Below are 118,110 nucleotides of genomic sequence, written 5' to 3'. Positions count from 1 at the left end.
CTCCCCTCTCCCCTTCCCCTCCGAGGATGCAGGTCTTTCTGCTCTTTTGGATGCAGTTTCCACCTCTGTGAGTTCATAGATCCATTGCAAGATCCAGGCCTCTATTCCCCGAGTCCCTGGCTGTGGAAGCTTCCTGCTTCATGGCATGCACTCTAAAAGCCCTTCGGCCAGGACTGGGCAGCCCTAACACTAATTCCGAGCCGAGCTCATGCTCCTCTGTTCAGAGCATCCTGGAAACCTCAGCTCTTTTCCTGTTACACCTCAGGAGTGGGCCTCGACCTCCCTAGGAGCAGGCCACCTACCTGATGGGATCTGATGGATCCAGAAAGTGTCACCCCCAGCATCTCACTCAGAGCAGAATGTTCCCCTAGGCCCCTGGAGAAGGACGCTTATGCAGCTCATTTCCTTGGGCCAGCATCGGGTGCCTTCCAGGAAACAACCCTCTTCCGGTCAAGTTCCCAGCACAGGGGAAGGGCTCCTGGAGGAGTGGGGGGGGGGGGGCAGCGTCAGCAGATTCAGTCCCTTGGACCCACGGGCTTCGACAGGGGAGTAGCACCTGAACTCAGGACATTGTGAATGAAGTGTCCATCCTCCCATATTTGTTTTTTAAAAAATCATGAGAATTCCATGTTCTCTTTTAAACACTTTTACTGGCTTTCCTCAAGATTTTCTTGGGGACAAAAGGTGTTTTGTCCCACCCTACCCCTGGCTCCCCTTGCTACTAGGTCCCTTGCCCAGACTGTCTCCCTTTAGGAGATGGGCCGGGTTCTGTCTCCTTCTTGGAGAGAGCGGAGGCATGGGAGCGGCAGAACTTCCCTGCTAACTTTCTCCAGAGAAACCTGGCTCCCAGCTGCTGGTAGCGGTCCCTAGCCGTCGTCCCATCCTCGGTACTTAGTCTTGCCATCTACCCAGCCAAGTGATCGGGGACTGCCCTGGGGTCCTGGCAACATCCAGAGACTTGGGAAAAGCTAAAGACGGAGGGATCTGGCTGGGCTGTGGCTGCTGACAGATCCAGGAGGGGCTGAGAAAACGCCAGTGGCAAAGGGTCCTAAGCTGACGGGGGCCACATCTCTGCCCCTGGAGCAGCAAATCATGGCACCTGTGACACAATGGTCCACACTCTGCCCCATGCCCTGCCCCCAAGGGCTTGCATTCCCTGCCAGCTCTGGCCCATCTCTGTCACTTGTGGGCAGGCAGGGGACAGGGCAAGAATGGTAAATAGAAAGGGGAGGCACTGGGGCCTGCTGGAGGCGGAGGGTCTCCTTTAGTGCGCTGGCCATTGCTGCAGGGGCGAGTGATGGGTTCCAGTCCCTGTGCATCGTCCAGCACTTTTAGATCAAACCTGATGCTCCTGCAGAAGCTGGCGGGCTGGCTGCTCGGCTTAGAGTTGCAGGTGCTCCCCCCCACCCCCGCCCCCCGGGTTCCGAGGCTGTATTCTGTCTCGGAGAAAGGCTTGGTAACGGACTGGCCACCCCCCCACACACACACACAGCTCTCCTCCAGCAGGGTGTGCTGCCCGCCTGCAGGAACCCCGGGCTGTGGCCCCCTGTGGCTGAGTCCCCAGGGTGAGGCTTTCAGAGGCTCCCCAGCAGGGCAAGGCAGGGCAGCCCAGTGGCACGGCCCCATCTCCGGGGGACCGAGCAGGCTGGCACTACCATGGCTGTGTGGGAGGGCTCTCTGCTGTAACAGGAGAACATCTGGCCTGCCGACGCTGGGGTGAGAGCCCCTCCCTTCCCAGCAGAATGCTTTCACACCCTCTCAAGTCCCTGCCGTGGAGCCTGAGCGCTCCACTTCACGGTCCATAACTTTGCAAAACTCGGGCGAAGAACTCAACACCTCAAATTACTGTCGTGGGGGGCGAGGGGGGGGGCGAATCACGAGGGAGGGAGGAGCCCGCGGGGCTGCAATAGATCGCCCCTGGCTTGGGAGGAAAATCCAGGAGTCCGCATGCTGGTGGAAGAATCCAGGACCGACTCCCCAGGCTGTGCCGGGACTGGCTCTGTGCTCCGAGCCTCATTTTTCTCATCTGTAGAATGGGAGCTGTTGGCTGGGCTGCCTCCTTCACGGGAAGTAAAACACAAGAGGAAGGCGAAGCTTCTAGGCTCAGGGCAGGTGGTAGCTTTTGATCCTTTGCAAACCTCCTTAGCTCCAAGCCCGCTGCCTGGGGAGCCAAAGGATGCCCTGGGTGATCTCCAGGTCCTGCTAAGGGGATGGGAGGACCCCCGACTTTGGGATGCCAGTCCTGCCTGGCTCACTTAACTCCCATTCCTTTCTGCGATCTGACCCTGAGTTGCCAGAGGGAATCGGGGACTCCCTGTTGAGGGACCTTGCCCGGTCTTTCCCCCACCCGCTGGGAGTGAAGCTGTCAGGCTGAGACCTTCCCTGTTATATGCTGACCCCCCAGCGCCTGCTGCTGAGCACTGAACGGCTCCCCAAAGCCAGCGACCATGGCCAGACGGCAGGCTGCCTCGGACAACCCGGCTTGGTCTAAGTGGGCACAGCTGGGAGTGCTGGGGCAACCGGAGAGAAAAGGCTGGACGTGGAGACCTCTCAGGGTGGCCAGCCCTGCGGGCTCCCAGATGTCAAGGGGGGAGGCCATTTTATTAGACTTACATCTTTCCTATCAGTCCTTCCATACAGTCCCCCTGCCCCCTTTCCCAGGATTCCCCCGGTGGTGGGGGGCTGCCAGGGAGAGCCAAGGTCACCAGGTTCCTTTGGGCCATCAGGGGCCCTGTTGGGCAGGGAGGTCCAGCCCCGGAGAGGGAGGTGCACCATGGGTGGGCAGCAGGTCTGCTGCCTCAGTCAGGATATAAATACCCCATGCCCTGCCAGCACCCAGGGGCAAGGACGAAGCTTCCCCTCCCGGGGACACACCAGGAAGTGCACATGTTCACAGGGCCTCCCTGGGGAGGAGGTTCCGCCAGGCACCCGCCCTGCGTCCTCCGGCTCTTCTCTGCCGATGCGGAGCGCCCACCCTCGGGGTGCCCGGAGCCATGGGCCTCTGCAGTAGCCAGCCGGGCCGCCGACCTTCGGGCGCTATGGCAGCTGGGATCCTCGGGTCGGGGGTCTGGCTCTGCCCCCAGCCACGGTCCTAGCAAAGGAGCCCGAGCACTCGTCGAAAGAAGCTCCGGAACTCCGTATTGAAGACGGTGTAGATGATGGGGTTCAGGGCGCTGTTCACGTAACCCAGCCATGTGACTACGCTGACCAGCCCCCGGGGCAGGGGGCAGGCGGGGCACAGCGCCCTGGTGACGTGGACCACAAAGAATGGTGTCCAGCACACGAGGAAGGCACCTGGGGGCCGGAGGCTTCAGTGAGGCCCTTCCTCAACTCCGGGACCCACTTCTCCCTTCGGCTCCGGCGGGGCTCCAGGGGTCTCCGCCCTCCCGCCATCCCTCCCCCCAAAGTCTGGGCTCCCCGCCCTCCTCCACCCCCCCCAAGTTCTGGGCTCCCCGCCCTCCCGCCGCCCCTCCCCCCCAAAGTCCTGGCTCCCCCGCCTCCCTCCACCCCCCCCCAAGTCCTGGTTCCCCGGCCTCCTCTCAGAACCCCCGGCTGCCAGGGGACACCCACCGACTACCACCGGCAGCACCCTCATGGCCTTCCGCTCCCGGCCCGTGATCTTGGCTCGTTTTCTCGGGGGCCCGGCGGGGGGCGGTGCCTGGGGCCGGGGCCCGGCCGGGTAAGACACTGTCTGGATTGGGCCGCGGGCCGAGTGGCCCTCCGGGTCCGGGCCCTCCGGGTCGCGGCCCCCCACGTCCGGGCCCTCCGCGTCGGGCCCCGGAAAGCGCCGGCGAGGCCAGGGCTGGGGGGGCCGGCCGGGCCCGCGGGCGGCCCCCGGGCCCAGGCTCCGCCGCAGCTTGGCCCTGCGTGCCTCCTCCCAGGTCCGGAGGCGCCGGAACATCGCGCAGTAGAGGACCAGCATCAGCGGGCAGGGCAGGAAGAAGGAGCACACCGACGACCAGACGACGTAGTTCCGGCTCTCCAGCTGGCACACGGCCGGGTCCCGGTCCGGGGCTCTGTTGAGGCCGAACAGCACCGGCGCGGCCACGGCGAAGGCCAGTCCCCACACGGCGCCGATGAGCAGCAGCTGCCGCCTCCCCAGCTGCCGCCGGCTGTAGTTCAGGGGCACCGAGACCGCGATGAACCTGCGGGGGGGGGGGGGAGGCCGGGGAGCTGGGGGCCAGCAGGGACGGGACCCCCCTCCCGGAAGGGGCCGCGGGGCCGGCTTCGAGGCCCGAGCTGGGGCTCTGGGGGAGGCAGCCCCCCGCAGTGAGCCAGGGAGGCCGGGAGGGGGCTCTATTCTCCACCTTTGCTAATTCGTGTGCCCCCGGGTCAGCCTCGGAGGCAGAGGCCCCTGGCTGGGGGGCGGGGCTGGGGGAGAGCGCGCCGGGGAGGCCCACCTGTCCACGCTGATGGCGCAGAGGTGGAAGATGGAGGCTGTGCAGAGCATCACGTCCATAGTCATCAGAGCATCACACAGAGCCGGGTTCAGAGTCCATACGCCTCCCTGGTACTGGGACGGATGGACAGAGCTCTGAGGTCCCGGCGTCAACCGCTCAGACATTCATAGTGTAGGGGGCGGGGAGAGAGACAGAGACAGAAACACACACAGACAGAGACACAGAGAGAGAAACAGGCAGAGAGAAACAGAGAGACAGAGAAAGAGACAGAAACACAGAGAGACAGAGACACCGAGAGACAGAGACAGAAACACACACAGAGAGACAGAGACAGAGAGAGAGACAGGTAGAGACAGACACACAGAGACAGAGAAAGAGACAGAAACACACAGAGAGAGACAGAGAGGGAGACAGAGAGACCCAGAGACAGAGACACTGAGAAACAGACAGGGAGAGAAAGAACACTCAGGGCACACACCCACTCTGCGTTTGGGACAGAGATAGAAGCTGGGAGGCTATACCCCAATGCCCTCAGATTTCTCCATCTGCAGAGCATAAATGGGGGCACACCAGGGACCCAGACAGGGTGTAGATTTGGCCAGAATAGCTGTGCTCATTCCAGTCTGGTCGGGAGAAGAAAAGCATGGTCTGCCCTGGAAGCCCTCCTTCTGCTTCTGAACTCTGGCTGAGATCTTGGCCATGTCCCCCACCCACTGTTTCCTGGGCGGTGGCCGTGTGGGGATGGGGGAAAGGGCTGCTCTCCTTTCCTTTCCACGTTGACATCTGGACCTCACTGCCATTGAAGGGGCCATTCAGTGACTTTGTGTAGTAGGACAGCCCTTAGGGTTTGGATCAAAAGATCAGGGGCTGACCAGGCCCCTGTGCCAAGTGGGAGGTAGAATCAATCTCTGTAAGTACTCCTCTCTCCCTGGGCCTCGGTTGTCCCAGATGCTCTGGGATCTCCCGCACCCTACTTCTCCAATTCCCTGGAGCCCTTTGAACCAAAAGCTCTCTAAGGTCCCTTACAACTCTCAGTCTCAGATCCTCCATTACTTCCAGCTCTAGAAATCGCTGACAAAGAATTCAGGTGCCTGGATCTCTTCACTGTAAATCTTGGGAGCCTCAACCAGGTCCTACCAGACACCCTCCAAAGGAGATCCCAGCTCCTCCTCCTCTGTCCCTCAACAGCAGATCCCGGCCCCTCCTCCTCTGTCCCTCAACAGGAGATCCCGGCCCCTCCTCCTCTGTCCTCTCCACTGAGATTAAAGGCTTAGTGGGCAGCAGATACGTCAGAGTTCAGAATGACCCCTCCCTCCCTGGATTATCCTCATCCCCTACCCTTCCCTTGGTCTGTCCTTCACACCACCTGTGAGGACACATTCACAAAGACCCCAAAGTAACGAGAAAGTTTGGTCCCTCCCTCACACATACACCCCGCCCCCTTATTCCTTCTGAAGCAGGAGGAGCCCCCATCCTGAGAGCGGTTCCAGCGTTTGAGGCCGGCCACGAGTTCCCGGTCAGAGTGCGGCAATTTGCCCTCCCAGCCCCCTCCATGGGATGATGATGCTGGAAGGCCAGGTGCTGCCTCAGCCCCACAGGTCCCATGACGCAAGTCTGACGACCTCAGGGGACAATAGATTGAGAACCACCTTGTCTTCATCCCTGGCCGTGCTCCTGCTGCGCCTCGGGCCCCTCAGAGGTGACCCACTTTATCCCCCGCCCCCAGACGGATGGTTTATAAGTTGGTTTCCGCTTTATAGAGAGGACTGTCTTTACCTGGACAGCACACTAGGAACCTTGTGCTGCTCACTCCTTAGGGCAGGACCAAGGGAAGAAATACTAGGGATGCAAGGAGTGGGGCCTGGCTGAAATCCTTTGACTGACTCTCCCATTCTTTGGTGTCTGAGCTTAGGAAGAGGGAGTCAAAGGGAGCTAGACTCCACGCACACACTTCACTGAACAGATTCTTATTAAAAGGCACAGAGATTGAATTAGAAAATCTAGAAACAAGATGGAGATTGGGCTGGGCATCTCGGGCACTAGCTGAAAGGCTGCGCCCCAAAGTACTCATCCACGGAGTCCGTGTCACTCAGCATGAGGTTTTCACCAAAGCGCCCCAGGAGTGTCCAGGAGGCTGGGCTGTTCCACATTTTTATAGTGAACTTGGATAAAGACTTGGGTGGCTTGCTTATCCAACGTGCACATGACTGAGTCAGGAAGGCTAACTCACCAGATAATGTGGGCTAGCCAATCAGGATCCTAAAACAGCTTAATGGGCTAGGAATGAGTAGGTGACCAAGGATGAGGTCCTTGGGCCTTTGGGTTCAATTAGTCCCAGAAACAGCTGGGACAAGGAGAAAACTGCTCCCCCTAAACACCCTCTGAGAGATCTTCAACATTGCTCTTTGGGCAGAGCAAGACAGGTTGCTCAGACTTGAACTGACACAGCAGATTCACATCTCCCTCTCTCCTCTCTGTCTCTGTGTTTCTCTTTGCCTCTCTTCCTCTCCTTTTGTCTGTGTCTGTGTTTCTCTCTCTCTCTCTCTCTCTCTCTCTCTCTCTCTCTCCCTCTCCCTCTCCCTCTTTCTCTCCTCCATCACCTTATCTCCCTTATTCTCCTCCCCAGCCTTCCTCTCCCTGCACTCCTCATCCCTCTTTGGTTTCTCCATACATTTCTTTGTTTCTGTTTCTGTCTCTCTCTGTCTCTCCCTCTCTTTCTGTCTCTCTCTCTCTCTCTCCTCCCCAGACTTCCTCGCCCTCCATCTCTCCTCTGTTTCTCCTGACATCTCTGTGTCTCTCTCTTCCCTCTATTACTCCCTCTCTTCCCTTCCCTTCCTCTCTCTTTCTTCTCCTTTTCTTTCCCTCCATCCCTCTTTCCTCCGTTTCTCTTAACATGTCCGTTTCTCTGTGCGTCGGTCTCTTTTCTCTCTCTCCCAATTGCCTTCCTCAGTCTATTGCTATCTTGTCATCTTCATCTCCCTCCTCAATCTCAGGAAACCAGATCTGGTATTGGAGTCTGGAGGACTATAGGAAGGTTGAGGACAATGGTCAGAGGGCACGACAGTGTCAGGTTCAATGTTTCAAGAGATGAGATGTGTATGAAAAGAGTTAGTGAAGGAGGGCTAGGGAAGGATGGGACAGACATGAAAGGGGTGGCAGGGGAGGGGATCTAAAGAATCAGCGACAGGGACCGTGCAACATGAAGTAGACTAGACTAGGGCTTTATACCGGGATATGGGGGAGGGGGCAGCAGGATCATGAGCTGGACAATTGGTGTGGAAGGTCCAAGAATAGACAGTAAAAGGACTGACGGGGGGGGGGGGGAGTGACGTCCTTTATCCAAAGGAGAGAGAAGATCCCGAGTTAGAAGCGGGAGTTGGGGGGGAGGGGGTGGTGTCCAACGGAGGAGAGGGGGACTGCAAAAGGGATGGGAGTGGCTTGGGTCTAGGAGGCAGGATGGACGGGCAGACCGGGCCAGGGGGCTTCCTGGATCCAGGCTCACCTCACCTCGGAATAGACGAAGAGCGGGAGAACCAGGAGCGCCAGCAGCAGGTCGGCCACGGCCAGGCTCACTATGAAGAAGTTGGTGGGGGTCTGCAGGGCCCGCTCCGCCGCCACGCTCACACACACGAGCGCATTGCCAGCCAGGACGGTGACCATGAGCAGGATGCCCCCGACCAGAGCGCCCACATGCGGCTCGAGGGCCCCCAGGCCCCCTCTGCCGCTGCCCGCGAGCTCGCTGGCGTTCGGGAAGCTGCCGTTCCCCGGCATGGCCGAGGACGGATCCCCTTCAGGACCGTGGACAGCGCCGCGCCCCGCCAGGCGGAGATGGGGCGCCGCGCCGCATTCCGGGAGGCTCAGCTCCGACTGAGGAGCCCGGGGAACGGACAAAGGGGGCCCAGGGGCTGAAGAGCGGGGCCGGGCGCCCCAACCTCTGGTCCTCCCCCCGGCCCCCAGCCTATCTCCGGTCCTGGCTGCCGAGCTCAACTCCGCTCCGCACGTGGTAAGTTCTCTGGCTCCACCCCGGCCTCGCCCCTTCTCGGCCCCGCCCTCTCCGGGCTCTGAAGAGAGCCCCCCCAACACAAACACACGCAGGCACGCACGCACACGCGCGCGCGCCCCTCCCCCTCTTTGCAGGGATGGCCGAAGTGAAGGGACCCAGAAGCCCTGGGTTACCACCAGCGTCCCCCGCCTTCCAACAGTCAAGGCTTGGAAAGGGTGGGATAGTCTGGGAATCCGGCATGGACCTCGGTCTGGAAGCAGGGCGATACCGCGTGACTTCGGAGACACTTCGGGAAGAGCTCATTGGTCAGGTACCGGGAGTCCAGGGTGCTGTCAGTCAGAGGACCTACAGATGTTCGATCCTTTCAGTCCTGTCCGGCTGTTCTTGGCCCTATTTGGATTTTCTTGGCAAAGATACTGGAGGGGTTTACCATTTCCTTCACCAGATCATTTTACCAAAGAGGAAACTGAGGCACAAAGGGTGAAGTGGTTTGCCCAGGGTCACACAGTTAGGAAGTATGTAAGGCCACATTTGAATTCAGGGTGATGATGCCTTCTTGTCTCTGGGCCCCATGCTCTATCCATTGCACCACCCGGCCGCCCTGGACCCCATGCTCTATCCCTTGCACCACCCGGCCGCCCTGGACCCCATGCTCTATCCCTTGCACCACCCGGCCGCCCTGGACCCCATGCTCTATCCCTTGCACCACCCGGCCGTCCTGGACCCCATGCTCTATCCCTTGCACCACCCGGCTGCCCTGGACCCCATGCTCTATCCCTTGCACCACCCGGCCGCCCTGGACCCCATGCTCTATCCCTTGCACCACCCGGCCGTCCTGGACCCCATGCTCTATCCCTTGCACCACCCGGCCGTCCTGGACCTAGATAAAATGGTTCCCTATTTCCAAGACCAATTTTAGGCTCCAGAAGCTCTAGCTCCTGCTCAAGTTTCTAAGGTTTGGTCAGAGTAATCTAGGTCCGATGTTTGTGACTCCATGCAGATGTATGTAAAATACAAACAGAGCCGTAACACCCGCTCTGGGTACAGGTCTGAGGGGTGGGGGAAGGGCTCAGGGAGCCCCCCCCCCCCCAGAGAGAGCATCACCAGCACCTCTGCCCCACCCCAGGCTGAGTCTGTTCTCGCCCTCCTGAATCCTCTCTAGTTTCAATTTGAGCCTGTCGGGTCCCTCCATCCATCCTTCTGAGCCTGAATTAAGGTCCTGCCTCCAGAAAGTCTTTGGGGGTTCTGCACCTCCCCTAGGAAGAAGCACCAGGCCCAGGGCTCTTAACCTCTGGCTGCCTCCTTGGCTTCCGTTCTCTGAGGCAAGCACCTGGCCTCCACAGGCGCACGCATGCACGAGACTTTTCCTCCGTGTCTGCGGGAGCCAGGCAGGACTCGGGGAACTTTCCTCCAGCTTCATCCCGGGCTCCCAGGTTGGGTGTCCCTCCAACTGGCTTCCCTACCTTCATGAACTTTTTTTTTTTTTTTTTAACGCGGGTGCTTAGGTTATCTCCCTAAAGCCCCGTCTCCCTAGCGCTCTTTACCGACCCGACGATTGGCACAAACTGTTACAGCCAAACGCCCCCAGCAGTCCCAGTTCCCTGCTCTGCGTACTCTGCCCTCCCTCCAAGCATCCTCTGAGCCGAGATGCTCTCTTCCTCCCCCTCCCTCTGCTCCCTCTCACTGCCCGGAGTTCCCATTTGGATGTACAAACTCATGGAAAGACCCAGGCGGAGGCGGCCAATGGGCCCGGCCTCGGGGCCCCCACAATCACCCCCAGGCACGGACGCTGGGCTTGCCCGCCCCAACCTTTCCGAAGCCTCTATCCGGCCTTCGGGGCCAGGAAAGGGCTGAGAAGGGACTGGGCGGGGCCATCGATCCACCGCAGCAGGCTTCAGCTCGGGCAGCCAGGGGCCGGGCACCTGCGCCCGGCGAGGATGACAGCTGGAGGGGCGGCCTTGACCTTCCCGGCCGATCGATGGCCCCGGACCGACTGTTTGCGAAGTCGCCGGGGCGGAAACCGTGGAGCCTCCGAAAGGGCACCGGGCGGGCGTGGGGGGCGGGTACCAGGGGAACCCTGGCGCCCCGAGCCTCCGTCTCCGCCCTCGAGGTCCCCGGCCCAGGGGATTTATAGCGAGCCAGCCCCCGAACCAAGCACTGGGGTCAGGCGGCCGCCTGGGAGGAGAAGGCGAAATAGAGACGGAGAAGGGAGAAGTCCGCCGGGAGGTGAGAGCGAGCGAGCTTTCTGCCGAGGCCGGTGAGTGGGAGCCGCGGGACTGCTGCAGGTAAGGCTGAGGGGCTCCTGAGCGACGAGGCGTCCTCCGGCCCTTCCCCTGCCTCTCCGGGTCTCTCCCAATGTCTCTGGGTCCCTATCTCTCTGGATCCCAGTCCCTCTCTGTGTCTCTGGGTCTCCGTCTCTTCCAGCGTCTCTGGGTCTCTGTCTCTCCCAATGTCTCTGGGTCTCTTTCTCTCCCAGTGTCTCTGGGTCTCTTTCTCTCCCAGTGTCTCTGGGTCTCTGAATCTCCCCGTATCTCTGTCTCCCTGTCTCCCTCCCCCTTTGAGAACTGTCTTCCTCTCCCTGTCTCTATAACTCTATGGGCGTCTCCTTGTCCGCGCCGTCCTTCTCTTTCTTTTCTTTCAGTCTCTGTCTCCTTACCGCCCTGGCTGGGGCTCTCAGCCTCTGCCTCTGTGATTCTGTCTCGGTCTCGGAGCGTCTGTCTTGCCCCCTTCTCGTCTCTGGCTCCTCCTTCCCCGTGCCTGTTCCCGCCCCTCAGAGTCCCCTGCCTTGGATCTCGGGCGCCAGAGCGCGCTGCCCAGCTCCGGCCCCTGAGCCCGCGCTCCCTCCTTCTCAGGCTCCCTGCCTCTGCCCTCCCTCCTTCTCAGGCCCCTGAGCCCGCGCTCCCTCCTTCTCAGGCTCCCTGCCTCTGTGTCTCCGAGAGCTCGGCCGTCGGACGTTTCGAATATCCCGTGTCTCCCGGCCCTCAGCCCCCATGGCCAAAGGAGTCGGGGTCCTCGTGATCTTCTTTGCCTTCTTGATCCACGGATCTTCTTCGTTCCCGGCTCCCCAGAGGTGAAATCTTCCCCTGCATCTTCCCAACCCCGGCTCCCCTAGCTGGGTGGTTCGGGATCGTCGGACGCCAGCAAACCTGGGCTCGGGGCTCCGAGAGAGGGCGGGACTGGGCAGAGGGAGGCCACCCTCCCCTGCCCTTTCTGGGGTGCGTCCCGGCCGGAGGACGCTTCGCGTCCGACCAGGGACAGGAACACGGTTAGCAACCGGCGCGCTTCCCTCAGCCCTCCTGCCGACTCGGCGGGCTCCAGCCGAAGCTCTCGGGTCCGCGGATGGGGCTGGTTGGGGCGCTTCTCCCACACCATCCTGGCTCGGTCTCCTCCTCCCGCCCCTCACAGCCTGTCTGTCCCCCGACAGGGCTCAGCGCCACATGGACGGCGCCTTCACCAGCGAGCTGAGTCGCCTGAGGGAGAGCGCTTTCGTCCAGAGCCTGGTCCGCGCGCTGGTCGGCCTGGGGCCCAGGTGAGCGCTCCCCCGGGACGTTGGGGGGAGGGAATCAGAGAACGGGAAGAGGGGCGCGGGGCCGAGCCGGGCCTGACGCGGCTGCCGCCTCGCGCCCGTTCCGGCCCCCAGCCCGCTCCGCTGCCTCCCCAGGACCCAGAGACACTCGGACGGCGCCTTCACCAGCGAGCTCAGTAAAATAAGAGGAAACGCCCAGGTGCACCGCCTTATTCAGCAGCTGGTGGGTAAGCGCAGGTGAGAGCCGTGAGCGCGCCCGCGCGCGCCCGCTCCCACGTGCCTCCCCCCAGCCAAGTGGCCCTGCCCCACAGACACCCCCCATCCCCCAACCCCCATCCCTACACGCGCACACTCTTCCTCTCACTTCCAGCTACCTGCAGGCCTCTAACCTCCCTCCCCCCCTTTTCTCTTTTGTGGCCGGGAAGGTCAGTCAGAGAGCCCGAGGAGGTGACTGGAAGGAGCGGGGAAAATGGGCCCCCCGCCTCGGCCCGGGACAATTCGCCCTGCCTGAAGTGGCTTCGAATGTGCCTCCCACAGAACGGGTAACTGCCCCCCCCTTCCCTGGAGCGCAAATGGGGCCGCGGCTCCCTCCCCCTTCCTCCCCCGGGTCATCTTGGGAGCGCGGGCCGGCCTGCAGGGGCCCCCTGTCCTTCCCGGGGTTTCCGGGCTGCGCTGTGTCTCCAGGACCAGTGTTCAAGGTCCTCTTGTGACTTCTCAGTGCAGAACTTCGAGGGAGACCCCCCGGCAGCAGCTGCCTCTGGCAAGTCCTTCCGTGGCCAGAAGCTGAGGCCGAAGGGAAAGGAGCCTCTTTGGGGGAGGGCGCCCAAAGGCAAAGCGCTCGCTGTCTGACTCAGTAATAAAGGAGCATCTGATACAGAGTCCGGCTCGTGTGATTGGGGTGGGGGGGAGGGGGCGTTAGAGACAGGCGGCTCCAGAGGCAGAACCCGGCTGGGAAGCGCGAATCGTTGCACTCCAGAGTCCGCAGTCAGATGCCTCCCGATCGGCCCTAGCGGGGCCCTCCCCTCACCGAGGGGTCCCTGGGTCTGGGAGGCCGGCTGAAGGGGCGGGGCTGTTCTGGCGGAGGCGCCTGGGGAGACTCCTTCGGCCCTGACCCTGGCAGCACCCCTTGAGGGCCATCCCCAAGGGCAAGGGCGGCCTGGCGGAAGGAGACTCGGGAAGGGCTCAACAAAACCAGCGGAGCTCGGCATGCTTGAGAAACCTTCCCCTCTCCGGAGGTCATCAAACCAGAGCCCGGACCTGGGGGGGCTTCCTTGCCGGCCGCTAGAGACCCCAAGTTCTTTTTGCCGTCAGGATTCTGGATGCCAAGGGATTGGGGGCTGCTTCCCAAGGGTAGAGCTGGCCAGCCCCAGCTTCCTCCTGCAGCCCCTCCCTGATCCTGAACCACAGCAAAGATGCCCTAAGCCCTTCCTTACCCCAAATCCCTCCTCTTCCGCGAGGATTCACCCCCTAGGAGACAACTCAACCCTTCCCCATTCTCCCTGAAAGCAGCTGCAGCCGCTGGGCATGCTTGGGTTCCCAAGGGCTCTAGCTCTGGCTGGCCAGGACCGGGGCCTTCTCTGCCGGGGATGCTCTGGCTGGCCAGGACCGGGGCCTTCTCCACCAGGGATGCTTGGGTTCCCAAAGGCTCTAGCTCTGGCTGGCCAGGATCGGGGCCTTCTCCCCTTGGCAGTCTCCTCTCCCCTTGCCAGTCCCCTCTCCCCAGACTGCCCAGTCTTTTCTGGGAGACCAGCCCACAGGGGTAGGGCTTTGGGAGCAGAGCTGGAAGGACTCTCCAGAAGCCCAGATCCCTCTCTTCTTCTTGCTCTTGCTTCCTTAGGTCTGGAAAGCTTCTCCTTAGCGAGGCTGTTGCCTGCCCCTGCAGCCCCCATTCAGGCTCCTGGCTCAGTCTCTGCGGCCAAGTGGCCGTGTTACTGCCTGCTCCATGGGACAGTCAGGCTGTGTCCCCCCTCCTCTCCCCCAGGCTCCTCCTTTCCTTACTACCCCCGGCTGGTGACCTGGCAGCCCTCTCTGGCTCAGTTCATCGGTGTCCTTATTAAGATGGTCCCCAGGGTCAAGCCCCAGCCTTGCCTGTTGACAAGTGGTAGATGACTCTTCTGTCCCGGACTCTGGGGACACACATGAAGGAGCACCAAACAAGCCTGCTCTGCAAGAGCTCCCGCTCCCCCAGGGAAGATAATGTGCAAGGATCGAATGGATGTGCGGCAGTTTGGGGAGGATGGGCATTCTGTGCCTCAGTTTCCCTTTCCCATGGGGACTGATCTCAAGCACGGTTAAGCATGTGTTTCAGGATTCTGATGGGGAAGAAGGGTCCTTTGCCTCCGGTTGCTTCCCACTTTCTGATCCCTTCTCTGGCATTCCTCTCACACCCCGCTGGGCTGCAGATGCTGATATTCCTAGGGAGCCACTCCTGTGTCCCAAAGAGCAGACACCTCCCAACCTTCCCTCCTCCCACCTCAGGTTCCTCTGTTGCTGTCTCTTCTCCCACAAGCATGTTCTGTGAATACCCCCCCCCCCATGTGATCTGTCTGACCTGGGGCTTCCACCCCAGGGGATGCCAGGATGTCCATCTCCTCAAATATTCTCTGTCAAGGCTCCCACAACCCCCCAGGTGACTTCCCTTCTGTTGGCTTCCTGGTGAAACCAGGTCCAAACCAACAACCTCGTGTGACCTGGACCAGTCTGTGAACTACCTCCCAGTGTGGGGCAGCTAGGTGGCGCAGTGGACAGAGCACCAACCCTGAAGTCAGGAGGACCCGAGTTCAAAGCTGGCCTCAGACACATTTCCTAGCTTGTGACCCTGAGCAAGCCACTTAACCCCAATTACCTCAGGAAAAACAAACAAAAAATACCTCTGCCTGATAGCCTGAAATTTCCAGAAATGCCCTCAGGCCTTTCTGTGTCTCTGCTCCAAAGCTGGCTGTCCTTCCCCCCAAGGTTCATGGTCCTCAGTCCCCACAAATTCAGCAACTGGCTCACCTGCACCCGAGTCCCTCCCCCTTCTCCTTGCCTCTGCCTCCAGTTTGCTAAGTCACGCACTAGCTCAGACCTGTCTGGTCAGATGTCAGACCCACCACTGACTTTGCCTCGGGTACGTCAGTGTCCCGTCGTGGCTCTTCCAGGGCCGTGTATCCAGGGATGCTCTTATGCCCCTCCTCCCCCCATTCTGGCCATCAGAGAAGCCTTTGGCCCTGTTGATTCCTAACAATCCTGCAGTCCACTCCGGTTCTCAGATTGTTTTCAGGCAAACTACTACAGGCATACCTGCTCCACTTTGGACTCAGGTAATTTTTGGGACCCAAATGTCCTTGACGTGCAAATCCTGATTTAGTTCTTCCCCAGGCTGGTCCACTTTGTCACATTATGGATGGATGACTATACGATTGTCGCCAAGTTTTAGGGCTTGCAAGCCAAGCTGTACCCCATCTCCCGTTAGGAGGGATGCGACTTGCTTGTTCCCTTTCACTGGACAGCAACTTGCCCGAAAGGCGTCCAAAGCTAGCAATGGACTATGAGCATTTGTCTGGATCAACAGGCCCCGTGGTGAAGGAGCCACCCAAAGTCTTTCTGATGTCACATCCGGGGCTGTGGATTTTCAAAAATTTAAACTTACCCGATGCCCCTGAAATGAAATTTCCCATAGTCAAAGTGAAAAGAAAAAGATCGGTCCCAAGTGAGATCAACATTTCTGCATTCATTGAATACACATCTGCCCACATGCAGCTTGTTGTTGTAGTTTTTAAGATATAATAAATTCAGCACGTTACTTTAAAAGCAATCCTGCTCCTGTTTTCTTTGGAACATCTGTTCTTTCAATGACTTTTTGGGGAATCCTATCCCTACCTTTCCTTCTTGCCCCTTCCCACTGAAAAGAAGAAAACCATAATCTCTGTAACAACGATGTTTAATCGAGGAAAATAAGTTTACACAAGGACAAAGTGTCATCAGCCCTCAGACCAGAGATGGGCACCATGTTTCATCACAAGTCCTCAGCGGTTATCGCAACGATCAGATTCCTGTGGTCTTTCAAAGTTGTTTTTCTCTACAGGTTCTTCTTAGGGTATAAACTGTTCTAATTTTGTTCAAGTCGCTCTGTATTAGATCATAGATGAGTCTTTCTCCCCAGGTTGCTCCATTACTTCTTGTGACAAAACAATCTCTCATTACATTTACAGACCACAGCTGATGGACACCTCCTTAGGTCCAGTGTCCTCTATCACTGAAGGATCTTGGGAGTGGTCTTTCTTCCCAGTTCAGGAAGGATCAAGATGCTATCTCTGCATCTGCACTGGAGGTCCGGGTGTCCACTAAAGCAGCAGCAAATTTGGCTCTTTCTGGGGAGGGATGAGCTTCAAAGGAGTCAAGAGAAAACCTGCTGGTTGGGAGCTTTGCCCTCCACCTCCAGAGAATCCCTAAGGCCCGACTGGACTAGGGTGCCCTCTGCTGGAAGCCTGCTGGCTGGGCCTCCTGCACCAACTTCCCCCGCCGTTGACTCTGTTGTATTCCAACCTCTGCAAAGTTCATCACTAAGTATTTCTCGGTGTTTGCTTTCTTAAACATCGGTTTTCTCGAAGATAATATTAGTTGCTCCTACAGTGGTGTTTTCGCTATAGACCTTGGATTCTCAGCCTAGAATCTGTGAATTTGTTTTGTTACTGTTTTGGTTAAAGCAGCCGTTTATACAACGCTTTACGATTTGAAAACCACTTTACAAATACCTTTTTACTTAGTAGTATTTTTCCAATTACATAGTTTTCGACATTTATTTTTGTAAGACTATGAGTTCCAAAATTTTTCTCCCTCCTTCCTTTCGCTCTCCCCTCCTCAAGACAGCCAGCCCTCCGACGTAAGTTAGTACAATCATGTTAAACATATTCCGTGTGATTCATGTTGTGAAAGAAGAATCAGAACAAAAGGGACGAGCCACGAGAAAGAAAAATGTAAAAGGGGAAAACGGTATGTCTTCTTCTGCATTCAGAATCCATGGTTCTTTCTCTAGGTGGAGATGGATGTCCCAAAGGAAGGGCATCCCCTCAGTTTCCAGTTCTTTGCCGCCACAAAAAGAGCTGCTATAAAGAACTGGACATGGCCAGGGGGGGGGGGGGGGGGGGGGGATGCTCAGCAGTTGGGGAGTGGCTGAAGTTGTGGTATATGAATATAATGGGCTGCCATTGTTCTATAAGGAATGAGGAATAGGGAGGTTTTTTTGTGTGTGGACACAATTGGGGTGAAGTGACTTGCCCAGGGTCACACAGCTGGGAAGTGTTAAGTGTCTGAGACCAGATTGAACAGGTAGATTTTTGAAAACAAAAAATGGAAAGACTTCTAGGAAGTGAGCAGAATTGGGAGAGGATTGTACACAGTTATAGGAACACCGTTCAGTGATCAGCTGGGATGGACTTTGCCCTTCTCAGTACTACAGCAATACGGCAACACTAAGACAATTCCTAAACTCATGATGGAAAATGCTATCCACATCCAGAGGAAAACACTATGGAGTGTACACTATCTCTACATGTAAATTACTGTTAAGTGGGGGGAAATGAAAATAAAATAAACAAATGGGAGATTGCCTTGGCTGGGGAGTGGCTGGGGAACAAAATAGTATTTGAAGGGGGAGAAGAGCTGCTATAAGTATTTTTCTACATATGGGTCCTTTTCCATTGCATAGGATCTCTTTGGGACATAGGCCCCACAGTGGTATCGCTGGATCAAAGGGTGTGCACAGTTTGAGAGCCCTTTGGGCACAGTTTCAAATTGCTCTCCAGAATAGAGAGATCAGCTCATAGGTCCACCCAGAGTGCTTTAGTGCCCCGGTTTTCCCATATCCGCATCCATTATCTCCTTCTGAATATGTGCTTTGATCTTCCTTGTCACCATAGTAGCTTTCTAGGGTCAGAATTTTTTCTGTTTGCTCACCTTTCCAGCCTATTTCTTTGCCTGTGAATTCTGTTAAACTTCCAGAATGGAAGGCACACTGTCTCCCGGTTCATGGATTTGGGGCAGCTGTTTTCAGAGCTACTATTCTAGGAATCGTGTTCACTATTCCCTCGGCTTCTGCTCTGGTCTTCGAATGACAATGAATCCTATTCCTGGAACTGTGAGGATGATTCCTGCTCCAGCCTTCTCCCCTTCCAGTCCCCAGCCTCCTCCCTTCCCCGCCCCCCCCCCCCCAGCCTCCTCCTTTCCCAGCCCCCCAGCCTCCTCCCTTCTCAGTTCCCCAGCCTCCTCCCTTCTCAGTTCCCCAGCCTTCCATACAAACGGTCTCATTGGCCCTCAGACTTCGGGGAGACCTCCTCCTCTCCCACCTTCCCAAGGACTAGTCTGGCCCAAGGCAGGGAGGCAAGTTCTGTTCCCAGCGGCTGGGGTCACTGACTAGTTAATGGTCTGAATCCCAGGGCGGTTGAGGAGGAGGGCCGGGATGAGTGTTCCTGAAGCAGGGACTGCCTGGGATGGGGCGCAGAGGACACGGACCCGGGCCTTCTGCTCCTTGTGTGAGTAATGAGGCTCAAAGGGCGGAAAGCAGATTCTCCACAACCAAGACTCCTGCTCCCCCTCCCCAGCTCCTCCCCAGGACCAGGCTGTCACATGACGAGTCCAGGTCCCCTGTTCTGGGTGGATGAGACCTTGGAGATGGGGGCGTGTCACAGCAAACCACCCGGCCCGGCCCAGCCCAGCCCTGGCTGGAGGTGCCATAAATAATCATTTGCCAGATTCAAAGGTCATTCCCTGTGTGCCAGGGAAGTAGCAGGGCAGGGCAGGGTGGGCCGAGCAGGCCGAAGAATCTTTGCTCCCCTTCCCCGGAGGCGTCTGGGGTGGGCCTGGGGGGCTGGGCTGCTCCCCCACCATGAGGGCTTCTGGCTGGGCCCTGGGGCTCCTGCCACTTCTGCTGCTGCTTCCCGGAGCTGAGGGCCAGATCCAGGGTAATGGGGGTTAAGGGGAAAGCAGGGATAGAGGGAGGGAGTCAGGGAGCGGGGGCAAGGGATGTGGAGGAGAGAGGTGGCGAGAAGGGGCTGAGGGGGGGCAGGGTTTGGGGGGCATAAGGGGCTGGGGGCTTCAGGGGCATTCTGGGATCAGTCCTGATTCAGAGTGGGAATCCCCCATAGTGTGCTCTGTGTCCCCTGACTGGATCGAGGTGTATGAGAACGAGCTTCCCACACAAGCCGTGGCCACGGTCACAGAGCCCCTCGGGCAGATGGTCGTCCTGAGCTCTACTTCCAATCCAATCTTCGAGCTCAAGAATAGGGGGCTGAGGCTCACCAGAGAACCCGATTTTGAGGTAAGAGGAGCCAGCTCCCCCCTCCCCGGCCCTTCCCCACCCTCCTCCCCCCTCCCCCAGAAGACAGAACTCCTGGGTCCTCCCTCAGAGGGACCCTCCCCCCACCTATCAGGCCGGGGGGAGGCTAGCTGGTTTTGGCAGTGACTGTTGCCCATCCCCTTCTCCCACCCAGACAGAGCGTGTGCTGACTGCAAACCTGGACTGCAAGGAAGGGAATATCGTGGTGAGTGGGAGTCTGGGGTGGGGGGCAGGGCGGGCAGTCAGAGATGACGACCCCTGACTTCTAACCCCTGGCCTGCCTCAGGTGACCAGGCTGACCGTGACTGTGGTAGTCCTCAATGTCAATGACGAGCCCCCCCTGTTTCCCTTTTCCAGCAAAACCTGGAACGTCAGCGAGGTGAGCGCAGCGGTGCACGGGGAAGGGGGGTGCAGGGAATGGGGGGGCTTGAGCGGAGCTGCCCTCACCCGACCTTTCCAAATTCTGTGCAGAACACCATCGTGGGGACCACTGTTATACCGGCCACAGAACTGGCAGCCACAGACAAAGATGAGGACACACTCTTCTACACTCTCTTAGGGCAGAGCCCCCCGGTCAGTTGAACTGGCTTTCTCCCCTAATCCCCTCCAGCCCGCCAAACCCCTTCTCCCTTCCTCAGCCCCTTCCAGCACCCCTGAGTACCCTCTGCCTTTGCCAATACTGTTCAGGACCCCGGGCACCCTCCCCCCCATCTCCTCCAGGACCCAGGCACCCTTTCCCCCAACTCCCAGCCTGGTGCCAGGCTCCAGTTGGGGTATATCTCCTGGCCGCTTGTCTGGGGAGGAGGGAGGGAGCATGGGGCTCCAGCCGGTGCTTACTGGCCGCTTGATGCCTTATGGCCCCCTCCCCTCTCTGCCTCAGGGTGCAGACAAGGTTTTCTCCCTGGCTGGGGTTAACTCCCCCGCCCTGCAGCTGGCCCAGGCTCTGGACTATGACAAGATGCCATCCATGGTCTTCCACCTTCTGGTCAGGGTGAGTGCCCTCCCCCCTGGACCTCCTAAGAACCTGGCTGGGTGATCGTGGGAGGTGATGTTGGCTGGGTGAGCCTATCTGGGTGATTGGGGGAGGTGATCCTGGGAGGTGATTCTGGGAGGTCCTGGCCCTCTCTACCTTCACTTCCCCTCCATGAGATGGGGGGGGTTCTCAGGACCTCCCTTTGAGGTCCATCTATACCCCGGAGCCTCTGGACACTTAGCTGTCCTGACAGCCAGATCCGGCTGTGGCCGGTACGCCCCCGCTCCCGTGCAGGGCTCTCTGCCCCCGAAGGCCAGGGGCTTGGGAAGGGACCAGCCCGGGGGGCCTTTAGCCCCCTCATGCGTGGCTGGGCGCCTCTACCTGCCACAGGACACTCCCGAACCGGAGGCCAAGCCCAGCCACACGGCCACAGCCTCCATCACAATCCAAGTGATTCCTGCCGACATGCGCCCGCCCTGGTTCTTGCCCTGCCGGTTTACCGATGGGCGGATCTGCATCCACGCCGAGTACAGCGGAGCAGTGGCCACTGGCTTGGTCCTGGTAATGGCCATGCCCCGGGGAAGGGAAGGGAAGGGGCGTTCCTCCTCCCATGTGCTTCCGGCCGCGGGCGAGCCCCTGAAGGCCCTGCCAGGGTTCCTCGGGGGCCATCCCTGGGTCTCCAAGCTGACCCCAATCGGGCTGTGCCCAGACCTTCCTGCCAGGGGCTGAGGTGGGCACGTCTGGGAGCCCAGGGCAGGGACTTACTTGAGAAACTGAGGCAAATTAGAGGGAAAAGAGGAAGTAGGGCTAGAGGCTGCGCTTGTGAGTTACTGAGGGTTTGGGGGTCTGTCTCCTCGGTACATCCTGGCTCGGACCTTCGGTCTGGCGTTGAGGGGAGGCCGGGGGGGGGGGGGGGGGGGGGGGGGGGGGGGGGGGGGGGGGGGGGGGGGGGGGGGCCACCAACTCTCCTCTTCCCCCTCCAGACATCACCCTTCACCTTCTCACCTGGGCCTGTGTATGCTGTTGATGGGGACACGGCCATCAATGAGCAGATAAGATACAGCATTATTGGGGGTAAGAGGCCCCCCGGGTCTTCCAGAGCGAGCCCCACCCTTGCCCCTGGTGGCGCCCAAGCCCTCTGCCCCGCCCCGCCCACCGCCACCCATCACCCTTCCTCTGGGTACTGAGGGTGGCCTCCCCTCCCCCCAATCTTCCTCAGGGAACCCGGACAACACTTTTCAGATTGGCGAGGACTCGGGCAACGTCACCATGACCAAAGCCATCCCCAGGCCCACCATCCTCACCATGCAGGTCCAGGTGAGAAGTGGCTCTGGCTGCTGCTCCCCTCCCTAGCTCTTCCCCACGGGAAGGCTGCCCCCCCGCTCTGAGGCTGCCCCCCCACACTCTGAGGCTGCCCCCACACTCTGAGGCTGCCCCCTCGCTCTGAGGCTGCCCCCCCGCTCTGAGGCTGCCCCCCCGCTCTGAGGCTGCCCCCCCGCTCTGAGGCTGCCCCCCCCTCTGAGGCTGCCCCCCCGCTCTGAGGCTGCCCCCCCGCTCTGAGGCTGCCCCCCCGCTCTGAGGCTGCCCCCCCACCCTCTGAGGCTGTCCCCTCGCTCTGAGGCTGCCCCCCCCTCTGAGGCTGCCCCCCCGCTCTGAGGCTGCCCCCCCACACTCTGAGGCTGCCCCCTCGCTCTGAGGCTGTTCCTCTAGACCAGAGTTCTCTGCTCTTCGGCGTCGATTCTGCAGCTTCCCTGGGCTCAATGAGCACCCCTAGATCTCCCATCTCCCAGCTGGCCTCCTATCTTCCCCCTCCCATGATTCTTCAAATCTCCTAAACTGGGGTCCAGTGACACTCAGTGCGTCCAGACCCAAACTCATTCTCTTTTCCCCTCCCCCTCCTGCAGGCTCTCAAGACTCCTGACCTCTCACCCCCCCAGGGCACAAGGGCCGCCCCTCTCATCTCTACAGCAGTTCCCACCGCAGCCCCTGCCCCCTGCCCCCCCCGGGGGGGGGGGAAACGGAAAGGGAGGGGGAAAAAAACCAAAAGGGGAAAAAAAGGGGAAAGGAAGGAGGGGGGGGGGGGAAGGGGGGGCCCAAGGGGAAAAAAGGGGGGGGAAGGGTGGGCCCCCCAAAAAACCCGGGGGGGGGAAAAAAAGGGGAAGGGGGGGGGGAAAACCCAAACCCAAAACCCCCCCCAAAAAAAAAAGGGGGAAAAAAGGGGGCCCGGGGGGGGGGGGGGGGGGGGGGGGGGCCCCGGGGCCCCTCCCGGGAGGGGGGGGGGGGGGGGGGGGGGCCCCCGGGGGCCCCCCGGGGGGGGCCCCCCCAAAAAGGGGCCCCCGGGGGGGGGGGGGGGGGGGAAAAAAAGGGGGGGGCCCTGGGGGGAAACAAAAAGGGGGGGGGGGGGGGAAACAAAGGGGGGGGGGGGGGGCCCCCGGAGAAAAAAGGGGGGAAAGGGGGGGGGGGGGGCCCCCCCCCGGGGGGCCCCCCCCAAAAAAAAAAAAAAGGGGGGAAAGGAAAAAGGGCAGAAAAAATATTTTTTTCCCCCCCAAAAAGGGGAAAAAAAGGGGCCCCCCCAAGGGAAAGGGGGGGGGGGAAAAAAAAAAAAACCCCCCCCCCCAAAGGGAAAAAAAACCCCCCCCCCGGGGGGAAAAAAGGGGGGGGGAAAAAAACCCCCCCCCAAAAAAAAGGGGGGGAAGGGAAAGGGGGGGGCCCCCCCCAAAACCCAAAAAAAGGGGGGGGGGGGGAAAAAAGGGGGAAAAGGGCCCCCCCCCGGGGGCCCCGGGGAAAGGGCCCCCCGCCCCCCCTTCCCCCTTTCCCCGGGGGAAAACCCTTTTGGGGGGCCCAAGGGAAAGGGGGCCGGGCCAGGGGTTTTTGGGGTTTTTTGGGCCCCCGGGGGAAACCCCGGGGAAGGGGGCCCCCAATCCGGGCCCAGGGGCCCCCCCCCCCCCCGGGGCCCCGGGGGGGGGGGGAAAAACCCCCCCCCCCGGGGGCCCCGGGGGGTTGGGGGTTTTTCCCCCCTTTCCCCCCCCAAAAAACCCCCCTTTTGGGGCCCCGGGGGGGCCCGCCCCCCCCCCCCCCCCCGGGTTGGCCCCCCCCGGGCCCCCTGGGGGTTTAAAAGGGCCCGCCAAAAATTCCCGAAAAAAAAACCCCCCCCAAGAAAAAAGGTTGGGGGGGCCAAAAAAGGGGGGGGCCCCCCACCCCCAAACCAAAAGGGAAAAAACCCCCGGGGGCCCCAAAAGGGCCCTAATTGGGAACCCAACCCCGGGCCCCGGGGCCCCGGCCCGGGCCCGGGCCCCAAATCCCAACCCGCCCCCCAAAAATCCAAAAAAAACCCTTTTAAAAAACCCCCAAAACCCCCCCCCCTTTTTTTTTTTTGGGGGGGGGGGGAAAAAAAAAAAAATTTTTTTTTTTTTTTTTAAAAAAAAAAAAAAAAAAAAATTTTTTTTTTTTTTTTTTTTTTTTTTTTTTTTTTTTTTTTTTTTTTTTTTTTTTTTTTTTTTTTTTTTTTTTTTTCCCCCCCCCCAAATTTCGGGGCCCCCCCCCCCCAACCCCCCAAAACCTTTCCCCCCGGGGAAAAAAAAACCCCCACCCAAAAAACCCAAACCCCCAAATTTAAAAAAAACCAAAAACCCCTTTTTTTTTGGGGGGGGGGGCCCCCCCTGGGGTTGCCCAAGCGGGGAGGGCCTGGGCCGGGGGGAAAAAGAAAAGAAAAAAACCCCCCCCCCCCCCCGGGGGGGGAGGGGGGGGAAGGGCCCAAACCCCCCTTTTGGGGGGGCCCCCGGGGCCCCCCCCTTAAACCCCCCCTTTCCCCCCTTTAAAAGGGGGACAAGGGCAGGGAAGGGGAAAAAAAAAAACCCCCCCCCGGGGGGGGCAGGGGGGGGGGGTTTTTTCCCCCCCCCCCCCCCGGGGGGGCCCCCCCCCCCCCCCCCCCAACCCTTTCCCCCCCCCCCCCCCCCGCCCCCTTTCCCCCCCCCCCAGCCCCCCCCCTTTGGTGGCCAAATTGGGGGGCCCAAGGGGGGGCCCGGGAGGGGCCCCCCGGGGGCCCCCCCAGGGGGGGCCCAAAGGTGGGGGGGCCCAAAGGGGCCCCAAAAGGCCCCCAAAAGGGGGGCCCCCCCCCGGGGGTTATTTCCGGGGGGCCGTCTCGGGGGCCCCCCGGGGTTTTTTTGGGGGGCCCCCCAACCTTGGGGTTTCCCCCCCCCCCTTTGGGTTTCCCCCCCCCTCCCCCCCAAACCCCCCCCCCCCCCCCCCCCCCGGCCCCAATTTCCCTTTTCCCCCAAAAAATTTTTCCCCCCCCCCAAAACCCACCCCCCCCCCCCCCAAACCCAAAACCCAAAAAAAAGAAAAGGGGGGAAAGAAAAGGGGGGGAAAAAAAAACCCCAAAAAAGGGAAAAAAAAAAAAAAAAAAACCCCCCCCCCCCAAAAACCCCCAAAAAAAAAAAAAAAAAATTTAAAAAATTAAAAAAGGGAAAAAAAAAAAAAATTAAAAAAAAAAAAGGCAAAGGGAAAAAAAAGAAAATGAAAAGGAAAAAAAAAAAAAAAAAAAAAAAAAAAAAAAGGAAAAAAGAAAAAAAAGGCCAAAAAAAAAAAAAAAAAAACAAAAAATTAAAAAAAAAAAAAAAAAAAAAAAAAAAAAAAACAAAAACCCTTTAAAAAAGAAAACCCCCAAAAACCCCCAAAAAAAAACAAGGGGGGAAAAAAAAAAAAACCCCAAAAAACCCCCCCAAAAAAAAAAAAAAAAAAAAACCCCCCCAAAAAACCCCCCCCCCCCTCCCCCCCCAAAAAAGCCCGGGGGGAAAAGGGTTTTCCCCAAAAAACCCCCAAAACCCAAATTTGGGCCCAAATTTTCCCCCCCCCCCCCCCCAAACCAAACCCCCCCCAAAAAAAAAAAACCCCCCCAAAAAAAAGGGGAAAACCCCAAAAACCCCCCCCCAAAAAAAAAAGGGGGGCCCCCCCCCCCCCTTTTCCCCCCTTCCCCCCAAACCCAACCCCGCCCCCCAAAAAAGGGCCCCTCCCCCCCCCCTTGGTTTAAAATTTCCCTAACCCCCCAAAAACCCCCCCCAAAAAGGGGGGAAAAAACCCCCCCCCCCCCCCCCCCCCCCTTTTTTCCCCCCCTTTTCCCGGGCCCCCCCCCTTTTAAAACCCCGGGCCCCCTTTCCCCCCCGGGAAACCCCAACCCCCAAACCAAAAAAAAACCCCACCCCCCCCCCCCCCCCCCCTTTTTGGCCCCCCCCCCAAATTTTCCCCCCCTCTTTTTAAAAAAATTTTGGGGAAAAAAAACCCCCCCCCAAAACCCCAAAAAACCCCCCTTTGGCCCCCCGGGCCCCCCCCAAACCAAACCCGGGCCACTTTCCCCCTCCCCCCCCTCCGCCCTTAAAACCCCCCCCCAAAACAAAAAACCACCAAACGGGCCCAAAAATTTTTCCCCCCCTTCCCCCCCCCCCAAACCCTTTTCCCCCCCATTCCCCCCCAAACCCCCCGCCCCAACCCCCCCCCAAAAAAACCCCACCAAAACCCTTTAAAAAACCCCTAAAAACCCCGGGGGAAACAAACCCCCAAAAAGGGAAACCCCGGGCCCCCTAACCCCGGGAAAACCCCCAAAACCCCCCCGGAAAACCCCAAAACCCCAAAATTTAAAACCCCCCCCGGGGGGGGCCCCAAACCCAAAGGAAAAAAAAAACCCCCAAAAACCCCCCCCCCCCCCCCCACCCCAAGGGCCCCCCCCCAAAACCAAAAACCCAAAAAAGGGGCCCCAACCCCCCCCGCCCCCCCTTGGGTTTCCCCCCAAAACCCCCCCTTTTTAAAAACCCCTTCCCCAAAACGAAAAACCCCCCCCCCCCCCCCAAAAACCCCCCCGGGCCCCGGGGGTTTTCCCCCGGGGGGGGGCCCCCCCCCCCCAAAACCCCCCCAAACCCCCCCAAAAACCAAACCCCCAAAACCCCCCCCCCCCAAAAAACCCCTTTAAAAGGGAAAACCCGGGGGGAAAAACCCCCTTTCCCTTTCCCCCCCCGGGAAACCCCCCAAAAAACCCAAAATTGGGCCCCCCGGGAAAACCCCAACCCCCAAAAAAAACGGGGGCCCCCCCCCGGCCGGGCCCCAAACCCAAAAAAAAACCCCCCCCTTAACCCCTTTAAAAAAAACCCCCCGGGCCCCCCCCCCAAAACCCCCCCCCCAAAACCCAAAAAAAAACCCCCATTTTCCCAAAAACCCCCCAAAAAATTTTCCCCCCCCCCCCCAAAAAAAACCCCAAAGGCCAAAAAAAACCCCCCCTTCCCCCCGCCCCCCCCCAAACCCCCCTCCCAAACCCCCCCCCCCCCCCAAACCCCCTTCCCCCCCCCCCAAAGGCCCCCCAAACCCCCCCCCCCCCCCCCCCCCCCCCCCTTCCCTCCCCCCCCCCCCCCCCCCCCCCCCCCCCCCTCCCCCTTCCCCCCCCCCCCCCCCCTTTCCCCCCCCCCCCCCCTCCCCCCCCCCCTTTTTTTTTTCCCCCAACCCCCAGGGGCCCCCCCCCCCCCCCCCCCCCCCACCCCCCCCCTCCCTCCCCCCCCTCCCCCCCCCCCCCCCCCCCCCCCCCCCCCCCCCCCCCCCCCCCCCCCCCCCCCCCCCCCCCCCCCCCCTCCCCCCCCCCCCCCCCCCCCCCCCCCCCAACCCCCCCCCCCACCCCCCCTTCCCCCCTTCCCCAAACCCCCCCCCCCCCCAAAAACCCCCCCCCCAAAAAAACCCCCTTCCCCAAAACCCCCAAACCCTAAAAACCCCCCCCCAAAACCCCCCCCCCCCCAAAACCCCCCCCCTTTCGGGCCCCCCCCCCTCCCTCCCCCCCTTTCCCCCCCTCCCTCCCTCCCCCCCCCCCCCCCCCTTTCCCCCCCCCCCCCCCCCCTTCCCCCCCCCCCCCCCCCCCCCCCCCCTCCCCCCCCCCCAAAAAAGGGGGGGGGGGAAGGGTTTGGGGGGGGGGGAATTTTGGGGGGGGCCCCCCCCGCCTTTCCCAAGGGGGGGTGGGGAACCGCCCAACCCCTTTTCCCCCCCCCAGGGGGCCCCAACCGGGTTTGTTTGGGGCCTTGGGGGGGGGTTGTTCCCCGGGGTTGGGGCCCCGGTGGGGGGCCCGGGCCCTGGGGGGGGGGAAAAAAACCCCCCCCCCCGGGGGGCCCCCGGGGGGGGGGAAAATTTGGCCCCGGGGCCCCGGGGCCCGGCCAAGGGGGGGTTTCCGGCCTTTCCCCCCCCCCTTCCCCCTTTCCCGGGGCCCCCCCCCCTTTCCCCCCCAAGGTTTTCCCCCTTTTAAAAAAAAGGGGGGCCCCCCTCCCCCCACCGGGTTTTTCCCCCCCGGGGGGCCCCCCCCCCCTTCCCCCCTTTTGGGGGGCCCCCGGGGGGCCCCTTCCCCGGCCCCCCCCCGGGGGGGGGGGGGCCCCCGGGGGGGTTCCCCCGGTTTAAAACCCACGGCTTCCCCCCCCTTCCCCCCCAAAAAAGGGGCCCCCAAAAACCCCCCCCCCCAAAAAAAAGGGCCCCCCAAAACCCCTTGGGGGCCCCCCCCCCCGGAGGGGGGGGTTAACCCGGGGGAAAGGGCCCCCTTCCCCAAAGGGGGTTTTTGGGGGGGGGGGGGGGCCCCCCAACCCCCCCCTCCTTTCCCGCCAATCCGGGGCCCCAAACCCCCAAAATTTAAAATGGTTTGGTTTTTTAAAGCCCCTTGTTTTAAAAACCCCCCCCGGTCCCCCCAAAAAGGGCCCCTTTTTTTAAAATTTAAAATTTTTCCCTTCCCAAAAATTTTCCCCCGCCCCTTTTTCCCCCCGGGGGGGGGGGGGTTTTATTTTGGGGGAATCCCCCCCCCCCGGGGGGAAAAAAGGGGAACCTTTAAACCCCCCAAAAACCCCCTTTCCCCCAAATTTAATTTAATTTTTGGTTTCCCCCCCCGGGGGGCCCCCAAGGGTTTTCCCCCCCCCAAAAGGGGCCCCCAAAAAAGAAAAACCCCCCCGGGAAAACCCCCGGGCCCCCCCCCCCCCCCCAGGCCTGCCCAAAGGAACCCCTTTTTTTTTCCCCTTTTTAAAAAATTTTTGGGAAAATTTTCCCCCCCCGGGCCTTAAAATTTTTTTTAAAAAATTTTTTTTTAAAAAAAAACCCCTTTTAAAATTAAACCCCCCCCAACCCCGGACCACCCCCCGGGCCCCCCCCCAAACCCCTTTCCCCCGGTTTTTTCCCCTGGGGGCCAAATCCCCAAAATGGGCCCCCCCCGGCCAGGGAAATTTCCCCCCCCTTTGAGGGTTTTTTAAAACAAACCGGGGCCCCGGGGGAAGGTTCCCCCCCCGGGGCGAAACCCCCCAAAAACCAAAAAACCCCCCCCCCCCCCTTTCCCCTGGCCCCCCCCCCCCCCCCCCCCCCTTCCCTTTAAAGGGGAAAGGGGGGGGGTGGGGGCCCCCCAAAGAAGGGTTCCGGCCCCCCCCCCCCCGGGCCCCCCCGGCAAATTCTTAGGAAACCATGGGAAAAAAGGGGGGGGCCCCCCCCTCCCCCCCAAACCCCCCCCCCTCCTTTGGGGCCTTCCGGGCCCCGGCCCTTTTGGGCCCCCCCGGGGGAGGGGGCCGGGGGGGGGGCCCCCCCCCCCCTTTTTCCCCCTTTCCCCCGGGGGGGCCCCTTCCCTAAATTCCCCCCCCGGAAATTTAGGGGGCCCCCCCAAAATCCGGGGTTGGGGGAAAAAAAGGAACAAACCCCCCCAAAGGGGGGCCCCCGGGCCCTGGTCCCCCAAAAACCCAAGGGGGGGAAAATTGGAAAGGGGGGGGCCCAGGGGGGGGGGGGAAAAAGGCCCCAAAAAGGGGGGCCCCCCCCGAAACCCCCCTTTAACCAACCCCCCCCCGGGGGGGGGAAAAGGGGGGGCCCCTTTTCCTTTTTTCCCCCTTTCCAAAATTTTAATTTTGGGGTTTGGACCCCGGGAAGGAAAAGGGGGGCCCCGAAAGGGCCCTCCCCCCCCGGGGCCCCGGGGGGGGGGGGGGGCCCCCCCCCCCCCCTTTCCCCGGGCCGGCCCCCCCCCCGGGCCCGGCCCCCCGGGGCCGGGGGGGGGGGCCCCCCCCGGGGAAAAGGGGGCCCCGGGGGGGGGGGCCCGGGGGGGTTGGGAAATTAAAAGGTTCTTTTAACGGTTTTTTTTGGGTTGGTTTGGCCAAAAGGGTCCCCGGGCCCCGGGGGGGGCCCCTGCCCCCCGGGTCCCGGGGACCCCCGGGCCCCGGGGTTTTTGGGGGGGGGGGGGGTTTTTGGGGGGGGTTTTTAAACCCCTTTTTGGGGGGGGCAAGGGTTTTTTCCCCCCCCCCGGGGCCTTGGGGGCCCCGGGCCCTCCTCTTCAGTCTGTTGTCAGCTGGGGGGAAGGGGGGGAGTGAGGAAGGGAACAGACGTGGCCCCCGAGAGTGAAGTGAGGATGGGAGGCCAGGATTCTGAGTCTGAGAAGGAAGGAACCGAGAGGGAAGAGACGGGAAGCAGCTCTGAACGCCGGCCTGGCCGGGCCCTTGTGGTTGGGGAGACTGGCCAAGAAGGGTCCCCCCTGCACTCCCAAGACGAGAGCTCCCCGGGGGGCCTCTGACTGCCCTCTCCGTGCCCAGCCCACCCCCCTGCCCCTGTCCTTACTTGGCCCGGGCTCAGGGCCCGCCATGCTGTCCTCTTCCTCCTGGAGGTTCCAAGTCACCCTCTTCACCAAAGTTTTAGATTTCAGCAAGGGGATTTGGGAAATGACTTCCATTTCAGACTCGACGGCCTCACTGATCTCCTCTCCGACCACAGGGCCCTCCCCCACCTGGTTCTCCGGGGCACCCTGGGAGGGCGGGGCCTCGCCAGGGGGGCCCTCCGAGGGAGCTGGAGGCTCCAGGGGGGTCTCTGACTTAGCGCTGGCAGCAGCCCCCAGGCTCACACTGCACTGAGCACTGGCCACAGGCAGAGCCGGGGGCAGCAGGAGGGCCCTCTCTGGGGATGAGTCTGTGCTCTCCGGGGAAGGGGGGGAGCTCATGTCATCTAACTGAATGAAGACGGCGTCACTGGAGAAGTCATCAAACACGTGCTCCGCCTCCACGGTCTCCCCATAGTCGAGGTCGTCCGCAGTGACCACCACGGGTGCCTCGGGTAGGCCTGGGGCCGTGGGCAGCGTCTCTTCTGCAGCCTGGGGGTCCTGTGGGGGATCCACAGGGCTGGGAGGGGCCTGGCTGGGGGGTGGTGCCTTGGGCTCCTCCTGTGGGGCCGGGGGAGACGCGTCTTTCTCAGGCTGCTTCTTGTCCCGGGAGCGTGAGCGTGAGCGGGGTCGCTTCTCTCTGGACCTGCCCCTCTTGTGCTCATGGGACCTGGAGGTGGAAGGCGAGCGGGACCTCCATTTCCTCCTCTCCCTGGACCGCGAGCGGGAGCTCCGGCGGTCCCGGGGCCGAGAGCTCCGCTCCTTCTTCTCGTAGCGCTCGAAGCTCTTTTGCCTGCGGTGCTTGTGCCTGCGCGCTCGGTCGGTGCTGCTGGACCGCGAGCCCTCTCGGCCCCGGGCCCGCGAGCCCGACCGCCGCCTCCTCTTTTTGCGGCTCTCGCAGACTTCGTACGAGGAACTGCCGGGGCTACCGGAGCGTGAGCGCGACTTCCTGCGGTCCCGGGACCAGGGCCCCTTCCTCTTCTCCTTGCTCTTCTCCTTGGCTCTCTTCTTCTTGGCTCTGTCGTGGCTGCTGGAGCGATCGCTGGACGACCGCCGCAGCTTGGCCTTGACCCGGTGCTTTTTGGCATAGTCTTCTTCCACGGACCAGGAGGTAGAGCGTGAACTTCTCTCCTGGGAGTGAGACCGTGAGCGAGAGCGGGACCGCGTCTTCTTGTGCTCTTTGCCAGAGGCTTTTTTCCGCTTAGCTTTCTTGCGGCTGCGCGAACTTGAGTTGGACCGTGACCGGGAGGGGGAGTGAATCTCCACGATCCTATGGGTGGTGGCGGCTGGTCTGTCCACCTCCTCCTCCTCCTCCTCCTCCTCGGGCGAGGCCGGCTCAATGGTCACACATGTCACAGTCCGCTCCTCTGCATCAAAGAAGGTGCTGCGCCGCTCACGCCCATCGGCCTCCAGGGACTCCCGCTCTGACAGTCGTCGCCGGACCGTGGTGGAGGCGCAGGGACTCCTCCCAGCCTCCTCCTCCTCCTCCATCTTCTCCAGATCAGAGGCGCCCGTGGTGACCCGCTCGGGATGGCTCGAGGATGGTCCATCGGACGGGTCAGAACTTGAGCCAAAGATATTCTCAACTGTGTATGAGGTCACGCAGCGGACGGTCTGGAAGGTCGGCACCTTTGGGCTGTCCACGGAGATAGTGCGGGTGATCTCGGAGGGCAGGAGCCCTGCACCAAGCCTTTCGGGGCTGCTGCCAGGGGAGCTAGAGTCGGACCCCGTGGGGTCAAAGGGGTCGTAGATCTCGCTTTTAATCTGCTTGCTTTTCTTGATGGAGAAGAGGGGTGAAGGGTTCTCCTTACGCTGGACTTTATTGTCAACTGGCCGGAAAGTGTTACAGAAGCCAGGGTTCGGGAGTCGGCTGGCATGGGCCGTGTTTCCTGGGATGTTAATTCGAAAGCTCTCAAATGAGGAGCCCAGACCCTTGCCTCGGGACGGCCCGAAAGCAGCCAGGCTGCTGTGGGAGCCTGGACCACTAGCACTGGCGCAGGAACCGCCACCACCGCCGCCGCCGCCTGAATGTGTCTTAGGCTCCTGGGAATCACGGCCGCCCGGCTTGCTCTCCCCACGACCCCCTCGGGCAGGCTGGCCACTACCCTCCCGCCCAGTCAGCCGGTTGATGCAGGAGCTGGGGATGTCTGCGCTGGGGGTACCGGTGGGCATGGCATCCATGTGCCCGTCACTGCCAGTGCGGCCTTCTCGTCTCATCTTTGGTATTCTGGGAAGCTCAGAGATGTCGATCCTGCGGGGAGCTGCCGGGAGGGGCTGTCCTATTGCCGTCCTACTCAAAGCCTTAGGGGACTCAGACGTCACTGCCACAGGACGCTTGTTGTCTCCATGAAGCGGGGGCATTCCGTTGGGTTTCAAACCCAGCCTGTTCCTATTTGCCAAGTTCTGCGTCTGAACTGGGCGAGGGGTCATTGAATATTCTAATTTCACAGTTGCCCTTCTGGGCTCGCTCGGGGAAAGGGTCACAGACTTCTCTGACCCCCTAAGGCAGGAAGAGGAGGAAGGAGAGAGCACGCCGACGGTGGGCCCCCCAGATGGGTTTGAGCCCAAATGCTCAGAGACATCTGAACTGAGGCGCGCCACGGAGGTCCCTGACTGCAAGGTCCTGGGCTGGACACCAGCCCTGCTCCTGGTCTCTCCATCTTCCCGGTTCTTAGCAGCTGAGCTTCTCTGCAAGGAAATCGGGGCTGAAAAAGAGAAGATGCCAAGGGGCCCGTTGACCACTCACTCGTCCACTCGGAAGCGCATCCTCCCTCACTACCGAAATCCACTTTTCTCGTGTTCGCTCTCAACTCTGAGCACTGTCCCTCTGTGTCCAGACAGGATGCCCTTCCCTAGGGGTCCTCTAGCAGGGGAGCGCCACACAGAGTCAGGCGAGTGATCCAACACGTGTCCTCTGAGCCTGGACTACAATCTGATCCACAAAGAAAAGCCTAACATCCTCACCGCTTTCTCTAGCTTCTGCACATTTGCGACTCTCCCCCACCCCTCCCAACCGTTCCAGTTGCATTTGTCGGCGGCAATCCCTGACTTTGGAGGGTCCTGGAACCACGCCTTGGCTGCACGAGGCAGCCAGGACGACTCCCAGCCTAGTTTCTATTCCAAGTGACCAAGGGTGACCAGCTGTGCTAGCGAGGGCCTTACCTGCCTTGCGGGCCGTGAGAGAACCGTCCCGATTGATGACCACGTCAGAGCCGCTCATCATTAAGAGATTCTGCCCAGACAGGATGCTCCCCAAGAGGTCCGGGACGGGAGCCACCTCCACATCTTGTTCAGGAACCGAAGCAGGAACGCTCCTCCTGAACCAGGAAGACAGACGAGAAGTTAGGGCTGCCGGCACTGACGCTCTGGAAACGCACACGGCAGCCGAGCCGCATAGGCCTTGGGGCACGACCCCATAGCTGGAGCAACACCTACGTGTCCATCCGGGACAAGGACGGCGTGAACCTGGACCAGCACAGCCCCGCTGGGGAGGTCTGCAGCCCGATGGTGAAGGCCCTCTCCCCAGCTCATCCCACTAAACACATGAGAAGTCACATGAGCTCGGATATCTGCCTCCCACAACTCTGGCAGCCCCTCCAGGGGGCCCAGCAATGACCCTGCAAGCCTTGATTACTGACTGACAGTCTAAGTTAAAGGGGGCTCATCTGGAGGCCCAGAGCAAGAGAGGGGACGGCGCTACAGTAACACACTGTGGAAGTGGGAAGTCTTGCTTGGTTTGGCTCCAGAGCAAAGGACGAGGGAGGGCATCAAGGTGCCAAGAACTAGTCCTTTCTTTCCCGTGCCCCCTTCACACCGGGGCCTTCAGAGCTCATCCAGCTGGCGTTGTCTGCATGTCATTCCCCCTGTTGGGCTGAGGGCCCTGGAGGGGGGGGGGGGGGGGGCCTTTAGATTCAGCCCTTGTGTCGAGTCTCAACACGCCATGGGTGCCTAATTAACGCTTGTGCTTTCTCAACATCAGAGCAGTCCTTGCCCATGCTGGCTGCCTTCCTCTTTCTACACAGCGGGGCCAGGGCAACCCATTGTGAGCCTCTCTGGCTCCTCCTGGACCGCGGCCCGCCACAGGTCAACTCCTGGCTAGCTGGGCCTGGCTCATCTTGTACTGGTGGGCTGGTCTTTGAAAGCCAAAGTCAGGCTTGTGCGTTAGACCTCGAACACAGGCCCCAGAGGCCCGTCTGCAGCCAGAAAGAAGAGCCTTTCCTGGGCGGCCTAGTCAGTTCCCATTGTGGCGTGCAAGAAAAGCAAGGAATTGCCAAGAAAGTACCCGGAGTTTAGCCTCCCGAGATCTCCCCAGGTGGCCCTGTCGGAGCCAGGCTGGAGGAAAGGGAGGAGGGTGAATGAAAATGGCCCCTTAGTCAATGAGGGACCAGTTGCCTAAAGAGCCAGCAAGGAGACAGGGCCCAGGTGCCCTCTCAGAACCCAGATGTCTCTCAGCCAGTGAAGAGGAGGACTTTAGGACAGCTTCAGCAGAGAAGCCGGGCCTCTTCCACCACAGACACTTTCTGGCGCCTGTCCCGGGGGCAGCATGCCACCCTCCAGCCCGCCACTTCCTCGGGCACTTTGGGGCTGGATCAAGGTCAGGGTCCACGTCTTTCCTAGGGCGCCAGCCTCCAAGGCAAACCTTACTTGCGGTGCTACTCCCGGATTCGGTTCGTCCAACTCGGCCTCATTGGGATGAGGGGAGCAAAGATGGACAGTTTGATGAAGTCCAAAAGGAGCCTCGGCTCGGAGGCCCAGTGCTCAAGCTTTATGCAGTCGGGAGTCACGGCTCCCGTTCTTCTGGGCCAGCTGCTGCTCAGTTCGCTGGGTGGGGGGCTCTCCCATGCGATCCTCTTGCCCCACACCGTGCTCCTGAAAAGCTGAGGGAGGCAGTGTAGGCCCGCTCACCGTGCCTCGGGACATGGCAGTACTCTGTTCACAGGAAGAGTCCGAGAGCACCTGGCGCTGTGCCCACCTGGATGGCCGGTGCAGAACTGGGCTCAGGGAGGCTGCCAGGCCAGGTCTTGTCAATATCAGCATCCAGAGGGCTAAGAGCTGTGGGTCACCCACAAGGTAGTGGGCACATCTGTGGTCAGTGCGTCCGATTGGGGGGGGGAGGGGGGGGAACAGCTCCTGCTCTCCAGGGAACAGCAGGGGAGGTGCAGCTCTCGGCACTGCCCGCCCGCCTCTCTGGCTTCCAAGGATGGGGGACTGCGACACTCCCTGACACTTGGCCCTTCCTGCCCCCTCTTGCCTGTCCTTTCAGATACTCTTCTGCCCTCCAGGGCAGCAGCTCTAGGGCCTGCTCTACCGGCTACCAGGAGCCGAGAAGAGTCCCCATCTCTCACTGTGATGGTCTGAGGCCCAAAGGGACTTCACAGACCCTAGATCCACCCCGGTTGTCGGGACGATCATTTCTATTCTTGGTCGCTCGTCGGGGGGTGAGGGCCCTGGTTGGGGAGGGTGCTGCTGAGTGTTAAGCTCTCAATGGAAGCCAAGGTGAGCAAGTCCGGCTTCCCCTCAGCCAGCCCCAGTGGGTCCTGCCCGAGACGCCGGCTGCTTTGGGCCAGGCCTCGGGTGTTTCCCGACTCACGACGACCACAGCCCCCTTTGTTCCCCAAGAGAAGGGACACAGGGGACAGAAGGCCCACCAGAAGGCGCTGGTGCAACAGTGGAGGACAGCCACCCCTCCCCCCCATCCTCCATGCTTCCTAGTGTCACTCAGTAGCCCCGGCAGAACCTGCACACAGGAAGGGCTGAGTTCAGGTCTGCCCGACTGCACAGAAAATATGGAAGGTCTTCTCCCCCCTTCCCTGTTCCTGAGGGCTGGAGTCCTCAGGACTCTTCCCTCTCTTCCACTCTGTCCGGTTCAGTTCCACAGTGTCTCCCCCAGGAGATCCTCGACCCTGGAGGACCCCACCCCGCCCAGGAGTCTGCCTGCCTGCCTCCAGGCTAGGAAGACGTCCACCCACCCAACGCAGTGAACTCCAGGGGCAACTCCCTGCTGCCCCCTCCTCTGATCCTGTGCCTCGGCATCTGACGGCTCCTGAGCTTCTCTGTTTGCCTCCAGTTTTGAAGCCTTTCCCTCCCCCACTCCAATCACACCAACCTCTGACGTGCTACAGGAAGGCCAGGGCTTCCTCCATTTCTGACTCATCCCCCTTCCGGCCGTGAGCGTCTCATCTCTTTGTAGCAGGGGCTTGGCACAGTGCCAAGTGGTTTCCTAGCAGCCCCTGGCAGGGCTCTGGGCAGACCGGCCTCCCTTCTTCCCACCCCCTCACCTGGAAAGTCCCACAGGAACGGGTCTCGCCACGGGCTGATGAGATCGGAGAGCTGACTGCGAAAGAATCCGCCTCTTGGTGCTCAGGGGAGACGCTCGGTTTGCCGGGAGCTCTTCGCCACTGGAAGCACATGGGACAGAAGCGGTGGGCAGCCTCGATTAACTGAGGAGGGGGCCCAGCCCTCCTGAACTTCCCAGGCTCGATCCTACAGGAGCAGGATCCCCCTTCTGTGGGCCGGCTCTCACCTCTTCTCATACTCAGAGATCATCCCCTCAATGCCATCCCCCCCGCCCCCCTTCCTGGCTAGCAAACCAAGGGGGAGGACGGGGGCTGCCTTGTCTTTGGCCCCCCAGCATTAACCTGTCTCCAGCCAGGCTGTTCACAAAAACATGGAAGAGAGCAGGAAAGGCCAGAGGCCATTCAGAGACTCAACCCAGAGTCTGAAGGAGGAGAGGGATGGGCCCAGAGACACCATGCCTGGGAGGAGTACCAGGATGCTGCTAGAGGCAGAATCTGCCCTTGATGCCAGCTCTGAGATGCTGTGGGGTTCCCCTCTCCGAGGAGAAAATGCCTTTATCAACATTCTACCCATGAGACCCTCATTTCCAGCACACTACTGGCACTTGTGGTCCCTCCCCATGGGTCACAGCCAGGAAGGGCCAAAGCCAGCTGCACAACCGAGGACTGCCCAACGCCCTATCGCTGGCTTCCCCAGCCAAGGTCACGGCGGGGGGGAGGGGTCCCCCGGGGCCCTTGGAGGCCAGGGAGCTGGCCTGTACCTATCATAGGAGTCCAGCTCGTAGGGGTCTCCAAAGAGAGACAAGGAGGCCGCTCCAATGTCTGCTCGCATGAAGCCCAGCGAGGGCTCGACAGGCTTATACACAGAAGGTATGGAGGCTCCGCGCAGTGGTTTCCCAAGGCCCAGGGTCCTGGCGAGGCGAGAACGCGCTGTGATGTCAGTTTTGACCTGAGCCGTGAACCAGAAGAAAAATCGAAGCAGCTGTCAGTGCCCAAGCTGGGGGCCCCAGCTTAGGGGGGTGGGGACCCTCATCCTCCCTCAGCCCACCTCACAGAACACAAGCTCCAGCTTCCCCCCGGAGAGGCAGACCAAGGGCTGCTCCTTTGGAGACCACAAATCATGCTCGGAGGGCTCCCCAGAGGAACCCCAGACCCAGAGGTGCCCCCCAGGACCAAGGCTTCTCTGTTGGGGGGAAGAGCCCGTACCCGGTTCCTCTGCCCCTTCCTTTTCTTCACTCGGGACTTGCGCCGCTTGGACCGTGTCCCCGAAGCCTTGCTCCTCACAGACAACTTGGACGGCGCTCTCTTTCTTCCAGCTGCTTTCTTCCTTCTCCCTGAAGAAACAAGATACAAAGGCGGATTTGAGGCACACTCTGGACGCCCCCGGGGGCTGGGGGAGTGCCGCCGCTGTGGGCTGCGCCCAGCCCCAAGCCCTGGAAGCCAAGGCCAGTGGTCGACGGACCAGGATGCACCTCAGGAGAGCTGAACCCTCACCACACCTAGCGGCAGGCACCCTTCCTCTCGTGGGCTCTGCCCAGGTGTTGGCTGGGGCACCCAGGGGAGCCCCGATGTTGCTGGGGGGGTGTAGCTTTCCTTCCCAGGGCCCCCATCCCCTTACCTGCTTTTCTCTTCCTTCTGACTGGAGTCCGGGGAGCGAGAGGCCGGTGGTACACGGCGGTGCTCAGTCCAGAGGCCACGGCTTCAATGGTTTCGTCCAGGAGGGACGACATGAGGTACCTGGGCACCCGCTACAGAGAGTGAGACAGGCCCCGTCAGGGTGGGGCCTCCTGGGAGCCCTGCAGCGTCTTTCTCTCCCAACCCCCCAGGATTCAGGCCCCAACGGTTCCCCACATTAACAATCTCTGGAGGGAGCCAGGGCCTGCCTTTCTCTTCAGACTGCTGGGACGATGGAGGGGGGATCGAGCAGCGTGACGCCTCCCCAACACCCCTCCCGCTCCCCTGGCCCCCTTGTGGTTGGCCCCAACTACCAGGGGAGGGGTCAAGGCAGTGAGGAGACACAACGGCCCTGTCAGGCCCCACCTGAATCCTCTGGGCCGTGGTGATCCGGTTGCGGTTCACGGTGGCTCTCACCCTCTCACTTTGGCGAGTCCTGGCAATAGCCCGCGTCCGGCCGGCGCTGGGGCGTAGCCGGCTGGTGGTAGGGACCACATCGACCAGGAGCAAAGCCACCTCCTCCTCGCTCACAGGCTCCACGTCTGGGGGAGGAGAGAGACCAGCTGTCGCCAGCCCGGGGCACAGTCCACCCTCATGCAGATCCCCCGAGGCTGGTCCTCCTCCCCCGCCTCCCACAGAGCCCCAAGATTACCGGTGGCAGCAGCGGGGGGCGCCGCGGGGGCAGCCGTGGCCACGCACTCGGGACAAAACCATTCGTCGATGGGCACCTCGCTCAGAGAGGGGTTCAGACACTCCATGTGGTAACTGCACAGGTGGAACAAGGGTGTGTTGCTGCAGCCTCCCGCTCCCCCGGAAAACCCGCAAGGACCGAGGGACTGCCCTGGCCAAGGGTCAGTGCAGCCCCCAGAGGCCGAGGACTCCTCTGTGTAGTCACAGAAAATCGAGAAGAACTTTGCAGGCAAGTCTCCCCCCAAACCCGAACCCACCCAGCAACAGAGGGCCTGCTCCGGCCACAGAGAACCGAGTTCGAATCCTGCGCCTCCAAAGCTGCCCCCCCAACTCTAGGCGCAGCTGGGCACAGGGTGTGTGCCGAGTCAGGCCCCGGCCCAGCCGGCGGGAGCCCTGGCCCCGGGGGAGAGGACCCTTTGACACTGCTCTGGGAGAGCTTTAAGCGGCACGCAAGGCCCAGGGGAGGCCCCTCCGGCCCGGGGCAGGAGCCTCACCCGGCGTCACAGCCATCGCACAGCAGCAGCCGGTCCTCGCGGTCGCTGCGGCCGCACACCTCGCAGAAGGTCGGGTCCTCCTCCTCCTCGGCCGCCTTCTGGCCCTCCACAGGAATCTGCCGGGAGAGGGGGGAGCCTCCGTCACGCGGCCCCGGGCGGCGCCGCTCCCACCCCGGCCCCAGGCACCTGCTGCCCCTCACCTTTTTCAAGACTTTGCCTCCAAACCGGGCTCGGATGCAAATCCACTTGAAGAGGATCCGGTCCACGGGGCAGGAGTTGGCGTTCTGGGGGAGGCAGGGGGGGCACGGTCAGGCCCGGCCTGGCCAGGGACCCCCCGCGCCCGCCGCCGCCCGCCTACCTTGGACCACTCCACGATGCAGTCGAGGCAGAAGTAGTGGGCGCAGCTCTCGGGGGTGCCCACGGCCTGGCCCCGGAAGGCATTGAGGCAGATGGGGCAGCTCTCAGCCTCCTCGTCTGAGCTCGGGAGCCCCCCCGCCGAGGGGTCGGGCCGGGCCTCGGGGGGCTCCTCCTCCTCCGCAGAGGCGCCGTCCTCGGAGCTGTCCCAGTCTGGAGAAGGGCCGGGGTCAGCGGCGCCTGGACCGCCTCCCTCCCTGTCCGGCCCTGGCCGCGGCCCCCTCCCGGTCCCTCCCTGTCCGGCTCCCTCCCGGTCCCGGTCCCGCTCCCTGTCCCGCTCCCTGTCCCGCTCCCTGTCCGGCTCCCTCCCGGCCCCGGCCCCCTCCCGGCTCTCTGCGGGGAGATCCCTCACCCGAGCCTTCGTCTCCGTCGTCCTCCTCCTCCTCCTCCTCCTCGCTGCCAGAGTCTCCCTCCGAGTCCCAGCTGGGCCCCGCGTTGTCGCTGCTCTCATCTGGAGGACACGGGGCTCAGGGACCGCCCTCCCCCCCCCCCTTCCCCCGCCCCCCCCCCCTCCCCGCCTCCCTCCGCCGGGACTCGGCCCCGCTCGGCCCCCCGCTCCGCCGGCCTCGTCCTGGCTGTCCTCCTCCATGGCTGGACATGGGGGGCGGCCCTGGGGGGAGAGCGGCCTGAGCTGTCGGCCCCTCACGCCTCCTGCCGGCCCGGCCCGCCCGCGCCTCCCCTGGGCCCCCCCCGGGGGGGCCGGCTGCGGCGGGCGCTCCCGCCGGCCGGGCCCGCCCCCCTCCCCCCCCGCCCCCGGCGCGGCCTCCCTGTGGGACTCCTCAGGGCACCGGCGGGCCGCGCGGAGGCCGGCACTCACCGACCACGGCGCTGCTCCTGCTCCGCTCTGCCCCGGCTCCGGCTCCTCCGCGGCTCCGGCTCCCGCTCAGCCCCGCTCCGGCTCCGGCCCCGCTCTCGCTCCCGAACTAGGCCCGAGAGGCGGCCACCCGGATCCCCGCCGTCGCCGTCGCCGTCGCTGTCGCCGCCAGCGCGCTCCCGACCCGGAAGGACACTGCTCCCACTTCCGGGGGCGGCCCCCGCCTTCACCACCCGTTGGACAGATCCATGAAAACGGCGGAGGGGGAGAGGGCGGCGAAACAGCAACGGGCCACGGGCCTCTCCAGCGGAAGCGAGGAGGGGGCGCCCGGGCTTTGCCCGCATTTCTCGGTGCATGGAGAGGAGTCGCGGTGGGGGGGTTTCACAAGGAAGCGTCCAGACTCGAAGAGACGGTCTTTCATGGCTCCCCCTCTTCCTGGCAGAATGGTCCGGACCCAGCGGCCTCTCCCTCCTCAAAATGGTACAGCCCGCCTCAGCGGCCTCTGCTTCCCTAGCGGAATGGCCCCGCCCCCTCACCGCGCCTCTGGGCCGGCGCATGCGCAGAGGCGAGGGGAAGGGCCGGCGCTGGGAGCCAGAGAGAGTGGGGGAAGGAGCCAGGGGTGGGGCTCGCGGGGAGGCCTGGGGAAGGGATGGTTCTGCCTTCCTGTGGTCCCTTCCCAGCCACCAGCATTGAATAGGCACCGGCGGTATCCTGAGGAGTCCCCAGCATGCGGAGCCCGCTGGGAAGGGCTCAGAGAGAGCCGTCCTCCAAGGGAGAAGGGGCAGGAAGCTGGCCCAGCTGGTGCATCATTGGTGGAGCTGCCGAGGGGCCCGGGAGGGGGACGACAGTGATAGAGGCAGCTAGGGAACCGGCGGCCGGAGCCCTGGGTCTGCCATCAGGAAGGCGAGGTGACTTGCCCGGGCTCACCCAGCCTGGAACTCGGGTGTTCCGGACTCCAAGGCCAGTCTTCTGAGCACCCAGTGGCCACCTGGTCACTTGAGCCTTCCCCTCCCCCCTTCTGTCACAGCATAGATCAACTGACTTCAATCAACCAGCATTTATTGAGCGCCTCCTGTTTGCCAGAGGCAGCTAAGTGTTACAGTAGGTGAGAGTGCAAGGCAGTCTCGGCAGCGTGATCCTGGGCCCTCATATAACTAGCCTGCCTCAGCGTCCTCATCTGTACAAAGAGCTGGGGAACAGCAACCAGGTTGTCAAGAAAACCCCAAATGGGGTCATAGAGAGTTGGACGCGACTAAAGGGAATGGACAGTGTGGCTACTTGTCAGGTGCAGAGACGGGCCCTGTCCCTGCCCTCGGGAAGCTTCTATCGCACTGGTGCAAGATGCCCTGGAAGCCTCAGCACTGCCGGGCTTCTCCTTGGGCAGCTGGCGGGTTCAGAGGCTGCAAAAGCAATCTTGACCATAGAGGCTGGGGAAGGTCCCTAAACATCTATTTGGCACTTCCTGTTTACAGGCACTGTGCCCGAGTGAAGGCCCTGCTTTGCAGGCACTAAACTTTTCCAGGGGAGGGATTCTTAACTGCTGTGGCTCAGCTGGTCACTCTCCCCTCCCACCCCCTTCGGCTGGCCCTTCAGAGCTGCCAAAGGGATCAATCGTCCCCAACAAGTGCGCCCCACTGGGAGCCTCACTTCCCCTCTCTGAAATCGGGGACACGATGATCCCTTGGCGGTGAGCCTGTTGGGTGGCGGGCAGGAGGTGCTGGGCAAGGCCCGGTCACGTCTGGAAGCCCCGCTGTGGGCTCTGTACGGGGACAGAGGAGCCGCGTTACTGCCAGGATTCTGGAGGCTCCCCCGACCGTGGGGGGGAACTTCTCCAGAAGAGGGGTGAGGGTCCCCTTTTGGCTTCAGCCTCTAGCGGGATACAGCGAGGGGCTTGAAGGCGCAGAAGCAGAGGCTCTTTGCAGAGACTGGGGGGCGCCCTCATCACTGGGAGGTTACCGGCTTCTGGGATCCGCAGCTCCGAGAGCCCAGAGCACAAGCCGCCCGATTCTCTTGTCAAAGGAGGAACAGGAGTCTCCCCGTGGGCTCCGAGTCAACCCTCCAAGCGCCAGGCGGGAGGCGGGGGAGGGATGGAGACTCCGGCCCTGGAAGACCCCGTGGCCTGGGCCGGGCTCCGAGGGGAGGGGGCTGCCCCCGCCCGAGGAGGAGGGGCCGGTGGACAGCGCTGGCGGCCAGTTCCCCTCTCGGCCTGCTCCGCTGGCCCTTTCCTGGGAGCCCCTTAAAAGCCTCGGGGGGATGCGCGGGGGCGGGCCCCCCGGGGGCCTCGATGCCGGGCTCCGCGCGGCTTGCTGGAAACGTAAGGGGGCTGGGGAGGCCGGAGGAGACGCACAAGGACTAAGGGCTGCGCACGCAAAGGCGGAGGCGGAGCCGCGCGGACCCAGGGACCGCTCGCAGCGCTCTGGCGCCCCAGCGCGGCCGCCGAGGGCTACTACGTCGGCTCTCCGCCAGACTTCAGCTGGCTAGGGGAGAGAGGCGCGCGCCCCGTGGAGCTGAGGGCGGGGCCCGGCCTGCGTGCGCGGCGCCGGTGGCTACGTGCCCAACGACCCCGTCCTCATGGCCCTGCGTAGCCGTCGGGTGGGTCCCTACCACTGCGCTAACCTCGGGGGAGGCCCGTTCTCCCTCCCCTTCCCCACCTCTGCTGGATGGGGCCCGCGAGCCCGCCCCCCTTCCGTCTCTCCGTTTGTAGTCTTTTTAGGGTGCGCAATGAAGTCAGGAGATTGCGAGGGATGGATTCACTCCAGAGTCTGACTCCCCCATCTCCGAGAAAATGGTTTCCCCCAGAAGGAGGACGTGCAGAAACGAACGCGCCGCGCGGCCCTCGGCCGGGGCACTGGAGCCTACCACCCTTGCGGGGCCTATAGGCCACGCCCCTTCTCTCGCTCATTGGCTGCATCTGCAGCGGGGCGGGCTTAGACCGACTTCCTATTGGTTGGGAGGCTAGCGGGTAATTTGCAAAGGGGCGGGGCCTGCGGGGCGGGGCGGAAGGCTGGGTACGCGGGGCGGCGGCGGCGGCGGCGGCGGCGGCGGAGCGCGGGCTGGCGGGTCGGGGCACCGGGGCCCGGAGGCCTGGGGGCCCCTAGGGGGTATCTCGGGGCCCGGGGGCCAGGGAGACGTTGGTCCCGGGCCGACCCAGCCCTGGCGGCTCGGATCCGGCCTTGGGAAACTCCACGGTGGCGCCAGCGGGAGCGGGGCCGCCGCAGCCGAGCCCCCCAGAGCGGAGCCGGGCTCCGAGGATGTCCGCTCCGGGCTGCCGGGCTCGGGACTTGGAGCTCTGAACTCCAGCGCCCGAGCCAGACGCTCACCGCTTGCGCCCCGGGGGCGGGCAGGGTGGGGGAGGGCGGCGTGCAGGCTGCGGACTCGGGTTCCAGCCCTTGGGCTCTGGGCTCTAGCTTCCGCGCGCGGTGCCAGGCTCGGGCTCCGGGCTGCAGCGCTCGGGCTGGGGCTCGCCTTGTGCGCTTCCCGGTGCCAGCGCTGGGGCTCGGGACTGCAGCGCTGCGAGCTCTGGTTGCAGGGCTCAGTCTGTCTCCTGGGCTCCGCGGTGCCCGGCTCGGGCGCCGGCGCTTGGGCTCTAGCGCTCCTGCTTGGATTCGTCTCCTGGGCCGCGGCTCCGGGCTCGGGCTCGGGCTCGTCTCCTATGTTCCCCGATGCCGGCACCTGGGCTCCGGATTCCACCCGAGCTGTGGGTGCGGCCCCAGCCCCGGGTCCTGCGCTCCCCCGGCGCCAGGTCTGGGCTCCGCGCTCCTCCGGATGCGTCTCCTGCGCTCCGCGGGACCCAGCTCCAGGACTCGGGCGCGTCTCCTGTGCTTCCCGGCGCCAGTGCTTGGCTTCCAGTTCCATCTCGGGCTCCGCCTGCTGCGTTCCGGGGTGCCAGGCTTCCGGGGTCTAGTCGCTTGAGATTCAGTGCTTGGGTTCTGGCTTTGAGCGGGGGTCCGCCGGCCCTTCGGTTCTGGTCTCCAGACTTTTAGCCTCAAGGGCTTTGCTGCGGGGTTATCTCTGGCATCCAGGTCTGGGCTCCGCGCTCCTGGCTTTAGTCATGAAATTCAGACTCCGGTCGCAGGGGAGCCACTGACTAACGCACATTGTGCTGCGGGACCCACTGTGCGTGTGACAGCGGCTACCATGCAGCCGGCCCGCCACGGACTTCGGAAGCGGCCAGCCTCCCCACCAGCTGCCCCAGCTTCTCCCAAGTCCGGTGGAACGTGGGAGCGTCCCTGCGCTCTCCTGGTGGCGGTGACGGTGGCGACCCTTTCCTGGGCTCCCTGCGGGGGCTGGGGGAGGGGAGCAGGAGCATTTCTCTCTGGGCTCCAGCTGCGGGCTTGTCCCTTGCCTGCCGCCTGGGCCTTCCGGAGCTGCCGGGACTTTAGCTGTGAAAAGGGGGGAGGAGCCGGACTCCCACCTCCAGGCTGAGCCCAAGACGCTTGTCTGAGGTCACACAGCTTGTCCCAAGGCCCCCGGCCGGATCTTCTGGGAGTTGGAGCTCCCCTGTCGGGCTGCTTTCTCCTGTCCCGTCCTCTCCCAGAAGTGGCTTCTGACTTGGCCTAGTCAGTCACCGCTGCCCTTGGATTTGGCCACTGGGATAGGGGGACAGGGGGCAATAGCTCCTTTCTGCCACAGTTGGGGAACTCCCGAAGCATGGCCGTGGGGGCTGTCAGGCCAGTTCCTGTGGATTCTGAGGCTTTACCTTTTGCCTATCCTTAGTGGCACAGTAGTCCTAGGTACTGGGTGTTTCTTAACCCTTTTGTTCTTGCAGGATAAACTGGCTGAGAAGGGAACCAACTGGGTGAAGATGAAGTATAGAGGTCCTGAGGGGGCCCCAGCTGTCAGCACAGTCCCCTTGCCCCATCACGAGTCCATTTCCTTCCTGGTTAACTCTAACTGGAAGGTGCCCGACGCCCACCTTGGAAGACGGTGCTCATTGTATACTTGAGGATCCTGGGAGGGATGGAGACCCTCCCAGGCCCCCCCAAGTCCTCTCACAGAAGTGTCCTGGGAGCGGAGCCCTTCGGAAAAGCCGCAGTTGGGCCTCTCGGCTCCGGACCTGTGCTTTGCTTTGCTTGGAGAGGGCGACAGCTTCTCATAGCGCCAATAAAGAATTATCTAAGGGCAGGGCGCCACTGCTTGGTGTTTGTGCTCGACAGCCCACGTTTGAACAAGTTGCATCCTGGGGGTGGGCGTCTCCTTGGCTGCTGAGGCCTCTTGGGCTCCCTGGGTAGGAAGCTGGCAAGGTCCAGGGCTCAGGATGCTCTTACCTGCCAGGGATCCTGAGGGAGGTGACTGTGGGAGGGGAAAGGCCCTGAGCACTAGTGCTTTCCCGGCCTGAGGGCTAGAGACCAACGGTGCCCCTGGTGGCCCCTAAAGGGGCCTGAGAAGTTAGAAAAAACGGACCGTGGGAGTGCTGGGCTCCATGGCCACTGAGGTCGCTACCAGGGGTCCACCCCTGACCCCAGCAGTCATTTGGCCTCCCCTGGGCAGAGCATTCCGGCTGTGGATGAAGACGGGCTCCGTTACTGGGGCAAGCACTGGGCTGCTCTGGGCTGGGGCTGCATGGGGAAGCCCTTTGTTTTGGAGGGGGGGGCCTTCCCTCGGCGCAGCCTAGTGCCCCTTTGGAGTGCAAGGGGAAAGGCCCCCGAGGCAGGCAGGCTGCCGGAAGGGGAGGCTGACCTGGGCCGGTCTCTCTGGGCTCTCTGCCTCAGGACGCAGAGCCAAGCTCTCCCCCATGCCCAGGGCCTCAGGAATGTGGTATCGCCTCCAGGCAGGCCCTCACCAGCCAAACCAGTCCAGGCAGACGTGTTCCTGCGCCCAGAGAGGGCCCCCGGCAGGGGCTCTGCTCCCAGGGCTGGGTCCCTGGTCTCAGGTGGCCTGGCCCAGCTGGTCTGTCCACTCCCCAGACACCTCAGCCCTCAGTGCACCCTGGAGTTGGCCCGTGAGTCAGCTTGCAAGATTCCAGAGAGAAGCTGAGGAACCAGACTTCCCCTGGCACCTCCCTGGCTGCTGAGGAGGGAGGGGTGTGGCTCTGGCCCAGCTGGCTCACAGGAAGCAGGCCCCTGCCGAAAGGCTTCTTGGTCCGGGGAGGCCCCAGCGGCCGCACTGGTCTGCCCGCCCCCCAGGGGTCTGGGTGGGGTGCATCCAGGAGCCGAGGCTGGCAGAAGAGGGAAAGGAGGCGGCCGTGAGCGAGATGGGGCACGAGGCGAGTGCGTGCCCGCTGCTTCTCACCCGTTCTTTGTCCTCACCCCACGGTGAGCTGGAAAAGGAACCAAGTCTGCCCTTCCTTCTCTGAGGAAGCCTTTGGAGCAGACCACATGGGAGGGGTGCCTGGAGGTCCTGCTTTCGATGTGACACCATTCTCGGGGCAGGGGGAGGGGGCCCCGGCAGCCCGAGCAATGGGCAGGAACATGAGAACGGGAGGAAGGCTGTGGCAACGATGGAATGGGGAACTGCCAGGGAGGGGACGGAAGGGGAGTTCCCAGGACTCCGGGTATTTGGGCCGAGGCCTCAGGGAAACTTGGGCCTAAGCCCTGGGGCCACAGCCGAGGACAGATTCAGCCCACACTGTACTTGGGGTGCCTTTATTCCAGGGGGATCCACACAGTGAGGAAAGGGACACACTCAGGCCACAGCAAGAGAGAACCCCCCCCCCCCACCCCACCCCCGGTCCTGCTAGGAGTTTGTTGGCCACAGCGTAGAGGTCTAAGGAATTGGCCAAAGGAGCCTGGCCTGGCCCTGCAGCTGTCTGCCCCAGTCAGTCTTTCCCAGAGATCCCTCACTCATCTCTGACCAGTGCAGCATGTGTGGAGAGGGACAGGAGCTGGCTACTCCTCTGCCCAGCGGGACGGCTGGAACACGGGTCCCCGGGCCCGGCAGCGACCGCCTTCAGCAGGGCCTCGGCATCCAGGTGAGCTGTCTCCGAGAGAGAGGTGACGGTGAGAGCCGAGGGGGCCGAGTGAGCGGCCAACCACAGCCATGGTCTCCCCGCGGCCGCGGCGTGCGGCGGAGAGGAAGGCGCCGGAGTGACGGGCACACGAGGGCCCTGCTCGCAGTCTTCTTCCTGGAGGGGCAGGGGGAGCCGGCTTACGTGTGCTTTGGGGCTCAGGCTGGACATCTCGGGAAGGTGTGGGATGGGTTTGTTGGTGAGGCTGGAGGATCCTGTAGCAAACAGCGAGTGAGCCCGGGGAGCCCTGGGAAGTGGGGTGTTCTTCCTGGGGCTCCCCTGGTGCCCAGCTCCCCAGGCTCTCACCTGGCTGGAGCCAGGGCCCTGGGGCCTTGGGGGCAGCGCAGGCCCGGCCTGCTGGATGAACTGCTGCAGGTTACACTGTCTAAGCTCTCGGTTCAGCTCCTCCACCTCCTGGGCCTGGGCCTGAATGGGTGGGAGAGGGGAGCCATGAAGGAGCCTGGCCCCTGCCTTCGGGAGGGGGACGGCGGGTGCTGGGTCAGGCTGGCCTCACCTGCAGGCTCTGCTCCGCCTCCGCCAGGGCCCGGCCCACGCTGGCCAGGCTGCTCTCCAGCCTCTCGCTCTGGAGGGCCTGGGTCTGCAGGTCCCTCTGGAGCCGGGCGGCTGCCGCCTCCTCCGGCGGCCTCCGGGGGCCCGGCGCCTCCTGCTGCTGCTGCCGCCAGCGGATCTCCTCCTCCAGGGCTCGGGCCTGCGCGTCCAGCTCCCGGAGGCGCCGGACGCACTCCTCGGTGGCGGCCTGCAGCTTCTGCATGTGGCCCTGCTGCTCCAGCTCCTGCTCCAGTTCCCGCCTGAGCTCCTCTTGCCAGAAGCCCTCCTGACCCAGCTCGGCCTCGTTGCTTTGGACCAGGTGCTCCAGGCCCCACAGCTCCGCTCCTACGTCCTCCTTGGGCCAGATGGAGCCCCCTCCCGAGGGGGAGGAACCCCTGCGGGGCTCCGGGTGGGCAGGGGGCCTGGGGGGGAGGCTGGCCCACGCCAGGGAGGGCGCCGGGGGAAGACAGGGGTCCGAGGCGGGCCGCTCAGCGAGGCTGGGCCCCGTCCGCCGCAGGACAAACTGGACGTCGCTGGCAAACTGTCCACACGTGGCCTGGGCGCCCACCGGGCACTCCTGGGGCAGCATCTGCCGCTCCTTGTCCCGGAGTCGTTGGATGAGCACGTAGCGGCCGGTCTGCCCTGGGAAGGAGAAGCAGGGCGTTGGGGGGGGGTCCCACTCCGGCGCCCGCCCCCCGCCCGCCCGGGGCGCTGCTCACCGAGGGCTTGGGCCAGGGCCACGACCACTTCCTGGCAGGTGGTCTGCTCCGAGACGCCGCAGACCACGCGCTGCACGCCATCTACCCAGACCTTCAGCTCCATGGGGGCAGGGCCGGGGCATCCCCAGCCCGACCTGGGGAGGGAACCGGGCGCTGAGGACCCTCCGGGGCCGGCGCGGAGGGAGCGGGGGCGCCCCGAGGCGGGGGCCCAGGAAGGGAGCGGGAGGGAGGGCCGGGGCGGAGGGGCCGCAGCGCGCCCCGAGCTTAGCGGGGCAGGGCCGGAGAGGGTCGCAGCTGGGGCGCTCTCAGCCGTGGGCAGCCCCGGCAGGGGAAAGCCGGGCCCCGGGGTCCTGCCCGTTCCCCGGGGCGGCCCCTCAAAGGCCGGCTCTCCTCCCCAGCCCAGGAGGAGCCAGAGCCCAGGAGCCGCCGCCCCCCAGCCCCGTCGGAGCAGCTCCCGTTTGGGGGGCCGGGTCAGAGGTCAGGAGAGCCAGCGACCCCCACTGATCTCTGACCCCGCCCCCAGATCCGGGAAAGTAGCAACTGACCCTGGGCAAAGGTCACCCAGAGGGAAAGCCCAACAGTCCGGATCCTACCCTTGGGTCCTCTCCCCACAGCTCCAAACCGACCAACCTCGTTGCGGCTCCGGCTCCGACTCGCTCCGGCTCAGGCTCGGTTCGGTCCGCGTTCGGGCTCCGACAGTCCCGCCCCGCGGCCCCACACCGCCACCTGATTAGCTGTTTGCCCGAGCCCCGCCCCGCCCCGCGCCCCTATTGGCCCGATGCCTATTGCCCCGCCCCACCCCACCCCGGGCGTCCATTGGTCGCAGTGGGGAGTTCACCCCGCGGCCCCAGACTCACCCTCATTGGCCGGATGCCTGTTGCCCCACCCCGCCCCACCTAGAGTCCTCATTGGCCACTCTCAACCTTGGGCCCCGCCTCACAATCCTATGACGGGCTTCTATTGGCTACCAAGACTCCACGCCTCCAGCCGCGTCTCGTTTACCTGGCTGACGCTCCGCCCCTCTTCCATTGGTCAGTTTCGAGCTTACAGGTGTGGGCGTGGCTAGGTGTGGTGCGACTGCCCCAGACTCCGGCGGTCTGGCTCGTTGAGCCTCGAGGTCAGCGGTTAAAGTAGCCTCCCCGTCCAGATGGCTGTGTCACCTTGCCCTTGGGAGGGGAATGGTTTTCGTGTTGCCCAGTCTGACCTTTACCCTCTCCGTGACCTCTGACCCCACCATCTAATCCGGGGAACCTGATTTCCGGGTACCTGCTCGGAATGTCGCGGGCCTCATTTCTCCGTCCATAGGCCGTCAGTAACCGCCCCGCCCCTTTTTGCCGCGCTCCCATTGGCTTTTGAATGTTCTCCCTCCCTTTCTTCAGGTCCCGCTCCCCCGGCGCGTTATGGGCTTTTGCCTCGGAGCTAAGACTAGGTGGGCGAGTTCGGGCAACGGGAGGCGGGGTCTGAGGCGCAACCACCGCCTCTGATGTGCACGTGCGCGTGCGCGGCTTGCTAGCAATCGATGCCCACGTGGTGTCTGCTCCCTCAGAATTCGCCAGGCTCCCTACCTGGACTCCCGCAGCGTGCGAGGGCCTGCGGGACCGGGAGGGGGCGCTCATCGGAAATGGTCCTTGGTGGCAGGGAGGGGGGGGGGGGAGGGAATAGAAGCTCTGAAAGGAGGAGGGGCACCGAGAAGGGAGGGGGTGAGAGCGGGGGAAGGAGGGCGGCTGGGAGGGGAGCCGGACACTCTCCCTCCTGAGAATGAGGGGCCCGAAGATGGGCCCAGCCCCCAGCAGGCCCCCGGGGCCTCAGACAGCGACCAAGGCAGCTCTGTGACAAAGGCCGAACTTTGTGGGGGAGGGGGGGACGCGCACCTCGGGGTGACAAAGCGCATGCGCCCGAAGCCTGCGGGGGGGGACTGCTCCCAGGGGAGGCAGCTACGGACAATCCGGCCTCAGGGCCGCGGGGGCCGCCCAAGCGGGGACAGCGCAGCCCCCTCGGGCACCTCCCGCCCTTGGCAGAACAGGGGGGGGGCAGTGACTGAAACCCGCAGGCAAGGCGGGGGCCCCAGGCGTAGGCGCCCGCCCCCCGCCACGAGCACCCCCTGCTGGGGAGGCGCCCCCTGCTGCCCGGCTTCCTCCCCAGCCCCCCGGGAGGGAGGCCTTTGTCAGGCGCAGGGGGGGGCGCAGAGACGGCATTGCAGGGGCCGTGGCAGCCGCGTGGTCTCCTCCTTTAGCCCCCCCCTTTTTGCCTCTTTCTCCTCCGCCGAACACCCAGAAGGCGCTTTGTTGGCTCGCAGACCCCGAGGGGGCAGCGCTGGGGCCACGGCTCGGGTTTGTCTCTGCTGGGGAAGGGGGAGGGTCCCGGAGCGGAGGCCGCCGGCTCCTCGGCCGGCCTGGGCGCCCTCGGCGGCCCTCTTGCTGGCCAGGCCCGCCCTCCCTCCCTCCGGCCGCCCGGGGCGCCTCCATCCTCACCTACCAGAAAGGCCCCCCCAGCTCTCCCTTTTGTGGCCAAGCCGGGCAGGGGCTTCTCCAGCGCCCCCTCCCCGGGGGCCCCTCGGGCGCCATCGGCCTCCCTGGCAGCCGCCCTCCGTGGGGGCCGGGAGTGCCCGGGCTCTTGCTCCAGTGCAGTCAGGGCTGTATCGGCTCCTGCCTCAATCTGGGAGCTCTGCGAGGTGGGAGCCGGGCCCTGGCTGTTCTTTAGTCCCCCGGAGATGCCGAGTGGATTCTCTTCCCCAACTGAACTTTCCCCTTAGCTGGACCCTTCCCCCACTCCCGTCCCTCGGAGCAGTGGGCAGGCAGCCCCCCCTCCCCCGGGGCTGGGCGCTGGCCCTGACTCCTTCCCCTTCTTGTCCCCCAGAGGAGGCGGGATCCCAGCCCGGGCCAGCGGGCCCTCCCTCCCAGAGCTGGAGCCTAGAGCTCCAAAAGGAGAAACTGAGGCCTCTGAAATGCCGGAACATCCTCAGAACAAACAGCCCCTCCTTCTAGGGCCCTGGAGGGGTGCCCGTAACCATGGAAACAACAACAAAGCCTGGGCTCCACAGCCCAGAGCCCGCAGTCTGCCTTAGGTGAGGGGGGAGGGTGGGAGAGGGCGCGGGTGGGGGCACGAGCAGAAGCTTGGAATTGTATGAGGCCTTTTCCTCTTCTGTAAATGGGCCCCCCCCCAGCCTTTAGCCAGTGTTGCAAGGTGACGGAGGGCTGGGAAGGGGCTCCCTTCCCCACTGCAGACTGAAGGGGCTTCTCCTGGACAGGTGGGCTGTGGCAGCCTAGCAATCTCTCCCAGGCAGGCTCCCTCCAGAAACACCGGGGATGGCGGGGCAGCCTGCAGAACCGGGGGAGGACGGCTCCAGCCTGGAGCAGCTGGGCAGTGACTTGGGGCAGGAGCTCAAGGTCCACGAACCCTCCTGGACCATCTCCTGGCCCTCCTTCATGTGGAGCAGCGACGGCCCCGAGGCCACAGAATCCGGGCCGACGCCCGAGGGGGCCAACAAATCCAACGGCTCTTACGGGATATCTCGGGACAGCCAGCAGTAAGAGCCCGATGGGAGGGTCCCCGCGGGGGCCGGGGCCGGGCAGGGAGTGAGCGAGAGCCGTGGTTCTGGAGCCTGAGGTCTGAGTCCGTGGCTCTGCCGCTGAGGTTGGGGTGGGAGGTCGGTGCAGCCTGCAAGGTCCGAGGCCCAGAGGAAGTGGGGGGCACGGCCTCTGGAAGGTCTGAGACCTTCGAAGGGCATGGGCATTCAAGGCCAGGACCAGAGGCTGGGGTTTGAGGGCTCTGGGTGTGACATTTGCAGTCGCCTCTCAGAGCACCTGGATCCAAGAGTCCTAAGGCTGCTGCTGGCCCAAAGGGAGCTGGAAATCCAAGGCCTTCGGAAGGCTGCTCAGTGTCCTTCTGGGAAACGGATGACTTACATACTCCATGAGCTGACAGACTCCAAGCCAGAAAGGTCAGGAGCCTTCAGCTCCCCTCCCCCTCCCCCCAGCTTCCCCCTGCCCCACACTTTCCCTCACTGCCCCGCCTCCTGTTGGGACCTCCCTGCAGGACCTCCCGGGACCAGATCAGAGCCTTACAGCAGCAGATAGAGAAGATGACTCAGGAACTGCAGGACCAGAAGAAGCAAGCCTGCCAGGTGAGACTCCTCCAATCCCTCCCCGGGCAGCCCGAAGCCCACCGCTCCCTCCCCGGGCAGCCCGAAGCCCACCGCTCCCTCCCCGGGCGGCCCGAAGCCCACCGCTCCCTCCCCGGGCGGTCCGAAGCCCACCGCTCCCTCCCTGCAGGAGAAGATGGAGCTGCAGAATCAGCTTCAAGAGGCCAACGCAACTCTGAAGCGCCTGGAGGATGAGCTGCAGTCCTACCAGCGATCCTGTCTCTTGCACCTGGCCCGGTCCTCCTGGGCCGGCCGGGTGCTGCGCTCCCAGACGGGCAGCGTGGAGGTGGGTGAGCCTGTGGGGGCTGCTTCCTTGGGGAGATGCCCGGACCGGGGGTGAGGGGAGGGTCTTCTCTGTCCCAGGGCTTTCCCTGGCCTTCAGCCCCTGGTTCCAGACTAGCAGCAGGCCCCTCCCTCTCTTCCCGCTCCCCCCCCCAGGCTTGCCCTGGGCCAGCTGCTCTGCCTGGGTCTGGGTCTCCTGAGCCTCCAGGCAGTTGGTTACTATCCCAGGACCAGGTGCCCCCAAGGGACCATCCAGCTTTCCCTCTATGACCCCCATATCTTATAGGGATGTCCCCTTGTCCCCGTCTGGCCGGGGGCCTTCTACCCAGCGTGGCCGCCTCTTCTCCCTCTGTCTCCTCCATCTGCGTCCCAGGGAGAGGGGCTTCTATCAGGCGCCTGCCTGTCTTCTGCAGCCTTAACGGGCAGGCTTTAGCTGTTCTGCTGTCTCTGTCCTTCCAAGGCAGGGCAGACAGTAGGTGCTTAATACAGGCTCCCTCACTAATCGTCCCCTGGCTGCTTCTCTGCCAGCAGAACGACTCTTCTCACAGTTCTCCTTCAGTTCCATGGGCTGTGGCTTCCAGGTGCCCCCTCCCGGCCTCCCCTCCCCTTCTGGAGGTCTGGGGCTGGTGCCCAGGACTCTGTCACTCTCTGTGCATGTGACTCTCGGCCCCTGGGTCTTACTGCCAATGGGGAAGGCCTTTAGTCCATCCCACAGACACCATCCAGAGCCCCTCCCCCCAGGGACCGCCACTTCCCCGGCTACTTCCACATTGTCTGCTGTGGGGCAGGACCGGGCACACAGCAGGCGCTCAACCATTGCTTGCCCCCTTGGAGATCCCACCTCTTGGGGCCCCTGTGGCCGCTAGCTTCGGGCCTTTGCCCTTTCCAGCACCAGGTGGCAGCACCGGCACCCAGGGGCTGCCGAGGGTCCAATGGCGCAGAAGCTTTCGGCCGCTCCCTGTCGCCTCCAAGGATGGCGTCTAAACTGCCTGGTGTTTGGGGTTCCAGCCTGGGGGCAGCAGGTAGCCCGGTGCTGGATCAGGAAGCCCAGGGTTCAGATCCAGGCTGTGAAGCTCAAACATGAACTTTGAACCCAGTGCTGGGGGCGCAGCAGCCCCCCCCCCCCATAATCTGATTTCCTTCCTTTCTCCCAGACATACTGAGAGAGTCAGCCCGAGTCAGCCTTCCCGCCCACGGCCTTTTGCCCTCCTGGCCCCTGGGCTTTGCTCCCACTCTGCCCCCCCCCCCCCCCCCGGCCCCGCGCCTTCTCCCTGTTTCTCCTCTGAGGGGGTGCTCCTGACCTAGCCCCCACCCCCCGGACCCCCAGACCCAGTTTAGCCCTCGGCAGCCAGCCCGGGCCCGGCTGTGCCCACCAGCCCCTTTTTGCCCAGGTGGTGACGGCCGAGGCGCTAATGATGGATCTGAGTGATGAGTCCCTGGAGCAGAAGTCTGCGGAGGTAAAGCTGGTTGGAGGAGGAGGGGGGAGAGCCACGGCCGGGACCGTGCCCATGGCAGCCCCGGCCTCAACTCTGGCTCTCTCAGGGGCGCCACTTCAGCCTGGAGGACGTGGACTGGAACAGTGTCGCAAAGCGGTACCCCAACCTGTTCAAGGACCTTTACCAAAAAACCAGGTACGGCCCCTGGGGGTGTCAGGTTGGGCCCCCCACCCCCCTCGAGGGTAACCGGACTCTGGGCGTCCCCTCGCCTGCCCCGCAGGCCCGCCTCCGCCCACATGCTGGATCTCTCGGAACTCCCCGGGCCCCAGCGGGAGAAGTCCGGCTCCCAAAAGACTGTGGACTGGAAGATGCCCAGCAGCTGCCTCAGCTCCACGGCCTCCACCTCGGAGGGGACCATCACCAGACACAGCAGCGCGCCCGCGTCCGTGGCCTCGGACCTGAGCCCCTCCCTCACCTTGCCCACCCAGGAACAGGAGGGCAGCAGCTCTGGTGAGCCCTGGGCTGCTCCGGGGAGGAGGGCGGGCACGGGGGCGGGGCGGGGGCTGACTCGGCCATTCCGGACAGGGACTCAAACCGCCATGGAGGTCTGGAGACCCAACGTGCGCATGGACAGCTGCAGCAGTGCCCGGGCTGCGGTGGTGGGCATCGGCTCGGCCAGGCTGGGCTCTGTCCCCTGCTCCTTCCGGGACCACCACCGGGGGTGAGTAGCATGGAAGGGCTGAGGCTGGGGGGGGTGGGGAGGGGGGCTGGGCTAGAGAACTGGGCTGGTCCCAGCCTCACCCATCCCCCCTGGGCCTGCTCTGTTCCCCAGGAGGAACAGCTTCGGCTCCCCCTTAAGGATCGTGAAGATTGACAAACGTGGCAAGTTCATCCGGGTGCTCAACGAGTCTCTGGAGGAGAGCGTGGACATCAGCGGCTACGTCCTCAAGCAGCTCATCCACCAGTTCCCCGTGTGCGTGTACCGCTTCCCCAAGGACACGCTGCTGGGCCCGCAGCACCACGTCACGGTCGGTGCCCCGCGAGAGCCCCCACCCCGTGGGAGGGAGGGCCCCTGCAGGAGGTTCAGAGGCAAAGCTCCGTCCCTTCCCCCCGCCCCAAAGCCCCCGCTACCAGGCCTCGGGCCTGAGATCTTTGGCCAGACGAGGCCGGACCAGACTGAGACCCAGTGTGGGCAGCCCCTGAGGTGCTTGAAGGGACCCTGGAAGCAAGCAGAGGCTGGTGGTCCTGCGGTCCCTCCTTGTGTCTGCTGATGGGGGGGATCCGTGGGGGGTGGAGACTGGCACATCTGGCAAGTACTTGGGCAGGGCACAGAAATCCCGGAGCCGGGAGAAGCAGCTGGGGACGCCGGTGGGCGAGGGTGGCCAAGCCTTCCGTCCTTCCCATCTCAGAGTGCCATGGGGCAGGAAGGACTGCTGGCGGTGGGCCGGGGGCAGGAGGATGCCAGGTGTGGGCACAAGGAGGGGAGGCGGGGACCGTGGCGGGGCTCTTCCTTTCCTGGCCCCCAGCAGCACAGTGGCTGAAGGCGTGAGTGTGTGACTGGCTGGCTCTAGGTCAAGGCTGGGGAGGGTGGCGCAAGCCGGAGCGGCTCTGATTTAGGGAGGAGGGAGCCAGGAGTGGAGCAGGTCAGAGAAGGCGCTGGGGGGGACGGGACACTGAAGGTCCCACCCACTTGGCCTGTGTGGACAGCAAGAGAAGGGAGATGGAGAGGGGCGGCCTTCCCAGAGGAAGGCTGTGGCTCAGGCCTGGCTCTGCTCCCTGCCACCCTGCGTCCGGCTCTGCCCTTTCAGGCCCTTCCTGTCCTCAGAGCCAGCGCTGGGCTCGGTCCCCGACAGAAGGGGAGCCCTGCCTCCTGCTGCTGCTCCCCAATCTCGGGCTCCAGCAGGGAGCTGGGCCGGCCCTGGGCACCAAGATCCACAGAGCACTCCCGGGGGGCAGATTCTCTTCTCTTTCACGGACACCGTGGAGGGCATCAAATCCTCCCAGTTCCTCATTTCTTCTAGAGCGGGTGATGGGCCAGCAGATCGCCCAGGCAGCCTCTGCCCCGTCCCCCCCAGTACAAAGGTCTTTCCCCTTGGAAGAGAAGGCCAAGCAAGGCGGGTACTGGGGGGGGAGGGGGGGGGAAGGGGTTCTGGAGAGTCCTTTTCCCCAAGCCTTGGTCTTTGAATCCTTCCAGGTCATCCTCCCGCCCCACCCCCCTCCTTCGGGCCAACTCCTTCCCAGCTGGAGCCCGATGCCAGGCTTGCCCACCTCCAGGAAGGCGTTGACCTTCGGGCACCCTTCTCTCTCCAGAACTCGCCCTCCTTCCAGCACCAGGACTCTTAGCAGAAGGAAAGGAGGGATTTCCCGAGTCTGAGGGACTTCTATGTTTCCCAAATTAGATTCCCAGGAGCCTCCAGTCCTTTGGGGGGGGCCTGCTTCCCAGGCCTTTATCTGCATCCTGGGAAACAGATCTCCCCAGAGCTGCTGAGAGTCCCAGATTTCACCTTTCTCTTCTGAATTCAGGGTCGCCTCTGCCCTCAGGGCTCTGAAGTGCCAGCACTTAAACCAACTGTGGCTTTTGTGGATATCCCCTAATTTCCCCCCCTTGTTGTTCCTCCTGCCCATTATAGAAAATCCTTTCTTAAATGGTTTTCTTTTAAAATGAGAAAAAAAGGGGGGGACAGCTAGGTGGTGCAGTGGATAGAGCACCAGCCCTGAAGTCAGGAGGACCTGAGTTCAAATTTGACCTCAGACACTTAACATTTCCTGACTATGTGACCCTGGGCAAGTCACTTAACCCCATTTGCCTCAGTGAGGAAAAGAAATACCCAAGAGGAAGATGGGGCAAAACCCCCCACTTCACAACTGAGGAATACATTGAGAAATCCGGCTTGCTGCCTGTGTTGCCCTTCCCAGTACCCCTTCCGAAGAGTAGGGTGAGGCAGATTCTCCTAGCTCCTTCAGAGCTTCCCCACGGACACTGCGCCAGTCACGGCGCACATGAGGCTTGCCTCGGCTGCCTTCCCGGGGGTTCTGAGGGAAAGAGGGAGAATGCATTGGGGACATGTCAGCTTTTGAAATGGGTTCAGTTCAAAATATCCAAAAGACCCGGATTAAAATGGAGATGGGGACGTAGATCTGGGAGTCACGATTAGCAGAGACTCTTACTAAAGCCGTGGGAGCTGGTGAGCTCCCTGAGAGACTGGAGAGAGGAGAGTCTTAATGGCGTAAACTCACTGAGGGAGAGGAGAATGATGGATGATGCAAGCAAGGAGACTGAAGAGGAGGGGTGAAAATCCAGAGGAGAAACATCTGAGCTAGAAGGCATCAGCAGGGTCAGAAGCAGCCAATGAGCAGCAGTCTCCAGGAGAGGCCATCTTCTCCATCGGGAGAGCACTGCTAACTTTGCACAGAGCAGTTTCCATCCTTAAGCATTTGTGTGGGTTTGGCTAACATTTATCTGGCACCTACTAGCCACTGAGATTACACAGGCTAAGGAGAGGCTGGCTCGGCAATCTGCCATCACCATAATGAATGGGCTACTTAAGGAATTTTCCTATAATCTCATCACAATTCATTTGAAAAGATTATAGGATGTTTGTCCATTGAGGGAAGGGCAATGGACTCCACACAGGAGATATCTTGTGATTAGTAGAATAGCCCAAATTATACCTCCAGGTCCACACACTCCATCACTCTGGAGATGTGGAGCACAGTGGCAGGCAGGACAACCTCAGCTAAGTCCCCGGAAAAAGCTGCTTGAAGGAGATTTCTCAGGTGACTCTGAATTCTAGAGAGAATGAGCTCTTTAATGACTTGGGCCAGTGTAGACCTGATAGCAATAGGTTTTGGAAATGGCAGGAGCAGCAACTTTACTGATCTTGGGAGCAATACGGAGTCACAGAGAACCCTCAAAGTGAAAATAGCTCAGCCCAGTCAACCCTAGCCCTGCCCATGGACTCATTCAGCAGAATAACTCGCCTTGAGAGGATCCTGCCCTGGAGATGGACTGATCCATCCCTGATACTGGACCTGGTGGAGGGCTTTGAATAGTAGGCAGATGGTTTTTTCCTTTGGCCTTCCTCTCCATGTTTCATTCCAGTGCTTCCATCTGTCCCCCAAATAATTCTTCTCTTTTGTCCTCCCTGGCTGATCGGGAGAAGGCTCCCAGAAGCAATATTGTTTTGGGGTCGTCATCCATAGATCTTCACCAAATATCCCTTGTGTGAATCAAATCCCTGCTGTGGGCCCCATCTCACCATGTCTGCTCAATGTTAATGATGCAAATCTCAGTGAAACGGGCAAATGCACATAGCTTCCGTTCAGACTGGCCTGGACCCATTTCGCAACACATTCTGGATGCAGTATCAAGTAAGCTCAAGTCACTGGGTGCAGCTCACGGCTATCTCTCAGGCTCCTGACGACACCATAAAAGACTGTCAAATGTAGGCTGACACTCAGGGGTACTATGTGCACAGCATTCCCCGATCAGTCATTGACAACACCTCTCTCAGGGAGGTGATCTCATAAGTGCCAACAAGCCCTTTCACTCCAGAAATTGGAGTCAGTGTGCTGTCCTGCAGCCCACTGAGGAGAAACTGCCTGGAGAGTGTGGAGGAGGAGAGGCCTTTGTTCTAGCTTTGTCTTCTCAGCTTCTCCCAAAACTCTGAGCAGATCATTGTTGAAGGGTCTGGAAGGTGTTGGCTTTCCCATCTCCCTGAGATTGCCCTAGGCCTGCCCCCAGGTCATCGGATGGGCAGCTCTGGGGGTCCAGGACGAACTTGCTACAGAGTTGTCCGGGAAAGACCATGTCTAAGGGAAAGGGAGCGATTTCATCTCTGCAGCATCTCTGGTCGATTTTGTCAGCATCTCCAGTCGGTTTCCCCCCTGCCACGGTTCTTGTTGGTCTCACCTTCGTGGCGTCTCCGGTCGGTTTCGCTCCTGCCACGGTTCTTGTGGGTCTCGCCTTCGTGGCGTCTCTGGTCGGTTTTGCCCCTGCCACGTTTCTTGTGGGTTTCGCCTTTGTGGTGTGCCTGGTCGGTTTTGCCTCTGGTTGACTTCACTTCTGCAGTCTCTCCAACATGCCCTCTTCTTTCTGATATTGCCCCTACTCTGAAGCATCTCTCCATTACCGTGGGCCTGGAGGTGAGGTGAGGGGAGGTCTGCCGGCCTCAGTCTCTCCCTATTCCAGTCCATCCTCCAGTCAGCCACTAAAGTAACCTCCCTAAAGTTCAGGTGAGACCTGTTCCCCCTCTGCCTCTACTCCAACCACCAATTCAGTAAATTCCCGTGGCTTTCTAAAACCTTTAGGATCAAACATACAACCCTCTGCTTGACTTGTACAGCCCATCACAAATCCTACCTTTCTAGTTTTTTCACATCTAGTCTTACTCTGTTCCCCATCTCATACTACACCTGCACTGGAAGGCAGTCTCTCAGCATCTTGGCGCCTCGGCTTTTTTCATGTTTCAGTTGAAAACCCATCTTCTTAGGAAGGCTTCTAGCATTTTCCCTTTGTAGATTACCTACTATTTTGTATCTGCAGGTTGTCTTCCCCCTCAGACTATGAGTTCCCTGAGGGCAGGGACCTAATGTTTTATTTTCTTTGTATCCCAGTCTGCCCCAATGCATCTTTGTACTCCTTTAGCACAGTGTTTGGCTTAATAAATGCCAGTTGACTGATGACTTTTTGTGGGTCCTGGAAATGTTAAAAGCAATCTACAAATTAATCCATAGGATACAGAGAATCGTCAACTTCATCTAGTACCACTTCAAATCTATCCATATTTCCAGTGTTAAGGAATATCCATTGTCCTTGGTGATGGAGGTACCAGATTAAGAAACATCCCCTCCTGGGCCATGCCCCCAACTTGTACTGAAGGTTCTATCTCTTTAGAGCGGCTGCTACTTTGTATTCAAGGAATATACATACTATGGGAACCACTTATACTATGACAACTCACAAGCCCCTTCTGGTGTGTCTACATTCAGTCAGTAGATACAATTATCTCTTAGCATGAAAATTTCTAAGACAGTAAGAACAAAGTTAACAAAATTCTTCACCACCCCATCCTCGGTGAACCTGGATGCTCTTTCTCACAAATGCAGCATCTGTGGAAAGAGTGAGCACAAACTAAGGCAAACACAGATGGAATATATGGTTAGGGTAACACAAATCTATTGACCTCAGTATCCTTTCTCTTCTCATGGAGACATCACGGGGCTCTTTGGGGCTCTCCTTAATGTTAGCTTCAACTATTTCTTGGGATTCTTGTCTGCTGCCAATCTCGTGTCTAAATCTGACACGATACTGTGTGTCCCTGTTTGATTGCTGGCAGCAATCAAGGAAGGAAGGCTCAAAGTACTGGATAGGGTACTTCCTGGGAGAGTAGCTCCCTGCTAGATGCTCCATTTGATTGGGAAGAAAAGAGATTACCCCTTCTCTTACTGCAGAAGTGAAGAGTTGGGTCCTTCCCTGACTACTGCAGACCCTTCTCACTACTCAGATAAAGGTATCTCACTTCTCAAAGCAAAATCACTGGCGTGACATCTCAGTAACACCTGGTCATCAGTATTGACCTTCTGGGGTGTTAAATCCTCCTCCTAAGCTTGAAAAAGGGGATGGACACTTCCCCTTACTCTTAAAGCAAAATGTAAGGCAAATAGACCAGTGTGACCTTTAAACCAGAAGTACAAGGCTACATCCATCCTGGAGAATTTAACTCATGATCGGCTGATTCTGTACTCGGCCGTCCCCCTGCTCCTCCCCCCTCCCCCCTCCCCCCCCAGCACAAAAGAGTTGAGCTTGCCTCTTCATCAGAGTGGGGAGGGAGAGGAGGCGAGGGAGGGAGCTGCTGCAGCTTGTGACTCGGCTCTCCCAAGTGACTCCCCTAGCCTGAGCCCTCTTGGTCCCTTCCCTTTCTGCTGCTGATGTCCAGGTGTGTGCTTTCCCTCTATTTGCGTCTCTCCAGACTCTGTGACTTGCTAGCCTCTAATCATGGGTAGGTGGCCACACGTGGAGCCATCAAATAGGCGTTTGGGGGATGTAGTTCCCCAAAAAGACTCTAAGCAGACTCCTGTTCCCTGTGAGCATTCTGGTGAGAGTAGCCCGCAAGGAACACAATGACCCCAAAGCTTCAGGCTCTTAGCCGGGTGGGGTTCTCAGGTCCAGAACCCCTCTGGCTCCCAGTGTGATTGCCGTCTCCCCTCATGCCGACCTCCCCCTCTCTCGGGTACCTCCCTCTCAGTCTGTCTCCATTTTTTGAGTATTTACTACTAAGGAGAGGGGGTCCTAACAGAGCATATCCTCTCCCACGGGGCCGGCCTCGAGGGTGGGGACTGGTCTGACAGGACTCTTGGGGCAGGTGTGGGGTGAAGGGGTCAGCCTGACGAAGAAGCACGTGCCCCAGATGCAAAGGCAGCTGATCCATTTTTACACCAACCCTGGCTGTGTCACCCTCCTGCTGAACCCCAAGGGACAGGTGAGTGGCAGGGGGCCCAGGAGAGAAGGTTTGGGTGCCCAGGAGCCCGGCCAGCATGAGTCTGGGGCACCTCCGTGGGCAGGGCAGTTGCGGCCCCTCTCCTGGAGGGACCAGGTGACCAGTCAGTCCCGCAGGTGATGAGCGAGTATCAGGCACAACACTCTGTGACTGAGGCCTCCAAGTCTTTCGATGACCACACGGACGTGTCTATCGACCGCTATCCCCTTCCTGAGGCTGAGGGAAAGAGGTCCCAGGAGGGCCCAGACCTCGGGAGCAAGAACTACCGCCGGCAGTCCCGGATCCGAAGAAAGAGCAGGATTTCGGGCCCCAGCCTCGACAGTCAGTCTGGGACCTACAGAAGCAGGTGTGCTATGGGAAAGGGGGGCGGGGGGGGGGGGGCTTGCTCAAGTTTTGCCAGATCTCCACCTTGGGTCATGATTTTGACTTTCCCCTTCTGCCACCCCCTCCCCGATTCCCATCCCCCCTTTTGTCCACATCAGCCTCTTCTCACTCCCTTTTTTTGTCCCCTCTCAGGCCCCTGATCCCCATCCCCAGCTACGACATCTCCAAGAGCTTTGGCCAGCAGGAGGCTAGGGAGGCCAGGGTGTCCAGGCAGTCTCTTCATAACACTATGATGCCACTTCCCAGCATTCCAGGTGCCTGCCGCCCAGGGGCCCCCCTCCCCCTCATCGCTTGTCCCTCCGGCCTCATGCACTGTTGGCCATGACTCTCCCAGATCTCCCTTCCTGGCCATGGGGCTGGGGGCTAGGGAGTGAGGGATGGGGGACCAGCGAACTGACCCTCGCGCTAGGGGACAAGGGGAGTGACCCTCACACTGGGGGACAAGGAGACTGACCCTTGCACTGGGGGACTAAGCGACTGACCCTTGTGCTGGGGGACTAGTGGATTGACCCTTGTGCTGGGGGACTTAGCGACTGACCCTCGCGCTGTCCCTTTATTCTCCCCAAACAGAGATGGCACAGCTGTCAAACATTGGCAAGAAGATGCAGGAGAAGGGGGTTTCTGTGAGTGTGTGAGAGCGGAGAGCTTGGGGGCTCCTGGGTATCTGCTCAAGGCTTCATGGGGGGCACCCCACGACCCAGGGAATGGGGGAGTGTGTGTTGGGAGCGGGTCCAGCCCGGGCAGCCCCCGCCACCGGGCCCTCTCTCCACTCAGAAAGGGAACCATTTCCTGCCACCGCGGATCTGCAGGAAGTTCGTGGACGTGGACTGTCCCATGGTGGCCCTGAGTGTTCAGAAGACCTCGGAGAGCAGATTTGGGATGAAGCATCTGAGTTATCTCCCCATTACCACAGAGCTGAGGGAGCCTCTGTGAGGGGGGCAGGAGGGGGGGGGGCACAGACATATACCACAATACATTCGCCTCGAGTAGCTGAGCGGCCTGTGGGAGGCTCTGTGTGATTGGGGGGGGGGGCGGGGAAGGGGGAAGGTACAGCTAGGAGAAAAGCAGAAAGAGCTCTAGGTCAGGTGGGGGCGGGGGGCGGGGGGGGGGGGGGGGCGGGGAGGCGGCCAGGAGCCAAAGGGAGACACTGGCTGCATAATTTATTAACCAGTATTAAGTGAAAATAAAGCACGTTACATTTCTGTCCAACCCAGAGTAGAGAATGATTGAGAAAGGAGATTCTGCCCTAGTATCTGGGGGGTCTCTAAGCAAGCCCCCAGAATTAGGGTCCGGGCCCCCCACGAGGCTGCGGTTGCCCCCCCACGTGACCCCTCCTTCCTTATCTCAGGATTCCTGGGTGCAGCGGGGACGCCCGACCCCGACAGGGCCACTAGCAGGCGCTCATCCCGGCTGCTCCCTCCGCAGTCACTGACAGGACTCGAGGGCACCGGGGCAGCGGTCTGAGGGGCCCTCTCTGCGCTGGGTCACCGGGGTCAGCCCAAGTGTCCAGTCCGGGGCCAGGGACCGAGCGCCGCCCAAGGGAGCCACAGGGTTAGGACTTGGCGCTCCTGGCGGGAGGTGCTGGGGGTGTCGGGGGAGGGGTGGCGGCGGGCCCCAGGCTGGGCAGCCGGTGGAGGGTGCTGGGGGTGCCGGCCAGCTGCCGGGCCGGCAGGAGCGTCTTCTCCGGGGCCTTGGGGCAGCGGACGGCGAGGGGCTGCCTGCAGCTCGCTCCCTTGGGCGCGCTCGGAAGTCTGAGGGGGCAGAAGGCCGGCTCCAGGGGGGGCGGTGGCTGCTGCGGGGGTGGGGAACGGCGGGCCCCCAGGGCGGGCCGGAGGCCCCTCGGGCTGTGCCTGAGGGGGGAGGGAGGGAGCAGCTGAAAGCTGCCCTGCCCGGTGCCCTGCCCCTCCTGCCACTCCTGCCCTCACACCCTCAAGGGGAGCTGGACTGCTGGGGGGGCAGAGGCTTCCCAGAGCACTGGGCTCCCCTCCCCTTCCTGCCAGGAGAGAAAGGGGGAGTGACAGATGGGGGAGGGGGGAGACAAGGCCCCCCCTGGGTTCCAGGGGCAGCCATTGGGAAGGAGTCTTTACTTGGGTTCCGAGGCTTCCGCTCCTCCGGCCGGCCTGGTCCCGCGATGCTCCGGCTGGCCCTGGGGCCCCGGGCTTCTCAGGGCCGTGAGACGCCTGAAGGGGCTCAGCCTCTCCCCCAGGTGGGCCCCTGCCTCCGGGCTGGGCAGCGGGCTGATGGCGAGGTTTGGGCACAGCCGCCTGCCCCGGAACTCGGACCTCGGGCAGCTGCTGGGGCTGGGCAGCGGGGGAGGCGACGGCTGCCTGAGGGAAGAAGGGGGGAGGGGGGAGCCGGGCCCCACCGCCCATCCACTGCCGCCCGGGACCTGAGAAGGATCTGCGGGGCAACAGAGAACACGGACTCAGCAGGGCCCTTGCGCTCACTGGGGGCTCCGGGTCCCCAACGGGGCAGCCGCCACGCCCCGGGGACTGCCCCTAGAGCCCCCCGGGGCCAGGAAGGCCAGTGCCCCGTCCGGGGGCCGCGGGGGTCCTGAGGACTCCCAACCAATTCAAAGGCCTGGCCCCCGGGAGCCACCCCAGGCCCAGGCACGGAAAGGCCCCAAACTGCTTTCGAGGGGGAGACCTTGCGGCAGGGGTGTGGGAGCGGGAAAGGGAGCGTCAGGCGGGGGGCACAGCCCGGGGAACTGCCTGGGGCCTGGAGATGGGAGGAGAAGCCAGAGCCGCTTGCTGGGGTCACAGACTAGGGGAGAAAGGAGGAAGCGGGTCCCAGGCTTGAGGGGAGGCGGCTGGGGGGAGCAGCCGCCCGGGAGGCCGAGGCTGGGCACCGGGAAGGACAAGACTGAAGGCTTGGGGGGGATGGACAAGGAGGGAGATTGCACACCTGGAGGACCACAGCAGGGGGTGGGGGCGGGGGGGGGGGGGCAGAGGAAGGTCAGCTTGAGGCGTTTGGAGGCTGGGCCCCGCCCCACCATGGGCAGGAGCATGAGGCTGCCCTCAGGGGTGAGGCTGGCTCTGTGGGGACCGTCTGCCTGAGGATCGAGCCCTGGCACCTGAACTCACCCCAGAACAGGGAGCCCGAGCTGCTGTTTCTGAATTAAAACCACAACCCCAAGGAGCCGGCTGCCGTTTCTCCCCCTGCCCTCCCCCATCCCGCTGCCCTCCCCCTCCCCCTGCCCTTCTAGCCCTCCAGGGTCTGATTTCTGCTCTGGCCTCCCACGGAAATGGCTCCCTCCGAAGGGAAGGGCCCCTCAGCGACCTTTTCTCTCCTTGTCCTGGACCCCCTAATGGCCTCGGACGCTGCTCAGGAGCCCCAGCCCTGGAGTCAGGAGGACCTGAGTTCAGGTCCTGCCTCAGACACTTAACACTTCCTCCTGTGTGACCCTGGGCAAGTCACTTAACCCTGACTGCCTCAGCAAAGCCCCAAACTGATCTTGCTGCACGTGTTTAACACATGGTGGATTACTCGCCATCTAGGGGAGGGCGTGGGGAAGGCGGGGAGAAAGCTTGGAACATCAGCTTCCGCAAGGGTGAATGTTGGAAATTATCCGGGCTTGTGCTTCAAAAATAAAAGGCTTTGATACAAAAATGAACAAGAAAAGGCTGATCTTGAATCAGGAGACTTTTCCGAACTTGTGGCTGGGGTTTTACATTTAGCTCGGGGTGTGCCCCGGACAGCCCACGTGCCCCCCATGGCCGCTCTCTTGCCCCCAGGGCTCCTCAGGAGGCACCAGCCTCCCTCTCAGTCACCGCCATGGTCTTCCCCAGGTCTCGGGGCTTTACTGGCCCCGAGGGAGGCTCTGAGAAAAGACAAGGGGCTGAAGGGGGCCTGAGAGAGCGGGAGAGCGAAGGGTGAGCAACCAGAGAAGGAGGGAGAACAAGGGGGAAGACGGTTACCTGGAACAGGGCTTAGGGGGCCCCAAGCCTTCTCCTCTCCCTCCTGGTCCTCCGGGACCGAGGTGTTCTCCTCTTCCTCTTGGGGACACCCCAGGGAGCTTCTCCCCACAAGCAGCATGTTTAATCTGAAACAGCTGCTTCTTAGTTGGCTCAGGCTGCGGCTCCCTGTAGCCCCCCCCCCTCCCCTCTGGGCACCCCTCCAGCTCCTGCCTCCTTCTGGCACGGCCCCAGGGGCCCCCAAGGAGACTCTCAGGAAAGAAAAGGGGCTGCCCCCGGGGGAGGGAGATTCAAGGCTGGGACAGCCCTCAGGCTGCAGCTCAGGTAAGGAGATCTGGCCCACGCCCAGGGCCCCTCGAAGGGCATCGCGCGCGGGCAGGGGCTCTTGAATCCCTTCCAAACTCACTGTTGCTGCTGTTCTTCCTTCCAAGACCTGTACTCTGCCCAGAGACCTTGGGGCCAGCCCAAACCTTCTTCCTCCCCGCCCGAGAGGTCGTCGGGTCCCTGGGTGCAGACGGAGCCCGGGGCTGGGGGCTGGGGCGTTGTGCGCCCGCTGTGGTCCTGAGGAAGGCAGAAGGCGGCCTTGGCGGGGCCCCGGGGCCCTGAACTTTCTGTCCCCAGCTGGGGGCCCACAGGACTGGGCAGGAATGTGTCCGGGGCGAGGCGCTGGGAGCTTTGTCCGCTGCTGCTGCTCCAGGGCCGGAGAACCAGGCCCAGAGTGTGCCCGCCTGTGCCCGCTGGGCAGCGAGCTGAGGCTCTGGGGTTCAGGGGCCCGCCTCAGGGGCCCTCGGAGCAGGCGGCTGCATGGCTCTGGCCTGCGGTGGGCCAGGGCCCAGGGGTTGCTGGGAGTTTGAGATGCAGGGTGGATGGTGGGAGGGGAGACTCTGACCTCAAAGCCCAAGGTTCAGGGATTGCCCTGGACGCGGGAAGAAGAATTGCAGCTGAAAGAGGCTGTCTGAGTGTGGGGGGGACACTGGGGGCTCAGCTTCCTTCTCCGGGGGAATAAGCAGGGATCTCGGCGGCCCTTCCCTCCGACCTCCCAAACTGCAGCCCAAGCCCGGGGGATCCCGAAACCTACGTGCCGCTTCTGCCGGCGCTCCTGAAGACCTTTGATGGGGTTTCCGCAGAGGACGCGGCTGACCCCTGAAAGAAAGGCGGCTTTAGGGGCTCCCGGCGGAGATCGGAGGAAGGGGAGCAGAGCCTGAGGAGGGCCCAGGGAGCCCCGGGGAGGGACCTACCGTGCGTCAGGTCACTGGAGTCGCTGGAGTCAGGGCTCAGCTCCTCGGGGAATAAGCCTTCTGGGAGAGGGCTCCCTGGGGACGAGAGGGGGATCGTCCAGGGCAGCCGGTCCAGAGGGAGCGGCCACGGTCGTGGGGACGGGGAGAAGAGGTTCGGGGACAGCCTCAGACTGGGGCTGAGTCTTTGCCTCGAGAGGCCTGGGCGAGAATTTAAGAGAGAAACAGAAACCGCTTGCTCAGTGTCCAGCGACGGCCGCCCCGAGCCACAAGGGGGAGGCCTCCAGCGCTCTGCGTCGGGGGCAAAGGGGGTTTGTGGGGAGGCCGCTCTCTGGGGAGTTCCGTGATGGAGCAGGGTCTCCTCTCTGCTATACATTCTGGCAAACCGAGGCGGTCACAGGGAGGACTGGGCCCCGCCCCCCCGGACTGGACAATGGCACCAGGAACAGTCCCAGAGGTGAGAGAGGCTGCACTTCGGGGGTGAGGGGGAGGGCTTTTGTGGCCCGGGCTGGGGGCTGGGGGCTGGGGGCTGGGCTCTGGGAGGGACTGAGCGCCCGCCACCCCGCCGGGCCACCAGCCTGGCCTCTCATGGGCACTAATCCAGCGCCTTTGCAACCTCACTCTCTCCTGGAGCTGGAGCTTCCTTCCCTGAAAAAGGGGAGAGGGTTGGACAGTGGCCTGGTCCCTGGGGTCCCCACCCACCGGGCGCGGGCCGAGGGCTGAATGAGCTGAACCATGAGCAGTCTGCACTGGACTCCTTGATGGACTCCTTCACAATGAGCCAGTCCTCGCTGATCTCCCGGGCGGCCTGTGGGGAAGTCTGGGCGGCCGGTACGTCGTCCAAGAACTGGAGGTGGGGAATGAGCTTTTTCACCTCGGCCCGGTAGTTATAGTCTGGGGCCTGGAGGGACAGGAGGACAACTGTCAGCGGCGCAGAGATTTTCTGGGGGCTGAGCTCCCGGGTCTGGCTTGGCTCACGGGAAACTGGCAGAGCACAACTGGGGCCCGTGGCCTGACTTAGGCCAGTGCTGGGCCACAGGGTCCTGGACACAGAGGGCCGGGCTTCAGGCCCCTGCTGAGGGATTACAGTCCTCGTAGGGCGGTTCGGGGGGACCATGGCTCCCCGTGCCAATGGGACATGACCCCGATTCTGTAGGCAGCAAGCCTGACATAGCCCTGGGCTTCAGAGTCCTGGGGCCACAGAGTCTGGGGACTTCTTATGGTGGACCAGCTCAGGCTGCAGGCAAGGGAGGGTATAGGAAGCTTAATGAATTCACAGTGACCCACAGGCTCCATGGTTTTAATTGGTCTCCTTACTCATCTTCCCATTATAATCCATCCTGTAGTCAGTAACCAAAGTGTTTTTCCCAAGTGTGAGTCCCACCATGTCACCTCTATTTTGCCTTTTTGGGAAGGAGAGGAAGATGGTAGCCTTCCTGGAATTGCCATTCGTTCACATTCCCAGTTTCCTGTAGAGAAGAGTAAGAAGGCTGATACTCTGGATTGCAGAGTATATGAGGGTGAGTAAGGTGTAAGACTGAAAAGGTAGCAAAATTGTAAAAGGCTTTGAAGGCCAAACTGAGGATTTTGTGTTTGATGCTGGAAGAATAGGGAGCCAAGGGGGTTTAGTGAGTAGGGGGTGACAAGAATGGACCTAAACTTTAGGAAAATCACTTTAATGACAGAATGGAGAATGGACTGGAGTGGGGAAGAGACTTGAGGAGAGCAGGGCACACCCTCCACAAAGCAGCTAATACAATAGTCCAGAAATGAGTGTTAGAGGGGAGAGGGGGTGTATTATAGAGATGCAGCAGAGAGAAAATTGAACAGAGGTGCTGCAGAGGTGAAACTGACCAGAGAAGCTGCAGAGGTGAAACTGACCAGAGAAGCTGCAGAGGTGAAAGTGACCAGAGAAGCTGCAGAGGTGAAAGTGACCAGAGAGGCTGCAGAGGTGAAAGTGACCAGAGAGGCTGCAGAGGTGAAATTGACCAGAGAGGCTGCAGAGGTGAAAGTGACCAGAGAGGCTGCAGAGGTGAAAGTGACCAGAGAGGCTGCCCATAAAGTTCACAGCAAGTGATGTAAAAAAGTGAACAAGACCTAAAGAAGCACCAGCAATATCCAGGCTATTTCACAAGAGTAATACTTGACTTTGATGCAGCACTTCATAAATGTTAGCTTATTTGATCCTTACAACAACCCTTTGGTTGAGACGCTATTAATATCTTCATTTTACAGATGAAGACACTGTGGAAAATCGGGGTCAAATGTCACACCATAAACGATTAAGCCACATTTCAACTCGGGTCTTCCTAAATCCTCTGGGGTAGCCAAGTGATACAGTGAAGGAGCACTAACATTGATACCTAAAAAACTTCCAGAAATCAAACCCAGCCTCAGACTGTAGCTATGTGACTCTAGGCAAGTTACTTTATCTTTTTTTTTTTTTTGCTTGTAATTCCTTCCCCAGTCCCATCCACAAAATCACCTGATTTCCCCTCCCCCGAGTCATGACCCTTCCTGTGGAGTCACTGATCCACATCTAGGTTTAAGAACAAATGCCCTGTATTCCCATAATTTTTTGTTTCCTGGGCCATCAGCCTGTCATTTCTGGATTTTGGGATCCCCGTTATTCCTATCCTCCAAATCTTTAACCCATTCAAGGTTTCTGAGCCACTGTTCCCCTTTTTTGGTGGGACCTGGGTTGAAAGCAAGCTATCTTCCCCCATGCTATCCCTTAGGCATTTCCTCTCTCAAATCACAATCTGGTCTCCAGAGCTCTCCCTCCCAAAGAGCCATTCAAAACCAAACCATTCTCTCCCTATTATTCATACACAAAACAACCTTCCTTCTTTGGTATTTCCTCGTTTTTCTTCATTTATCCATTTCTGTGGGGCGGAAATCACCTTCAGTCCTCTCAAATTCAGGCCCCTCCCCTCTGACTGTTTTATGGTAAAATGAGTTCAAAGCAAAACCCCTGGCAGAATTTGGAGGAGGATTAAATTACTCAGCTGAAAGTAATAATAATAATAAATGGTAATGGGGGAAGGAAATAAGCATAAATCTAACACCCACCTAAGCACTTTACAGATAATCTACTCACAATATTCTCCCTGGGGGGCGTAAATGTCACTACAATGCCCATTTTTGAATTGAGAAAACTGAGGCAGGCAGAGGTTAAGTGACCTGTCCCAAGTTTACACAGCAAGTATCTGAGGCTGAATTTGAATTTAGGGTTTCCTAACTACAGGCCCGGCTCTCAGCATTGTGGCGCCCCCTGGTTACCTACAGCAGAACTGATGGACAGAAACGATTACTGAAATGATCCAAATCTTCAGGGTCTCCCATGCTAACCAACCACTGTCTCTAAGGGCCTCCCCAAAAGCACCTTCAGAAGCCAGGGAAGTCAACTTGGGTCACCTTCCAATGCCTATAAAAGAGATCATTCCATCCTGGAGTCCAGAGGACCTGAGCTCCATTCTGGCCTCAGACACTTCCTAGCTGTATAACCCTGGGCAAATGTGCCTCAGTTTCCTCATCTGTAAAATTTGCTGGAGGAGGCAATGGCCAATCCCTCCAGGATCTCTGCCAAGGAAAGCTCAGATGGGATCCCCAAGAGTGGGAACAACATAACAAAATGACCCAACAACAACGATATTCCCAAGCTTAGCACTGGGCCTGGGATGTGCTCAATCAGTCCTTGGTCAAAGAATAACTAAATCGTGGTGATGTAATGTGATTTGGGGTCCCCTGACTTCAGTTCTAATGAGTCCTTGGTCTTCTGACTTTGGAATCTGCCTCAGGAAACCGAGCACACCCAATCGGTCTGAAGACCAGCCTTAATTTATCTGGAGCTTTACCCTCGGGTCATAGAATTAACATATCTATGATTGAAAGCTAAGTGTGTCTCCTTGCCCCAATCTCTTAGAATTCAGTCGGCTCAGTAATGACGTCATCACATTACTTTTAATAAATTCTTTGCCCCTTGACCAGGAGAGGGGTTCAAGCCTGCCAGTTCTTCTGAGACATCTGGCGATACCGGTCTGGGACTTTGGGGGGTTCTCTCTTCTCAACCTCAACAGCTGGAACTAATCTAATCTCTCATTCTCAGCTCTCTCATGGAGGCCCATGTTGTGAGAACTAAGGAGGGTTTAGTTTCCATAAAGTGACGAAACTTAAGTCAGAAAAATGAAATGAAAACCTAAGAAGTGAAGCTGGGCTAACCTGGAACAAGAAAACAAAACTAATGGAAAGAAAATATAATCAGAGGTGGAGATTGGAAGGGAAGATGTAATTCAAGACTGATTCTCAGTGTGGGGGGAAGATGTAAGGATGTGCTCAGAGATGCCCTCATATGGGGGGAAAATCGAGTGACATAATTAGGGATGGAGACTCACATGGGGGAAAATGAGACATCCTGGAGAGCCTGCAACCCCTTTAGTAGCCAGTCAGTGGGGACTCTGAGAGGGACTTGCCCCTTGGGACAGGGAGTAAAAGACTGCTTTTGCATTTTCAGGGTGTGCCTACTAGGCTGGACACCAGCTCTTGCGAGAACATAAAATTTGTTCCTGGCTTCCTCAGTGAGTCACAGGAGTTCTCAGTAATTTCCCAGACTGTCTTATTACCATAGTTAAGACAACCAGAATGTGCCCAGGCTACTTTGATTAATATCTTTAAGATACCTATGACGGGAACTCGAACTTTCCCAGACTGCCTTATTAGCAGTCTCAGCATCTCAGTCTCCCTGTCCTGCCTTTACTTCCCCGCTTTCCCTGAGAACCCCCCAGGTGGAATTTCCTTGAAGATCTCGAGCTCAGTCCTTTCCAGAACTAGGCCCACTCTGAGGTAGTCATTCTCTCTTTCCCTCCTCGGAATTCCCTTTAATAGTGTCTCTCCTTACTCTGGTGCTCTCTGGTTAGTCTGCCAAACTCCTGCATGGATCCAACCTGCCAGTCAATGGCATACTCAAGCCTCACGGTTTATTCCTCTTTTTTTTCCCCCGAGGCAATTGGGGTTAAGTGACTGGCCCAGGGACCAGCCAGGAAGTGTTGTGTCTGAGGGCAGATTTGAACTTGGGTCCTCCTGACTTCAGGGCTGGTTCTCTATCCACGGTGCCACCCAGCTGCCCCTTATGGCATATTCCTTTCATGGATTCTTCCCAAATGCTTTTCTTGTTCTCCCAAATCTATTTCCTATTTGTCCTCCTCGTGCCAATTTTGCCTCTCCACTTTGTCTACAACCTCTTCTAAGTAAACCTACTTTCCCCCAAAGAGGATAGTTTATTTCGAACCAGGAATCGCTCCCCAATCTCATCACTCTTCTCCAGAAGATGAAGCTTGCCTGACCAACACCGCATTCGGTTTGCTTTGGCTCGACAAAAAAGGAAACTGAGGCTCAGGGCATTGAAATGACTCCCCTGGTCGGTTGGAGGTGCGCTTGGGACCCCAATCTCTCTCGACTCCACCACCAATCCAGCCTCTCAACCTCAGCAGAGATGGAAATTGGAAAGATTATTTCCATTCAGTCTTGGGTCTCCTAGCGTTAGGTTCCCGAGGGACACAAGGCTCCACCGCTTACTCTCCCAGTGTCCTCGCAATCTCCCATCAAACAGGAACAATACCTGCTCTCCAGGGCCTCGGGGAGCAAGTGAAAAGATGAGGAATCGACTCCACTGGCTCTCGGCTCTCTGGGCCCTTCTTGCCCAGGACTAACTCTAACCCGACTCTATCATGGGAGAACCGAGGAGGTTCAGGATGAACCCGGAGCAGTTTGGATGTAATTGGGCTCCGAGCTGGGAGCGCTTGGACAGCTGCCTGGCTGGCTAGAGGGAGCCCTTGATCTTTGTTCTAAAGAGCTCCAGCAGGGGGAGTGATCGGAGAACATGGGGGGGAGGGGGGGGAGCTCCAGTCCAGGGCTTAACTGAAGAGCATCTGAGAGAAGGCAATGGGTGGGGATCTGGGTCTCCAGCTAATTTCTGACATTTTTTTTAAAGCACTAGAAAAAGCCTTTTTCTTTTCAGATTGGCTCGGAGCCAACGGAGCGTCGCTGCCCTTGTTCCTCCCTTGGGGAAGTTATAGCTAAGGACTCCGGCTCAGCCGGAAGCTGGCGGGAGCCAGCAGGTTTCTACGCCCAGGTGGGCCCGAGGTGCGGAGGTCCTGCTCGGTGCAAGGGACGCAGTCTGGCTCCTGCACTAGCAATCTGTCAGTCAGTGACTTCAGTCTTCTGGCCTCGGGGTCGTCTTACAAACCGCTGAGTCGCCCGCACATAATCTGTTGGTCAGCGGTGACCAAGTTCCTGAGACAATAGTGAACAGAGCACCCCCAAACCCACCTAAAAGCCGTAAAAGCAGCAAATAAGCATCATGAAGCTCTGCTCTCTCTAACTTTTCCTATAAATGTGTCTGCTTGCCCCTGATTCTTTGCTAAACCCTTTTGGAACTCAGCCCCCTTCACCTGGCGTTTCAGTTACAGTAAACTTTGCCCCTTGATTTGGAGGAGGGTTCAAGCCCACAAATTCTTTTGAGAACCTCGGGACACGGGTCTGCGACCCCAACCTTCCGGGGCCTCCTTTTGAACCTCAACGAGGGGGCCCCAACTTTGGTCCTTAGACCCGGGGCGGGAGGGTCAGGTCCAAGCCCTCACCTGGGCCGCTTCCGGGTTTGGCCGCAGGCAGATCAGATTCCCCTCCAGAGTGAGCATGTTGAGCTTCTTGCAGAGACTCAGGTACTGAACCTGCTCGATGTTCTCAATGTTGTTGCCCTCCAGGTCCAGAACCTCTAAGTGCTCCAGCAGACAGATCTGGCTCAGGTCAGAAATGTTGTTGTAGGACATGTAGAGTTCCTGGGGAGACAAAGGGGACGGCGATCCTGGACTCTGCCCCCTGGTGGGCATGGGGGGGCGACGCCCGTGCCTCCGGACTAGGCACCCCGGCCACACCCCGGGAGACCCAGGGACCCAGGAACCTGCACTCTGCCCCTGGTGAGAGAGGGAGCCTGGGCAGCCTCTACCCCCCCCCCTTCTAATCCTTTGTGATGAACTCCAGCCTGGCAATAGCCAGAGGGATCAGGAGGCAAAAGGGACCGGGAGCCTCCGGCTCCGTCCTGCTTGGGGATGGGGGACAGACAGAATCTCAACAGGGAGCTGGGGCCCAAGGAGGGCGCTGTCTCAGCATTTCCTGAGCATTCCACTTAGATCCTGGAGTGGCCCAGGAGCGGGGAGGGGGGAGGAACCTCATGGCCCCAGCGGCCCAGAGACACCCCCTTCCCCATCCCCCACCACTGAGAGGCCCAGAGACACCCCCTTCCCCGATCCCCCACTCGCTGAGAGGAGAGCCAGGAGCCAGCGTCCAAACCCTGGCATTCTGTGCTTCTGCCGAGCTCCGAGGTCAAGGTGCAAAGCCAGAGATGGAGGGCTTGAGTTCTGCCGGCACCCCCAGGCACCTGGCCCCTTGGCGCAGCTCCCCCGGGCATCCCCATGTATTTGTCCCTCCTCCTGGCATAGGCAGCACTGTTCCTTGACTGCCCGGTGCCATGACTGGTAGCAGCCCCAGGCCACGGGCACCTCGAGGGGTAGCTCTTGCCCTTTCCTTTCCATTTTAAACCCTGAGGAATTCATGGGCTCCTCTTTGGTATGAGAGTAAAGCAGGAAGGCCCTGAGCTCCCGGCCCCTCCCAGCTTGTCCTGGAGCTGACATCCCCCACCCCCAGCCAGAGGGGAAATCTGGGAGCCAGGAGTCCGAGTAGGCAGGGTTCCGATTCCTCCTGGGAGGGGAACCACTGAAGGAGACTGGGGAGCCGCCCACCTTCAGAGAACGAAGGGAAGAGATTCCGTCCAAGTCTGCCAGCCCGCAGCGAACCATCCACAGAATCTGAAGGTGAGACAGGGAGCTGCCCAGGTCCCTTGCAAGAGATCAGAGGAGACTGTGAGTGAGGGGACGGCCTCTGAGGAAAAGACCCAGGGCTCCTGCCCCATGGCGACAGACAGCTTGGGAGCCCTGGGCTCCCCAAACATGATAATGGACCCATTTTACAGCCGCTGAAGAGTGACAGAGGTTAAGGGACAAAGTAAGTGTCCCAACTCAGGTCTTCCCTAACCTGGCCCAGAGCTCTGTCCACTGGGTGGACACCTAAGGGGGCCCCGGGTTCCCCTCTCGGAGAGGGCACGATTGTCTCCCGAGGGCACAGAGAGCCTCCAGATCCTATTGAAATGCAAGGCGGCCCCCCTTCAAGGTGGGGGGGGGCAGGGAAAGCCGGGCCATGGCGGCCTGACACGGGTGCTCCAGGGGTTTGTTCTATCGCTTCCAGGGCATCGAAGGCAGCTTCGGGAATGAGCAGTGGGAGGGGTTCCCTGAGTTTGAGGTCTGGGTTTCTGAGCCACGGCGCGCATTTGTCAGGTGCCTCTGGGGGTACAAAGACCAAAGCCAGGGTGATCTCGGGGAACGCCCAGTCTAATGGCGCAGATCTGTGCAGGACAAATACGACGGGTAACGGGGGAAAGCACCTGAGCCAAAGGAGGTGAGAGAGTGAGGACTGAAGCAATTTTCTTTAGTCAGAGGAGGAAACTGAGTCACAGGGAGGATGATAGATGTGGATCTGAAACAGGCCCTTAGGGGTCAGGGGACTAACACCCCTCCTCATTTTACAAGGGGAAAAGATGGGGAACAATGAGGGTCTCCTGGCTAGTGTCTGGAGGGAAGATGCCCCGGGCTCTCCCAAGCCCCACGGTGTTGGATTCTGGGACTTGGCACGTCACGGCACGGTGGACGTCATATCAAGTCATGAAATGCTGGGTCATCAGTGAAGACTTTGGAGTCTCGTGGCTCATGAATTTAGGAGTTTCTCCACAGGCTCCCAGAATACTCCTCCAAGTGCTCCAAAGCAATTCAGACACAGTGTGGGATCCTGGGGGTAGCAATCGGGGACCTATGAAGATCTGTGGCTCGAGGGGTCCCCCCGGGCTCGCTCCTTTCCTGTTCCCTTAGAATCAGCAGCCCTGACTGCTGGAGACCCGGTCTCGGGATGCTCAGAGACTCAGTCCGCATCGGCTGACTAGCCGGACCCCTCGCCTTCCCGGCCCTCTCCTTCGTGTCCCATCGGCCTGTTCTACCTCCTGGCTTACGTTGACAATTTTGCCACCCGAGGAAAAGAAAAAGGTGACAGTGAGAGACTCTGCCTGGTCAGCCGGAGCACCGGCAGGGGAAAGCAGGTGGTCTCTGTCTCTTCCTTCTCGGTGGCGGTTACCTCCAAGACTGGTTTTGTCCCCCCTCATTGACCGGACGCGCTCTCCAAGGTCTCCTTTCCCCAGTGGCTCCTGGGAGTCAGAAGAATGGCAGATGGTACCGATGAACACTCCAAGCTGCTCTGAGAGTCGGAGGGAAGATCAAAGAAAACTGGGCTTCCTGTAGTTTTTGCCAAGAGAAGAGCTATGGCCCCACAGAGAAAGGCGTGTCAGGCGGCTGGGCGGGCCCTGGGGGCCCTCCAGAAGGCAGCCCCTCCTGGGCAGAGCAGGACCCAGGCCCTTTTCAGCTCCCGGTGCCGGGAAGCTGTTGGGGGCAGAGACCACCCGTGCCCGCTGCCAGGGGAGGGAGAACAAAGGCTTTTCTCCAAGCAAGCCGAGGAGGTGCTTTTTTGTGGGCTGGGTAAGGTGTAATTTTGGGGGCACCATCTTCGGGGAGAGTCATTAGTGTCGACAGGAAATAAGGAAAGATGGTCTGGCCTGCAGCCATCAGTGCTGTCAGATTCATTCTCTGCTCTCGGCTGAGAAAAGGCAACCGGCCCATAGAGGTCACTTCCTTGAAACCATATGTCATTTCTCCAAAAGGGCCAAAGGAGGAGTCTGCCAAGGGGAGGGCTGGAGGTCACTACCCTGGGACTCGGCCTCTGTCTAAACAAAGAATGAGGCCTGAAAGTAGAACCTCATGGGAGGAGCATGGCAGACATCTCCGGCTTGTCCATGAGGGTCTTATCTAAAAGCCTCTCTCACTCCCTTTGGCCAAGTGATTATCCAGGGACTTCCCTGAGCTCTTCTTGCACTGCTATCTCCTCCTCTTCCGCCTCTTCTTCACCCTCTTTCTTTTCTTCTTCTTCCTTTCTTCCTTCCTCCTCTTCTTCCTCCTCTTCCTTTTCTTCCTCTTCTCTTTCTCTTCTTCCTCCTCTTCTCTTCTCCTCCTCTGCTTTTTCTTCCTCCTTTTCTTTATCTTCCTCCTCTTCCTTTTCTTCCTCCTTTTCTCCTCTTTTTCTTCCTCCTTCTCTTCTTCATCCTGCTCCTCTTTCTTTTCTTCTTTCTCCTCTTCTTCCTGCTCCTTCCCCTCTTCCTTTTCTTCCTCCTTCTCTTCTTCATCCACCTCTACCTTTTCTTCCTCCTTCTCTTCCTCCTCCTCCTCCTCTTCCTTTTCTTCCTCCTCTTCTTCATTTTCTTTCTCCTTCTCCTCTCTCTTCCTTCTCTTCCCTTTCTCCTTCTCCTCTCCTCCTCCTCCTCCTCCTCCTCCTCTTCCTCCTCCTCCTCCTCCTCCTCCTCATTATTTTTAAAGCCAGCCCAGAGGTGGCGACTGCACGCCATGCCAGGGTCCTTCAGAGTCCAGCTACCTTGGGCAATGTTGCCAGCTGAGCCCTGGGTCTGACAGTTCCACGACTTGCGACTCCTCAGCCAGAGCCCCGTGGGGGGCCGACTCTGGGAAGGCCGCCGAGACCTCTGCCCGTAGCAATGATGACAACATTTACCGGCATTTTTAGAGCCCCTGACGCGTGCCAGACTCTGTGATCCCATCTGTGGGGAGCCGGCACTAATCTACGGCCACATAAGGCCACATTCCTAACCTTGAATAGGAATCTCCTAATCACATCCTACATGACCAAGCACTGCCCTAATTTTGAATAGGCAGTTATCTAGGCATCCCCTGATCACATCATAGAGCTTCCTGCCACCTGAAACATCTGAGCAGCTCATCCTTGGGAGGGATACCAATCCTTTGTCTAGGACCCCCACCCTGTACTGTGTTTGCACAACCCTGCTTCCTTTCCTATTGCTATATATATCTGTACTACTGCACCCATTAAAATGAGGCTTGATCAGAATGATTTGACTTGCCTCCATTTTGCACGTCCCCTCTCTCTTGCCCTTATCTCTTTTCTTCCAGGGTCCACACACTCTGCCTCGCAGGCCGAGGCACCATCTGATCCTCACTACCCCCCTGGGAGGTGTGTGCTGTTATTAGCTCCAGCTTACAGACGAGGTACCTGAGGCAGAAAGGTTCAGTGACTTGCCCAGGATACCACAGCTAGGAAGTGTCGGAGGCTGGATTTGAACTCGGACCTCCCTGACTCCCGACTGGCACCATGGGCCTTGTAGCGCCCCTTGCTGCCATCTCCGCAGGGTCCAGAGCCACTTCTCATCACCTGTGACTATTATGAAAAAGCCGGGAGAGAGTATGTGGCGGCCTGCCCCGGGGAGGAGGCTCTGACAGGCTGGGCATCCCAGGGCCGGTGGAGAGGACGCTTAAGAACGAGCAAGGATAAAGCAAGCCAGTGACGGCAGGAGACAAGCTCGATGGCCGGGTTGGAGCCCAGCCGTGGCCATGCCCCAGGACCCTCCGCAGCCCGGGTCTCCTCCCGGCACCCCTTCCCAGGACCCCACGTGAGAGTCACCTGAAGGAAGAGGGGGGAGCCTGGGGACAAGGGAAGGGGCCTTGTGACAAAACCTTCCCTGTGGAAGCCAGGCAGGCTGGCCCCTGTGCCTGAGGCTCTGCACCAGCGAAGGGGGCAGGAGAGGTGTGGGCAATGGTTAGTATTCTGGGGGGTCCCCAGCCCTTCCCAACAAAGAAAAGGCCTCCCAGAAGGCAGGACCCAGCGGGAACTGTCCGTGGTCCTGGGCACTTCCTCATACCTCCCTCCCCCCCCAGAGGGACAGGAAGGATTTGGGGGTGCTCCTGGCTCCTCACTCCTTACCTGATGGAGGCCAGCAGGCTGTTGTTCAGTTTCAATTGGCTCAGATTGGGCAGATGGGCACCTGTGTGGTCCAGGAGAGGAGCCGTTGGTACCCGCAGCCAGCTGGCCAGTTGGAGAGCCTCCTCCTCCCAGTCTCTGCCAGAACTCGGCTCCTCCTCCCAGCCAGCCCCTCCTCTGCCCATCCTCCTGCCCCCCTCCCGGGAGCCTTTTCATCCCCCTCTCCCTCCCCAAGACTGCAGCTCGTCCCTCTCCCCACCGCCCCCAGGAGGCCCAAGGTTGCAGCCTGCAGGGCTCTGCCCCAGCTCCTTCCACCCTCCGCCTCCACCTCCTCTCCCATCAGGGCCCGGCCAGGAGCCCGGAGAAGGGCTCAGCGGGAGGAGGCTGCCCCAGAGCCTTTGTGCAGCTCAGGGCCCTGAGGGAAGGAGGAGACGACTCCCAGCCAGGGGAAAGAAAGGGACTTTCTCCTCTGAGAGCCTCCTGGCCTGGGACTCCAACCCGGAGAATCCCTGAGCGGCTCGTGTTTTCCTGAGCAGCTGGGATGCACCGCAGTGCCCAGTGCCGAGGCTGGAGTCAGGACCACTCATCTTCCTGAGTTCAAATCCAGACTCAGACATTTCCTAGCTGTGTCACTTCACCCTGTTGCCTCAGTTTGCTCATCTGCAAAATGGTCTGGAGAAGGAAAGGGACAACCCTCTAGTATCTCCAAGAAAATTCCCAAAGGGGGTAACCAAGGGCTGAACAACAAGAACGGCTTCCTGGGGCTCCAGCCCTAGGGGAGAGAGAGCAAGGAAGGGACCGGGCAGGGTCAGGGGCAGTACCCTGGAGCAGAAAGAACACTGACTTTGGGCCTCAGTTTACCCATTTTTAACTGGAGACAATGTTACTTGATCTATCAGCAACTCAGGCAACAGGCATTTATTATGCATGTACTGTATGCCAAACACAAAAAGAGATAAAAGGGGGAGGGGCACAAAGAACCCGACTCTGCCCTCAAAGGACCTCATAGTTGAATGAGGGAGGGGACAAGCAGACAAGTAGGTAGGATCTGTCAGTTAGCAGGATAGATCATCCCAAGGGGGAGCCACTAAAATTCGAGGGCCCCGGGAAGAGCTTCTTGCTGAAGATGGGATGTTGGCTGAGACTCTTAGGCTCCCAGGAGGTAGAGAGGAGGAGGAGGCTGAGGAGGAGGCAGAAGCAGAAGAGGAGGAGGGAGGACGACGGTGGGAGGAAGGGCAGAGGAAAGGGAGGAAGGAGGAGGAAGAGACGTTTGTGGAGCTGACTTGTGGACCCATTCCTCATATTTCTGTTCCCCTTCAGGCTTCTTTCTCCCTGTTGCCCCTTGCGCCCTGTCCATGAGCATGTATTTCCTCCTCTGAATGTCAGCCCAGACCAGAGCCCCACCCAAAGCCAGGCATTTAGATCTCAGAGGGAAGGTCCCTCCTCTCCGACAAGGTGTTGGGCTCTTGGGCTTGACAGACAACGGGGCTGAGTCTGCTGCCAGATGTGACGGCAGCAAGCAGAAGTCTGGCTGTGGAAGCCCCATTTTAGGGAGAGGTGACCCAGTGGTGAGGGGCCGTGCGCTGTGTGCTGCTCCTCACACGCCCGTCGGTGAGCTGCCCTCCCCCGCCTCCCATGCCCCCTTGGCTTTCCCAGCTGCCTCCTTCCAGGCTCGGTTAAGATCTCACTCCCACTGCCTTCCTTCTGGCCCCCCCCCCCCCACCATTTATCCTGTTCCTAAGTGGGTTTGTCCACAGCTTTCTGTGGGTCTTCCCCTCCATTAGCCTGGGAGCGCCTCGAGGACAGAGATCGTTCTGTCCCGAGCCCGCACTTAGCCCGGGCTGGCCCAGAGAAAGTGCCTGACTAAGGGGATTCACAGATCTAGACTTAGACTAAGATGACCCCATCTACCTTTGGAGTAAGACCCTTGATGACCCTGGGACTCTTTCCACGCGTCTGCCTGTGTGATCTGTGCGTGTTATGGCCGGTGTCTCTGCCGATGGGCTCACGTAAGCTAGTACAACAAATGTGTGTGAACCTCTGTGTGTCTCTACGCCCCTAGTGGAGCCCAAGGACAGCCCCTTTAAGACCCTGGGGCCATCCTGCATGTGCGTAGGCCTTCTATGTGTGCTGGTGGGGGGAAGGAGACACTCTTCTCACCAAAGTTTCCCAGACTGTTCTCCCGCGTGTCCACACACATCTCGAGCACTGTCACTTGCCGTAGGTCCTCCACTTGAGCCAGAGCCTGCTGCAAAAACCAAAGGGGGTATGAGGAGTTGTAACGGCTTGCTTGTCTTCCCAGCTTCTCCCCCCAAAAGTGAAGACTCCCTAGTGCTTACCTCGCCTTTGTCAAGCTTCCTTCCGGGGTCCCTTTTGTTCCTTATGCTCCCATTTGAGGCAGACCCAAACTAGCCTCCTGGGGCGAAGTTACCTTACCTTGTCACTGAGCTCTCCGGAGTCCAGAGGTACCACTTTACACTCTTATGATTTGGGGGCAAAGTTTGGTCTCAGCCAAGACTTAACCAAAGACCTCGAGGCATCTCTGGTTGTTGCCCGAGAAGAGAGGCGTTGGGGGGGGGGGGTTGGGAGCAGCTTTCAACGTCTGTCCCCACTGCCCTTGTTCAAACATAGAGGTCTCTCTATGATCCCCTGCAGGGAGGGGAGACAGAGGCCTTCCCCCAAAACCATGTTTGCTGCTGAAAATCTGATCTCTGCCTCTGTTTTTCCACCAGGGGTCAGTAGATTTCTTGGACCCATCTGGGCAGGATCAGCATATGGAAGGTCAGGCTGTTTGTGGGGAGGACACCCATCCCTCACATGGAGTTTTCTCTCCTGCTTGGAGCATCTATGGAGATCCACCCTTGCCTCCCAGGACTCAGGGAAAGGACTAGGGGACTGAGCCGGAACCCATCCTGGATGTGGCTTGGAGAGCGGCCGGACCGTGTTCCCCCGATAACTGGGACCCGGTCCTGACTACTGGGGCTTCACAGGAGAGTCACTGTACTACACGGCCCGGCCTTGGCAACATTTGGTAAATATAAGCTCCTGCCGGAACCCGGCTAAGGGATGGGGATAAAAACAAAGGCCAAAACAATCTGTGCCTTCAAGAAGCTCCTGTTCTGATCGCAGGAGAGAGCGGGGCCATACTCAGACATGTACAAGGATCCAGAGCCGGGGTGGGGGCCCCCAAAACTGAGGGGTCACAGCCTGGAGTTCCGGGCTGAGGACCAGGCCAGGCAGAGCAGGCAGATGGAAGGTGGATTAAGAGTGGGGAGGGACAGAGCTGGGGGAGGGAGGGACAGAGCTAGGGGAGGGAGGGACAGAGTAGGGGGAGGGAAGGACAGAGCTGGGGGAGGGAAGGAGAGAGCTGGGGGAGGGAGGGACAAGCAGAGGACACCGATTCTGAAGGCAGAAGGGACTCACGGTCCCGAGCACGGGGGTGACCCGGTTACAGCTGCAATAAAAGCCACGTGGGCAGGGAAGGTTAGGCTGCGGAGTGGGGAGCGCTCCAGGCGGGGAAACCAAACCCAAACCTGCGGCAGCAGCCCACGTTTGCGGCTGGAGCCGGGCGGTTGTCCGCGTGCAGAGAAGGGGATTGTAGATAATCTCTAGGTAACAGGTCAAAAATGAGCGAGGGGGGAGGAGTTGAGGGCCACCCCTAAGCTGAGAGTCGGACGACCCCTAGGTTGCGAGCGGGGCGGCTGGAGGATGGGGCGTTCGGGCGGTACCGCGAAGTTCGTCCGGGAGGCGCATTTGTGAGAAAAGAGAGGAAATCATTCTGGTTCGGACAATTGACACCGGGTCCTCCTGGGCACTGAGCTCCAGGCAAGGGAGAAGCTGCTGAGGAGGAAGAGGGAAAGTCACGCGGAGACCCCAAAGGCTGAGACGGGGACAAAGGCGGGAATTCGGACTGCGGGGAGACGCCGAGGGGGCGCTGAGCAGCAGAAGCGAGAGGGGCACAAACCGTAGCCCCCCCCCCTCCCCGAGAGCCCATCTGTCAGCCCCAAACTTCCCCCTCGCTTCCGCTGCCCCTCTCGGGCCGCTCAGTGAAGCCGGAGGAAATCACAAACCGGAGCCTTCGCGTTCGGCGCCTCAATTGGATCTCGGGGCGCGCAGCGCGGGATCCTTCCTCCCACCCCCACGGAGGACAGATTCATCGTCCCTCCCTTCTACGTCGCTTTTCCAAACGAGCTGAACCCTGCAAAGCCTTCGGCCTCCCTCCAGAGGTCCGCGCTTCCTAACGGGGAGACCGAGAGAGCTCTTGCGGAAAGCGGGATGACGGTTGTATAGTGAAGAAGGGTCCATGGGAACCGCCTCGGGACGTTCCCCCTCATCCCCATCTAGTCACTAGAGAGATGGCCATGGCCTGGGTCAGAGCCAGAGGCGGAGTGGAGGGATTTCTTCTGCCCGGGACTTCTCTGGTAGCTCGGACCGGCAGGGGAAGCTGCACTTAGGGTTAGAGCTGCCGTCTGGGAAGATCCCAGGTCAGTAGGGGATGGCCAAGTCAATGAGGATGGTCAAGTGGTAGAGTGGGCTGGAAGAGGAAGCAGCACCAAGCCTGCTCACCGGCAGGCTCATCCTGCCTGTGCGCCTCAGAGCCTGCGCCCTCCCAGCGGCCTTTGCACCCAACGCCCCTTCCAGCTGGCTCGCCTTGCTGAGACCCTTCTAGGGTCTTCGTTCTGTGGTGGGGCACAGGCCGGCTAGCTCCCATTCTCCTCACTTCACCCCATTTCCTTCCTTCTCCAGCCCGTTCCCTCCTCCCATTAGAGTGAGAGCTGCTTTTTACCCCTCTGGCCCTGGGAAGCACCTCCTAAATGCTGGCTGCCTTGCCATCCCTCGTCACCAGCCAGAGCCAGGTGCAGGAAGATCTGATCCTGCTCCAAGAAGCCTCTGTCCGACCTCTTAAAGCTCAGGGACTTCCTCTTGTCTCTCTCAACACACCACGGGTTCTGCCTTTGTTTCTTGGGGGGTGCAATGCTTGGCACCTATTAACTGCTTAATAAATGTGCTCCCTGATAGATTCGCTGACTGGAGGAGCAGCTCAAGACAGATAACAAGGGTCTGTCCAGGAAGGCTCAGGGAGGACAGGAGAGCACCTCAAAGGTGGGCATGGGGATGAAGCATAAGGCTCTAGCTGGGTGCCCCAGCGCCCCACAGAGGAAGTTTCCAAGATTTAGGGTCAACGCTGAGAACAACTTTCTCATCACAGAACCTCTAAGAGCAATGGAGGGCTTCAGCTTCAGAAGCCTGGACTCTCCCTCCCAGGGGAGGCGGCCAGCAGAGGCTGCATGTCCACGGTGGGCACATGTTGGGGGGGAGGGGGAGGTCCTAGAGGCGATTCCCTCCCAGCTCTGACATCCAGTGACTGACCACCTGGCTAGGAAAGAGTCACCAGGGCTACCTGCTGCCTGCAATTTTCAGCAGTTCCTCAGTAGGGGAACACAGAGATCAGTAGCTCTACTGATGGATTGGGAGACCAGAAGATACACAGGCAGAGGAGACAGAGAGGGGAGGGACAGACAGACAAACAGACAGAGAAAGTCTCATACAGAGACTCAGAGAAAGAAGAGACAGACAGACAGACAGAGGAAGACCCATACGGACACTCAGAGAAAAGAGACAAAGACCCACACAAAGACTCAGAGAGAGAAGAGACAGACAAACAGACAGAGGAAGACCCATAAGGAGACTCGGAGAGAGGCGACAGACAAAGACCCACACAGACGCTCAGAAAGAGGAGAAAATGAGGGGACGGAGACCCAGACAGAGACAGAGTGGTAATCCTCAGCAGGCCCTGTGGTACACTGAGCAGGGGATATAGATAGAAACCTGTCCTGTCCCCGAGAAGCTCCCACCCTTCTAAGGGAAGATGAAGCACAGTGGAGGGAGGGGAGGAGACCCACAATGTGTGCTCTTAAACATAACTGGAAAGGGTGAAGGAAACCTCTTGCTCCTATACCCACAGATTACTGCAAACAGACATCTGCCACAGATAGCTTGTGCCCGGCTGCTGGGCAGAGGCCCCCCTCCTACCCCCACACCAGGGAGCTTGAATCAAGAAGCAGGCGGCTTGGACAGAAGTTAATCTGACAAAGATGGAGTGTGTGTTGGGAGGGGCCTTCGTGGGCAGTGACTCAGCTTCCAAAACAAGGAAGGGATGGTGGCCCCTCTGCCTGGATAGGTCCCACCGAGAGCCTCCCTCTGCCCGGGTGGGTCCTACTGGAGACCCACCTCAGTTTTGCTCACTATGTTTTAAGAAGAACATAGACCCCCTTAGGTAGGGGCAGGAATAACGAGAGATTCATGCAGTGGGAAGATGGGTTAGAGTTAAAGAGCCTGAAGAATGGGAGCCTCTGGGTCACCCTAAGTGTCTTCAGGATGAGGGGGACTCTTGGGCTGAAGCAAAACCAGATTTGGTCTTCTTGCTCCCCCCACGGGGTGCAGAACTATCTGGGGGACAGAACCCCTGGAGAGCAAAGGGGAAAGGCTGCAAGGAGACCAGCTGAGGGACAGCTGCCCTAGTTGGGCCAAGGCTCAGGAGCCTGGACGTGCTGCTCAGAAGGGAGAGGGCCAGTCTCGGGTGGCACTGGGCATCTCCTGGAGAGTGTGAAGCCTCTTCCTCCCTGAGGAGTGGAAGGGGTCACTGCTCCTTTGGGGGTCTGGCCAGGCTCTCCTGGGACTCAGAGAAGGGGCTGAAGCTGGGAGCTCCAGAGTCAGGGGGGCCAGAGGAGGCAGGGAATGAGCCCAGCTGTGGGGCTGCAGACTCACTAGTTTGGAGGGAGACAGGAATTCCTCCAGCAGCACTTTGGCAACGCCATCATCCTTGATCAGGGGTCTGGGGTTCTGGAGGCCGTGCCAGCTCAGCTCAGTCACATGCACACTGCCTGCTCCTGTCTGAGGACCGTGGCAGCCTCTCTCCCAAGAAGGGTCCATATGCAGCTGAGTTACCCCTGGAGACAAAAGAGAGAGAATCAGGGCCAGAGGCAAGTGAGGTTCACCTTACCCCCCCCCCAAAAAAAAAAAACAGTGAGAAAAGGCAAGTGGAAAGGCCACAGACAGAGCAACAAGAGGCAAGAGAAGTTATCCTGCCAGGTCCTCCTCTGAGTTAGGGCCCCCTGGGGGGGCCTTGCCCTGCCCTGGGCCCTAAGCTTGCTGCCAGTCCCGTACCTGCTGGAGTTTAGTCGCTTGGGGTGATATATCAAGACCTCTTCCCCATTTCACAATGTTTAGTCATAATCATGGCCCCCATCTCCAGCCAAGGAGAAGCTCAGGAGTTAATAATGGGGGGATTCATTGGAGAGCAGGCAATAATTATATCAACAACCAAGAGAATGGAGCAATGCCGAGGGGCCAGAGAATCTCCAGGAGAAGCAGCCCCCAAAATGGGGGCCCCAAGTGGCCCCAAAGCTGAAGAAAAGCTTAGGGAAGAACTGAAGGAAGAAACAGAACGGGCCACAAGCTCCTGGCCAAAGGAGACCCTCAAGAGAGAGGAGAGGTCAGGAACTTGAAGTAATGGAAGTCCTCTTGGATGGAAGAGAACATGTGCTATGTCCTACCTGAAGCATGCCCTGAACACTGGGGGAATCCCTTAGCCTGAGGCAGGGGAGGCTCAGTCAGAGCCTTGTAGCCAAAGCCAGTCACCACCAGACAGAACCCCAAGGCGAGCTTCCAGCCAAAGGAAGACATCCTGGCCAGGAGAGGTCCCACCCTTCCTAAGGGGCCCTAGCCGGCACCACTCGGGAAAAAGGAAAGAAGAAAAGATGGCTCCCAAAGGCTCCCAAGAGTATTAGCATCCTGCAAAGTTAAGCAGAACTCTGTAGGGGGAAAAAGGCCCTTCTCAGAAGAGGTGACTTCCATCAATTCCTACTGAGAAAACCAGAGTTGGACCAGAGGCTTCAAAAGATAAATGCAGAAGATGAGGGGAAAAAATAGAAAGGGAAATAAGCTTGAGCAATTTGAAGTGGAGATGTCTCTAAATTTGGGCATCTTGTGTTTCTTTTGAGCTACTGCAATCCTGCTTCACTTAAAGAGCCCACATTGCCTTCTTTGAGGAACGTCTGCTGTGCTGGTCAGATAATCACCTCCAAAGTTCTTCAGAGAGACCTTGAGAGTGTCCTTGCATCACCTCTTCTGACTTGTGTATGAGTGTAAGAGAGTCTTGAAGGTAAATGTACATTTGACATTCAAGCGACATGGCAGACGCATGCGAGTTGTGCTCTCTGCAGAGTTGGAGTGCTTGGCAGTTCAGCTGGAGAAAGGCTCCGTGTCTGGCACCTTCTCCTGCCAGGGGATCTGCAGAATCTTCCTGAGACAATTCAAATGGAGGTGATTCCGTTTCCTGGCGTGGCGCTGATGGGCTGTCCAGATTTCACAGATGCACAACAACAAGGGCAGCACAAGGGATCTGTAGACCTTCCATTTGGTTGTCAGTCTAATATCTCTTCTCTCCTACACTGAGCCAGTTCTGGCAAAGTGGGTGCCAATCTCATTATCGGGGTGGACATCTCCGGAAAGTACACTGCCAAAGTAAGTGAGCTTCTCCACAGTAGTCAAGATCTCTCGGTTTGCTACAGCCAGTGGTACCGTGTGTGGATGGAATGGTGCTGGCCGGTGGGGAGCCTGTATTTTCTTGCTGTTAATTGTCAAGTAAAAATTAGCACAAGCAGCAGAGGATCAATCCATACTTTGTTGCATCTCGATTTTGAGGCTGTGCTGAGTGCAAATTATCTAAGCCCAAAAAGTCATGTGCTAACTCTCCCTCCACTTTAGTCTTGGCTCGTAGTCTTTTCAAGTTAAATAACTGACCATTCATGCGGCAGTTACTGCTCTCGTCCTTGTTGAAGGTGTCTGACAACATTGTTGAAAACATCACGCTAAAAAAGCACGGGAGAGAGCATTGTTTACCCGATCACAGGAAAACTTTGTAGACTCTCCTCCCAGCCAACAGTGACATTTAACAGACGATGGCATTACAGCCGTGAGAGGGACAAAGGCAGCGTGGGGCACCAAGGGTTACACTCATCCCAGACTTACCCTCGCCAAGCTAAATATTCGCATTCAACAAAAGCAGCGACCCCAAGGCAAGATGACTACCAGAAGACTTAATGTAAACAGATTAGAGCTTCCTGAGTGGAAATAGTCTGTTGCCAACTTGGAAGGAAAGTTGATCCAACACAGGGTTGGTAACAGTGGAGCAGATAAGGAGTGGGCAGCGTTCCAAGATCTGGTGTACAGCATCACGTTTAATTGTGGGGGCCAAAACACTCAGGAACAACAAGTGTAGTTTGATGAAAATGATAGGGAAGTTCAGAAGGTGCCAAACCAAAAATGAGAACTCTACAAGTTTCTCAGCAGAATAATTCATGTGTCTCTAGGAAAGCAACATTTAGCTCCATCAAAAGTAAAGTGCAAATGAAGCTTAGAGAGATGCGGGATTCCGGGCTCAGGAAGAAGGCTGACGAAATTTAGTTTTATGTTGATAGTAACAATTCAAAGTGCTGTTATGATGCCCTGAAGGCTATTTATGGGTCAAAGACCCATGGGGTTAGCATCAGTTCATATAAGTCTTTCCAGGCTTTTCTGAAATCAACTTGTTCATAATTTCTTATAGAGCAATGCTATTCCATTACTTTCAATATCATAATTTATTCAGCCATCTCCCTATTTGTTGTTTCAGTTTGCATCTCTCTAATCAGAAGTTATTTACAGCAATTTTCATTTGACTATAAAAGTCATTGACTGTTTATCTCAGGTTGAAATCAATTTCTTTCTAGCCAAATTTCCAACTTGAAATTTTGATATGGATATGGACACCAGAGACTAGCAGGAAACACATATAATTATGCTTCTGGATAGGGCTCCAATCTTCTGGTGGGTCCCTCTCGAGCAAGGAAGATCAAAGCTTCCTGTGCATCTTGTCCATATTCTCTTGCCTGGTGCCTATAAGAAGTCCACCCAATGCCTTGGGTTGTTTTCACACCCCACGAGGAGCACAATCACTCAGTCGCTTTTACTAGGTGATGGCCAGTCATAGATGTCCATTGCGACATCCCTCATGCCCCTTTCCCAGCATCATTTCTTCTATCTTGTAACTAATTTGTGTTCCCAATCAATAAATCAGTCAAAAACACATATTAAGCACCTACTATGTGCCAGGTACTGTGCTAGGGTAGAGGGATAACAAAAAGAGGCAAACAAAATGTTTGTGGCAGCCCTGTTTGTAGTGGCTAGAAGCTGGAAACTGAGCGGATGCCCATCAATTGGAGAATGGTTGGGTAAATTGTGGTATAGGAATGTTATGGAATATTATTGTTCTGTAAGAAACGACCAGCAAGATGAATACAGAGAAGCTTGGAGAGAATTACATGAACTGATGCTAAGTGAAATGAGCAGAACCAACAGATCATTATATACGTCAACAACGATACTGTATGAAGATGTAATCTGATGGAAGTGGATTTCTTTGACAAAGAGACCTAATTCAGTTTCAATTGATCAATGATGGACAAAAGCAGCTACACCCAAAGAAAAAAACACTGGGAAATGAATGTCAATTGTTTGCATTTTTGTTTTTCTTCCCGGGTTATTTCTACCTTCTGAATCCAATTATCCCTGTACAACAAGAAAACTGTTTGGATCTGCACACATACATTGTATCTAGGATATACTAGGACATATTCAACATATATAGGACTGCTTGCCATCTAGGGGAGGGGGTGGAGGGTGGGAGGGAAAAATCGGAACAGAAGTGAGTGCAAGGGATAATGTTGTAAAAAAAATTACCCTGGCATGGATTCTGTCAATAAAAAGTTACTATAATAATTAAAAAAAAAAAAAAAGAGGCAAAAAGATCTTACAGTCTAATGGAAACACACAAGCTCTGCAGCACTGGAGATGTGAACCTCCTCCATAGGAGATGGAACCTCTCCTCTTGTTTTTTCTATTCATGTTCATTCTTTCCATTGATGTTGTCTGCATTTAGGGGAGAGTGGGTTCTGAATTTATAGGGGAAAATTGAAGCAGTGAAAAGGCATTTCTTAGAAAGGCATTGTGCTGAATACTAGAGATACGATTTTCTTTTTAAAAGTCTCTATTCTCAAGGAATTTACACATTAACAAGATAGTACATATGGAAGAGGGGTGATTAAAAAGAAGTGTTTTATTGTGGAGAAATGGAAGAGCTAAGGTTTCAATTGGATGGGGAGCCAGAGAATGTCTTAAAATTGAGAGAATCATATCTGAGGGACACACTAAGTTGGGGGACAGTATCCCTGGGTGCTACACTGAAAGGCTCAACTAGTAAGACAATCATTATTGGGGACTTCAATATGCTTCTTTCAGATGAAAACAAGTCTAACAAAAGAATAAATGAGAAAGAAGGAAATAATGTTAGTGATTGTTATTACAATAACACTACTTATTCCTCAGCATTGTACAGCATTTTTACAAAAATTGACGTATGTGAAGATTTTTAAAACTCACGAATAAATGCAGGAACAAAATATCAAATACATTCTTAAATGTCCACAATGAAATAAATTGTAATAATAAAGGAAATGTGAACAAATGATCCTGTGGTCAAACAACCAATACGTGGAAATAAAAAATAATATTAAAGAAAATTAAAACAATGACATAACATATCAAAATTTGTGATATGCCGCTATAGTCATCCTTAGGGAAAAACCTATCTCTAGAAATACCTAATCAGCAAGGAGAAGAGCAGTTAGTTGAGGATCTGATCTAACTATAAAGGCAAAAGATAGCTAGTCACTGTTTATGGTTAGGCTGTACCAATTTAATAAAAGTGAACTGACCTAAAGCAGTTGAGTCTTATAGACACACCTATTATTACATCACTAAGAGGGCCACTAGACAACAAACTCATGTGTCCTTTCAAGCATCCACTGGAATATGAGAGTGTGTGCAGGTCCCCTTCACTTCAGGGAAACAAAACATTTCCATCTTTAGAAACAAGAGCCTCGGACAGTTTCAGGAAATCCCATTCATCCGTACCCCAAGCCTCACCCCCTAATGTTAATTTTTTCCTGCCCCTGTTCTGTTTGGTTTCTTGTGCACTAAACATTATACCCTTGCACCAGGTTCCCCTACCTGGGCATCCATGTCATGCGCCATGCTGTGTACCTTCAGGTACCCTCTCATCACCTTCCAGCTTTTCAGCTTCCTTTTCTTTGTTGTCTTTCCCAATTAGATTGTAATCTTGAGGGTTTAGCACAGTGCCTGGAACATAATAGGCACTTAATAAATGCTTATTGGCTATCATTAACTAATTCTCATCAATTCTTACTTCATCAAGTAGGAATGAAATTCCAGATTGTGAATGTTCTAAAATCTGGAGCTTGGTCCTTCTGGAAAGAGTTCCCAAGGAGACTTTTCTTTTTCCTGAGGCAATTGGGGTTAAGTGACTTGCCCAGGGTCACACAGCTAGGAAGTGTTAAGTATCTGAGGCTAGATTTGAATTCAGGTCCTCCTGACTTCAGGGTTGGTGCTCGATCCACTGCACCATCTAGCTCCTACCCAAAGGGGACATTTTAAAATCATTTCAAGTGTTCACAGGTTTCGGGGGTTCACTGCTAGAAGCACAAACAGCCTCCCCTGACTCAGTCTTTTGGGAGCTAAGGAGATCACCCTAATGCTCATCTGGGGTGTATGTGTGAGGTTGTGGTCAAATATAAATGAGGCCGGCAGATTTTGATATGGATAGAGACACAGCATTGGACTGGGGGCCTGACCTAGCTTGTCTCCAAGGAACAAAGCAATTTCCTACTTTGTGGAATTGGGGAGGGTCACCCGGCATCTGCAGCCTCAGTGGGGAGGGGCAGGAAGGCTGCCCGATGGCCAGGGATCTTTCTACACTTTCCAACAGCCACAAGGAGCATTGGACTAAAAGGATATTCCACTACCTACCATCGAGTCTCTGTGGCCGGGGTACAACAAAGGATTAAGGGAAGGGAGGCCATTTTCCCTTCTCTAAAGGAGACAGTGACTATTCAGAAGGCTCTTCTCTTCTCCGGCTACACTCCTGCCTTTGGTGATTTCAACAGCTCCCATCGCTTCAATTATTATCCGTTTGTGGAAGACCCTCAGAGTGATTCAGCCTGGGTCTCTGCTGACTTCCAGTCCCATGATCTATGAGATGTCTCAAACTGGATGTCCCACTCACCCCAGGCACTGAGCCCATGAGCTTTCCTTCTGAACCCCACCATTTCCCTTGTTGCTCAGTTATTTCAGTTAGTCTCAACTCTCTGTGACCCCATTTCTTGGCATAGGCGTTGGAACAGTTTGATGTTTCTTTTTCCAACTCATTTTACAGATGAGGAAACTGAGGTAAACAGGCCGATGTGGCCTTCCCAGGGTCACACAGCTAGGAAGTATCTGAGGCCAGATTTGAATTCAGGTCCTCCTGACTCCAGACCCAGCACTCTATCCACTGTGCCGCTAACCCAACTCTAAAATTTGCGCCTCCAAGTCCAATTCCAACCCTTATTGGACTCTGTCATCTTCTGAATCTGCTGGGATCTCGGCTTCCCTCGTCTCCATCCCCACTCAGCCCCGAAGCCAGTCACCCCCATAGCTCTCCGTTAGCCCCGAGATCAGAGACAATATCCTCCTTGGCTTTGAAAGCCCCCCCCCCCAACCTTGCCCCCTCCTGCCTTTCTAGGCTCCTCACACCCTCTTCCCCTCAGGTCCTCTCCTCTCCTCTCCATTTGGTGGTGGATCTCTCCCTCTGCAGCTGTCTGTCAGATGCAGAAGAGCGAAGGACTCCCCTGGGTGCCCCCAGCCAGTTCCGGATTCAGGTCCCACCAGCCAGTTCCGATTCGGGTCCCACCAGCCAGTTCCGGATTTGGTTCCCCAGCTAGTTCTAGATTCGGGTCCCACCAGCCAATTCCGGATTCAGGTCCCACCAGCCAGTTCTGGATTCGGGTCCCTGGGCTATACTAGCTTATAGCTTTCCATCTTTTTGACAAGAATAAAGTCAAACGCCTTGCTATCCTCCACATCATTCCCCGGGTCTTGGAGTGACCCTGACACAGGAGGGTTTGAGGTGACTCTTGGGAGTCTGCCCCATTGGGCGCAGAGATGGCCACCGCAGGTGAATCTCTCCCAGGTGGGTCTGGGTCCTCTCTGGTGGAGAAATGCTCTCCTCTCTGGCCCGGGCTCGGAGCAGCGGGCGCCGAATCCCTCTGTGAGCGTCCCCCAGGGGCCAGAAGGAGAAGCCCCGTCGGGGAGAATTGTGACAATGTGGAAGGGAAATGCTTTGCAGAGATGGCACACGGGGTGGGGCTTCTGCTCTCCCCGTGTCTCCAGAAGGCCCACATCGGGAGCCATTTTCTCTCCTCTTGTACCATGGGTGGGCATCCAGTGGGGCAGAGGCCATGTGGCCCTGTGACACAGGACTCGGTCCTGGTCTCTCTATGTTTCTGCTTTTCCCTCCTGGATGAAGGAAGTGAAGGCTCCTCCTGGTCCTGTCGTTTTCCCATCTGAAGGGCTTCCCGGCTCTCCGGCATGTCAGAGTCCAGTCTTGCCCCAGCACAGCATCAATGCCCCAAGAGCAGGGAGTGACCTTTGGCATCTAGACTCATTCCGAAGCAATGTCTCTTCTGGCCACAAACTTAGTAGGACCTGCTGAATCTCCTCCTCCCCAAGACTGAAGTGATCCTGAGGTATCCGGGAAACGTTTGTGCTTTGTTCTTGCTTGATCTCCTCAATACATACTACTTTTTTGTTTGTTTGCTGAGGTAAATGGGTTTAAGTGACTTGCCCAGAGTCACACAGCCAGGAAGTGTTAAGTGTCTGAGGTCAGATTTAAACTCAGGTCCTCCTGACTTCAGGACCAGTGCTCTATCTACTGCACCACCAGCTGCCCTGAATCTTACTTTGTAAAAGCCAACTCATGTTAAATGAATGGACCAAGGGTCCACCCATCCAATGGCTTTAATGGAGCAGGCTGCTAATCCCATCAGGAAAGGGGGCACACAAATGCTGAGGGTCCAAGCATTAAAGAGTAAGGAACCCCCCGCCAATCCCTCAGGATGCTCTAGAACTTTAAAGGCAGAGGCAACGAGACTAAAACTAGAGAGAGAAAGCCAGAAAGTACTTATTAGCCGTAGGTAAATATAAACTGATGACAAGGTAATTTTTGAGAGAAAGCAGTCTAGCATTTCGAAGGAATCAGGAAACAGGTCCCATAGAAAGTGGAACCAGATTCTGGGAAATCAGGGGCTCTGAGGGGACAAGGCAAGGGGTGAGCACTTCAGTCCTGGGCTGTACAGAGATGGGGTCTTGAGTTTTCTGGATGAGGAACTACAGCAACTCCAGTTGGGGGGGACCAGAGCTTGAGGGAAGGCGAGGAATTTGCACTAAAACTGGAGAGGAGAATTGGGATGGGTAAGGGCTTTAACTTCCAAGTCACGTGATCATCGACAAAGAGGAAGGCTAGGACATTTCCTCTGGCCATCTCCAAAATAAGAACCTTACAGAAGAGACAAAGCGATTCCAGTTGTCTCCCCATTTAAGACACTGAGAAGCCCCCCGAGGTCCCAGGTCCACCACGCTCGGGCAGTACTTAGAACATGACTCGATCCTGCCCCCTTCCCTGGGCTGGGACCAGCACCATCTCCCAGAAGCCACTTCGAGCAGACACTGGAGTCAGTGAAAAGCACATTTTCATAGCTGACTGAGTTGCCTACATGGGAGGGACTGAGACAGTCTCAAGGTCCAGCTGTATGGTCAAAGGGGAAGGAAGTGGAAAGTGAGTTATGGAGAAAGAAGGAAAGAAAATTACCCGAAGTCTCAGGAGCAAAAGGACCAATGGGGAAGATGTCAGGAACAGAGGGAACATCCGTCTTCAGGTTAGCTAGATGGGCCCAGACATCTAGGAATAAAGAAAGGAAAAGGAATCAGTTCCTGGAGGGGCCGCAGGCTGGCCAAGAGTGCACAGAGCTCCTGCGGGGTGCTCTTGACTGGGTTATAAGCAAATGAGAACTGCGGAGGGAGGATGATTTTTTCTTTAATTTGTGCTAAGTGGTACACGGCCTTAATAACAGAGCTCATCCTATAAAAGGGAGAAATGTCCAGGATGGGGAAAGGGAGCGCAGAGCTTGGGCAGAGCTGAGGATCTGGAGGGGGAGGAGGGCCTGAGGGACTGGAGGAAGAGGGAAAGGGGGAAGAAGCTCCAGAGCTGAGGAAGTGGAAGGCTGCAAAGGGTTGGTCATCTCCCAGGGAGGGCTGAGCGGTGGGTGAGGGGCTCTGAGGGATGTGGGAGTCCCCCAGCCCCAGCCTGGAGTGAGGGGGAAAGGCCGGAGAATCTGGCCCGGAACTCATTGAGGAAGGAGCAGCTCCCAAAGCTGGGGAGAGAACGGAGTCCTGAACCCTGGTGGATTTGTCCACAAGAGGGGAATCAACATAAACGTGCTGCCTGTAGATTCCTCCAAGGAGGAAGCTCAGGGAGAGCCTGGAAGTGGCAAAGGGCTCCAGGTGGAATTCTGGGGGCTGATGACCCGGAATAAAGGTGCAGCTGGAGCTGGTCAGGGAGGGAAGCTGTGCCCAAGGGAGGAGGCAGTGGAGCTAGGGAGGGGGTCAGGGAGGCAGAATCCCTGGGAGGAGCAACCGCTGATGGGGTAGGAGAATGTGAACCCCTGGGGAAAGAGTCCAGGCAGAGCTCGGGGTCCACTGAGGACCAGCCTCGGGAGGCTTCCTGACCAGTCTAGCAGGCCTGACTCTGGGTGGGCCAGAGCATGCCAGTGGGCGGCCCGGGGCAATCTGGACAGAAGACAAGAGCTAGAGATTTGGGTGGGTCTGGGGGTGCAGCCTGTCAGCACTGGAGAGGGCCCTGAGGGGAAGCGAGGCTGGTGGCCCCCCATGGGCCTGACGTGGGGCACCCTGGGAAGAAGGAGAAGGCCACAGGCCAGGGGATTTCTGTTAGTCTCTGAAGCCCAGTGGGTGTGGCAGCAGCCTAGGCCTCGGCCCCCTCCGGGGACCTGTCTGGACAGGTCCAAATATTTGTGTATTCTGAACTCAACCCAAAGAAAGTAAACATTTCCAAACCCACATTTTCTGGCCTTCTTGTTTCTAAGTGAACCTCAGCCCTCTTCCCTTAATCTGGAATGGACTTCCCTTTATATTTGAATGTCTGAGTCTGGGCTCCTTCAGTTTTGCCAAACAGAAATGGGAAGCACTTGCTTTCCTCTCTCTCTCTCTCTCTCTCTCTCTCTCTCTCTCTCTCTCTCTCTCTCTCTCTCTGTCTCTGTCTCTCGTATCTCTCTTCTTTGTCTTTACCTTCTTCCTTCTTCCTTTCTCCTTTCTTCTCTCGCCCCCTCTCCATTCATTCTTCCTCCTCCTCACTTTTCTCTCCCTCTCTCCTTCCCTTCTCTCTCCCTTTTTTCTCCAAGCTATTCTATTCTCCTTTTCTTTCTTTTTTCTCCCTCTCTCTCCTCTCCATCTCTTCACCCTTCCTCCCTTTCTCCCTCTTTATCTTTCCTTTCCTCCTCCCTCCTTTGTCTCTGCCTTTCTACCCTTCCTCCCTCATTCTCTTCTATCTCCTTCCCTTTTTATTTCCCCCCCCCCCACCTCGTACCTTATCCCAGAGTGCAGCAAATGAGGCTGAGGGAAGCAGATTTCTTTCTTCCTTCTCTTCTCCCCATCCCAACCAGGAAAAGTTGATGATTTTCAGAAAAAGATCCACTGTATGTGCATGTCCAGGTGCCAGAGAGGAAAATGCATAGACTTCTAGTCCTGGCTTCCTTCGGTTTTCCTTTTCGGTGTATTTGCCAACAACTAGAGCTCTGGAAGACGCATGTGACCTGAGGGGACATATTTTTGGGGTGTCACCTTCTGGCTAATCTCTGGCTGAAGAATTTCCAAATTTAAGCATCTGGGGCATTGGTCAGCAGAAGATTTGATTCCCTTCCCCATGTGTCCCCTATAGCTGGAAGATAAAATCATGTCACAGGAAGCCAAGAAATCTGGACCTTGGCCACCATTTCCTGATGCTGTCATGAGTTCCTTTAAATTTACCTCCCTGGGGTTGTCAAACGGGTTGCTTGAGTACTTTATGCATTCCTGGTTCTGTTTACCAATTTCTCTTGGTCCTTTAGCTGTTATGTACTTTTAGGGCGACAAAGACAGAAAGAGGTTGGAATAAAAGACTGCCCCATACCCAAGATGCATTTAGGACCCTAAGCGCTTCTGTGGGAATTGGGAACCTTGTTGCTCTCATTTGGAAAAATATGAGGAATGTGAGATGCAAGCCATCCCATGTATATATTTAGGGAGTTGGGGGATACTCCAGAGGGAGGGTCCAAATAGACACTCAGGCTCTTGGAGGCGTCCCCAGGAAAGGGTCCCCTCTGTGAGACCTCAGGGTCCCGATCACCGATCGGACCTTAATATTTCCAACTATTCATCAGTAACCCAATACTTGGATAAAAATAGACTTGCTTTCCTAGTATGGAAACAAGTGCACGTGTCTTCCGCAAAGGTCTGCGCGCCCAGAGCGCTGTCAGAAGGCAGGAGGATTCTCTACATGAAAGCCAAGCAGCAGCTGATGAGGTTAAGAGAACATTAGGAGGTCAAGGAGGCCTCTTCCTTCCTCGGTTTCGAGGGGACTTGGTCCTCAGAAGAGAGCTTTAAGTCACCTGAGGGTTTAGGGGAGAAAAGGCCTAACCCATGAGCACAGGCTGAAGACAAGGGCAGCATTCCCAGGGTGTACACCCAGGACACACTCTTCTCACCTCCCCCAGAATTCCACCAGGGGGCTCCCTCTTCACCATCATCCCCATTGTTCCCAGCTTCAGATCCATATAGTAGGAACCTTCCCCCCATCCTCAGCTACAATGGCTTCTCCTCCAGATGTTTTAGGGTGACTCCTCTGGTGATTTTCCTTCCTTCTCTGGTTTTCTTCTTCCTCTTCTTAGTCTTACAAACCACTACAAACTTAAGGTCTGGGGCACTTTGGGTAATCTGTCCCCAGTTAAGGCCAAGACCACCAGGCCTTAGGCATCTCTCTGGCTCCCCTCCCTCTATCTCCTCATTTCCAAAGGCCAGGCTTCCGTGGTTTATATTCAGAAAAAGGGAAATTCTGAAGATGAGAAAAAGAACCAGTTCCAATGAAGTTGTCTAAAGAAACTAATGAATATGCAGAGGGAAATACTAAAGCATTTTTAATTTGTAAAAACAAAAAAGATACAGAAAATCTAGAAGAAAATGCAGATAATGGAGGGTGACATGACATAAGAGAACCACATCAGGAATACTATTTCTGCAAGTGAGCTAAGCTAGAAGACATAATAAATAAGGGTTCTAGGGTAATGTCAACAGGGAGGGTAGTTAGCACACTGGATGACTCTAAGATCCATGAAATTCTCAATAGGCTGGATTACTAGGTTGAACTGAATGAGAGGTAGATTGATATAGACAAAGGAAAAGTCAGACATCTGGGTTAAAAAAAAAAAAAAACTACTGTGGGGCATCCAGGTGGCACAGTGGATAGAGCATCAGCCCTGAAGTCAGGAGGACCTGAGTTCAAATCTGATCTCAGACACTTAATTCCTAGCTGTGGGACCCTGGGCAAGTCACTTAATCCTACCCAATTGCTTCAGCAAAAACCAAACAAATAAACAAAAAACTACTGCTTCCTCTGCAAAATGGAAGAGAAATATGGTGGGCCAACCAATTATCTGAAAAAAGATGAGAGTTAGTGGACTATAAACTTATTATGAATTAATAATTGGAAGTGGGAATAAATTGGAAATTGGAATTTAAAAGGTGAATGGTATCTTAGGTTAAATTAAGAGAATCTCAGCAGAAGTAGTAGTCTTCCTATAAATCAAAGCTAGTGACCTAGCACTAGGTCACTGATTACTGGGGTAAGGTTTCCTATTCAACAAAAAATTTTTGAAAAGTGGAAAACAGTTTGAGAGAAATTAGGTTTAAACTAACAGCTATGTATACCACTCATACCACATTAAGTTCTGAGTGAATACATGACTTAAATATAAGCAATCACACCATAAAAAAATTAATAGAGAATGGAGAAAAGATATAAACATGATCATGAAAGATTAAAAAAATTTCATTTACACAAAACACTCTAACACCATAAATTGCAAGACTGTTACTAATCTGCATAGGTTGAAGGAATTTCCTCACTTGATTTTCTCTGTACCAAAAAAATTATGGGTACTGTACTTTTAAAAAAAAAGAAGACAAGGAAGGCTTCCACACGAACCAAATCAATGCAGAATCAGTTGTTTGAGAAAAGTCTTTACAAAATGTATCTCTGATAGAGGTAAGATATTTAAGATAAATAAGGAACGAATACAAAATGCATCAGGAACAATGAACCATTATTATTCATTAGGTAATACATATAGAGAAATTGGACCTGTGGTGTCATTAATATAGATAACTGAGAGGAGAAAACTCCCTCCACCATAGAAATCAGGAGGTGGAGATGAAGAGGAAGATTTTCCAGGCATGGGAATAGCAGAGCTGGGAAATGGAGTGGTTTTATTTTATTTTATTTTTTCTGAAGAATACCAAGGAGGCCAGTTTTACTGTTTATAGTGTGTTTATAGAGAGGTTTACAGTGTGTTGTAAAGTGTAAGAAGATTAGAAAATTTGGGGTGGGAAGGTTAGGTTATGAAGAACTTTGAATGCCCGTGGATTTTATATTTGATCCTGGAGGTGATAGGGAGCCACTGAAGTTGACTGAGTGGAAGGAGGGCAGGGAAGAAGAGGGTGACATGGTCAGACCTGAGCTTTAGGAAAATCACTTAGTGATGATTAAGTGGAGGATGGATTGGAGTGGGGAGAGACTGAGGCAGGTACTCTCCAGCAGGTCATTGCAATAGTCCATTAGTCCAGTGAGGAGATGAGGGTCTGCACCAGGATCGGGGAAAGGTCAGAGGATAGAAGGCGATGTATTGGAAGAGTTGCTGCAGGGGTGAAATTGACAAGAGATGTTGCAAAGGTGAAATTGACAAGCCTTGTCAAAAACTATGGATATGGTGAGAGATAGTGAGGAATGCAGGATGACTCATAGGTTGTGAGTGAAGGACTAAACTGAAAGGAGGTGCTGCTCTTGACAGTGAGAGGAAAGGTGTGTGTGTGTGGTATTGGGGGAGGGAAAATAAGTTTTGGATGTGTTTAAGTTTAAAATGTCCACTGGACGTCATATTCAAGATATCTGGAGTTAGAGACATCACAGTTGGAGATGTGAGATCGGAGGTCAGCAAAGAGCTTATAGAGCAGTATATAGGTTTTGGTTTGAGAATCATCAGCATAGAGATAGATAGTAATTAAATCATGGGCACTGATGAGATCACTACATGAAGCAGAATAGAGGGAGAAGAGATAGAGCCCGGGACAGAGATCTGAGGAACACCAGTGCTTAAAAGACATACTCTGGAGGAGGATCCAGCAAAGGTGACAGAAGAATCAGTCAGAGAGAGAGAGAAAAAACCATGAGGGGAGGGATAGTCCTGAAAAATATAAAGAGGAAGAATACTCGGAGGAGAGAGCAATCCCTATCTAAGTATCGAAGACTACAGAGAGGGCAAGGAGAATGAAGATGGAGAAAAGACAGACCATTGGATTTGGCGATTAAGACATCATTAATAACTTTCCGTTACAGACTTGGAGACCAAAAGAACCTCTGAAGCCACACGGTCCAAGCCCTTATTTTAAAGATGAAGCTGAGCTCAATTCTATGCCCTGCACGGTTGTGGTGGCAGAGCCGGTATTTGAGTCCAAATCTCTTGTTAGAGACATACCACATGCAATGCCTTTCAGAAGTATGTGGCTTCTGATTGTTCCTAGTTAAGACTGTCCAGTAGATTTTCTACCACCCCCACTTTTGCCCAGTCTTGCATCAAAGGATAGCAAGTGCCAGTGTCTGTGGATGTGATTTTAGTGGTTTGGGGGTAAAACTTTCTGTGTCTCTGTTTTTCTCTGTATGTCTTCCCTTCTACCATCATACTCTCTTCATATAGTCATCATGAGTCTTGACAGATAAGATCACCAACTACTTCACCAAAATGCTATTTGGCATTTAAAACTGAACTTTCTGTTACATGACCAGCATAATGGAGGACTAGACATTTTCACCCAAATTCATGGGAATCATGCCCAAAAGCTAAAGCAATTTCTGCTCTCTCTATGAGCTAAGACACTGAAAATTCTAATGAGGTAATAAATCAAGCAACAAACTGCAGAGAACATGAGCTCACTCAGTATCCCTTCCCCCACAGACTCCTGTACTGACAGGCTACATAAAGTAGGGCCTTGAAACAAATCCTTCTCAGCCTCCACCACAACCCCATGCACCATGGAAAGTAGGAAAGAGGTTTGCAAGAGAACTCAACTTTGTTCATCACCCATCGTCACCACCACCTTGTCAAGTGAAAAAAAAGAAACTCACTCAAATAAAGCAAAGAACTCAGTAGGAAAGACACTCAGAGGGAAGGCACTAAGATTAAGGACTGAAGAAGGCTTCGTGTAAAGGGTGAGACTAGTTGGGACTTGTAGGGAACAGGGGAAGCCAAGAGTCAGGAGAGAACATTCCATGCATGGCAAACAACCAGAGAAAATGCTCTGGGTCAGGAGATAGAGTATCATGTTGAGGAGGCCAGTATTACTGAATCACAGAGTACATGGAGAGGGATTAAGGGTAGAAGAGATGTAAAAAGGGGTCAGCTGATGAGAGACTTTCAAAAAGACAAACAAGAATTTATATTTCATACAGGAAGTGAGAGGAAGCCACCAAAGATTTTAAATGGAAGATCATCAAATAAAAGAAAGTTTGAGTAACACGAGATTATTGTTCACTCACCAGAAACCACAGGAGGGAATGGAATATGTTCCAAAGAGTAAAGGACATCAAGATGCAACCCAAGGTGAAATCTGCCCACCCTCCACCCCCAAGAAAAAAAACTAGGAGTTTAATCACAATTGAAAAAATATGGCCATTTAATTAAAAAGAGACATTTGAAACATTACTACAAAGAAAAATAATCTAATCGTAAACAGATTATTTGCTTTGTAAACAGAAATGCAAGAAGGGTAAACACATATAGCAACCAAAGAAGGGGAGCTTATTCAAATAAATTAACCTGAGTTTTTTTTTTTTTTTTTTAAGATACCTAAGCAATTAACAACTATCACCACAAAATAACAATAGAGAGACCATAAGATGTTTGTCTCTAAAAGCCCATGTGGAGACAAGGATGCAACCTGAGCTTAAATGGAAGAACCAAAGAACAGCCTTGAATTCCCGAAGATTCTACTTCATCTCACCCTATCCATAAGTGAACCATTGTTTTTGTGGGACTAAAGTGCAGATTGGCAAACTACATAAAAGAGGACTACCACAAAGTAAGAAGATAGAAGGGAATTTGTGTGATGCATCCTAATTAAGTCAACAGTTTAACGGTGAATGAAAACCAACTTTAGCCTTTAGAAGACTCCTCTTGAGGTAGCAATGGAGGAGATGATGAAACATGGAAAGAAAGGGGGGAAATCTCAATTTAGTTCTGGAAGGGAATCCCACTGAAGAATGTTTTCATGGTGAAATAGATATTCTACAATGGGACCCAGGATCTTCTAGTAGGTCAAGTCTACCAGGATTTGGCTTAAAGAGACTACTATCTCTGAGTGTTGAGAATATTGTGCTTCCATAGAGAGCATCCTGCCTCAGGAGAAAGGGAATCAGATCTCCTGAAAGCAGTTAGCTCCCAGAATCATGGGAGGACATAGATCCAGAGATACTTCATGACAAGTGGAACAAAGGATCCAGGGAGGAGGAGCCTCAAAAACAGGAACACAGGAAAATTCCGCCTGGGAGATAATATTCCTATCAAGTTCAGGAATTGGTATTTCTAGGGGTGAGACACACAACAGAAAAAGGGAAGTAGAGACCAGATCTACAAGATAAAACCATAGTAACCATTTAGAAGAGGAATAGTAACATTAATTCCATGAAGAGTACATAAACTAAACAAGGAACAAACAAGTATAAATGACATAAATTAAAGAATAAAAAAGAAAGGAAAATAAACAATGAATAAAATGGAGGAAAGGAATCCTTTTAACATTTCACAACTCCCTTCCCTATGTACTTTCTGTACACAAAGGACTTCCTTGATCTTCCAGCTAGTAAGAGATTCTATCTCCTGTCTTCCTGGAACAATACAGCTTCTCTTCCCAGCCTTATGGAATCCCTAGCTTCCTTCAAAGTTCAGTTCATCAGCCAATTCCTGCAAGGGACTTCTTAAATCCCCTCTACAATTCTTAATGGTGAACTCCCTCCCTACCTAATTAAGGGTATTATAGATTATAGAGTTAAAGCAAGAAGAGACTTTTTCATGAGGAAACAGACCCAGAACCAGCAGTGGGTCACATTGCTCAATGCTGTACCATCTTAGTGCTGAAGCTGGTCTCCAAATTGGGCATTCCTCCTATTCTCTATTTTCTTTTCCTTTTTTTAAAAATTGTTGTTTTTTAATTTTAAATTTATTTATTTATTTATTTTGCTGAGGCAATTGGGGTTAAGTGACTCGCCCAGGGTCACATAGCCAGGAAGTGTTAAATGTCTGAGGTCAGATCTGAACTCAGGTCCTCCTGACTTCAGAACTGGTACTCTATCCACTGTACCAACTAGCTGCCCCCCACTCTCAATTTTCTATTTATTCAGCTATGTCAGTGTGATCTCTTCCCATTCCATCCCAGTGGGATAAAAGCTTCTGGAGGGTGGGGCTTGGTTTTTTTGTTTTTTTTTTTTTTTTTGGTACCTGAAGTCTCCAGAGCTCAGTACAACATCTGGCACATAGTATGCATTTTATAAATTCCTGGTGAATTGAATTAAATATATTTATTCCCTTCTGAATGGGTAGGTCAAAAAAACTTCACAAAGTGGCAAACCTTCCCAAAGTACCTCCTGGATTTAATATTATACCAGTCAAAGTAGCAGTAGGCTCTTCCGCAGAATTAAAATCCTTACAAAATTCATAGGGAAAAGTAGACAAGATTATCAGGAAAAACTATGAAAAAGAAAGCTAACAAAGAGGAACTACCAGAGATCTGAAAAAAAAATGCTTGCCATTTCTCAGGCTGTCCAAAGTTCACAAAACACTTTCCATTTCTATCCTTACTAGTATCTTGCAACAATTTAATGAGTGATACAGGTGCTAAAATACTCTCCATTTTCCAGATGAGGAAGCTGAGGCAGGAAAGATAAAGTTGACTTGTCCAGGGTCTTCCAGAAAGTAAGTGTCTAGTCTAGGATTCAAATATAGCTCTTCTGGATACCAAGCCCAACATTGGACCATGTATAATAATACATGGTACCTTTCCATCAATCAAGAAACCTACATTTACTGTATTAAGTACAATCTGCAAGGCATTGTGCTAAGAAGAAGAAAACTAATTCCTGCTCTCAGGTAGTTTATTCAAGTACACAGATATCTTTGAGATACAGAGGAGGTAGAGACAAAGAAACCTTAGAGGAGAATTCACTCAGTGCATCTGGAGGAACTTGGAAGCACCTCCTGCAGAAAGGGGTGTTTGAGTTGAGAAAGGAGAGCACTCTGGGCATAGGGGACAGCCAGGGCAAAGGTGGGAAGGCAGAAGGTGAAGTTACAAAGTGAGGAACAGCCAGTAGACCAGTTTGGCTAGACCAGAGCAAAGGACAGAGAGAGAGGAAAAGGTCAGAGTTTAGGTCTTGGAGTTAATGGTAAACCACTGGGAGGAGGGGGAATGGCACAGAAGCTGAATTTTGGCATCTCTGGGGATGGATTGGACAGAGAAGAGATCGGACACAGGAAGACCAGTTAGCAAGTCACTCCAGTAACATTTCAGGCACCACATGAACTTGAGCAATGTGTGAGGGGCCCAAAGTCAGACAACAGACTGGGTAGGAAGGGTGTGTGGAGAGTCACCCAGGAAGGTCACCAGCGTGGCAAGTATGGGTGACTGGAAGGACAGCACTGCCTTTGACAAGAACGGGGAATGGACAGTCTGAGGTGACTCTGGCCTCCAACTTCTCCAATGGAAACTGACTTCTGTGCATCCTGGAAAGCAAGAATCAGAAAACTGGCATAGGGAGAAGAGTGAAGAAAGCAATCAATAGCACCAACTAGAGAACCCCAAACAGAGCTCAGTTAACACAAAATCTCTCTGGTTAAGAAACCACACTTAAGAGACCACGGAGAAAGTGAGGATCATGCATTAAAACTGTATGGGGAGCCAGGTTACAGTTCCATGGCCCAAAATAATGGGAGGAGGTATCAGTGAGGGACAGATCGTGACCATACAACTTGAGTCAATGGCAGAAAAATCTGTTGGTTTTAAAAACTGCAGAGAAAATGAGCATGAGTTGGTTATTCAACCGAAGAAAGAAACTAAATTATTAGGCCTGCTGGAAGCCAAGCATTATTCGAAATACTTTACAAACATTATCATGGGTAAGAAAATTGATGATTTTGATTCTATAAAAGATAAGATTTGGACCATAAAAATCACTGTCTTGAAAAGAAGCAGATTGGAGAAAATTTTTGTAACAAATACGTGGATTTAAGCTAATTGTACAATATTTCAGAGTCTGATTCTTTTTCTACAGCAAAATAACGTTTTGGTCAGGTATACTTATTGTGTATCTAATTTATATTTTAATATATTTAACATCTACTGGTCATCCTGCCATCTAGGGGAGGAGGGGGGGGGGTAAGAGGTGAAAAATTGGAACAAGAGGTTTGGCAATTGTTAATGCTGTAAAGTTACCCATGTATATATCCTGTAAATAAAAGGCTATTAAAAAAAAAAAACAAATACGTGGATTTAAAACCACAAGATGTATTATTTATATCATTAATGTTATACATTCCCTAAAGAAGCAAGAGTTAAAGAAGTACAGGAACAAAGAATTTACAAAGGAGAACTTTCAAACTTGAAAGGACTGCAGAAAATGTGAAAATGCCAAATAAGTGGGAGTAACGAAAATCTAGACAATTTTTACAAAACCTCTGTAAACCCATCAGAATGAGGAAAAGAGTCCCAAATCCTATTCTTTCCCTCTTCAGGCTCTGAGACTTGTCTTGTTTTCCTGGGGGTATCAACCCCCTTGGCCACTCAGTCCGACATTGACTGCACTTCGACTTGGTCATAGTAGGAGAGCTGGAATCCCCCTAGCTGCCAATGACCTCTTCCAAGCTCTTCTTCTACCCCCATCACTAGTAAACTCTTCTGTGGGGATTCCTCCATCCAAATATCAAATCATCCAGATCCTGAGGGGGTTATAAAGAATCCCCAGCCCCAGGTTCACATCTCCTCCCCACCTTCTGCCCTCATTTGAGGGAAGTTTGGCATGTGTGTCAATGTTTCTTCAGATGCTCTCATTTCTCATGACCTCCTTTCCTTTACTCCATCCCAGCCACAAACAGACATGTTCACAAGTAGCCTTTCCTGATGAAAGGATAAGCTCTCTCATCTCTTTGACCACGGCCCAGAACTGTTGTTCTTTTTCCCTGTTCAAAAGCTCCAAAGTTCCTTTAATAGATCATAATTGTCAACCATTCCAGTTCTCTCTTTGACTTACTGCTTTTAAAACTCTTTGTCCTCCAGTTCTTTTGTCATTTCCCCTTCCCTCCCCCTCCTTCATTCTCCTTCTTTCCCTATAGCAATTCGCTCTATGCTCTCCTCTACCCTCAATGCCTTGTCGGCCATGTCTTGCCAATCTCAGCCTTGAACGATTTTCACCATCTGCATTCTGGTGTTGAAAAGAGCCAGAGGAGTCCAGTTGGGTCGCCTGGGAGCCATTACACATTAATATTATTTCATTTGATCTGGGCCTTCACTGCAGCAAAGCAATCCTATTAATCTTTCCATCTTACCTGCACAGGGGCTGTTGTGAATCTTCCCTTTTCTCTTCCAGCCTCCTCCCCCTTCCCTCTTATCTGAAGGTTTTCATTTTGCTCATCAGAAAAGCATTGGCCAGGAGCTGCCTCTTCCTTTCTGCTCACTGTGTGTTCCGCTGTCATCCTCTCCTACTCTCTCTCCTTTCCCCATGCCACATGAAGAGGTGGTTTCTCCCATTTTCAAGGCAAGGCTCCTTTATGGATGTGATCCCATTCCTTCTCATTTTTTTTTTTTTTTTTTTTTTTTTTTTTTTTTTTTTTTTTTAGTACACTGCTCCATCTATTATCCTGCTCTCTGTCACTGGCTTTCAGGCTTTCCTGTTGGCGATCCTCCCCCTGTTGCCTACAAATATGGTCCAGAAAACCTTGAGATAGCTGGTCATCACCACTAGCTCTTTTCCCTTTTGTGGCCAAACTCTTTGAAAGGCCATCTACAATGGGTGCTTCCACTTACTTTCCTCTCACTCTGTAAATATCTGGACTTCAGCTTCCAACCTCATCCTTTGTCTGAAACTCTCCAGTCTCTAGTGGAGACTTAGTAACCTCTTCACCAAATGTCATGGTCTCTTAAAAGCCTCATCCTTGACTTTCCTGGAACCTTTGTCACGACTGATCACCTCAATCAACTAACTAGTCAACAAGGACCAATTTTCTCTGCTAAATAATTGACTTTCCTTCAGGATACCCATTTTTCTGAGGTTTTGTGACAGTCCATGACTCCTCTTTTGGTTCATCACTCATTCCACACCTACTAAGCAGATGGGTCCCCCAGACTCTGTCCTGGACCCTTCCTTACACTCTCACTAGATGATCTCATCAGCTCCCACAGGTGACACACTACCTCCATTTATGTAGCTGGTCCCCATGTCCCACCTGATCTGGTCCACTTTCCCCAGTTGGACCTCTCCAACTGGATGTCCTAGACATTTAAAATTCAACAGGTTTAAAACCAATCTCATCATCTCCACACTTCCACATCCATGCATGCCCTGCCCCCTTTCTTTCAAAGTCATTATTATCCTTTTACCCTCCCAGGTTTTCAAGCTTGGTTTTAAGCCGAGTTCAGATCTGAGTCCCCCTGGACTGCAAATAGGACATTCGTGGGCAGGGCTGAGCGAGGGAAGGGGGGCAGTCAGGAGGAACGAGGGCTTGGTGTCCAGGCTAGAAGGGGTTGAGGACACTGGACACGTTTGCCAGAAGTGAAGGCCTTGGAAGGGACGGGAAAGTCGTGCACATGGACGTGGAAGGCCGCCCGGTCTGCTCCTGCTTGGCCCCCAAAAGCGGGAGGGGGGGGGCGCAAAGGGGGATAGGAAGCCGAGGGGCTGCTTTAAGTTCCGGAGGGCAGGATGAGCATCTGGACCATAAGAGCTGACCAGTGGAGGTATGGCCGCCGAGCTAAGGCCCCAGCCCGAGACGGCTCGGAGCAGGAGCCGGGGGCGGCGGACAGCACCCTGGCCCCCCGAACGCTGCGGGCTCGGGGCCTCGGACTTTCTCAGGGGCAGAGATTCTCTGTCTAGGGGCGGCTCTCCTGGGAAAAGTCTCTCTTTGGGGGCCATCCTCAAGGGGTAGGTTTGGGAAGATGCGCTTCCGCCTTACCTCAGCCGCCTCAGTTCCTCTCACCGCCCCAGGCCCCCCCCATCCCCGCAGACCTGGCTCTGCTCTGGCCTCTCGGGCCTCAGCCCGGCCACCGCAGGGAGCGCGTGGGACCCGTTTCCATGACGACAGGGGGGCGAGGCTATTTAACCTAATTGAATATTCATGAGGTTCTGGCTCCAGTCCGAGCGAGTTCTCCCGGTCCTTCCCTAGTAACGGTTGCTATGCTATCGCCCCGCCCCGCCCGGGTTAAGGACTCCAAGAACAGCGGACTCTGGGGAGGAGACGGGGAGACCAGAACTAAGACTCTTTGGACTTTTTCTTCTCGGAAGAGCCAGACAGGAGGTAGAGGCCGGCGGTTAGGGCCCCAGGACCCAGAGCTCCGAAGAGACCCCAGACCTCGAGCCAGGCCCCTGAAATACCCCCAGACCAGACACAGAACTCTGGGGGATTCGGGTCCTCCGAGGGGACCCCCACCCCTAAGAACCACGAGGCCCCCTAGAATTATGAGCAACGAGGGTCTCATCAGATCAGGGGCTTCGAGCCCCATCTGAGACAAAGGAGCCCTGAGCCCCTCCCCCATGAGAGCAGAAACTCTGGACTTCCCGTCTGCCCTGTCACTTAAAAAAGGATCCCAAAGCCCCTCTCCCATCAGAAGTCTTCCACGAGCCCCTGAGCCGAAAGACCTGCCAGATGGGGAACTCTGAGGGTCTTCCCAGACTTAGGAGTGCTGTCCCTGAGACCAGGAGCTCTGAGCTTCCCCCCACCTAAGAGACCAGGAGTGTTAAGCCCTCCATCTGAGACATGGGAACTCAGAGAAGCAGAACCCCGGAGGCCCGCTTGCTGAGTCATGAGTCCGTGAGGATCCCATCACCTGAGCCCAGGGATTCTAAGCCTCCCCGTGTCATGAGATCAAAAGTTGTGAGCCCTTCCCCCTCAAGATCTGGAACTGAGTCTCCTACCAGGAGGCCTGGAGGTCTAAGGCCATTCCTTCACCATGAGATAAGGGTCTTTAAGCCTATTCCTCATGAATCCAGGAGCTTTCCTCTTTCCTGAGACCAGAAGCTTTGAGCTCCCCTACCAGAGAGGAGAAAGCCAGAGATCCTTTCCAGGACTTGAGATTGAGAGCTTGGAATCCCATTTCTGCTGGAGACTTAGCCCGAGTCTCCTTCCCCTCCCAAATATCTCCAAGCCCTTGCCCCTACCTGAGATTTAGGAGTACCATTCCCTGCTCCCATCTGAAATAACGAAGCCTCAAGACTTTCGGCCCCCTCCATTTTGGAAATCTTAAGACCTCACCCCATATGAGGAAATAGTCCTTGTCCTCCCAGTTTTTATCTGGAACCTTGAGTCCCTTACCCAAGACCTCTCCCAGGGTCTAGGAACCCTGAACCCCATTCTACCACCCAAAAGAAACTAAAATCACTGACCAACTCCTTCCTACCTAGACTAGGGCATCTCCACCCCAACCTGAAGAGAGACAGAGACAGACAAAGAGACAGGCAGGAGAGAGAGGAGACCTGAAGAAAGGAGATAGAAACAGGAGAGACAGGAGAGAGAGGAGACAGACAGAGGAAAGACAGAGAGAATCAGATAGATAGACAGACACAGACAGACCTGTGAAGGATTTTATTTTATGTTTGATAAGAGAGGTAACAGGAACCACCAGTGTTTTCTGCCCAGAGGAGTGATGGGGTCAGGTTTGTATTTTGAAAAAGGCACCTTGATTCATGACAAAGTCCAAGGGTTGCATGGCCCAACATAACAAGTAATGCCAAAACTTTGCAAAGGAAAGTACCCTAGGGGAAGACTCCCCAGGGACACAGGTGACCCTAACAGTTTAAAATGGACAGTGCTGGTTACACGAAACAGAAAAGCTTTGTGCAGGTAAAATCGGTGCTATTAACATGAGAAAGGAATAATCATTTGGGGAAAATCTTCATATTTCTCTTATATGATGAAATATTACCCATAAAGGAGCATCTCTGACACATTGGATGAGTCAACAATTCTCAAATGAAGAAACATATTAACCATAAGAGAAAATGCCACAAATCACCAGTGGGAGAAATGCAAGGTGAACCGACTCTGAGGTTCCCCATCCTGCTGGCCAGATGACAAGGAGCATGATTCCTGCTGGAGGCCTGTGGAGAACAGACACCCCAGTGCCATTGATGGAGCTATGAATTGGTTCAATTAAGAGTGTACACACCCTATAACTCAGTGATACTTGTATTGGGCATATATCTGAAAGAGAGCAAGGAGAGAAGGGAAAGACTTGTAAGCACTAGACTATTTGGAGAAACCCTTTTTATTTTTAAAAATAGTTCTTTATTTTCAAAACATGTGCAAAGAGTTTTCAACATTCACTCTTGCAAAACCTTTGTTCTCAATCTTTCTCCCTCTCAGTCCTTCTCCTAGACAGCAAGTAATCAAAGATAGGTTAAACATATGCAATTCTTCTATACATATTTCTACATGTATCATACTGCACAAGAAAAATCTGATCAAAAAGGGAAAATAAGAAAAAAACAAAAACAAAGTGAAACTTGCGTATTGTTGTTATCCCCATTCAGTTTCCATAGTATTCTCTCTGGGTGCAGATGGATTTCTCCATCACAACATCCATTGGAATTGGCCTGACTTAGCTCAGAGCTGAAAAGAGCCACATCTATCAGAGTTGATTATCACATAATCTTTTTGTTGCTGTGTACAGTGTTCTCTTGATTCTACTCATTTCACTTAGCATCAGTTCATGTAAGTCCCTCCAGGTCTTTCTGTGGGAAAATAGGGATAGTAATGTATTATTGGGACACAACGGTGGAGTTGTGAGCTGATCCAACCGCTCTTGAGAGCAATTTGGAACTCTGCCCAAAGGGTTATCAAACTGTGCAGACCCTTTAACCCAGCAGTGTTTCTACTGGGCTTATGTCCCAAAGAGGTCATAAAGGAAGGAAAGGGATCCATGTGTGCAAAAATGTGGCAACCCTTTTTGTAGCGGCAAGAAACTGGAAACTGAGTGGATGCCCATCAGTTGGAGAATGGCTGAATAAATTATGGTACATGAATATTGTGGAATACTATTTTATTTTTCCACATCCCCTTCAACATTTGTCATTATCTTTTCCTGTCATCTCAGCCAATCTGAGAGGTGTGTAGTGATATCCATGAAAATGCATTTGTTAAATACTTACTGTGGGCCAGGCAATGGGGATATAAATATAAAATCTAGAAAGTCCTTGCCTTCAGAGCGCTTACAATCTATTGGGGAAAGGCTGAATAAACTGCACTTTAAAAAATGAAGGGGACAGATTCAGAGCAACTCAGGAAGACTTATCTGAACTGATGCAGAGTGAACAGAGCAGAACCAAAAGAACAATTTACATGGTGCAACAATCCTGTGTAGGTCAGAGAACAGCATTAAGAAGCACAGATCTCCGATCAAAACATTCACCAGTATTAGGGGCTTTCAAAAGCCTGATGGTAAACCACACCTCTCGCCTCCTGGCAGAGATGCATTGGCCTAGAGATCTGGGCAGAAATAGGCAGTCTTGGACTGGGCCCAGGTATCGATTTGCTTTGTTGTACTATCCACACTGCAAGGTGAGTTGGGGGGTACTGGATATGCAAAAATAAGAGAAGGAATACTTTTTTTTTTTTTTGGAATAATTTTTTGCCATCTATTTCTACATCAACAAAATTTCTCCCAGCATGCCTTTTTTTCTCCCTCCCTCCCTCCCAGAAAGCCATTATTACAAATAGTAAAAAGAGAAAGATAAGCAAAATTGGTCAGTACATCACAAAGGCTGAAATTTTGGTGCTGTGTTCCTGGAGGATTGCCTTTCCGCAAAGGAGCAGGTTGCAGCAAAATTTCTTCTCCCCTTTCTTCTTGGGGATAGGCTTGTTCTCTGTAAATTTGTAACATTCACTTTAGAGTTCTGTGAAGACCTTGTATTTTAAAATCAGCAGGAGTCAGGAATTCAGGTTAGGGGAAAATCGTCAATCTTTATTCTCAGTGAACAAAGATCGGAGGTGGAAGGGAATGGGCAATAGCAATGTGTGCAGCTGAGTCAAGAAGCTAGCTAGACCAGAAGCCACACCACCAGCAGCTAGGAGCATAGAACCTAGGCTCAATCTCTCCCAGCTTCTCTTCCTGTCTCTCTGCCTCCACCCACCAAAATCGTCATTTCATATACAACACATCAAGACTTGCACAGAGAGTGGGCGGGGGTCATTCTTTATCCAATCATGTATATTAATAGAGTGTAGTCCAATTACTATTTAGCCTCAAGTGCTTGGGACCTCAGTGCATCAACTCAAGCCTCAGCCCATTACAGAGTTCTTTCCATGCAGTTCTGTTACTCTGTATAATGTTTCCTTGGCTTCACTCTGCATTACTTCTCTGGATGCATCCCTCCTTGCACAGCAGCTAGATCACTAACCTGGAAGCCAAGAAGACCTGAGTTCAAATTTGACTCTCAGACACTTTCTAGCTGGATGGCACTGGGCATGTCATATAATCCCTGCCTCAGGTTTCTAATCTGTAAAATGGGAATGGTAGCATCTACTTCCCAGGGTTGTTGGGAGGATCAAAATAGATACAATTTGTAAAGTGCTCAGCACTGTGCCTGACACATAGTAAATATTGGCTGCTATTTTCTTACATTGTTTCTTACATTCCAGTAATTTTCTATTACATTTATATAGGGCTTTTGTGAAGACCGAGTTAGCATCCTGGATAGCTTAGAATCAGCCGGAGTCAGGATAAGCAAAAGTCCTTGGTCTTTATTCTTGGTCTTTAGGGGTAGAAGTGAATTGGATAGATGCAGAATCTCCTTGACCTCTCCTCTTCCTTTCCAAAAGTGTTTCTGGCTTGTCTTACTCCACCCCCTAGTCCCTCCTACAATTCTCTGTATACAGAGAATCCAATTATTGAGCCAGCATCAATAGGGTGCCATTTTCCACGCTTATGCTAATAGAGTATTGTCCAATCGGTAGTTAGCCTTAAGTGCTTGTTGTCTGTCCTCAGTGCATCAACTCAAGATGCCCTTTATAGGCTTTAAGATACTTGAAAAATAATTTGTTATATCCATCCAACAATCCTGGAAGGTAGATGCAATTATTTCCCTCCCTTAGTAGATGAGGAACCTGAGGCTGAGGGAGATTAAGTAGCCTGGATCTTCCTAACTCCAAGCCAAATGCTATTTACTGCATCAGCTATTTAATCATATCTCAATTTGATTTGTTATCAGTAGTCTCCTCAGTGTAGATAACTGGTAAAATAATTTCTGGTTTAAAGGATAGAGACAATTAAATCATTTTATTTGCATAATTGCAAATGTTTTCCAAAATGGTTATATTGATTCATACTTCACCAACAATGCACTAGCGTGCCTATCTTGCTACAACTGATCCAAAATTGACTGTTTCCAGCTCCATTTTTGTTCATTTGACTAATTGTGAGATGAAACCTTAAGCTTATTTTGATTTACCCAGCATTATTAGTGATAAGCATTCCATCTTTTGAGGATTGTTCATCTCTTCTGACCAACCCTCTCTGCTAAAGAAGAGGTTTTCATCATCAGTATCTGTATATCTATCTAGATATTGATAGATAATTGATAATTGCTTCCATATACAGGATACCAAACCTTTATCAGAGAAATTTGATAGACTTTTCCTCATTCATCCACTACCTTTCTTATCCAGGGTGCGTTAATTTAGTTTGTGAAGAAGCTTTTTGGTTTCATGTAACTGGAATTATTTTATCTTTTGTAATTGCTTCTGTCTCTTTTTTTGGATAAGAATACATCTGCCCGTTTCTCTCCTGATAGTCTCTAGTTCTTCGTTATTTCTTTAGCCTCCCCTAAGTTCCGTATTGAGGCCACTAGGTGGCACTATAGTGAATAGAGTACCTAACCTGGAGTCAGAAAGACCTGAGTTCAAATTCACCTTTAGACACTAGCTGTGTGATACCTGGACAAGACCATTGGTCTCAGTTTTGTCATTTTTTCTAAAAGGCCTTTTATTTTCAAAATATATGCATAGCTAATTTTCAACATCCAGTCCTGCAAAACCTTGTATTCCAAATGGGATATGAATGTTGTGGAAGATTATTGTTCTGTAAGAAACGATCATCAGGAGGATTTCAGAGAGGCTTGGAGAGACCTAACGGATGCTGAGTGAAATGAACGGAGCAGGAGATCATCATATACTTCAACAAGGGGACAGGTCAGTTCTCCGAGAGCCTCCACAACTGTGAATCATAACATCTGAAGGGGTTGCAAAGCAGCCTTTACTGACACAAGTATTGCTTGTGGATTGGGAATGAAATAAATTGGAGGCAAGACGGAAGAGGAGAGAGGTCAGACAACGCAACGGCCTCTCAGTGGAGAGGTCAGAGAATGCAATGGCCTCTCAGTCTCCTTGTATCATCATCATTATCATCCTCTCACATGAAGGGATCCATTCTATGGGTCTGAGTTGGATCACCAGCAGCCACTGGCAGGTGGCTCCCATATCCCAGCATCTGGGATAAACTTTGTTCTAATTTGTTTAGAATATCACTATGTCTGTCTAAATCATGAGCCCATTTTGATGGTTTTGTAATTTCAAAAAATGAGTTGAAGGAAATGACCAAGAAAACCCCAAATAGGGAGTCACAAAGGTCAGATCAGGACCGTGTGTGTGTGTGCGTGTGTGTGTGTAAATATAAAAAAGGAAGAGCACTTCCCCCCCTCAATTTTTGACAAAATAAAATATTTAATTCCTATTAGGAAAAAAGAAATACAGAAAGGGACATAAATATGACAATTTTCCTATTGCCTTGTTAAATGTATTACATATGTGTGCTTTTAAAAATTATTCATAATAGAAACTTGTAATTTATTATACAATCCTTTTTCTTTGTATACTGAAATGCTTTTAATGATTAATTTCATAATTTTTAAAACAAAAAGAAAATTATTTCAATAGCTATATGTATAATGGATTAGAGTAGAGAGAGATGAATTACAGTGAAACTTGAGGAGACTTGTATGAATAAATTCACAGTGAAGTGAGTAGAGGCAGGAAAACATTTTTTACAAGGAAATGAACCCCTTTGAAAGACTTCAGAACATTGATTAATGCAATGACCACCCATGATTCCAGAGAACTGATGAAGAATATAACTCACTTTCTGATAAGAGAGGTGATAGATTCATACTAGAATGAAATGTATATTTTTAGGCATGGCCAATGTGGAAATTTGATTTGCTTGACTATGCATACTTGTTTTGAATTTAAATACAAAAAAAGGATCATTTCCACATATCACAACATAAAAGAGGATTCAATATAAAACCATGAATTTCCATTTCACAGTTTACTTTTTGTGGAAAAATGTAATAATGACTACACATTTTCTTTTTTTTCTTTCCTTAGTGTATATATATATATATATATATATATATATATATATATTTTGTTATAGCTTTTTATTTAAAAGATATATGCATAGGTAATTTTTCAGCACTGACAGTTGCAAATCCTTTTGTTCTAACTTTTTCCCTCCTTCCCCCACCTCTTCCCCCCAGATGGCAGGTTGACCAATACATGTTAAATATATTAAAGTATAAGTTAAATACAATATAAGTATACATGTCCAAACAGTTATTTTGCTGTACAAAAAGAGTCGGACTTTGAAATAGTGTACAATTAGCCTGTGAAGGAAATCCAAAATGCAGGCGGACAAAAACAGAGGGATTGAGAATTCTATGCAGTGGTTCATAGTCATCTCCCAGAGTTCTTTCTCTGGGTGTAACTGGTTCAGTTCATTACTGCTCTATTGGAACTGATTTAGTTCATCTCATTGCTGATGAAGGCCACGTCCATCAGAATTGATCATCATACAGTATCGTTGTTGAGGTATATAATGATCTCCTGGTCCTGCTCATTTCACTCAGCATCAGTTCATGTAAGTATCGCCAATCCTTTCTGTATTCATCCTGCTGGTCATTTCTTACAGAACAATAATATTCCATAACATTCACATACCACAATTTACCCGGCCATTCTCCGATTGATGGGCATCCATTCAGTTTCCAGTTTCCGGCCACTACAAAGAGGGCTGCCACAAACATTTTGGCATTTGTCCCTCTCCCTTCTTTAAAATCTCTTTGCGATATAAGCCCAGTAGTAACACTGCTGGATGACTACACATTTTCAAAGCTACCCTGCTTTTCTGTGCTTCCTACTATGCTTTCTTTTGTTCTCTGATGTGTACTTTTTTTTTTCTCCCTCTCCACTCTGCCCCAGAGAAGATTACTAGAAGACACAGATATGTCTATGGATATATAAAACCGTGCTATACACACTTCTATTAATCAGTTCTTTCTCTGGAGGTAGATAGCATCTTTCTTCATAGATCCTTTGTAGTCAATTTAAGTATAGTACTCAGAATAATTTGGTTACAATTATTCTTTGAACATGATTGCTGTTACTGCATCCAATGTTCTCTTGAGTCCTGTTCATTTTTTTCATTATTTTGTCCAAGTTTTTCTATCCACTGGCTCATTATTTCTTATAGCCCATCCTACTACTCCAGTATTCCACCACACTCATACACCACAACTTGTTCAGTCATTCCCCAATGGACATCTTCTCAATTTCCAGTTCTTTGCTTCCACAAAATCCTCACACCTCTCTGTGTAATGTTTATCCTCACTTCACAGGTGAGTCGACTGAGGTTAAAAGGTTTAGTGACTTGCCCAGTGTCACATTGACCTAAGAGTCCAGGGCAGGATTTGAATTCAGAGCTTCCTGACTCCAAGCAGAGTACACTCTATTCCCCAAGCCACATGGCTGCCTGGATACAGAACTAAGAATTGCTGGTTGTTAGGCAAATCAACAACATGCTCATCTCCTTTCACACTTCTCATCCCAAGGCAGCCATATCTGTAAAGCACTTTGGCTGGGAGTTTCTAGACACCACAAGAGCCACATCTCCTGTACTGAATTAACTTGGTTAGAAACTTGAAAGGAAGCATTCATCCCAGAAAAATCCCAAAATATAATAATATAATCCAACACAATCAAATCCTCTTATCAGACAGGCACCTGAGGGGTCCAGACCTAAGCAGAAACTGTTTTCCTTCCATACTGCAGAGTTATTTCATAGACAGGGTTAATTTCATCTTGCATTTCATCATCTTTGTCATCGTCATCATTGCCATTGCCATCATCATCACTCTCCTGATATCCAGTGGGAGTGAGGAGCTCTTAGCTCATCTTCAGATTACATTTAAATGGTTCAGGGTGCAAAGAGGGGCTCAATAATTCATCAAAA

General features: G+C 56.2%; 9 protein-coding genes across 23 annotated transcripts; 5 read left to right on the top strand and 4 right to left on the bottom strand.

Annotated features, from left to right (window-relative positions):
• Window positions 1-3,091: 3,091 nt before the first annotated feature.
• On the bottom strand, window positions 3,092-8,643 carry DRD4 (dopamine receptor D4). The gene is made up of 5 exons (XM_031943582.1): window positions 8,577-8,643; window positions 7,908-8,461; window positions 4,401-4,513; window positions 3,571-4,145; window positions 3,092-3,294 (listed from the first exon to the last, which is right to left on the bottom strand). Exons 1-5 carry the CDS (start codon window positions 8,641-8,643, stop codon window positions 3,092-3,094), a joined length of 1,512 nt encoding a protein of 503 aa, XP_031799442.1.
• Window positions 8,644-11,324: 2,681 nt separating this feature from the next.
• SCT (secretin) lies at window positions 11,325-12,789 on the top strand. Its single transcript, XM_031942577.1, has 5 exons — window positions 11,325-11,473; window positions 11,828-11,932; window positions 12,065-12,166; window positions 12,355-12,471; window positions 12,648-12,789. Exons 1-5 carry the CDS (start codon window positions 11,394-11,396, stop codon window positions 12,784-12,786), a joined length of 543 nt encoding a protein of 180 aa, XP_031798437.1. The 5' UTR covers window positions 11,325-11,393; the 3' UTR covers window positions 12,787-12,789.
• A 5,579-nt stretch (window positions 12,790-18,368) lies between these two features.
• CDHR5 (cadherin related family member 5) lies at window positions 18,369-21,609 on the top strand. Its single transcript, XM_031943581.1, has 10 exons — window positions 18,369-18,441; window positions 18,754-18,870; window positions 19,054-19,226; window positions 19,399-19,449; window positions 19,531-19,623; window positions 19,716-19,817; window positions 20,125-20,235; window positions 20,608-20,778; window positions 21,201-21,291; window positions 21,437-21,609. Exons 1-10 carry the CDS (start codon window positions 18,369-18,371, stop codon window positions 21,568-21,570), a joined length of 1,116 nt encoding a protein of 371 aa, XP_031799441.1. The 3' UTR covers window positions 21,571-21,609.
• Window positions 21,610-24,117: 2,508 nt separating this feature from the next.
• On the top strand, window positions 24,118-28,469 carry LOC116420078 (basic proline-rich protein-like; the record flags this gene model as incomplete). The annotated part of the gene is given in 6 exon segments (XM_031943580.1): window positions 24,118-24,203; window positions 24,428-24,538; window positions 25,566-25,732; window positions 26,478-26,749; window positions 26,752-27,130; window positions 28,336-28,469. Coding segments are annotated over 6 exon segments (1,149 nt in total), but the record flags the coding sequence as incomplete, so codon positions are not given.
• A 1,053-nt stretch (window positions 28,470-29,522) lies between these two features.
• Window positions 29,523-40,778, bottom strand: PHRF1 (PHD and ring finger domains 1). Its single transcript, XM_031943579.1, has 14 exons — window positions 40,225-40,778; window positions 39,926-40,017; window positions 39,760-39,873; window positions 39,352-39,560; window positions 39,194-39,277; window positions 38,994-39,109; window positions 38,462-38,574; window positions 38,176-38,351; window positions 37,754-37,883; window positions 37,342-37,469; window positions 36,897-37,084; window positions 36,118-36,237; window positions 33,002-33,156; window positions 29,523-32,544 (listed from the first exon to the last, which is right to left on the bottom strand). The coding sequence occupies exons 1-14, from the start codon at window positions 40,776-40,778 to the stop codon at window positions 29,525-29,527; spliced, it is 5,199 nt and encodes a 1,732-aa protein (XP_031799439.1). The 3' UTR covers window positions 29,523-29,524.
• A 2,014-nt stretch (window positions 40,779-42,792) lies between these two features.
• Window positions 42,793-45,341, top strand: LOC116420077 (elastin-like). Its single transcript, XM_031943578.1, has 2 exons — window positions 42,793-42,847; window positions 43,181-45,341. Exons 1-2 carry the CDS (start codon window positions 42,793-42,795, stop codon window positions 44,131-44,133), a joined length of 1,008 nt encoding a protein of 335 aa, XP_031799438.1. The 3' UTR covers window positions 44,134-45,341.
• A 1,448-nt stretch (window positions 45,342-46,789) lies between these two features.
• RASSF7 (Ras association domain family member 7) lies at window positions 46,790-49,517 on the bottom strand. 6 transcript variants are annotated; one of them, XM_031942551.1, is made up of 5 exons: window positions 49,438-49,517; window positions 48,436-48,569; window positions 47,682-48,358; window positions 47,474-47,593; window positions 46,790-47,284 (listed from the first exon to the last, which is right to left on the bottom strand). In XM_031942551.1, exons 2-5 carry the CDS (start codon window positions 48,536-48,538, stop codon window positions 47,000-47,002), a joined length of 1,185 nt encoding a protein of 394 aa, XP_031798411.1. In that variant the 5' UTR covers window positions 48,539-48,569; window positions 49,438-49,517; the 3' UTR covers window positions 46,790-46,999. The 6 variants fall into 6 exon arrangements, with proteins under 6 accessions (XP_031798411.1, XP_031798410.1, XP_031798414.1 ...); XM_031942550.1 differs by lacking the exon at window positions 49,438-49,517 and adding an exon at window positions 49,066-49,204; XM_031942554.1 differs by lacking the exon at window positions 49,438-49,517 and adding an exon at window positions 49,029-49,165.
• Window positions 49,472-63,168, top strand: LMNTD2 (lamin tail domain containing 2). 7 transcript variants are annotated; one of them, XM_031942520.1, is made up of 16 exons: window positions 49,472-49,552; window positions 51,292-51,499; window positions 51,719-51,961; window positions 52,223-52,375; window positions 52,471-52,558; window positions 52,707-52,862; window positions 54,250-54,315; window positions 54,401-54,489; window positions 54,575-54,804; window positions 54,880-55,015; window positions 55,127-55,322; window positions 61,659-61,775; window positions 61,910-62,139; window positions 62,310-62,431; window positions 62,748-62,800; window positions 62,952-63,168. In XM_031942520.1, exons 2-16 carry the CDS (start codon window positions 51,444-51,446, stop codon window positions 63,108-63,110), a joined length of 2,094 nt encoding a protein of 697 aa, XP_031798380.1. In that variant the 5' UTR covers window positions 49,472-49,552; window positions 51,292-51,443; the 3' UTR covers window positions 63,111-63,168. The 7 variants fall into 7 exon arrangements, with proteins under 7 accessions (XP_031798380.1, XP_031798379.1, XP_031798385.1 ...); XM_031942519.1 differs by lacking the exon at window positions 49,472-49,552 and adding an exon at window positions 49,609-49,697; XM_031942525.1 differs by lacking the exon at window positions 49,472-49,552 and adding an exon at window positions 49,609-49,697 and having other exon boundaries at window positions 51,715-51,961.
• A 117-nt stretch (window positions 63,169-63,285) lies between these two features.
• LRRC56 (leucine rich repeat containing 56) lies at window positions 63,286-108,912 on the bottom strand. Of its 4 annotated transcripts, XM_031942527.1 has the most exons (16): window positions 108,786-108,911; window positions 96,857-97,082; window positions 95,066-95,155; window positions 91,372-91,500; window positions 86,029-86,210; window positions 81,421-81,508; window positions 79,264-79,324; window positions 75,123-75,219; window positions 73,965-74,162; window positions 68,029-68,227; window positions 67,330-67,527; window positions 67,170-67,234; window positions 66,498-66,652; window positions 66,095-66,219; window positions 64,265-64,577; window positions 63,287-64,027 (listed from the first exon to the last, which is right to left on the bottom strand). In XM_031942527.1, the coding sequence occupies exons 5-16, from the start codon at window positions 86,191-86,193 to the stop codon at window positions 63,730-63,732; spliced, it is 1,962 nt and encodes a 653-aa protein (XP_031798387.1). In that variant the 5' UTR covers window positions 86,194-86,210; window positions 91,372-91,500; window positions 95,066-95,155; window positions 96,857-97,082; window positions 108,786-108,911; the 3' UTR covers window positions 63,287-63,729. The 4 variants fall into 4 exon arrangements, with proteins under 4 accessions (XP_031798388.1, XP_031798387.1, XP_031798389.1 ...); XM_031942528.1 differs by lacking the exon at window positions 91,372-91,500 and having other exon boundaries at window positions 63,286-64,027; window positions 81,421-81,505; window positions 108,786-108,912; XM_031942526.1 differs by lacking the exon at window positions 91,372-91,500 and having other exon boundaries at window positions 63,288-64,027.
• Between the last annotated feature and the right edge of the window lie 9,198 nt (window positions 108,913-118,110).

Source organism: Sarcophilus harrisii, chromosome 6 (assembly GCF_902635505.1).
Source record: "Sarcophilus harrisii chromosome 6, mSarHar1.11, whole genome shotgun sequence".
NCBI lineage: Eukaryota > Metazoa > Chordata > Mammalia > Dasyuromorphia > Dasyuridae > Sarcophilus > Sarcophilus harrisii.
Note: the sequence above shows the minus strand (reverse complement) of the source record. Positions and strands in the feature narration are given on the sequence as shown.

Bases quoted from the DNA above. Each gene is read 5' to 3' on its own strand.
- LOC116420077 (XM_031943578.1), top strand. From the start codon at position 42,793: ATGGCCCTGCGTAGCCGTCGGGTGGGTCCCTACCACTGCGCTAACCTC. The intron at 42,848-43,180 runs GCCCGTTCTCCC...TTGGGAGGCTAG, and splicing joins CTGCGCTAACCTCGGGGGAG to CGGGTAATTTGCAAAGGGGC.
- SCT (XM_031942577.1), top strand. From the start codon at position 11,394: ATGGCCAAAGGAGTCGGGGTCCTCGTGATCTTCTTTGCCTTCTTGATC. The intron at 12,167-12,354 runs GTGAGAGCCGTG...GTGGCCGGGAAG, and splicing joins CAGCTGGTGGGTAAGCGCAG to GTCAGTCAGAGAGCCCGAGG. The intron at 12,472-12,647 runs GTAACTGCCCCC...GTGACTTCTCAG, and splicing joins ATGTGCCTCCCACAGAACGG to TGCAGAACTTCGAGGGAGAC.
- DRD4 (XM_031943582.1), bottom strand. From the start codon at position 8,643: ATGCCGGATTCCCAGACTATCCCACCCTTTCCAAGCCTTGACTGTTGG. The intron at 8,462-8,576 runs GTAACCCAGGGC...GGCTCTCTTCAG, and splicing joins GAAGGCGGGGGACGCTGGTG to AGCCCGGAGAGGGCGGGGCC. The intron at 4,514-7,907 runs GTGAGGTGAGCC...CATCCGTCCCAG, and splicing joins CGCTCTTCGTCTATTCCGAG to TACCAGGGAGGCGTATGGAC.
- PHRF1 (XM_031943579.1), bottom strand. From the start codon at position 40,778: ATGCGCCGGCCCAGAGGCGCGGTGAGGGGGCGGGGCCATTCCGCTAGG. The intron at 39,110-39,193 runs GTGAGGGGCAGC...CTCTCCCGGCAG, and splicing joins GAGGCAAAGTCTTGAAAAAG to ATTCCTGTGGAGGGCCAGAA. The intron at 37,085-37,341 runs GTACGGGCTCTT...TTCACGGCTCAG, and splicing joins GGAAGGGGCAGAGGAACCGG to GTCAAAACTGACATCACAGC.
- RASSF7 (XM_031942551.1), bottom strand. From the start codon at position 48,538: ATGGAGCTGAAGGTCTGGGTAGATGGCGTGCAGCGCGTGGTCTGCGGC. The intron at 48,359-48,435 runs GTGAGCAGCGCC...TCTCCTTCCCAG, and splicing joins GGCCCTGGCCCAAGCCCTCG to GGCAGACCGGCCGCTACGTG. The intron at 47,285-47,473 runs GTGAGAGCCTGG...CTGCCCCTCCAG, and splicing joins AGGGCCCTGGCTCCAGCCAG to GAAGAAGACTGCGAGCAGGG.
- CDHR5 (XM_031943581.1), top strand. From the start codon at position 18,369: ATGAGTGTTCCTGAAGCAGGGACTGCCTGGGATGGGGCGCAGAGGACA. The intron at 18,871-19,053 runs GTAATGGGGGTT...AATCCCCCATAG, and splicing joins AGCTGAGGGCCAGATCCAGG to TGTGCTCTGTGTCCCCTGAC. The intron at 19,624-19,715 runs GTGAGCGCAGCG...AATTCTGTGCAG, and splicing joins AAACCTGGAACGTCAGCGAG to AACACCATCGTGGGGACCAC.
- LMNTD2 (XM_031942520.1), top strand. From the start codon at position 51,444: ATGGAAACAACAACAAAGCCTGGGCTCCACAGCCCAGAGCCCGCAGTC. The intron at 51,500-51,718 runs GTGAGGGGGGAG...TCTCCCAGGCAG, and splicing joins GAGCCCGCAGTCTGCCTTAG to GCTCCCTCCAGAAACACCGG. The intron at 52,559-52,706 runs GTGAGACTCCTC...CCCTCCCTGCAG, and splicing joins AGAAGAAGCAAGCCTGCCAG to GAGAAGATGGAGCTGCAGAA.
- LRRC56 (XM_031942527.1), bottom strand. From the start codon at position 86,193: ATGGACCCTTCTTGGGAGAGAGGCTGCCACGGTCCTCAGACAGGAGCA. The intron at 67,528-68,028 runs GTGGGTGGGGAC...ATTCTCGCCCAG, and splicing joins CAGCCCTCGGCCCGCGCCCG to GCCTCTCGAGGCAAAGACTC. The intron at 66,653-67,169 runs GTAGGTTTCGGG...TGCCTTCCTCAG, and splicing joins AGCGCCGGCAGAAGCGGCAC to GACCACAGCGGGCGCACAAC.